Here is a 144,179-nt window from a genome sequence, read left to right as displayed (position 1 = left end):
TCACATAGTCTTTCGTAGTAATCCCTGGGGGACTCCCCTGGTTGTTGAGTGACCAAGGATACCTTAGTCATGTTCATGGGTTTCTTAGTTCCTTCCGGATTCCCTGGAGGAGGGCCTCCTGGTACCAGTGGATGTGGGCCTGTCCCTCGGTTGTGGTGAAGTCCCATGCTGGGCGCTCTTTGGGTGCAGCCATATTAGCCCAGGCAGCAGGGTCGATGACTCCCACTGGTGTGTGCTCTTCTAGGTACTGCTGTGCACCTTTCCTTATTCTCCTCCTTTCCTTTGTGTTAAACAGTGTGTGGAATAACTGTTGGCAGTCTTCCCAGGTTGGCCAATGAGTCTGGAAGAGGGATTCTATGAGGTCTACCATAGCCTGTGGTTTCTCAGAGTAGGATGGGGTGTTATGTTTCTAGTTGAGGAGGTCGGTGGTGGAGAAGGGTTGATAATACATCATGGAACTGCTGGTTTGGACCGTCCTGTCTTCATCGTGCCTCTTAGGTTCCCGCGTCTCTCGTACCGGCATTTGGAGTGTGCTTGTGCCTGGCCTGGGGCACAGCCTGGCTGCTGGTCCTGGAGAAGGTGGATCTTTTGGGCCTGGGGATGCCAGTGACACCATTGGCAGTGGAGTGTCTGGAGCTGAGGGGCCAGGTGTAGATGGTCTTGGGGGTACGTATGGTGGTGGCAGGGTTGGTTCGTCCTTGGGATCTCCAGCTAGGATTTGTGAAGACTGGGGCTTTTTCTTTAGGTTGCTTGGATGAGGTGATTAAGACCCTGGCCTGTCCCTGCCTATTGCAAGCAAAACACATCCGGGGGAATGGGGGGGAAGGGTCTCGGCAATTCCTAGCCAGGAGTCAATGTACAGAAACTGGTCAGGGTGTCCTGGTTCTCCTGTTACAACTCGCCATATTCGACGAATTTTTGGGACAGCCAATGTCCCTTCTGAAGGCCACCTGACATCAAAGGTGGGCCATTTCAATTCACATAGGGTTCTCAACTTGCCGGGATTCATCCAGACTCCATAGTCTCCTGAAAACCCCTTCTTGAAATTTTTTATCATGTTCTCTAGAACCGTACGTTTTCTCTGCCCGGAACCCATGGTGATGTCCCTGTGTGTGGTGGTGCAGAGACAGACAAAGGGGGGATGTGCCTCCTGAGGTGAGGAGACCAATCAGTTGCCCATCTGGCCATGTCCCGAAGGACCTTAGGTGGGGCTTAGCCATAGCCATCTCAACATTGTGACTTACGATTGGAAACTATTCTGATGCCACCTTAGATTGTATGCCATTCACCACGGAATCACAGATGGGCCCACTCAGACTCCGTAGGCTTCTGGAAACCTTAAGGCTGTCCACCCGTTGAGTCACAGAATCAGTCCGCTTGAGCAAGCCAAGTTGGACTGCACATTCACTCACACATTCACACTCCAGAAGTTATTAAGTTCCCTCCCTGGGAATCCCTACCTCTGAGACCTCTAAGAGGTCTCTGGGAGGTGATCAGGCTCCCCTTACCATCCCAATGGATGTGGGCCTGTCAGGGTCCTGGGGACCCAGGCCTTACCAGAATCCAAGGTTGGGACCAGGTCCTCACCTGCCAAGTCTCCTCAAGTCCGGCGGGAATGGGAACAGCGGAGCAGGGCCGGCCCGAGGCGACCGGGGCAGGAGACTGCCAAAAATTAGGCAGGGCACGTCTTCTCCATTAGGATTCCTCATTCTGTCACCACCCCGCTGTTGCCCTCAAACCGGTGGCAACAATGGGCCAGTGCAGTTGGGTTTCCTGGTCAGGGAACCAAATGTTATGGAACATGGACTGGATCGCGTGACAGAAGAACCAAGTGGCATTGGGAGATCTTGGAGGCTAGGAGGTTTACTTAACCTGGTGGGCTCAGAGGAGAGTGATCTCCAAAGGTCTGAGCCTCGAGCACAAATAAAGGGGGCAATTTATACACTTCTACTTCCACATACTTGGCACTTTTGGCATGTGCGCGAAGCAGGGCAGGGAAAAGAACCCAGATTGGTGCACACGGGAAGCAGAGCAGAGAGACGAACCCAGAAGAGCCCTGGGGCAAGGACTGGGACTCTCTCCCTGGCTCGGTTGGCCATCTTAGGACACAGATTTTCCTTATCATTTCTAGATGCATTTTTTGGATCTATGCCTGATACAGTGCTAAAGAGTATCTTTAATAAATGTAAAACTTTTCAAATATAATCTTTACAACTATTACATTGTGAGCCAATATTACACTTTTTTTTTACAAAAGAGAAAACAGAGGCCCAAGGATATTAAATTCCATGACTAAATATCACCTTGAGGATATCAAAGTCAAGATTTGAACCCAAATCTGCTGAGATTTCAAAATATAAATCTCTCTGTTGAATATGGTCCTCCACAATAATTCACAGATACACAATGTTTGTTAACCTCATACTTTCTCTATGTAAATATATTTGTTCCCTAATATACTAAAGCATTTTAAAATAGAATGATCAAAGCAGCTCTCTATACTGATCCCAAAATCTCTGACAAGAAAACACGTATTTAAAAATAATTCTATTTAAAATAAATAAATAAATAAATAAATAAATAAATAAATAAATAAATATTAAAAAAAACAAAAAGAATTCTATTTTATAAGGATGTGAGTCACTGGTTCAGTGAATGTTTCAGTGTTGTTTTTTTTTAAACAAATATTCACAGTGCTTTATTTGCATTAGCTTTTTTTTTTTTTTTTTTAATTTTAATTTATCTGACAGAGACACAGTGAGAGAGGGAACACAAGCAGGGGGAGCAGGAGAGGGAGAAGCAGGCTTCCCGCTGAGCAGGGAGCCCCATGCGGGCTCGATCCCAGGACCCTGGGACCATGACCTGAGCTGAAGGCAGACGCCCAACGACTGAACCACCCAGGCACCCCTGCATTAGCTTTTATAAGAAGAAGGTATCCTGGGCACCTGGGTGGCTCAGTTGGTTAAGCGACTGCCTTTGGCTCAGGCCATGATCCTGGAGTCCCTGGATCGAGTCCCGCATCGGGCTCCCTGCTCGGCAGGGAGTCTGCTTCTCCCTCTGACCCTCCTCCCTCTCATGTGCTTTCTCTCTCATTCTCTCTCTGTCAAATAAATAAATAAAATCTTAAAAAAAAAAAAAAAGAAGAAGGTATCCACATTTTTAACATGGGGCAAGGCGTATTTTCCTTATTGTTATTCAGTCTTTATTCTGAGTGTAAAGAGGGCTGTCATAGAGCCAAGGAAATATGTGAGAAAACATTTTTTCTAACTTTCTCTTATAAATATCACTTTCTCTTTCCCTCTCTCTCTCTCTCTCTGTCACACACATATGCACATCCATTCATTATAGGCACATATCCACACATGTACACATACATATACATAGCTGTGCACACACTCCCTTGTGCACCTGGGTAAAAATAATACATGGAAAAAGGAAACTTCAGAAAACTTAAAGAAGAGAATTTTTATACTTTTCACATTGTACTGATTTTATAGTGTACTTTTCAAGTCTTTACTGTGGCTATCCTATTCTTTGTTCATCTATACAATTTTTAAATACAAAAATACATGTATTTGAACAGAATGTATTTGAAATAGGCAGGTGTTCAAGCCTGGGTTAAAACCTGACTCTACTATTTAGTTTTGCATTACTTTACTTCTTTGGGTAATTTTTAGTGCCTTAATTTATGAAGTAAATATCATGACATCAGTAACTACCTCACACTCTTGTGAGAATTAAATTAGTTTCTGTAAAGTTATTAGAACAGGACATGGCACTAGACGTTTGTTTCTCTCAACTATTCTTTTCTGTTTGTCTTAGATTTGACTTGTTGAAGCTCTGTTATTTAAATTCAATGTGTGTCAGTTCATTATTATCATTTCTACATCCTTGTTTTTTTCACTTATATTCTAGAAAAATTTCAGTTTGTTTGTTTGTTTTTTCATCTCATGACTAATGTAATTTCCCTGCATTATTTTTACTTGTTTCTAATCTATCATGGGATATAAATTTTACTATAAGTATAGTTTTTTCCTTTTCTCCCCCTACAGTTCACTTTTCATTTTGGTGTATTGTTTGTTTGTATAATTTGGTTTCTGTGTATTTTCAGCTTTTCTTTTGTTTCTTTCTTTTCTTCGAGTATTTCACATTGCTTTACCTTCCCTTATGCTGGAACCCTAATTTCAGGCCCATGATGAATCTCTTCTTTTGACTGGGAGAAGAATTTTCTGACCCCATGTTTGTCAACACACAGTAGGACTGGATTTTTCCTTGGGCTCTCTCATTTCTGTGAAAAAGCTGAGAAAATAAAGATACAAAATAAACAACACAAAATGAACGAAAACAAATGGTTTCTCATGTTTAGAGCTGGAGGACTATTTGATTCACACTTTCTAATCTATTTGTTGCCCCTACAAATCACAGAGGAATTGCATCTGCCTTGAATGGTATAAGACCTGCTCTTACTCCTGATTATTTATTTTATTTTTAAGAAGGGATACACTGAAATTTACACTGTCAAATATGTCAGTTACCAAAACACATTTCTCTATGTTTGGAGCTTTACTTTATGAAGACCTCACAGAATTATCCTCCCTTCAAACTGTAATGAGGGAGGGTGCCTGGGTGGCTCAGTTGGTTAAGCGACTGCCTTCAGCTCAGGTCATGATCCCAGGGTCCTGGGATCGAGCCCCGCATCGGACTCCCTGCCCCTCAGGGAGCCTGCTTCTCCCTCTCCTCTGACTGCTGCTCCCCCTGCTTGTTCTCTCTCTCTCTTTCTGTCAAGTAAATAAATAAAAATCTTTAAAAAAGAAGAAACTATAATGAGGGTTCTTCAGATGGTTCTTCTGTCTACTTCAAAAGGCAACTTTGTTGTAAAAGGTAATAGCTAGGAATTTCACTGGCAGAAATTCTGATATATGAGACAGTGAGTAATGTTATAAGAATCTTTCAGCATTCCTAAGGTTGGAAGGTTCTTGTTCTCTTTCACATAGCACAATAAGCCTAAACCACTAAATAGTGTTCTCAATGCAACACCGTGGGTTTTGTATTATGTGACCATTCCTTTCCTACTTTAGCAATAGATTTAGCATTAGTTTTATTGTTAGAACTAGCAGGGTTATTTTTTTGTTCAGTTTTATTCATAAATATTTCTGTGGGCAACTGAATAATTTTCATTAGAGATCTGATCACAGGTTGATGTATCTGTTGGGAATACTTAATACTTCTGTACTATTTGATGAAGTGATAGATTCATGCAACTGTCTCCCCTCAGTAATTATTTTATTTTGAATAAATAATATGTATGGAAATTTTGGTGTTTCCCCCACCTCAAAATGAATTATTTAAACATGCCAATCATACAGTGATAAAGGTTTTTCTTGAAAATTATCATTTATTTGGTTTAACTTTTAACATCCTTGGAAGATATTTTTAGAGATTTGTTCACTTTTGCATTTTGTAAACTTCCAAAATATGTTTTGAGATATACTTTTTGTCTTGCTTCCTCTTGAATTCTAATTCCTCAGAAAAATGAAGAATCTCGTTGTCTAGAAAGATTTCAATTCTGGAATGTGATAAACACATGAAAAGTTGAAAAATGGAATAATATGACATGCAGTGAAGAAAGGACTCTCTTTATTTTTATCATATTCTTTCAGATCACAACTACCATGTGAAGGTAGAAAACTCAAGGACAAAAGAGAAGAGTCTGATTCAACTGATGTTCAAAAGTCATATATTTTTTATAAGTTCTATATAAATCCTAAGATACTATTTTAGACACTAATGTAAAAGTGTTTTCTTCAAAAGAAACAATGCACTAGGGCTTTAGAATGTCTTTTCTGAGAAGGTAACTCTGAATCCTTAAATAACTTACCTTTCAGAAAAGGTAGCCATGGGATATGTTCACAAATGAACACATCATTTATAGCATAAAAGCCCAACTTGGTGTTTATTCATTGAAAATCATGAAACTGTCATGAAATTGTCTTAAAAGCTTTTTCAAAAACATAGCCTCTTGTTTATTTCCTAAAGAACAACTGATTTAAGAACTATATTTGAGAAGTGAACCACAAATGTATCTCTCAAAAAGACCTGTACCATCTTCTAGCTTTTCCCTTGCAGACTGCAATACTCCCAAAATACTTTGGAAATTTCATAGAAAAATTTTCAGTTGAACTACAAACTATAAAGCTAAACTACAATAAAGCAGCCACAGTAATTTAGAAATAAAATTGTTTTTTTTTCACTTCAGAATGGGACAAGCATTGTGCTTGTAAAATGACATTTTATGTAATATAAGAGCACAGGTCCCCACAGTAGTTTTATTTATTTATTTTTTAAAAGATTTTATTTATTTATTTGACAGAGAGAGACACAGCGAGAGAGGGAACACAAGCAGGGGGAGTGGGAGAGGGAGAAGCAGGCTTCCTGCTGAGCAGAGAGCCCGATGCGGGGCTCGACCCCAGGACCCCGGGATCATGACCCAAGCCGAAGGCAGACGCTTAACGACTGAGCCACCCAGGCGCACCCCCCCATTGTAGTTTTAGGAAAATCCCCTTTTGTGCTATATGGATCCCAGCCTCCTCCTAACAAATGCTACAAAAATTTGTAGGGCCTATCCTATCATCCTTGCTCTGTCATAATTCCTAGTTATAAAAAGATTGATAAAAAATCAGAAACAAAATAAAAGCTTTTATTTATTTATTTATTTGAGAGAGTGAGAGAACATGAGCAGAGGGAGAGGGAGAGGGACAAGCAGATTTTCAGCTGAGAGATGGGCTCGGCTCCAGGCAGGGCTTGATTCCAGGATGCTGAGATCATAACCTGAGCCAAAGTCAGATGCTTAACCAACTGAGCCACCCAGGTGCCACAAAATAAAAACTTTAAATCCAGGAATTATATTTCAACGCCTATAGTTTTGCTAAATCATAACATCTATAATCTATCATAGAATTCTGTCAATGAGTAACAAATGTTGAGATGAGAAAGAAAGGAAGAGGGTCCCTTATTTACTTCTTGACTGTTGTTGTCTCCTTCCCAGAGTAAAATGAGCCTAATGAGAAAGGAATTACTAATGCACACACACACACACACACACAAAATATGTCGCACAGGTTAAAAAACAAAGTCTAGAGCTGATTCTTGGCCTGCAACCATGCAAATGGCCTTATTAATTAGGTTAATATAGCACAATAGGCATTTCTTGTCCCAAAAGAAGGTTGTAAGATGAATATATATATAAGCTCAAGTGTGTGGAGCAAATCTATGTAGTTCATACCCATTTATTATCAAGCATGTCTACTCACTGCTCCACTGAGCTGCCATTTAAAGCACTATTTAATCTTGTTTGCAGTGAGAGGTTATATATCTATGTTTTTATGTATATAGATATATTTGCTTTCGTCTATGAAGAAATCTTCTCTAATTATACAGATTCAAACCCTACCTATCTCTCAGGATGAAACCCAATGTCAACTCCTCCATGAAGCTGTCAACTAGAAGGGAGATTTACTTCTTCCTGAATTCCAGTATCATATTACCTAGACCTTTCATGTGGTTTCATAAGCTGTTTCCAGAATTTATCAGTCACAACGCATTCTGAAAGCAAGCAAGACCCAACTGAAAATAAGCAATATATGGAAGTTGAACGAGAGTTTGGACAGAAATAAAACTCTTTTCAGGTCATTGTTCAAAGGTCATTTTAATCAACTATGAGGAAATAACCAAGGGCCAGGCAAACATAATTACCTGAGAGAGCAGCATCAGGTTATAAAATCAAGGACTTGGAGGAGACAAATTGGAGAGGATGGTGTAAAGCCAGAGTTCACATCAATTCTTCTGCAGACTTGGAAAGGATCGGCCAGAACTAGAAGAGTGCTAAAATAAGCTTTTCTCAAGTATGGTGAGTGGTGGAGAGAGACAAGTTATTATCACTAGTTGGGATATAAGAGCAGAATTTCCATACCAGTGATGCAAGAAAGTTCCAAAGAGATAAGCTCTGGTGAGTCAGTTTATCGAGATCATAACCTTTTGGCTATTAGGGTATATAACATTTTCACACTCTTGACTTGAGAACCAAATAATTCTTTCTAACTGAGAATGCTTCAAATCTAGATTTCAATGTTTCAGGATCAAAAATCAGTAGACTTCACATGAGAAGATGATTTAAAATTAGAATTTGGTGAGAGGAAGTTCTTACCACTTTTTGTCTTTTCTCATTAACTACATTGTAAATCTCTTAAAATTATGATTTACTTCTGATTGAGCCCCCTTAATACTATCCTCAAGGTTCTTAGTGCTACACATTTCACAAACAAGAGATTAAATATATTTTAAATGAATTGTAGAAAGAGAGTGTTTTATGAAATAAAACCCTAAAAAGATTTCTCGGTTATACAGAAATCAAGTCACAGACAATGAAATAAAGAGAAGACTTACGCACTATTTCTTGTCATGTCTTACTTAGAATACAGAAATAACAAAAATGTTTTATTACAGAGAATATCATCTTTATGACTATTGGTAATTCTATATGAAAACACATGTTTATATGTATATGTATATTGATATTCCTTCTGTTCAGAACCCTTGCATTAATGTTTAATTTAATACATTACAACATGGTTCCCTATACCCACTTTATTAGTTTTCTATAAAAGTTACCTGCTTTATTATTAATAAAAAATATTACTTATAAGATAGGGAATAGGGTGGCAATTATCTCGTCTTTCTATAGAAGAGTTGGATCCCTTTCCATGTAATTGCATGATTTTTTTTTAAGATAAGCTCTTCACCATGAGTGAAAAAGCAGATAATATTCAACTTGCAAATGGAATTGCATTCCAAGAGCCCTGTGAGTCAATTATTTAGAACTAAGGAAGCTTATAATTGCAGAAATGATTTTATACTGGCGCCAACTCACAAAATCTTATTATTAATGCCCAATAAATAGTAATAGTATAAATTCAAGTATACCTGAACAAATTTCTAAAATTATCTCCATGGACATTTGGGGGAAAGGAATTTAATGATCCTATTTGAATGTTAGGAATATATCTCCCCACTCCATTTCCATTCCAGGTGGCAGTTTTCCCAGCGGTGACAATAGACAAGAAATTCATTTTTTGTTTAAATACTTCTGGTCACTAGTAATTTATTAACTCTCCTATTATCATAACCAAAAAAAAGAAAAATGGCTCCCTGAATTTCTATAGACACCTGCAAAAGAAAAGATGTCTTCCTGCCAATCTCTGCACCATGTTTTGCAAGAAGTAGTTGGCAATAATTTCCAATTAATTACCATCCCTATGAAAGCAGGAACATTGGTTGCTGTATAAGCCCTGGCTATAAACAGAGGTCTTATCATATGGCTTAGCACAGAATATGTACTCAATAAGTATATGCCAAATGCATACATGCTTGGGTCAATTAATCACTGATTGAAAAGTGGACAACTTTCTATGTCCACTTTGATAGAAAGTTGACTACTGTTAAATCAGAAACTCATTTACTAGTTTCCTTAAGTCAACACATTTGTCAAATTCCTTTTATTGGTGGATAAAATGGATCACAGAGAGAAAGTTGTATCCACTAGTGAAAAAAAAAAAAAGAAGTCATAAATATTTTCCAAAAAGAATGCTGCACATTCAGTGTCATTTCCTTTGACGTTTGCTACTTTCCTGACTCAACATATTTTGCATGTATCTCATTGAGTTTTAAGGCTTATTAGTGATTCAAATAAGCTTTAAAATGGAGAGAAAGATGCCCATGTATTTTCTAACTAGCTACACTTTACACACCCATCCTATGAATGTATACAGAGAGTGTTTCATTTTAGATTGAAGGACTGCCATAATGGACACAGCAGCATTGTTTCTGATTCAGCAGTAACAGGAACGTCATTGCCATTAGTGTGACAAGGGCTAAAGCAATTATATTTAAACTTGATGAAATAGCTGTACCATCCATTTACTAGATCATGTTGAAACATTTCCACATCCTTTTATGTGTTTGTAATGGCAGGTGCCCTGTGTGTTAGCCCTAGTGTTCTCTGGCACCCTGACTTGTAACCGTGCATACAAAGAACACATTATAGCCTTGAGAGACTGATTATGTCTATTGTCACATCTCTCCATGGTACTGTATAATTGTTTCAGCTGCAAGTACATTCCTGAAATGCTCAGTACTGCACACTGGATAAATGTCTGCTCAACCTTCCAAAAATGCTAGTGATTATACAAAGGGGAAAGGAGGTCCCTTTAGAGGCATTAAGGTTGCAGTGCATTCTTTACGTGTTGACCTGTAAAAACACAGATGTTGCCAAAACTAACAAATCTAATAAATAATTCATATGGACTACGTAGGGAAGAAAATTTGTCTTCAGTGATTTGGACTGTATATTGCAAAGGAACGATTGCATATACCATAAACACATTGTAGTCTGAGTAGATAAAAATAAACTCTATTTTGATATTTGGCTATGGGATTCTTTTCATTACTTCATACGGATAATGTGCATAGATAAATTTATCACCAGCTGTTAATGGCATAAAATATCAGGAATGAATTCTTTTCCCTAAAAATATATGTATGCTTGAATTTGAACTATAGTACTTTGTTTGAATTTTTAAAAACAGGAAGAGAAATAAGCAAATTTATTCAAATTAGAATTTTTCTCTTAATCAAATCTTACGTAAGTTTTTCCAGATGTTTTTAGAGTTATATGTAATTATGACTAAGTGAAAACACAGTACTTTTGATTATTAGATGGGACCTGACACCGATGATCTTCTAATTATCCTGATTTTCTACTTGTGTGATAGCTAGACCACACTTAGATTGGTTTCAGAATAAAGTTGAGATAGATTTATAATTTCAGTATATAAAACAGTAGCACCTTGTTAAAAAACAGGGGGGGGAAAGATACTGAGTGGATGCAGTTGTCTTGGTGTTTATATTTTGGAGCTAGTAACCTGGCCAAGTTGAGGGCAAGATGAATCATTAACAGTCACAAAATTCAGTTATGATTATGAAGTAAAAGATTAATGTTTTAAATGCAATCATCTAGATATCATTATGAACCTTATAGTTGAAATCAACATCCATGGGCTACAAATATTTTAGTAAATATTGCACGAAAGTGTACTATTATGTATTATACCATCTTTTGACTCTGAATAAATGTTTCCATTTAATGAGAAAATACAATGGCACCATTTCTGGAGGCTGCCTACTCTTCTTCAATTTTCCTGCTGTTTCTATGCTTAAATATTTTCTTTACAGGCTCTAATTTGTATGCCAGTGTAGTGCTGGATTGACAGGTAAATTACCCTTTATAAACATTAAGAATATTCACCAGATAAACTATTATACTAAAATACATCACAGAGCTTAGAGTTTTTTCCTGACCTTAGTCATGAAAAATATTACTTTTGAATCTGCAATTGAAAGGAGCATAAATTATAACATCATTTAAAAGAGAGATACCTCCTCCCATATAATAGAATACATAAGAAAGCCAAACTCTCAAAAAGAAAATAACTAAGCCCTGATTCTCCCCTTTTGAAATCAATATGTACAACCTCAAATTAACTGCAAAATCCTTGTATATGACCGAAGCAATAGAATATACACCAATTGTTACCTTTGATATTCCAGAGAGTTCTATTTGTGGATTTGGCTGTGGTGTCTGCCAAATATAATTTTGGGTTAATACTACATTTTTTCCCATTGTAACATATTTCATTGTACTTTCAATAGGGATTTATAAATCCATGCCTTCTTAAGGCAAATATTAGACTGACAATTGGAAAGTAGTACGTTAGTTTACATGAATGTTCCAATTTGGTCACAAATAAAAATTTGGAAAGTCTTCAGAAGCTTCTATAAAACCTCTAAGGAATTTATATTACATAAATTCTTAGGGTAAAGTTCTTGTTATAGTTCTATAATTATATTTCTACATAGTTATATTTCTATGGAATCATAATTACATTTCTATTTCTATAAACATATCTATATACATTTCAGTGATAATATTTATAATAATACTGCCAACTAGGTATTTTTCAATACTTGTTAAAAGAGTGGGAAAAGTAACAATATAATTCCCTAATTTATTATAGAGAAATTTAGAGTCCACTTGAGGCACAAAAACAAGTTAAGGTAAATTTTGGCTTTCTGTGTACTAAAAATAACCAATTATTTATATAAATGGGCTGAAATCCAGTGCTGTGTCTACCAGTGGTAAATTTATACCAGATGAGCCATTTATTGTTTCTCATTTAGAAAATGAGGAGGTTCAAAGAGAAAGAGACATCTCTAGAACTCTTAATTTAAAATTCATATATATCTACATTGGCTACTTAATATTTTTAAAATCATTTGATCAGTTTTCATCTCTGTTTTCCTAAATGGATTTTGTATAAAAAAGAAAAAGAGGAATATTGGCATTAATATTGTAAAGAGACATTATACTTATCTATTAATTCCTACAAAAATATTTCCCAAAAGCATGCATAAACATGAATATAGGTGTGCCTTTATTTTTATTTTTATTTTTTTTTTAGATTTTATTTATTTGCAAGAGAGAGAATGAGAGACAGAGAGCATGAGAGGGAGGAGTGTCAGAGGGAGAAGCAGACTCCCTGCTGAGCAGGGAGCCCGATGCGGGACTCGATCCCGGGACTCCAGGATCATGACCTGAGCCGAAGGCAGTCGCTTAACCAACTGAGCCACCCAGGCGCCCTATAGGTCTGCCTTTAAAACTCTTCACTTTCCAAATGAGGAAAATTTCTCAAATGAGAAATAGAAAATGGCTGATCTGGTATAGGATTTATCAGTGATAAAGATAGTACTGGCTTCAGCACATTTATATAAATAGTTAATTATTTGATGTATACAAAAGTCTAAATTCACTCTAACTTGTAATATATACATATACATATCCGTACATCTGTATACACGCACACATACACGCACACACAGTCATACCTCATAATCCCACTTTGCTTTAAGTAGAAAGCATGTCAAGTATATTTGTCAGGTACAGTGATCCTAACCCTGTTTCTAACAAGAAATATAGCCGCAGTAATTCATTTCATCTCTCTTTGAAATTGTTTTCACCTCTGTTAAGAACTGATTCAAAATTTTCATTACAGTAAAATTACCAAAATACTATTTGCTTTGAAATATGTTATTTACATGTAAATATTTTTTTCATAGTTATAAAAGTTTATCTCTAGTTACTTTTCTTCAAAATAACATTCCTCTATGTGTTTTTTAAAAGTTAAACTTTGGAGAAAAGATAAAATTATGATATGAAAGAATTTACACTTAAGTCATACAATACATAATATATACAATGCTGTGTATGGGAATTAATACTATGCATAGTAATTAACATTTATAAGAACATAGTCTTATTTACACTACTCTGATGATTTGTGTCTCAATAATATCTCTCAGTATTGTTGAGAAAGTGCCCATGGTCAAGTGCCACCTACTTGTTTCAGGACATTGTTCATGCTTCTTGGGTAATCATATGAATACACCCAACCAGCCCTATCTTCCCACACCTACAAAAAGATAGTTTGGTAAATATTCCAAGTGTTCACTTGGGAGCCCTGAGATAATATACTCTAGGAATAAAGACAAAATGGAAATGCATCAGTTCATACAAGAACTGGAACTCAGCTTTAAACAGCTTAATTCCTTATTAGAGTAAGGTGATTTGACCCTTGAACAACAGCTTGGCAAAAACAAAAGTAATTTTTCTCTGGAGGAAAGTCACAACATCAAGAAGTTCTAATCATCTGCATAATTTGTTGTATGCTATATTGTATAATCAAAAGAAAATTATATAAAAATTAACAAAAATAGAAAAAAGCCATTCTAAACAGATCCAGAAGAGATATAGATATAAACACAGATTTCAAACTGCCTGTAATTCATGTTTTACAATATAAATGGCAACATGGATAACTTCCATAAAGATTTGAAATACTTAAAAATAATCAAGTGGAAGATATACAAATAAAAAATACATGTAATAGGGGCACGTAGGTGGTTCAGTCAATTAAGTGGCTGCCTTCGTATCAGGTCATGATCTCAGGGTCCTGGGATTGAGACCCTCATTGGGCTCCCTGCTCAGTGGGGAGTCTGCTTCTCCCTCTCCCTCTGACCCTACCCCACCCCCTCCTCATGCTCTATCTCTCTCAAATAAATAAATAAAATATTTTTAAAAAATACATATAATAAAATTAGGAACTCATTCTATGGCATTATCATTAGATTAGATTTAGCTGAATTAGGGGATTGAAAAATAAATGAGAAACTGTCCAGAATGAAGCACAGAGACATAAAAGAGTTGAAAAAATACCAAAAAGCCTGCAAAGAAAATTATGTTACTTAGTAAAACAATCCAGTAAACATTTAATCAGAGTCCCCAAAACAAAAGATGGGAAATTGGAAAGAAGTAATACTTTATGTAATGATAGTCAAAATAATGTTAAAAATTGATGGCAGTCATCAAATCACAAATTCAAAAAAAATTACAAAATGCAAAATGATAAATACAGAGAAAATTACGCCTAGACACATCAGAGTAAAACAAAAAACAGAAGACAAATTAAAGTGCTAAAGCATCCAAAGGAAAAGGATCTTATCTTCTAAGAAGCTATAATAAAACTGACAGCTAATTTTTTGACAGGGAAAAAATAAAATCTACAGCTAGAAAATAATAAAATAACATCTTCATATTATTTATATTATTTATAACATCTTCATATTATTTTTAGAACATCTTCATATTATTTATTATTTATAGAATCTTCATACTACTGCCCACCTAAAATTCTATACCCACCCAAAATATGCCTCAAAAAGGAAAACAAAATAAACGAAATTCCTGACAAACAAAAGATCTAAAAGTACCTATACTGAGCTTTAAAAAGTTAAGGATGCATGTTGTAAACTCCTGAGTAACTTCCAGAAATAATAATATAATGCATCATAATGAGATTTTAAGATTAAAAATAAAATAATAAAAATACCAGATTAATCCAAAAAAGGCAAGAAAGTAGAAAAAATGTGTATGAATACAAGAAAAAATAGAAAAACAAGTAAAAATATAGTTAATTTAAATAAAAATATATCAACAATTAAATTTAATGAAACTAGTCAAATGCACTATTTAAAGAAAAAGTGGGACAGACTGGATAAAAGAACAAAATCCAACTATGTACTTATACGAGACATACATCAAATATATACATACAGAAACTTTATTTATTTTTTTAAGATTTTATTTATTTATTTGACCGAGAGAGAGCGAGGGAGCACAAGCAAGGGGAGCTGCAGAGGGAGAGGGAGAAGCAGACTTCCCGCTGAGCAGGGACCCCGATGCGGGGCTCGATCCCAGAACCCTGGGACCATGACCTGAGCCAAAGGCAGATGCTTAACTGACTGAGCCACCCAGGCACCCCCATACAGAAACTTTAAAAGTTAAAAAATGTGCATTATACCAACACTAAGCAAGCAGAGTAAAAAAACGATTATATAATAATATTACATATTACATATATTATATACTATATAATATACTAATATCAGACAAAATACAGTTTATGTTTAGAAACATTATTAATTATAATGAGCTTCATTTAATAATCATAACAGTATCGATCTATCAGGAAGATATAAAAATTCTAAATATATAAGAACTTACTTCAGTTATCTTTTTGGTGTAACAAAACTACCTCAAAATATAGTGCTTTAAATAATACTTTATTCTTTGTCATGATTCTGAAGGTTGACTGAGCTCAGCTGGATAATTTTCACTCAGATTCTCATGTGGTTGCAATCAGATACCAGCTGGTGCTGGTGACATCTGAAAGTTCTACTCAATTGGATGTCCAACATGATTCACTTGTACGTACATCCACTCGTACCTACCTACCTACACACACACACAAGAATAGCAAAGCAAAAATAAAAACATCATAAAAACAACAACATAAGAAAACAAAAATAAAACCCCACACACTTAGTTGAAGATGTAGCCTAAATGGAATCCTCATTATTGGAATGGAATCGTACATTATTGCACGAGTGAATTTGGTTCAGCCACTTTAGAAAACTGATAGTGTCTATTAAAGCTGAATACACTCAAAACCTATGCAAATATATGCGTATCACTACATAAGTCCAGCAATATGTGAAGGGCACAATTCAAATAGTGTCAAATGGGAAATAACCCAAATGTCCATCAGCACTAAAATTAATAAAGCAATTATAGTATATTCTCACACTCATTACTATCCAGATGTATAATGAATGAACTAGTGTTACATATAAAATATGGCAAAATCTGAGAACAAATCATTTAGATGATGAGAGACACACATAAAAGAGTACACACTGTGTGATTTCACTTAAATAATACTAAAAAAAGGTAAACTTAAAAGTCAGGATGGTGTTTATCTACGAAGTATGGGAGTGTTTGAGAGGGGGCAAATCATTTCTGTGTGAAATAACACACACTTCTGGTTTTAAGCTGCAAAGTATTATGGTATTTCGCTATACAATAAGGTATGCATGCCCTGACTTTAGAATAGAACTATTTTCAGGTATATCCCCAGCTAAATACAAGACCCCCTTAATAAAGAACAACTATCATTATAAACTACATTTAGTATATTGAATGTCAGGGGTCTTATTCTCTCACATGCATGTTTAGTCCATTCTGGAACAGTTTGAGTTATTAAATATTATCCTTCCATTGAAGAGTAGAGTCCATATTTTTTACTCATGTTTCCTAATTCTGCAGTTACCTGATTCTAATTAGCAGCACACAGAAAAAGGTAACTCTCACTTAATAAGACATCCCCTCGCACATGTGAGAAGCAAACTGGTAGATTTATTTTAGGTATTTATACCTTTATCGCTTCTGCATACATATACAAAATACAAGGTCAGCACTTCTGCTAATTTTACTCACTAAAATTTTCCAGAAAGAAGAAATTCTAGTGAATTCCCGCTAAGAAATGCCAGACCAAAAGGATTAGTACTGCCCCAGGTTCTAAAGGGCAATGGGTTTATTAAAAAGGGAGGATGAAGGATTTCCTGAAGCTAAGTCTCCACCATCAAAAATGCCCTCTCTGGTTTCCAGAAACCCAGATCTACAGGCTGCTTACAAGGCAATATTTATAAATCTTTTATGAAAGGGTCAATGCTAGGGTATTGTAATACAAGCAATCATCACTAGAAATAACCTAAAGGTCCTGCCAAAGGCCACTGGGGTATGTCCAGCATACATGGTGACAAAGCAGTATCACCTACGCTAGTCATGTAAGAACTATGAGGATTTAAATTTCAGCTTTCTTAATAAATAACCTATAATTAACTACATAATGACTCATATTGGAAGATATTCAAATAGTCCTCAGAAAAATTTAAAACATGTTCATATTTTTAAGACTTTGTATCTCAAAATGCTTAAATTAATGATTAAAGTCATATATAAAATTAATTTTCAAGGGGCGCCTGGGTGGCTCAGTCGTTAAGCGTCTGCCTTTGGCTTAGATCGTGATCCCAGGGTCCTGGGATCGAGCCCCGCATCCAGCTCCTGCTTGGCGGGAAGCCTGCTTCTCCCTCTCCCACTCCCCCTGCTTGTGTTCCCTCTCTCGCTGTGTTTCTCTCTGTCAGGTAAATAAATAAAATCTTTAAAAAAAATTAATTTTCAAAGAAAACCCTGTGATACTGAAGTTTGAATAGCATTTAAAAATCACAGAACCTTGATTACATATAAATAATGCAGATAGATTGTTCATTTATAAAGTGTTTGGAAAAACAGACCTCAGAAGGATTTCTATTCCTGATACTAAGCAAATTTGACTTCTAAAAACTTAGCCTGATTCATAATACCAACAAGTCTGGATTTAATATAACATTTTTAAAAACCATAGTTGAACTCGTAAGTTAAAAAAAAAAAGACAAACAAAAAACCGTCTTTGACCCCCAAATGGAGGACAGAGGAAAACAGAGGTGGCAAAATGTAGCTGAAGTACAGCTATTTGGGGAGTATTTTCTGATATCAGAACCAAGAGACTTGCAGTTTAACTACTTTTTTGAGAACTGGAAACAATACCTTGGGTCTACAAAAATTGTTGGGTTAAATCTGAGACCAGTGGAAATCAAAGATGTTAACCACAAGGGTATAGGAAAAATATACCCACTTAGAAAGAGGCATGATTAGAAACAGGAGTTTCTAATGTCACTGAATGGGGAATATATAGGCCATGAAAACTTGAAAATTTGGACCTAACTTCATGCAGCTTTGAAGTTTTGTTTAAAGTATGAGTATATTACAGGAACTCCCAAACAAAGAAACTAAGGGAGTAACCAAAATGACATGAGATAGTAGCATCTCAATTCACCTAAAAAAGCAACTTTTCTCTGAAGAGACGACATTAAAGCAGACTCCACAGGATTTCTACAGATAACATCCTGCCTTAAAGGCTCATGATCCTAAATCATCAAACACACAACTGTGAGTGAGAATCAGTAGAAACAACACCACAGCACAATTAATCTGCTCAAAAATTAAGGTGTTAAGTAATCAGATATAAAATACAAATAGGTATATGTAAAGGTTAAAGAGAAACAGAAGGTAGAGTCACAGTTGTGATTTAAGGATAAAATATTGTGAAACAAGTCCAAATATATTTGATGACGAGTCAAATTCATTTTCTAGACTTGACAAATGTAATCTTTCTAATAAGAATCTAGAGCTAAGTTAAATAGTCAAGTAGGTATGATGACAAAAGAAGTAATGATACTGGATGCAGAGCTGAAGAAATTACTCAGATTTGTAGCACACTTTCACAAGAAGCAGAAATAAGAGCTGATAAAAATAACAGATGATAAAATGGTCCTAAATTTGCCTTATTGGGTTTCAAAAAGAAGAAAAATGAGAAAGTGAGCAGCAGGCGATACTAAAAAATAATATAATAACTGAGAATGACTCAGAATTGATAAACACAAACAAACAAACAAAAAGACATGAATTGCCTTATTTAGGAAGCATGACACATCCCAAACAGAACGTCTTTTTAAAAATCCATACTATGAAAGATTATATTTTACAAAGATGACTGCAACAGTGTCTTATATTCCAGATACTTTTCTATAGTGTAACCATACCACTCTCCCTCCAAGAGGAGAAATTGAATTCCCTTCTCCTTGAATCTGGAATGGTCTTGGGATTTGTTTGTAAATCACAGAATGTGGAGGAAACGATGACACTTAACTTCTGCATCTTGGTCAGAAGAGGTCATGTGGCTTCTGCCTCTTTTCAAATACTTGTTGTCAGGGAAATTCCCTCCCAGAAACCTCCCTCTTGAAACTCAGCTGGATGCCGTGAGAAGCTCAAACTGCATGGGGAGGACATAGGTAAGTGCACCACTCAAATGTTCAAGCTGAACCTCGCCCTAGAGTCATGGCAGCTAAGGTGTCAGACATTTAAGTGAAGTCCCCTAATGATTCCAGGCCTCAGCTGTTCAAATCTTCTCGGCTGAGGCCCTGGACATTTTGGAGCAGAGAGAAGCTGTCTCTGCTGTGCCCTCCCTGGATTCTTGACCCATAATAAGCATAATAATATAGCTGTTTTATGCCTCTACATTTAGGATGCTAAAAAACATTTACCTATGACAGTTACCTGCAGAATAACAAAGGAAATTAGAAGATCTTAAAATCAGTCTCTTGGTGTCTGGGTGGCTCAGTAGGTTAAGCATCTGCCTTCAGCTCAGGTCACGATCTTGAGGTCCTGGGGTGGAGCCCAGGGTCAGGTTCCCTGCTAGTGGGGAGTCTGCTTCTCTTTCTCGCTCTGCCCCTCCCCCTGTCATGAGTGCACACTCTCTTTCTCTCTCTCTCTCTCAAATAAATAAAATCTTTAAAAAAATCAGTCTCACAATTTGCTATTCTTATATTTATTAAAGTTCTTGTATCAAGAATATGCAAAAAAAAAAAAAAAAAAAACAACTCTAGAAAAAAGCACAAACCTGATAGAAATAAATGGTCAAAATTGACAAAAACTTTAAAAAGACAATAATAGAAGATAACTATATGGCCAATGAGCATAAGACACTCGACTACATTAGTCATTGGGGAATGCAAATAAAAAACACATTTGGTAGAACTCACCATACTACAGTGGTTAAAATGAAAAAGGTGAAAAATACCAAACAATGGTGACATAAAAAGAAATTTAAACCCATATAAGCTCCTTTTTTTTTAGATTTTATTTATTTATTTGACAGAGAGAGAGACAGTGAGAGAGGGAACACAAGCAGGGGGAGTGAGAGAAGGAGAAGAAGGCTTCCCTCTGAGCAGGGAGCATGATGCGGGGCTCGATCCCAGGATCCCGGGATCATGACCCAACCTGAAGGCAGATGCACAACAACTGAGCCACCCAGGTGCCCCCAAGCCAATATAAACTCTTGGTGAGAGTGTAAATTGGTACAACTCTTTAAGAAATGTTTTTGAGATATCTACTCAGGTGAAATATGCCTAACCTATAGTCCAGCAAATTTAACTCCTAGGTATCATCCCAACAGTATTAAATACATAGGTTCACCAAACAAACAAAACCAAAACATGTACTAGGATATTCATAACTGCTCTTGTGAATTCAAATGTCATCAAAAGCAGAGTGAACAAATATATTTTGACATAGTCACCCAATGTAATACTCTCCAGCAGTGAGGACAAACAAACTACACCAGCATAAATGCATAAATCTCGCAAAAACAATGTTGAGCAAAAGAAGTCAAACACAAAAGAGTACATACTACATAATCCCTCTTATGTAAATCCAAAACAGGCAAAAACTAATAAAGTTTATTAGAAGAGTTAAAAATATGTACCAGTGAGGGCACCTGGGTGGCTCAGTTGGTTAAGCGACTGCCTTCGGCTCAGGTCACGATCCTGGAGTCCCTGGATCGAGTCCCGCATTGGGCTCCCTGCTCGGCAGGGAGTCTGCTTCTCCCTCTGACCCTCCCCCCCTCTCATGTGCTCTCTCTCATTCTCTCTCTCTCAAATAAATAAATAAAATCTTTAAAAAAAAAAAAAATATGTACCAGTGAGAGGAAAGAGCTAATAATTCTAAAGGAGCTTGAGATCAGAGGTTCTGGTGTATAGGTGGTGCCTTATTTCTTCATAGATGGTTGTATTGTTTCAGTTTATGGATTTCATTAAACTTTTAATACCTTTTTGTATATTTAATATACTTTATAAAGCATGGGGTTTTGTTTTTGTTTTGTTTTATTGTTGCTTTTTTATTAAAAACAATTGGAGAGATACAGTGGGTTTTCTACAAAGGAATCAAAACAGCAAAAGGAAGCTACAATACAGTTGGTATAAAAGACTGAAAGAAAATAATTGTCAATCAAGAATTCTATATCCAACTAAATTATTCAGAAATGGGGGTGAAATAAAATACATTTAAAAGAACAAAATGAACAGATTGATTCATAAAGGGATTTCTAAAATAAAGTCTCTCCACTCTGCCGAGATTTTCAAACATACAAATAACTAGAACCCAGAAATTGTGAATCAGCATATTTGAGCAGTGCCAGGATATGTGGGTTTTTAAAAACTTTCCTACATTTTAAAATGCAGTCTGGGTTAAGAATGGCTAGGATTAAGAAAATATTTTATTTAAATTCTCAGATTGAGAAAATAGTGATATTTCTATTCAGGTTACCAGCTACTAAAAATATTTATACTCCCAATTGTTGTTTTTTTGTTTTTTTTTTCCTTCAATTAGATTGTAAATTTCCTTTAGAGTAATTTTTTCTTTTTCTTTTAACTTCCTGGTGTGATGCATAGTGGCCATTTCACTTTGGAAAACAATTCCGAAACTGAGTTTATAATTGTTTGTTAGATGGTATATTCAATTTAATTGTATTATTTTGGACCAAAACCTTTTCTCTTTTTAGTTGACAGTTTCTCTAGCAATTCTCCTGATACCTCTTGAAAAAACATTGTGTACATACACACATGTACAAATATATATAAACACAAACCTGATAGAAACAAATGGAAAAAATGTGTGTGTGTGATGTGTGTGTGTGTGTGGGTGTATCACTGAAAGAACAACAGTTTCATGTACTTATTGAAAGTTATCACTTGTTCAACCAGCCCCATATTATGAGTAAATCTTAATCAATTCACTTTTTGTAACTGGTATAGCGTATTCATTTCAATGCAATAAAGATCAATATGAGGGGCGCCGGGTGGCTCAGATGGTTAAGCATCTGCCTTCGGCTCAGGTCATGATCCCAGGGTCCTGGGATCGAGCCCCACGTCTGGCTCCTGGCTCAGCAGGGAGCCTGCTTCTCCCTCTGCCTCTCCCCCTGCTCGTGCTCGCTCTCTCTCTCTCTGTATCTCTGTGTCTCGAATGAATAAATAAAATCTTTAAAAAAAAAAAGATCAATATGAAAAAGCCATTTCATAATGTAGTGATTGCAAGTATTCACACCAGCACAAAGAGCACATATTTAAATATTGGCTTTAACAGTTATCTTGGACCAATCCCATAACTGTTTTGCCTCAATTTTTTCACTTATAAATGTAGGAAATACTAATACAATGGTAATTATATGAGTTAATTTATACAGAGGAAATGCCTGAACTTTCCTTTAACCAATAAACAATAAGTGTTAGTAATTAAAATCATGAAAATTTGTTTGCTATAAAATCATCTATATATTTAAAAAATCCCTAACATTTAATTTGTTCATAATTTTCATTTTAAATTGAGTTTTTACAGGATTCAAATATATGTTCAACAGTCCAACTCTTCCATTTGAAAATGTAACTTAAATTATTCTGTTTCAAAAAACTTAAAAAAAGTGTTAACATAAAAAATAAAGTAATAACTATAGATATAACCATGATTAAATTTCAATTAAATTTAGATTATTTTTAATAATTTTGTACCATTAATTTGTCCCACTTCATAAACTTCTAATCATGAAAAATGTATGCATGAAATAAGGCTTTTAAAAATCTTTCCATAATTTCCTTTTAAATCTTAAATTTTTGAACCTCTTCCAAACAAGGCCAAAAACTGACCTTCTAAGATAATGCAGAAAAGAATTATTTCAGATGAAAGATAATGCCCACAAACTTGCCCACTTCTGACCATTAAAAGGTTTTGATCATTTCTCTGCTTATGTTTGATGATGAAGGTGAAATACACTAATTAGGCTTTTCACTGTTACTTGCTTAATCTTTTTCTTATCCAGATTTCAGGAAATGTGTTTGATCTAATGATGTGATTTAGAACAGATTTCAATGAGTACAAGATGGAATTTTAAAAAGGTAATGAATTTAACTTCTGATGAACTGGAAATTTAATATAATATTGTGTAATATCAATTTGGAATATTCAAACAAATGAATATGTCAAGATAACGTATATTTATAAAATGTCTTAACAATTTCATGTAATTTCTATATAAATTTCATTAATTAAAAAAATTACTGATTCCAACAGTGGAAACTATACAAAATACTTAAAACATCTTAAATGAAAATAATTTTAAATCATTTTTGAAGCATTTTTGTTTTGCAACATTTAACTGAAAACTACTAAAGTTTATAAATCATTGCACAGTTAAAGAAAGGAAGAGAAATTTAATTTTCTTGAGCTCTATTTTAATATATGTAATGGTAAAAGTTGTTTGTAGTTTCCACAAGTGGGATATAAAATCTTTTATATAGCTTTTGGACTTTCTTATTAAAGAGCTGCTAATAGATCTTTAATCCAACTGAAAGATTTTAAGGTTTTAAATCCAAAACAAAGATCTGAACAACAAAATCAAATTCACAAGAGATTAACAACCCAATCGAGTATTATCAAACATCAATAAATAATTCTAGGAACAATGAAAAGTTTAAAAGCACAAAAGAGCATAATTGTAAGAGTTGGTATGTTAGCTAACATTCTCTAGAGAAACAGAAACAATAGAAGATTGATGTATAGATAGATAAATAAAATTCATGTTTGTTTGTTTGTTTATTATAGAAATTGCCTCATGTTTTTATGGAAGCTGAAAAGTTCCATGATCTACTATCTGTAAGCTGGAGAACCAGGAAAACCATGGGAAATTCAGTTTGAGTCAAAAGGCCTGACACTCTGGAGTGCCGATGTCTGGCGGCAAGAGAAGATGGATGTCCCAACTCAACCAGAGAGAAAATTTGCCTTTCCTCGGTCTTTTTGTTCTATTCAGGCTCTAAACAGTTTGGATGATGTTAACCTGCATTGGTAAGGGTGCTATTGTTTACTTGGTCTGGTCATTCAAATGCTAATCTCTCATAATCATACCCAGAAATAATGTTTCACCAGCTATCTGGGCATCCCTTAACCAGTCAAACTGACACATAAAATTAATGATCACAACTACTTTATACTATGTGTTTTAGAGTTCTGAAGAGACTGAGAGATGAATAGATTTTAAAACAACATACAAATGTTTATTACTCAAAAAAATATAGAATTTGAAAAGGAATCCAAGCTACCTAAAACATTATATCAATTTATTTACCATAGTGTACAATATATGATCCTGACTTGGCACTTATATCTCTATAATGAAAAAAATGAAAGTTTAACTTACTATTATCCGGTGAAAACATCTCTAGAAACTTAGTACTCCAAAGCCATTGAAAGAAAAAAAATGTGGGTCTAGCATATATATTTTGATCTCGGGGTTGTAAGTTCAACCCCACGTTGAAGGTAGAGTTTGCTTAAAAAAATACATTAAAAAAATGTGGGTCTTTATTAGAGAAAGAAAGAACTTATTAGCTACTTTTTTTTTCATTTAATAATATTGTCATTTATAAAAATTAGTAATTTGGCACTCTAATTTTCATATGACTCACAAAACGTAATTACCAAAGCAGCAGAATTATTATGGAAAATAATACTGGATGTTAATTAAAAAAAAAACAAAAACAAACTATACTTGGAGTCTTGTCTTCCATTTTATAGCTTTGTGTCCTTGGGCAAGATACTTAAGCTCTCTGATCATTAGTTTCTTCACATGTAAAATGAGGATATTAAAATAGGATATCTCTCATAAGCTTAAACTTAGGTACTTTACCTAAGCCAGGAAATAGATATTTGCTAAGTGAGAATATTATAACCTCTGAGTAAATTAAAACTGGAAAACTTTAAAAACATTGGGTTAACAGATAGCAGCCATATAAAATGTAAAAGCAGGACAGCCCGCAGTGAGATACCACTGTAATGCCTATTGAATTTAAATGAGGAAAAATTATATATATATAAAATCAATCTATCTATCCCAACAAACTACACATCATAAATTAATTATTATATTATCACGGACTCACTTTTAAATGCTAGTTTAAAGACATGAAAACAATCATTGCCACAGTGACCATTGAGTGTGGTTCTCTATCAAGATGAGAATAATTATTCTCGTTTAAGTTTTTTAATGTCTGAACATTTCCAGGATTGAGCAAAATGCCTGAATTACTCATTACTCAGTCACTAAAATGATGTATTAACATCCTTAATTGAACCCAAATATTTACGTGCCTTTTATCCCACCCGGTGCATTTTATTGTCTGTAGAATCTAGATATAAGAATTGAAGAGAAGCTGAAATATTGATGCCAGTGAGCTAAGAGGCAAATGCAAAATAATGAAAATATTTAAAGTGTTTCTTTTTTTCTTTTCTTGTATTAATATTGTGTATAGTGACCAATAAATTATAATGTAAATCTAAGTAAACAGCAAATTATGAACAAATTAAAGTATATTTGTTTGTGATAATTACTTTTTTTATGCAATTTTACTACTTTAAAATTAATATATAAAACTTATAAAACTTTATTCATGTTTCTGGACAAGGTATTAAAAAATATATAAAGTTACGGAGTTTGACATTTTGTTATGTATTCCTAGTCCCAAAAAGGCAGAAGAATGTGAAACATAACAACAGGACTCAGGTCAAAAACATTTATTTTTTAAATACTTTACAAAATATTTGTGAATGGAGACTAACTATAATGCTATCTAAAGGCTAAGGAAATCGCCTTCTTACAAAGGCATATTTTATTTTATATTTATATATTATTTTATATTTTATTATAAATTTCCTTAGTAATATATATAATATAATATATATATATAATATATAATAAGCATATATCCTTGAATATTTTCCAATGATATCCTTTTATATTAAATTACTTCATATGCCAAAATAGTTCATTGAAAATTTCCAGTTTTTGAAAATATTTATCTGTGCATATAGTAACACAAATTTAGGCATATAATGCACTTCTTAATCATTATATGGAGTTCCATAATGGTCAAATATTTAATATTCCGTATTATATATAACCAAATAATATGCTATATGAACTAAGTTAACTGTAAGTAAGAAGTTAATGTTGCATTATCCATCTTAAAAAATATTACTGTAACCATGTTTGGCATTCTCAAGAGAAATCCGCATTAAGTGTTGGGAATTTGTGTTTTCTGTCTTCTCTGTTTTACAGTCATTTTTAGTACTTTCATAGCTGATTCAGTAGTCAACATGAACTTACTGAAAACAAGTTATGCCAAATTGCTTTCACTTTATTATTAGATGGGGTTGCCACTTTTCAATCAAAAGGAAGTCCTAGATGTAGTAGATCTTGTTTTCTAGAAAAAAAATGCAAACAGGCTAGCCATTTGTCAGGATTCTGAAGGGATTCGAAGAGTGGATAGAAGAGATGATGACTTTCCCATGTGACTTCCTTCAACTGTACTGATCTATGACCACATCCTTTTCAGTGCCATCCATTGGTTTATTGTGTACTAGACAAGACCTGCAATAGGTGTGTCACTTGTTCAATGATATGACTTTATTTGAATGCTTAGCTCTATGGTTCCTGTTTCCCCACTCATGTCCCAATGTAGATTTGTATTCCACTTGCTTACCTGGCACAGATTAATAATAGGCATTGAACCTCAAACTTAACTCTAGAATCAAGTCAAGACAAACTTGTCATATATAAAGAGAAATAAAATATGTGATGAAATCTTTAGTGAGGATAATACTGACACTCCTATATGGTCTTGGCCTTGGCCTTGGTCTTTGTACACTGTCTATACAGACATATTTAGGATATTCAACTATCTGTATGTTCTAAACAATGTTCATCTGTTGTCTAAATTTTATTAAATGTGTCCTGTCATGTCCCCATATGTGTTTTATTTATAGATAATTTTACTTACTGTTACCTAAGGTATAAACTTTGGAATAATTGTCTCCATTCTCTTAACTCCAAAAATAATTATTAATTTCTATCAAGTTTACCTCCAAAGTTACTTTCAATGCTATTACATTTTCCCAGTATCTGTTGTTGCTATCCTATTCTGGCCACATTCTCAGCTGTATTACAGCAACAGCCTCAAACTGCTCTCCCTGGACCCAGTAGTTATCTCAAACCTACCAGTCAATCCATTCTTCACCCAGTCACCAAAACCACTATAAACTCCAAGTCTGACCATACCCATCTGTTGTGTAAACCCTTAAATATTTCTGATTTAAATTAAAACTTCTTAACATGATTTGCAAGTTTTTCATGATCAAGAGCCAGTTTTATATGCTAAGTACATCACTGAATTTTCAGGGCCCTTAAGGTGCCATGTTCATTATGTCCTTACTCACCTCTTTACCTTCGAGAAGACTGTCTTCTTTCCTGGAACTATTTTTCCATCACATTCATCAACTTTTCCTCAATCTACATGATTCACCCATCAGTTTAAGTTTTCCTTCCCTGAGATTGCCTTTTCTGACCCCCAGAACACTCAGTTTGGGATATTTCAAATGTGAATTTATGCAAACTTAGGACCAAGTCCCTACCCTGTAAGCCAACTTGCCCTGCATTTTCTTATTTACTCGTTCCTTTCTTCTAGCAGAGTCTTTAGCACAGAGTGAACATCAATACTGTTTTTGAGAGAAAAGGACTAGAGAAAGGGAGGAAGGAAGGGAGACGGAAAGTAAGGAAAGGAAGTAGGGGTATAAAAGAATGGCTAAAACAAGAATAAAAGTAAGAAAGTAATCTTTTAATTAAATAAAAAGTACTTAGCTGAGTTATCAATCCGTACCTCATTTGCAAGTATTAATTCAACCATAGTAACAATAATACCATGTTTAATGAAATAAACATATTTTCATTTTCCTCATGATGGCATGCTAGGAACGACCACCAATGACATTTTTCAATATATGAAAATTATAAGCAGGTTTTGACATTTTTTTAGATTGTTCTTAAAAATCTGTTAAACCATGATGTGTTAAGCCAATTCACAGGAAGGGAAAAAAAAAAAAAAAAGATATTCCAGGTGATAAAATTACAATTTTAAGAGAAAAACAGAAAACAATCTATTAGATATCATTTCCTTAGTAACAGTACAATTTTTAACATTTTAAAACTTTGTTATTTTAAGTGCTATAATCAGGTATTTAATTGAACAGAGCTGACAAAATATTAAAACATGTAATATATTTGCTCATTTGTTCAATACTTTTACTAATTCAATGAGATTCATATTCAGGTTAGTAATTTACTCAACTGCATGATTCATTATAACAGAACACTATTTAATTTGAAAGTCTCAGAGATAAAGTGATGATAGTCTGTATAAACATGTAAGTTAAATTATCTTGCTAATATGAAATTTAGAAGACATTAGAATGAGAACATAAGATACAAAGTATGGGAAAGCTACAGTCACAAAATACTAAGATAGGTTGCCATTTATAAAATGAGAGAAAAAAATTCCAGCAATATCCTTATTCCAACTCGTTTTCAAATGCAGGTCCTAGCTTAGTGGTTTGAGGTGACTAATTCTATATTCACATAATGAATATATTCTCTAACACCATACACAAAGATAATTCAAAATGGATGAAGGACCTCAATGTGAGACAGGAATCCATCAAAATCCTAGAGGAGAACACAGGCAGTAACTTCTTTGACATCGGCCACAGCAACTTTTTTCTAGATACATCTCCAAAGGCTAGTGAAACAAAAGCAAAAATGAACTTTCGGGACTTCATCAAGATAAAAACTTCTGCACAGCAAAGAAAACAGTCAACAAAACAAAGACGCAACCCACAGAATGGGACAAGATATTTGCAAATGACACTACAGACAAAGCACTGATTTTCAAGATCTATAAAGAACTTCTCAAACTCAACACCCAAAAAACAAATAATCAAGTCAAAAAATGGGCAGAAGACATGAACAGACACTTCTCCAAAGAAGACATACAAATGGCTAACAGACGCATGAAAAAATATTCATCATCATTAGCCATCAGGGAAATTCAAATCAAAACCACATTGAGATACCACCTTACACCAGTTAGAATGGCAAAAATTGACAAGGCAAGAAACAACAAATGTTGGAGAGGTTGTGGAGAAAGAGGAACCCTCTTACACTCTTGGTGGGAATGCAAGTTGGTACAGCCACTTTGGAAAACAGTGTGGAGGTTCCTCAAAAAATTAAAAATAAAGCTACCCTGTGACCCAGCAATTGCACTCCTGGGTATTTATCCCAAAGACACAGATGTAGTGACAAGAAGGGCCATATGCACCCCAATGTTCATAGCAGCAATGTCCGCAAGATCCAAACTGTGAAAAGAGCCGAGATGCCCTTCAACAGAAGAATGGATAAAGAAGATGTGGTCCATATATACAATGGAATTTTACTCAGCCGTCAGAAAGGATGAATATCCAACTTTTGCACCAACATGGATGGGACTGGAGGAGATTATGCTAAGTGAAATAAGTCAAGCAGAGAAAGTCAATTATCATACGGTTTCACTTATTTGTGGAACATAAGGAATAGCATGGAGGACATTAGGAGAAGGAGGGGAAAAATGAAGTGGGGGAATCAGAGGGGGAGATGAACCATGAGAGACTATGGACTCTGAGAAACAAACTGAGGGTTTTAGAAGGGAGGGGGTGGGGGGATGGGTTAGCCCGGTGATGGGTATTAAGGAGGGCACGTACTGCGTGGAGCACTGGGTGTTATATGAAAACAATGAATCATGGATCACTACAAAAAAAAAAAAAAAAAAAAAACTAATGATGTATTGTATGGTGACTAACATAACATAATAGAATTAAATGTAAAAAAAAAGGTAAAAAATATTTGAAATCAGTGCTTAGTAATTCTTTGTGACCAAATTATGAATTCAATTTAGGAAGAAAAACAGTATATAAATCTCTCACAAAATAACATGTTTGCTAAACTGTCATTTAAAAATCATCATGGAGGGGGCACTTGGGTGGCTCCGTTGGTTAAGCGTCTGACTTCAGCTCAGGTTATGATCTCAGGCTCCCTGCTCAGCAGATAGTCTGCTTCTCCCTCTCCTTCTGCCCCTCTCCCTGCTCATTCTCTCTCTCTCTCTCTCCCTCTCTCAAATAAATAAATAAAATCTTTACCAAAAAATTAAAAAATAAAAATCATCATGGGCACTGTGGAAATATCAATATAAATTTCAGAAAACATGTAATTGTGAAAAACTTTTTTCAACTATAAGTGAGATCAAACTTACTTAATATAACAAACTTCTTAGAAAAAAAGGGGAGGAATTTCACAGAACCGTTCTTCTCCCTCCCCTCCACCCATCACTCCATCCATCAGCTTGCTTTCCCTCCCTCATGGGTCTCCCTGTCCCCCATCCCCTTTTCCTCTGTTGCCTGTGTTTCTGGATTTTCCTTCCTTTTTATGCAGACCAGATTCTTCAACTTGACATGGGCCAGGACTACCAAATGCTCTAGCACCTCACATCTACTACTACCAGAAAAGAAGTGCAGGTCACTGTCCTGGGAAATCTTGCTGATTTGCACAGTTTGAGCCAGATCCACTTGCCTGGGCTAAGCAACTGTAAATGGAGGAGGGAATGACTGCCTTAGACTAGAGCAAGTACTTATTTCCAAAACCAAAGATTCTAAGAAGGTAAAAGCTTCCATTTAAACGGCATGTTTAGGAGAACTTTCCAGATACAGGGGGTGCTGTTTTTGTCAGAAAAAAACCTATAGATGGCATTTCACAAGGTGTGCTGGGTTATATAGGAACTGAAAGAGGCAAAGATCAACCTATGACATTTTTCTGAAAAATATTTTCTAAAGGAGCATAATAATGCCAATATATCAAGGGAAGAACCAAGGCTATTTCTCTGTGATCTAAAATTAACTAGAATTAGTCAATACAGCCATTTAAAGCTTTTTATAAAAGCTACTTCCTTCTTGTTCTCTTTCTACTGTCCAAACTCCTTTCTCCTGACAACAAACTATTATACTTTGGCAAATTTACTTTCTGGCATTCATAGGGGAGTTTCACACAATCAAACAGCAGAAAGCCATGTCTATCCCTGTCCTAAGTTAGAGTAAAAGCAAATAAAAAGGCTTGCCAGGGCATAATGCCTCACAAACCCATTTCTGGTTTGGGATTTAGCCCAAAGTAGAAGAATGGATATTTGGGCTCCTGGTTTGCCCACTTCCATCTTGAAAGTTTTTTACTTTTTTATAACTCATGATAATATCGACAGTCTCATAGTGCTTTAATTTTAGATCCACAAATTTATTACCTTTTTCATTTCCACTTAATCAGCTAATATCGACATTTAAAACAATTTGAGGTTTTATAAATTTTCCAGATATTATGTTTACATTTTCTCATCAAATTTTTTCTTAATCATTATAATGGATGTGTTAGCTAGTTATTTTTATTCTCATTTTTGAAGTAAGAGTACAAAGAAGCAAGGTTAAAGAGAGTACCCAAGTTCATATAACTAGGAAATGTGTGTGAGTTTCACTCCCAGCTACGACTTACACTGTCGCCCATGCTCTTTATACTTCAACAACTATAGCATTCTAATAGTTCTCAAACACATCGTTATTGCCCCCACCACTGCTCTTATTAAGTAATGTTTAGATATTTCTTTAAGTATATAGTCTATCTCAGGTGTCTCCTTCAGTCTATTCTTCAGATCCCTGCCGTATCAGAGTTCTTTGAGATCACTGTAAATGGTGCCCATTCTCAAAAACCATCAGGACCAAGTGGGATAATTTATATACCATTTTCTGATGAGAAATAGGTATCCAATGTAGGCATTAATAGAATGAACACTGGTTATTAATTGCAGTCATAATCAAATCCAAATAACCCCCAATTCTACTCTATATTTAGCTAAATGAGCATGTATTTAAGGCCCCCTTTGAGTCTCTATATCTTTGTGCTGCCTGCTCTGTGCCAGAAGTCATTATTAGCTCTTCTGAGCTCCTATAGAACTCTCTTTACATGCCACATGCTTTCTGAGATTTTCATATTAATGTTTTATGTGGCTGTTTGGCCATGTACTTGAGACTTGAGGATTGGGATTGTGAAAATTTTGTGTACTGAAGAACATCTACCAATTACCTTGGATGTAGATGCTCTGATAAAAACCTCACTTTCTCTTAGTTGTTCGTGTCCTTATTTAATTAATCATAGGTATTTGCATTATGGGATTAAAATATTCTCAAGTAATCATTTTTGTTTTCTAGCCAAGATTTCACCTGAAACCTGCTTAGGGATTTTTTTTAAATTGCAAGAAATGAAAGAGATGAATTCAACTCGGACAAGGAGAAGGCTATGATGATATAGAGGATGTCTATACCAGATATAAATAAAAAGCAGAACAGATACTTCCATTCCTGTAAGGAGAGAGGGAATGAGGAGAATTCATATAATGAGACAAATCCGTTCTGGCTGCTATCCTCCATGACAAAATCCTAGAGAAATGCTGCATAATTTGGATAACAAGGAAGATATTGTGCCCGGATCCACTTTTGGAATTTTGGAGGTGACCACTAAGCAGGCATTCCCAAACAAAGCTGCGGAGGGGAGAGGGAAGTATAAAACAAACTAAAAATGCATCGTGACATGGCAGGCTGACAGAAGACCAGAGTAGTACTGCAAAGGTTCTTACAAACTCTAGTCATCAGGAAAATCCTCCAATTTTCAGTATGTGTCAAGGCTGAGTTGAGACGCATAGGTCTGTCATGCAAGGGGAGAGATGACCTTACACTGGAGGGTGATTATGGATGGGCATCCTAAGCCAGACTCTGGGTGGAGGACATGGCTAAAAACTCAAGAAAAGTCGGCTGAGTCCATGTGATTAAAACTGGGTTTGGCAGGGAGAAAGCACTGGCACTCACCCAACAAGCGAAAGGAAAATGTCATCAGTGTTCATCTTGACAGATAAAAGTACAAGCAATTTAGAGACCACTCAAGCCAAAAGCCTTGCACCTGAGTCCACCTCAAGGACAAAGGAAAAGCTCTGTATTATGTCAAGGAGTATTCTCCTTCATCCAGGGTTTATGGAAACTTTCACACTCAAACCCCTTCTGGGACAGGGAGAGGGAGAAGAGGACGGTTATAAAGAGACTGGTTAAAATAGAGAAAAACTGCCTCAAATAATTATAGATCAAGATAACTTAACTGGAAAGTTTAAGAATGCCTTCATTTTTGTGACAGTACCATACTGTTTTGATCACTATAGCTTAGTAGTATATCTTGAAATCTGGAATTGTGATAGTTCTAGCTTTGTTGTTCTTTCTTAAGATTGTTTTGGCTATTAAGGGTTTATTTCAGTTCTATACAAATTTTAGTATGATTTGTCCTAGTGTTGTGACAAATTCTGTTGGTAGGGATTTCACTGAATCTGTAGATTACTTTGGGTAGTATGGACATTTTAACAATATTAGTTCTTCGAATCCATGAGCATAAAATATTTTTTCATTTGTTTGTGTCATCTCCAGTTTTTTTAATCAATGTTTTATAGTTTTCAGAGCACAGGTCTTTCACCTCTTGGGCTAGGCATATTTTTTTTTGTGGTGAAATTGTAAATAAAATTGTTTTCTTAATTTCTCTTTCTGCTACTTTATTAGTGTATAGAAACACAGCTGATTTCTGGATATTGATTTTGTATCATACAACTTCACTGAATTCACTTATTACTTCTAGTAGTTTTTTGGAATGAATAAATCATGGGATTAAAAGGCACAGCATAGAGAATATAGTCAATGATATTGTAATAGTGCTGTATGGTGACAGATGGTAGCTACGCTGGTGGTGAGCATAGCACAACATATAGAAAAGCTGAATCACTATGTCGTACATTTGAAACTAATGTAATATTGTGTATCAATTGTACTCAAATTTTTAAAAAATTAAAAAAAATAAAAGAACTCCTTCACTCCAATAACCAGGAAAGAGAAGGATTCTTGAGAATAGGTTCAGAGAATGTATACAAAATAAAAAGTATTTTTTTCTTTTTCATATAAGTAAAGAACACTAGATTTTGGATCCTGATGTAGTTTAAATTATATCTATCAGCGATAAGTATTGAAGCATTTTTGTCAAAGATTCTAGTCCAAATTTGAGGGAAAAAATGTGAACAGACCCTTTGGCAGAGACTGGTGTATGTCTACTCCAATGTCTACCCTCCCCTAGTGCTTTAGAAATAAAAGCTTCTAAGCACTTTAATGAAACACGTGGTCATTCCAAATAAATACTGCAGTTCCTGACAACCTTCTTACCAGGGGGTGTGACTAAGTTCTGGACAGTAAAATATGTGAATTGTTAAGTGAAACCTTCTGGAAAAAAGTTATTAACCCTCAGTGTACCAGGAAACATGGTTATCACCAGTTACTATCTGCTTCCATTGGACCCTTTGAATTCTTTTTTTATTTTTTTTAAGTAGGCTCCATGCACAGAGTGGACCCCACCTTGAGGCTTGAACTCAGGATCCCAAGATCAAGACCTGAACCAAGATCAAGAGTAAGATGCTTAACCGATGGAGCCACCCAGGTGCCCCCTTTGAATTTTTTTAAGTCATTTTATAAATAATGTTCTAGAATAAAAAATAAAGGAAGAGTTTTTAAAAGCTTTATTAGAAATTTTAATAAAAAATAAGTTAAACAAGTCTGTTTGTATCAGGGAACTTTTGGAGCACAAATATCATAAAGGTTAAAAAAGACGTGGTCATTTTTCCTTGGAGCAAAGAGAATGGTCCAAATCCTTTTAGAAATGTATGATGAAGTCCTTTCTGCTAAATGACTAACTGGATGAGGATATTATATATTTTTTATTAACTAAGAAATGTACATTTCACTTGTGTATGAGAAAATTTAACTAGGATATTGGAGTCTGAGAACTCATATTCTGAGATTTCATTTATAGGATCGATTTCACTATCACTGTTAGAGTCCACAGGAGTGCTAATAGAATTCTTTGAATCACATATGTAATTTTAAAATGTTTATAGTCACATTAAAAATGTAAGAAGAAATAGGTGAAATTAATTAATAGTATATTTAGTTAACCCAATACATCCCAAGTATTACCATTTCAACATGAAATAAATATAAATTATAATGATATATTTCGCATCCTTTTTCATACTAAGATTTCAAAATATGGTATGTAATTTATGCTTACAGTCCATCTTAATTTGAGCACATTTCAGGCACTCAAGAGTCACATGTGACTAATAATGACAACATATTGGATAGTATAGTTCTAGACAATTATTTGTCTCCTTGCCTTTATCTTCCAATAATTGCAAAATATCTAACTTCACCAAGTTTCTTCTCTTTGTCATTACAGGTGGAAAATGCAAATCTGAAGTCTCAACTGTGTTCAGTAAAAGCTAACAGCCGACTATCAGCTTTCTTTATACCTTCTTGAAATAATGATGCAATACCTGGGACAACTGAACAAGAACACTGAAGGATGGTGACACCATTATAGCATCTTTTCATATAGCGTCTTTTTTTTATCACGGTTTGGAATAATTGATGAGTGATGAAATAATTCCTAAGATGATGATAGCAAAAATTTTTAAGACATAGCAAAAATAAGGGAAGAACCTGTAATGTATCTAAGATTGATAAGAGGATCTAGTGGACACCGACAAGTAAATTGCCAGATACAATGAATTCTGTTTTAATACAAAATAAAATGATGTTTTTTCCTCTGATCTTTGGAAGATCTCAAAGAAAATAATAAAATACTAATCATTATGAATAGTTAGAAATGTTCAAAAATGGAAACAAAAAACCGAAATTAAATACAATGCACGCTAATAGCCAACTGAAGGCTAAAGATATATGTTGCACGCCACTTGCCATTTTGTCTCTGTGCATTCCTCCATTGAGCTGCCTACAATGTGATGTAATTTTAGAAACTACAGCAGTCATCTTGACCCAAAAGCATAAAGTTCACACACTCAGAAATATTAGAATGTTGAGATGAAAGAATCTGGTTACGAAACCAGAAGCTACCTCCTGACTTTTTATTATTATTATTTTTTTAATACTTGGTGGGTGCCTTCAGTATGGCCCTCTTACAGAATGGTGTACAAATGAGGATTAAGCCCATGTTTTTAATGTTATTCCCCCACCCAAAGAGACTTTCACATAGGGCAATGATAAAGTCAATACTAAATTACACATTAAAGAAAAAAAAAAAAAAACTGTCTTATTTATTTAAAACATCTTTCACCTAACTTCAATTGTCTTCTCATTTTACTCTCTACTTGTTTACTGAATGACCAGACAATTCGAATGTCAATCAGGGTTTCTTTCATTTTTAAGAATGCATTGATGTTGGGGCGCCTGGGTGGCTCAGTCATTGGGCGTCTGCCTTCGGCTCAGGTCATGATCCCGGGGTCCTGGGATCGAGCCCCGCATCGGGCTCCCTGCTCTGCGGGAGGCCTGCTTCTCCTTCTCCCACTCCCCGTGCTTGTGTTCCCTCTCGCTGTGTCTCTCTCTGTCAAATAAATAAAATCTTAAAAAAAAAAAAAAAGAATGCATTGATGTGGAAATGATGAGAACTGGTGAATAATTATCATGTAAAGTGAAATTTATTGTAAAAGTACTGACAGATCTTTGAACAGATGAAAATTCTATTAGTATGTTTATTGCCATCTCAAAATAGTGCTAGTTTATTCAAACAGGACTATAGTTGTTACAATATGACTTTTAGCCTTTTTTTTTTATGCTTTCTTAAGTCTGGGTACTGTGTTATCTATATTTGCTTCATGGTTGAATATGAATAAAACATCAGAAACTAAGTTATATGTCCGGGTAATATAAAATTGCCTTGACCTCTTTGTAAATATCATCAAATCTCACAGAAAAATACATTTTCTTTATTTCCAAACTAGAGGGTAGTTTCTTTTAAAATGCATAGGTCAAAAAATAAATCGTATGCATTTTAAAATATGGATATAGGAAACTACAAAGAAGAAAGAGAGCATGTAGGTCAGGTTAATGATCCTTTGCTTATCACAACCTGACTAAAATCTACAAATGGTAAAATATTTTTAGGTTATTTCCTCTGCACAAATTTCAAGTATATGAAAGGCTGCACAGAAATGCGATTTTATACTACTATTTTCTAAACACTCAGCCCAATTTTCCTTTTGGTGTTAACACATCTAAGGAGATATATAAACACCAGGTTTAGGAATATAGGGGCTTCGATGAAGAGAATTAGAATGGCTAAGTCAAAAAAAAAAAATGTTTTATTGCATGAAACAAAAAATGAAATGAACTTTTCTTAAAGAGGCAAAAAAATAACTATAAGTATCTTTCATCTTTCTTCAAAAACATTTTTGTCTTAGTAACTTTTAGCATGACAAAGATGAAAGGTGAAATTTACAAATGAATTAAGATTTTGAGTTTTTATGTTTGGATTATTCATATCTAGTACCTAAAAATACTTGTAACCTATATTGTCCTTTTATTTTAAAAATAAATCTATTTGAGCAGATTCTACAATTGGAATTAATTTATTGAAAATTAAAGGCATGGCGACAAACACAGAGAAAACAATAACTGCATTCTGAGTTCTACTCTGACCTTTATCTTTCAAAACAGTAACTCTCCAAAATTGCTGAAAGGTTAACTAATCTCTGAAAAGGTCACCTGTCTTTAAACTAGCTCCAGTGTATAAATGCTTTTCTGCTATCCTGGAGCAATTCATCAATAACTCATTAAAATGGCACTGTTTCTTTCTTAAAGTTTTTACTTTCCTGAAAGGCTATTTCCTCTTGGTCAATATAACATTTAACATATGTCATAATTTATGAAAATATGATTATATAAGGCTATTATAGTGTCGTTTGGTTCATTAAAACTATTTATTGAGTACATAGTATATGCCAGGTGCAGGTCTAGTTGCTAAGAAAAGACAGCAAAGAAAAAGTCATAGAACAGAAGAAATATTTGCTGTAATATGTGTTTACGTATCTTATGTTGCATATCAGCATGTGATATTTAAGCCAATATAATGTTTCATAAAACACTTTGAAAGAAAATGTACTTATTTTAATATTACTGAATTGATTCAAACATTTTCAAAACACTTTTTTTCCTAACTTGTTTGAGAGCCTACAGGGTTTCTTTCTTAATATCCTTAATGTTAAATATAAAGTAATGCAAAACTTTGTCCTTGGAGATACAACTGGATATTTTAATGTGATCAAAAGTCACTAAAATTTAATGGGTTGAATAAGGTGAGTATGGTAGATGAAAAAGGGCTCCTAATTGTGGACAAGGAGAGGATTCTAGAGTAATAACACAGAACTTGTTCTACTTTCTGCAAGTTGATCCAGAAGCTTTTTTTTTTTTCTTTTTTGGTATTGTTATTCTGACAGGAATGGAAATATTTTTTGTATAATTTTTGTTTATTACTTAAAATGGATCTCACGAAAGTCCATGAACATGTATTAGAGTTAACCATTACCCATTCATTAATTAAGGCCCAGTATGCAATTCTACTGAGAAGGACAGTGATATGCTTTATGAAGAAAGACCTCTTTCTTTCAAAGGAATAATAATTTGTCCAAATTGTTTAGGTAACAATTACGGTTAATAATAAAAGTGCAAATGCAGTTTATAAATCCATTTTAATTAAAAGTGTCCTCATTTTTGGCATTTATTAACTTCATGTTTTTTTCAAGCTGTTTTCAAACAGTTTCAAACAGTTTTCAAACTGAAAAAATATGTTTTTTCAAATATAGGATCTACCACATATTATCTAGTTTTTCCCCAGCATAAAAAACTATAAAACAGAAAATGCACCAATAAATATCAGAGTGTATCACATATAGTAAAGCCAAGAAGTGCTTTATGAAATTTGTGTTTCAATTATGTTTATTTCTGTGTACCTATGCATGTATTTATGCGTAATAGGTTGCAGTATAAATACTTTTCTTATCAAGTGTGTTTTTTATTTGAAAGACACTAAATTCAAATATTAAGTCAGTCTTGAAAGCATCAATAAGAAATAATGTCTGATTTTCACAAATACTCATTAATTTCACATCTCTTTTCCTGCAGATAAGCTGGAAGTTTTAGCATTCATATAAAAATTCATGTTGATTTGAAAAGAGAATACAAAGTTGTGGTCTGAGTCATAGGAAGAGAGAAAAACAAACAAGTTATTTAAAGGAACTTACCTATATGGGCATTCAGAATATAAAAGTTCATTCATTACAACACACAACTAAGCTACATGACCAGAAGATAAACTCAAATAATACAGTTCATTTAGAAAAGCATTTACAACTTTAGCTATGTTAGCTATCTAACAAAATTGTTTTAAATGCAATTTTACATATCATATCTATGCATTTTAAAATATTATATGCACTCAGGCTTCCAATTCCATGCAGGAAATTGAGGCAATAGTTTTTGATGTTAGTGCTATTATTGTTGCCTTTTAACCAACGAAATGAAATCCTGAATTATTTACTTAATTCCTTACTTTTGAATTCGCATTCTTGCCTAGGAGTGAGTCTTACCTCCAATGACACTCCGTATGAGAAACTTTTCCTTTTACTCTCCAAACTAAAGTACTATCGCCTTTTGCAATGCCAGTCACTATTTAGAATGCCATTCTGTCTTATTTTCTTGATAGAAATTTTGTCATAGGAATGACAGCACTTGATTTAGGAAACCAACAAAAACAATGAAAGGTTGGAAGTCCTTCTAATGTAAAGACTTTTTTTTTTTTTAACCTTTCTGTAAAAAAGAAGCTATACAGACAAAGCAGAGGACAGATCAGTACATTGCATTTCAGATAACCTTCCCAAGCCCTTAAACTCTAGCACATTCTACGTTTCCCTTCACTCAGGAGGAAATGAGGCAATTTAACTGGAGAAGAAGAAATAGGCTTCAGGCTTGCTTGAAGTCCTTTCCTGTAATCTACCTCACCTGTGGTTCAGTATTTCTGCAGTACCACTTTGCTAGTTTTATAATTATTTATCTTTCTAAAATGTTTCTTATAGTTTGTATACCTATCTTTTTTACTATGATAAACTGCATGCACTGCATGACCCAGGAAGGGAAGGGTATTATATTTAATTAAATAAATTGAAATATTCCACATTTCTTTGTGAGTTGAAGGTTGTTTCTACTTTTTCCTGTGGGAAAGTAGGCAACAACTGACTGACATAAGTAGGTGTGTATTTGCTGTAACACTCCTTCTGCTACTTAACCACTTGAGGATCATTATGGCCCTACAGCCATTCACAACTCATCTATATACGGTGTTGTTTTTCTGCTCTAATTTTTAGTAGTATATATATAATATATGATATATACTATATTTATATATGTTACATTTAGCATGCATTTATATATATTTATATATGTGTTATATTTAGCATGTATTATATATATAATATATATTTATATATATATTAGATATAGATGTAGATATATAGATAATTTTTCAGTGAAAAAATGTATATATTATATGTATATATAAAATATATATATAGAACATTAGTTCTCTGGAGCAATGCATCACTAGCAACTCCAACAACTTTGATAATATCTGTCATACACTTGACACCTTACACATAAAATTTAAAAAACAAATAATCCAAATCAAGAAACATTTCTCTGTAAAACAATGATTTCTCTCTTATTTAGGATTTGCTTTATGTTGATGGATTGGTCCAGGTGTAGCTTTGACCACACCCCTGAAATAATTGTTTGGTAGTGAAACACAGACAAAAATTTGACATGCAGACTCAGAAATTTTCTCAGCTCCAGTACTTTTTCTTCTATTAAGTTTGTATTGTAACTTTTGTAATAATTGTTTTGGTTTCTTATTAACAATATCTATTAAGGTTTAGGTTTGAGATCTCATGGATGTCTACCATTCATACTTACCTCACATCATTTTGATACTTTTGCCGCTTGTTTCACCCTTAAATCTTTTTTGCAATTTCCAACTTTTTTTTCTTAATCTAAGTTAGATATATTTGCATCGTCTTTTGTTTTTACCTTAATTTTAGATTATTCTTTGGAGGCTATTTTACCTTTCTTTATAGAGCATCCTATTGAGGATTTCTAATCATTCTCTATCTTTTTTTCTCAATACTGGTAACAACTCATTTTCTGAGTTACTCTTCCTTTCAGTTACATCTGATAACTTTTCAACAGGCATAGTGTTGTTTTTCCTTTTTTCTCCTCATGGTCAAAGATACATTTATCCCTCTCTTTGCAGATAAAGTGATACATCTACTTTGTTCCCATTTTTCCCTGATTTCCAAATATTCAATTGTTAACATGAAGTGGTCACATAAATCTTGAAAGTTAGTTTCTACATCTTGCTCACCTATCCCAAAGGGGAATATTTCCCAACACCTTCTTGACCTAGAAGCCCCCCTCAAAGTAAGACATAATCCCATTAAAAGTGTAAAAAATTACTTGAAGAAGTGTTTAGTATGAAATGTATTTAATAACAGCTTTTTGTTAAAGAATGCCTTATAAAGTTCATTTGATAATATTCATAATATAATATACAATATTCATAATATAATACAGTCAATATTGACTATTTTATATTTAATAGTGACACATTCTTATTTACTTAATTTAAATTAATTCATTTTAAAGTATAGATATATTGTTAAATTTTTAAATGGTACATTACATTGTATTTTGGCTTTTCATGAAAAAAAAGTTTGCATGTAAATTTAATTTTACATCAATGGTACCAAAATAGACAAAAGCCACTATCATGTTTTGAATTACTTCTGTTTCCCAAAAAATAAAAACTTAATTTATTTTTATAATTATATAGATAATTTTTCAAGTGAAAAATTTAGAAATAGCTTCAGGATTCTACTTGCCAACTCCTTTTCTCAAAAAAAAATTTGGAACAATATTAAAAAATTTTATGCACAGTGAATAAAATCCACTTAGCAAGAATCATCATTTTACTTTCACTTTATAATACTGGATTTTGACATAAAAGAAATATTTTTGTTTGATCATATGAATAAAAATTTGAGGCCTGTTGATCTTGAGACTAATTTTTAAATTCTAAGATCTTTGTATCTTAATATTGTAGTATTCCAACTTCAGTGGTTGTTTTTTTTTTTTTCCTCCAATAGACTATTTTGGGTATGAAATAAATAATACATAGAAATAACAGTAGAAATAAGTGTAATGGACTAAACCAAAATACCACATTGGCGAGCAAATTTTGTCTCAGTGATTATCAAAGTTAATGAATGTAACATTAGTTTTCCCAGCTGAAATTCACAGTTAACTGTACATGCTCCCACAATACATACTTCTAAGCTCTCGAAAGATGGCAGGAAGGGTATAGTTATACAGTTAAATGTAGATAAAGTGTTCTAAGTTGCTTGCATCGTCTGGGAAGCAGAAAAAGTACTGTTATATTAGACTTTAATAAGTTAAGGAGCCAGCTTTTGTACTTTAAAGTAATAATGGTAAAGAACTACTAAAAGAAAGTATAATTCACAAGCTAATAGACACAAAATGAAATAATAATAAAAAAGTTGATTACTCTAAAAAGAGGCAAAAAGTGGGCTACATATTCCAATTAAAAGAGAAAGTCACTGTAATGGGTTGAATTGCATCCTCCTAAAATTCAGATTGATGAAGTCCAAAACTCCAGAATCTCAGAATGTAAACTTATTTGGAAATAGGGTCATTGCAGATGTAATTAGTTACATTAAGATAAAGTGAAACTCAATAAGGTGGGCCCCTAATTCAATGACTGATGTCCTCATTGGACACAAAGACACACATACTTGAAGAACATCATTTGAAGATTGGAGATTTGTTGCCATAAGCCAAGAACTACCAGATGCCAGTTCTCTGGAATAGACCCCAAGAGGGCTATATACAAATGATATGTCTAGTAGACAAATGATATGTCTAAAAGGATGCTCAACAGTCATCAGAAAACTGCAAATTAAAACCACTTTAGATATAATGACACACAGCAAATTAGCTAAACAATCTGATACTGCCAAGTGTTAGCAGAGATGTGGAGCAACTGAAATTCTCATACATTGCTGGTGGAAAATTTCTGTCTGTATTTACTCAAGCTGGGTTTCCGTCATACAACAAAATATTGCCATAAGGAGAGGAGAAAAGACAAGACCACTATTCCACACTGATCAATTGTCAGTTGTCAACATCGCTGCCATCAGGACCAAAAATCTACAAAAGTTTGAGCAATCAAGACTGTGATACTTGGACATAAATTCCAATCTCAAGAAATCTGGCCTAAGCAAGAAGTCTAAGGAAAGGGATAAGGGTAAGAGCAGAACGTAGCATGCTCCACTCAGCTCTGCTAGACATTTTGTGTAAATTGTGCTTTCTACATCTTTAGAGGGCATCATTTCCATGATGGCTATGTTAATGGGGTACTCTGGAGCTGTGCAGTGTACTAGCTGACCATATAAATGGTACTCCTATGCAGAGGCAGGTATCTAATCACTGACATGCAAAATTAGATCTTGGATCTGAAGAATCATATATTAATAATTTATTTTTTTACATCTAAAAGTAACAGTTGGAAAACAATTGGGAGTAACCTCTGTCAAATAGAACTCTGCAAATTTTTTTTGTAGACAATAACAACTAAGAAAGTTGTAGCCCATAACCAAGGTGTATGGCCCAATGTTGAATAACAAATCATTTGTTTTTGTACATACTTCTGGATTTAATTATAAAAATAATAATTTAAGTAGCAGTAATATTGTAAAGTGAAAGATATGTGATACTATATATTCAAGAATTTATAAAAGAATAAAATTGAAGAAGACAGTGTGCAAACGAAAGAACTTGACATCTCTAAATTCATGTAATGGAAAACAAAGCATGAAGTCTTTTCTGCCAGTCACTGTAAATTAGATAGAGAGCAGTAATACCCAAAGTATTAACAGATAACTTTTTCCTCCTGTTGTATGATACATAAAAATGTTGATTACAGAACAGGTTATATCATTTTAAAAAATGCATTTTTCCTTTCAGTATTAGTGAAGCAGTCTCTGCAAGCTTATTTTCCTACTGAAGTGTTTTCTAAATAAATAGATTTTTCAAAATGAAGTTACCTTAACACCATGTTATATTAGAAAACCTAAAATATACACGGCAATTAGCTCGTAGAGTATTCTGTTCATTCTGGAACTTAAATCATTGCCTAGTAAAAATATAGGTACTTGAGAAGGCACATTTACTCTTAAATATTACTGCCACACGTAAGCTAGCCCTCTGTAGCAGCCGTGTGCTAACAGGCACCCATTAATGTCTCATTATGTAGAAGCTTATTTTAGAAGAGCTTCCACTCTCTTTCAGAACCCCTGGAAAGGACACAGAAAACTTCATTTTCAGTACTAACCACTAAGTAAAGTTGCCAAACTTAAGATAGGTGCTCATTACAAGTACAATCAATTTTTTAAAGAAAGGAACTAATTGTCAGCTTTGTGGCCAAATCTTAACAAAGTATTGAATATTTTTAGAAACTTAGAAGTGATCTATAAGGTCTCAATAGAAATCTGTTCCTTACTCCTACTGTTAATTATTCCCTAATTTAAAAAGTAATATGAAATACATTTGGGAAACTATAAATCAAATATTGAATGAAATGACAGAGTTTATATTCACTTTTCAAAAGAAACGGCACAGATGATAACCTATTATAAAAGACATTAGACAGACTTTTCCATAGTATTACAAAGATAGAATCAGAACATGGAATTATCTTCCATTATCTCTACCAGGTAATATTTCTTGGATACTCACCTTCTATACAGTGGAAGAAGTAATAATTTACCAGAGATCATTTTAATTTATTCAATATCCATTTGAATAAAAGTTATTAAGTACCTTCTGTTTTAATCAGGATGCATTTGGTTGCAAAGAATAGAACACCACGGCAAAGTAATTCTTGATAAAAAAGATCATTTATCTCATCTGGATTCTAAAATGCAAATAAACAATGTTATCAGATATCTTTCTCTCTCATTTGCTTAGTTTTGCCTGTCTTTGTTATTCTTTATCTCTTGCTTGCATTCCTTTCTTCTTCAAATAGGCTGCATCTATTTTCCGGGAAGGGTAGACTTCCAGCAGCCCATCTTAACACCCTTATGAGATAAAACCCAAAAAGAAAAGGAAACTACCTTTTCTAACTACTACCTACTAACAGTTCAGAAAAATCTAGACAGCAGGATACTTGTCCTACTTTTGCACCAAAGGCTACACCCCAAATCTAGGTTCAGTGAATGATAATCCCACCAATACCACAGGTGGTGGGAAAGTTCTCCAAAAGAAGCATTCTGGGTTATTTTAGAAAAAAATATATGGGAAAGCACGATAAGCAGACAAAACAAACAAACAAAAAATACAATCTACTACATCTTCTACAACGAAGGTATTTAAAGCTTCTATACATACAATTCATACAGCCTTCTATGAGATATATAAAGTTAATATATTTTTCATACAATATAGATACTTATAATTTTATTTTGTTGGTATAAAATAATAATACACAATCATAATCATCAAGTCAAGCATTTTAAAAAAAGAACACAAATTCAGGAAATGACAATATTTTAAAAATAATCATTTCCAGGGGTGCCTGGGTGGCTCAGTCGTTAAGCGACTGCCTTTGGCTCAGGTCATGGTCCCAGGGTCCTGAGATCGAGCCCCACATCAGGCTCCCTGCTCGCCGGAAAGCCTGCTTCTCCCTCTCTCACTCCCCCTGCTTGTGTTCCTGCTCTCGCTATCTCTCTTTCTGTCAAATAAATAAATTTAAAAAATCCTAAAAAAAATAATCATTTCTACTTATGATTTCCAAATTATTATTTCTCTCTTTTTTAAGATTTTATTTATTTATTTGAGAGAGAGAGCACAAGCTGGCAGGGGGTGGAGGCAGAGCTAGAGGGAGAAGCAGACTCCTCACTGATCAGGGAGCCCAATGCCAACAGATCCCAGGACCCTGGGATCGTGACCTGAGCCAAAGGTAGATGTGTAACCGACTGAGTCACCCAGGTGCCCCCAAATTATTATTTTTCTTGATTTACTATTAATATTAAGAGATATATGAAGAAATAGAATATTTTCCTTCACATTACAATTCAAAATTTATTACTTTATAAATCATGATATCTAGCATATACAAGGCCATGTCTGGACTATTATGTGCGATTTGGAGGGTCAAGATTTAGAAGAGATGTGGATAAATTAATTTTTTCATAGGAGGCTGGCCTGATTTTAAAAAATGTTTAAAAATCATATTCTGTGATTAATTTGAAGAACAAAGAAAATAGTTCCTAAGTGTCAGAAACTTTAGGTATAAAGGATTAAAAAGTATCTACAAATAGTTGAAGAATCTTTTGTTAGAAGAAGATATCCACTGTAGTTCCAAAGGCCATTAAGAGTAATGAGTGGAAGTCATAAACAGGTGGAATTTGACTCCAAATAAAATTTTAATAACATAACTAATAAAGAAAAATTGAATGAGTTTCTCCTAAACTACCCCTCACTCAAAATACTTAAACACAGCCAGAATAAGCATTCTAATAGTGATAAAGAAGACTTTGAGTTGTTACAAGTTAGGAAAATGAATGCCTGTAGGCTTAATATTTAAAAAAAAAAAAAAGAAAAGATGTATTACTTCTATTTTTGTTTTAGGTAGGTTATTGAAACTAAAATAGAATAAATGTTCATCTTGATCAGTAATGGAATAATTGATGAATATTTTAGAAAGAATGTCAATTAAATATTGAATGTGTTAACCTTTTGACTTCATTCATGGATATTTTTAGAGTCAATTTGTTTAAGGGAATAATGCCTGAAATATAATCAACCTAATTAATATATTATTGCTGACATGAAGTGATATTAATTGTAACTTAAAGAAAATGTTTAATTAGTGATACTTTTCCAGTAATATATAACAAATTATTAAAATATATTAGTGTTAAAGAGCATGTAATACTAATACTGTGGTAGTATTTTATCATATTATTATATGAGGAGACCAAAAGGACCTAAAGGTAATTTCTAGATACAACTTATCTTACTGATGAGAAAACTGAGTCAGGAATAAGTTATTTATTCCAGGACACAATTAATAATTTATTCCAGATCAATGATATATTCAAATTTCTTCACATTATTAATGATCTCACATACTGATACTCTGTACTGATCCACTCATTTAGAGATTTTATATTTTTTTTAGGACAACAAGTTTCCAACATTATCAAATTAGTGTTCCTCCAGAAAAGTGTGATCAAAATGCAGGAGGTTTGGTGGAAACATGTGAGAGGCAATTTTGGAAACTAGGGATCCTTTTACTGAAATCAGCAACTATATCTCAAGTAATGAAATGTTGGAATTTGAGAGCTCAGGGTAATTCTTTTCTCCCTTAAATCCAGCACAGTCAAAACCTATTGAAAGCAGCTTTCCATAGCCTTCACTATTTTAGCCCTTGACCTAACCAACATTTTCCTACATTAGTGTTGTGATCTCTCAACTAGCTAGCCTTCTTCATGGTAATCTTCCAGAGAACCTAATACCATGCTTTCTACATAGTACAATCTGCTTTAAAATTACATTGTTCTATGTGCCAGTGGTTCTCAAAGAATGGTCCAGGAATTCTCAGGGTCTCTGAGATACTTTTAATGGGGTCCACAATGTCAAAAGCTCTTTTCATAAAAATAGAATTTGAAGAAGTTTATTGATACTGCTTCAGATTCTGCATTGCCACTAACCTTTAGAAACAACAGTTTGTCAAGTTTTAGTGTGGTATCACAGAAAAATACCCACGATTATCTGAAAAGACTACTGAAATGCCCCTTCTTTTTCCAACTACATATCTGTGTGCCTTATACAGACATTTACTTCATATTCATTAGTCAAAAAAATATACAGTAAGAGATTAAATGTGGAAGCAGTGGCTAAGAATCCAGCTTTCTTCTAATAGCCAGACACTAAAGAGATTTACAAAGTTGTGAAACAAAGCTCCTTAAATAAATTCTTAAAATGAAATATTTCATACTCATTGAGACAGCATTAATACTTACCTAGCATATAAAACCTGAATAACTAAGAAAATGTAAGTTTCTAGCATTACCTGCCTTATCCTAGCTATTTACCATGACAAGCTCTGCCTATGAAGAATGTAGGTATTCATTTATATGTTCATTCATTTCACTGATTTTGACAAGTATTTATTGAGTCCCAACCTTGCCCCATGCATGCCACTAAGCATTACAGGTATTCACATGGAAGGTCAATTTCTCTGCTTTGTAGTCCACCATTGGAGTCTATTCATATTCCAGAACTAAGGCAAGGACACTTTGGATAAAAAATGGCTTCCAGATTTCAGACTTTGACATTTTGGGACAACTAGTACCATCACCTAGAGGTGCTAAGGAAAAACTGGGAGGGAGATCTTAGGACATCCACGTGGGGATGTCTAGAAGGATAGGCAGATCTGGAGAAACTTTGAAATTCAATCCATAGTGAATAGTTATATCAATGATCATTTAAGACATGAGTGTGAATATATAAACCCAGCAAGAGTAAAGAGAGACTGATACCAGAGGCAGAGCTCAAGAAAAGAAATATATAAATAAAAGGAAAAGGGTATATATATGAAACTGAGTCGATATAGACAAAGATACACATACAGAAGTAAAGGAATACAATACCATGAAAACCAAGAGAGTGGTGTGTTGTGAGGAGTGGAGAATTAATGGTGCCAGAGCACACATGTTTGAAAAGCATAACATTTAAATACACTTTGATAGAGTGATGCAAGATGAAGGAACAGAATATAGCAATTCTTCTGCTCTCATGAGCAATGGTCATAATTTTCCTAGGAGAATGTGTAGACTTTTGAACAATGTATTTCAAGAGAAAGTTCTTGGAGGAAAGTTTGAAAGTTCGAAAGATAGTTAAAAATACTAGAAGCTTTCGCACAGCAAAGGGAGATTAAAGAAAGTAGAGGTCTTCAGTCTACAGAAAATATGATTTAATGTAGTTCTTCAAGCAGTCCATACATGAAGTTCTCTTAAGGGGACTCTTCTCTGGAACATACCTGTGGAAATTAAGAAGTTAATACCAGAATGATATTTCACTGGGAAATGCTGTATTCTAATTTGGAAAAATAGAACAGGTTTGTGACTAATGAAGTAAATTATGTGTTTGAATTTGTTTGGAATAGGAAGAGGTAGGGCGAAGTTATAAAGATACATAGTATGGTACCTAAGGGAATGCCAGTGCTTAATTGAGGAAAATAATATTTTACTGAAGTGGTTTTATTTTCAGAAAAATAAATATACATGATTTTTTTTTTACAGACTAACCAAATGTAACAATTTATGGAGATGAAACAGGCTTTGCTTCCAGTTATAGATTACACTATGTCATTTTTATATTTTCTCAAAATTTCAACTGTTGATGCAGTTTCATATTTCTAGAACGAGTATGGTAAACACATAAAATTTTGCATTTCATCTTCAATTTTTTGTGAACCTGGAAACCATTGTAAGTATTAGAATCATTATTTAATCTTTATTAGGTACTGTAACTTGCATGCTCTGAAAGCATACGAAGATTGAAATTATAGTTCAGTAATAAAAGGAAATATAAACCTGCTAAATTACTTTTTTAATCCAGGAAAATAATGTAGATCTAAATTATCCTGATAATTCCAAGTTTGAGTGTATAATTTTTTTTGTGATTGCTTTAATATGAAAATGACAAGAAATAGTCTGCTTAGCTGTATATAAAAACTATTTAAGACTTAAGTGGTAGGATAGTATATTTTAGGAAGACATGATTGACCTTTCATGACTAATGGTTTATGATTTATCATTTTACCTCCCTTTGATAAAAATGGACTGTAAGAGAGTGACAGACACTTAAAAGGAATCGAGGGTCTTTTTCCTGGCCAAATTTATGATGGACTTTACTATGCTTCCAAGAAAGAAAAGGATATATTCAACGATGGTCATCTTAGGCATAAATTTAGCCATTATTGATTATATTGTCCTCTAGTTGAAGTAACTAATCCTTCAGCTGATGGCAAATGGAAGTAAAATGGTCTGATTATTTCACTTTGAATTTTAAAAGGCACACAGTCAAGTTTAAACTTAGCCAGCTAAAAATAAAATAATGGAAAAAGGTGTTGTCAGCTAACTGAACAAAAATAGAAATGTTTTCATTACTTCAGAAATAATGAAAATATATTTTAGCAAAGAAGAAATCAACACTCCTTTTCCCAGCATTATTTTGGAAACAGATCATAGGATGATAATGTAAGAAGACCAGATGGGAAACACAAGAAACAAAAATTAGACTTTCAAAATAATTCAGTATAAGGTACATGAGAACCTGGAAAATAACTCCATGCTTTAGAAAAAATTCATTATTAATTACACAAAGATTTACCAAAGAAACTTTATATTAGGACTCATATGGAAAAAATTAAATAAAGCATGTGTATGTGTGTCTGTGTGTGTGTATGTGGATATGTGGATATATATGTGTGTGGATATACTTTGTGTGTGGATATATATGTGTGTGTGGTTATATATGTGGATTATATATATATATATTATATACACACACACACACACACTTTAAGCATATTTTATTCTTAATTAATTGAAACAAAATGAAAATGATTCACTGGTTTTATAGAATGTATTAAAAACTACAAAAATCTTTCTGAATGTTGTAACACATAGTATGGTGGTGAATTTAATCAACTGTAGCATATTATAAACTTTTCCACAAATAGCTCTCTATTATGACTATAAGGAAACTTATGGCTAATGTTTTCCTCATTGGAACCTGTACTTTATATTTTAAAAGAATTCAAAAGAACAATAACAAAGAAAAAATATGTACTACTTGATGTGAGGTGTAACACTAGTTGCAATTTACGGTATTGCTTTTGAAAATAACAGGGTCAATCACTTCTTTTCAGTTCATGTGATAAAAATTGCACACCACTTAAATTAGGGCTAATGCATCACATATTCAATGTAACATTTGGTTAAATAGACCATTTACCCAAATTTCAGTGCCCACTTTTAAAAATCAGAGTCTGTAATTTCTTAATCAAATACTATTGAACAAAGTTATTTGTGAATTTTTCACAGCTGTGAAATATCAAATATGATCAGAACTCTGCCGTTAAAAATAAATAGAAAATTTATGAAATTATTTTGATACTTGAGACCAACATGCCAATATATATATTTTTTCATATGACTTCTTTTGCCAAAACAAAACAAACCAAAACAACATATGTAAAGAGGAATTATGGACTTGATGCAAATGACAATTAAAATTAGGCCTTTATGGTTTCAAATGACGTGATTAACTCTAGACAAATCTATGCTAAAAATGAAGACTACCGGTCATGAGATGATTTTGACCTATTAACATATGTTCCTGTGAATACAGTTTAAGTTATTTATAAATAAGGAAATCACAGAGCTTTTTCATATATTTATATAAAGTGTTGTCCTTAATTCACTCATTAAAAAATGAAACTATCAGCCTAAGACTGTGCAAGGTACTTAGAATAAAGAAATGCATAAAAAGTGGCTCCTTGACTTAAGTAACCGAGGATCCTGTGCAGGAGATAGACACTGCAATCTAGCCTTCGTACCTCTGAATCCGTCATCCACCACAGCCCATCTTTCTCACTCCTAGCAAGTCATGATAGCCTACCTTTATCTTTCACATGCACAAAAGACTTTCCCACCTCAGGTGCATGTGCTGGAGGTTCTCTCCGCCTGAGTTGCTTGACATAACCAGCTATTTCTCAACATAAGTTCTTTAGTTGAATTATAAGTTCAACTAAATAGTTGCTAACTCAGTGTGCTTATCTCCTGTCTTTTTGCTCAAAATTTTGCATGGAGGCAAAGATGATGTTCATTCCAAGCCAAATATAACGAAAATAGTCTAGTTTCTTAAACTCTTCTGCTATTAGTGCATATACATATTTCCCAGTTGTGACCATACAATGTAAGCAAAATCTGTTGGACACTTTTCTGGGAAATCTGTCCGTTCCCTAAAAACATACAACGAATGTAATTATGCTTTAGTTCTTTCTGCTTTGAACAGAGGTGGGATGGATGGAAATGCAACAGCTATTGGGGAACCATGAGGCAACAAGCATGAGGGAGAAAGCCAATAAGCTAAGAATAAGTCAGTCACGGGTTTCATCACTGCATAGCTAAATCACCGTAGCAACGGCCTACCTCTGGAATCCTCAGATGAGGAAAAACACTACCTATTTTTTATGCTACTACAGCTAAATGCCATTACTGACTGGGACAAAGCCCCAGTTCAAGTTCTCTGCTCAAACATAGAGCATGTTTTCTAAAATTCCTTCCCCAACTAGTTATGTTCAACTGCCTGAACCTTTTTATTTATTCCCAAGCATGTATAATAACATGTGATTTTCTCATGTATTTATTTGTTCACCTGTTTATTGTCTTTCTCCAACTCTGGATGGAATGCAATCTTCCCGAAGGGCAAGGACTTTGTCTTTCTGTGTACCCTTTTATTCTCAGCACTTAAACTTATCAGAGAGACAACACAGAGCAAGCGAAAACTGCCTGAATCTAAGAGATAGAGGAGAAAATTTCCATGTGCATGGAAAGGAAAGATAATCTAGGCAAGAAACATTAATACGGGGAAAGACAAGGAAACATGAAGAGAGAGCAAGCAGTTCTTCCCAGGCGGAAGCGTGTGGCCAGAAGTAGTACAATATGAGGTTGAGAAAGGTGTTGTCACACTGGTGGGAGTTTACACTTCACCTGCTATAACATGGCGAATCTCTAATTGAATTTAGTAAAGCAAGTAATGTGAAAGTTACATACTTTTGAAAGATAAGTTCGATGCCTTGTGTATTAGAAGGGGAAAAGATAAGGTTGGTACCAGTAAGAAACAAAATTCCTGCAGTGAGTTATGCAAAAAAGCTTCAGTCAGGTTAAACATATTTGGATGGAAGAGGACAGGCATATCAAGGAGATTTGGAGCTAGAACCTGTGCTGTAGTGATAAATTATAAGAAAAAGTTAATTTCATGCCAGTATTTCAGAAGAAAGAACATCCTTGGTATAACAATTAAATTGGTTTTATTCATCTTAATTACAAAGTGCCTATAGACCAGTAAGGTGCAGATATGTAATGGTAATCAATAGGCAGTAGCTAAGCCTAGATTGGAACTAAGATAAGTTGTCAGGTCTGAAGATGCATATAGGTACTAGTTAAAAACGTGGAGGTAGATAGATACCTTTCAGACAGAGAATGTAGAGGAAGCTGGGAAGTCCAGGAGAGAACTTTGGGGGAACCCAGTACTGAATGGGAAAGGAGGGGAAGAAATGAGATGGAGAAGTTATAGTTAAAAAAAAAAAAAAAAAAAAAAAAAACTAAGAAAATCAGAAAAAAATAATTCTTCAGAATACAAAAGGACAGGTAAGCATCTGGTGAGAAACTATTTTAAATGCCACCAATATATCAAATTAGAAAACAAATTCAAAATGCTTGTTGAATTCAGTAATTAAGATAATCTCTATTCTTGGAGCAATAGAAAAGTTTCTGTTACACGTAAATCTTTTTCTACTGATAGGCGTATACACGCACAACATTTTGCTCTTGTCAAAAGAAGGACGACAGGAAAAGAGGAAGGATCTACATTAGTTGGACACCTCTCCACTCTGGCAAATGTGACAGGAGAGCCAAATACAATTTAATTTGGGAAATCATAAAATGCACTGTTTCTGGCCCACACATGTGCGGCATGTCGTACCTGTGGCACGCAAATCAACAACACAGCTGTGACTGCCTAGTGCACAGTAAATAGAATACAGCTTGTCAATAGATGTAATTCCATCACGAACAGTCCATCCATTCTTAATTTACCACTTTCAGTTATTTGTAAAATCTGAAAGGACAACTGGTGGTAAATGTTACTGAGTTGGAAACAGTGGAATGCATAATTCTCTCCATATGAGAGAAAATACTCCTCTACTAATGAGGGTTAATTCTAACTTACAGTTACATGGAAACAGCTGAATTTGTACCTCCAAGTTACATGGCCATTCATGCACAAATGTTGATTTATCTCTGTCATTTTTTATTCCTTAAATTCTCTTGGCTATTACCTGTTTTTGTGTCAGATGCAGTTTATTTCCACAACGGAATTCTCCAACATTTCTGAGAAGGGCTTTCTTGTTTTTGTATATCTATGGAATAATTGTGTTCTTTAGTATCTTTAAATTTTTGCTGAAATTAAACTGCATATCAAAAACTGCACATGTAATCATAGAGTTGCTCACAAATTAAGCACACCTGAATAATCAGCACCTGAATCAAGCCATAGAATTATGCCAGCATCCTGGAATCCTTCCTTATGCTTATTCAGATATTGCTGAACAAACTATAACCATTGCCCTGAATTCTAACACCATATATTATTTTGCCTCTTCTTGTACCCTAGAAAAACAGAATTTTACAATGTGTACTCTTCTGTGTCATATTTTATTAGCTCAACATTCTGTTTGTGAGATTTACTCATATCATCATATGCAATTATAGATGAATCATTGTCATTGCTTTATTTCATTGTATACTTACAATTGAAATATATTTAGCCATCTATTTTTGCTGGCCATTTGAATAGTTTTATTCTGTTTGATTTCTCAGAGTAACCTGTTTGTTTTTCCAGGTTTTATTTTTTGTTTTTGTATTTGTAGGTCTGAGTGTATGTTTACTACAGATAGAATTTCTAAAAATATTCTCAAACATGTCTTTTGGTGTACTCATGTAAACCCTTCTTTGGAGTGGTTGGGCTTTAAAATGTTTATGGAATTTAGTAAATACTACCCATATTTCCATACAGTATGAGAGTCCCCAATCCTCCACGTCCTGCCCCCAAATTTGTCTTGTCTGTTTTTCGTTTTAGCCAGTACAGTGAATATGTAATATATCTGATTGTGGTCTTGATTTGCATTTATCTGATGACCAATGCAGTCAGCATCTTATATATGTTTACTGATTTTGGTTATTTGTATTTGTTAAATATCTGTTGAAATCTTTTGCCCATATTTCCACTGGGTGTATGTGTTTTCACTATTTGTAAGAGTTCTTTATTTTAGATAAAAGTCTTTATTTGAATATATGTATTGTAAAATCTTCTCCCTTTTATGGGTTGCTTTTTCACTCTGTGTCTAGTGTCCTGTGAAGGTAGAAATTCTTATTTTTAATGCAGTCCCAATTATTTTCACTTATCATTAGGTCCGTTTAAGAAATCTTATCTACTTCAAAGTCACAAAGATACTGCATGATATTTTTTTTTTTTTTTTTTTAAGATTTTATTTATTTATTTGACAGAGAGAGACACAGCGAGAGAGGGAACACAAGCAGGGGGAGTGGGAGAGAGAGAAGCAGGCTTCCCGCAGAGCAGGGAGCCCGATGTGGGGCTCGATCCCAGGACCCTGGGATCATGACCTGAGCCGAAGGCAGACGCTTAACGACTGAGCCACCCAGGCGTCCCCTGCATGATATTTTCTTCTAAAATATGCAAGCAATCTACAGTCGATTTTTGTGTATGATGTTAGGCAAGAGTATGTGTGTGTGTGTGTGTGTGTGTGTGTGTATAAGTGAATATACATATGTGCATGTGTTTATATATATTACCTGTACAACATTAATGCATAGAATTCTAAAGCTGTGCATTATACAACTCATTTTCTTTTTTTTTTTTTAAGATTTTATTTATTTATTTGTCAGGGAGACAGAGAGAGAGGGAGAGAGCACAAGCCGGGTCAGTGGCAGGCAGAGGGAGAAGCAGGCTCCTCTCTGAGCAAGGAGCCCAATGTGGGATTAAATGCCAGGACCCTGGGATCATGACCTGAGCCAAAGGCAGATGCTTAACGGACTGAGCCACCCAGGCATCCATATACAACTCATTTTCCTAAGTATTAACCTTAAACCTTTGAAATTTTCTTACAATTTGAACAAGGAAAAAAATGTTGCTATAAGAGCAGACCTTACCATCCTGAAACCTAGGACAGGGAGTTGATTAAACAGAGGATCACAAACTAAATCTTCATCTTCATTATAAAGAAAGGAATACCCACACAGAGAACACAGAGCCCTGGATGAAAGGAAACAGAGATAGGAGACTGGAAGGCAGAGTAGAGAGCTATATAATAGAGATATGTTTAGTGGGGTTTTCATGAGAAATCAGGCAGACTATATAATGTAAACATTTAAAAATGTTTCTCCTACAAAAATCTTTGGGAATTTTCCAATAATACCCACTAAATAAAAAATATTAATTTGAAAGGATACCAGTTACTATTCTGCATATGGCAGGTCTCTTTCTTTCTTAAATTTTTATACATATTCAAGTTGACCTTGTATTATATATCCCATCATGTTTCATATTTGTTTGCCAAGAACATGTAGTCTGAAAAAAATGTATGAAAATTAAAAAAAAATTGTAGCTATGCAATGACAAATATAATATTAATAGCAGATTTGCATAAAAGATTTCAGTAGTCTCCCTTGTTGAACACATAATTTTGTCTATAATTCATTAGATGGCCCAGGATATTTTTTACCAAGTAATGAAATATCAAAGTTGTACTGTTTAAAGTGTGTGAATCAAATGACATTGATAGTTTGTTATCTGTAATATACAAATACGTAAAAGAGAAATAGATTCTCCAAAAATGAATGAATGAATGAATGAATGAATAAATAATAAAATCTGTCTCTGAACAATCACAGTTAACTATTCAAGGAATCAATGAATTTATCATTATCAGAGGTTTCTTTTGGCATTTTAAGTATGTAGATCAATTACCACTGATGTTTAACTTGCTTTGATGGGAAAATGAAGTCAGCATTTGTTGCCCATATAATTTAATAAAAACTTCATTAGAATCCTCATATTTTGCTCCATTTCAGCCTTGCTTTCAAACTTGAAGGATGGTTGTCTAGTATGGAGCTCACAGCAAAACTCAAACCAGAGAATATGCTCAAGAAACATTCCATAGTGATTAGGAAAAGAGATAAGGAGCACACTATCCTTGACTATACAGAGGACAGATTCTTCTTAGTCACTGTATGCTTACATGTGTAATATAAACCAAAGGGTATGTTAGTTTGTTTATATAGTTTAGAGAATTTTTTGCTTACTAAAGTTTCCTACTCCAAAGTAGTGGTGGCTTCTTGAGAATGGCAGTTTCCTGACTTTGGCAATGACAGTATTGAGACACCTGCTGATCATGGACAAGGCAGTGGTTCTATTAGGTACTTGGTCTTGCAGCATAACATTAAAAAGGGTTCCTGAATTATCAACCAAAGATCTCTTTTCCTTACCCCTCCCTAAGATTATGTGAGGCATTTCATAATCTGTAATAAATTCCTTCCTGCTTAATATAGCTAGAGGGGATTTCTTTCTCTCTAACGTACTTTGACCAATAGTGTGTGGTGTAAAAATCAAATGTAATGTAAATTGGTTAACACAGTGACTGGGATATAGTTAATATACAACAAATGATAGTGAGTATCACAATTATTGAAGAGTCCTCAGATATGTTTGAGGTATAAGCTATAGCTAAGTAATTGTAGATAAAATACACTTTTGAGCGAAGTTAAAGCAAAGCAAATTCCTGGGAATTTTAAGATACCTCTGGCTATCTTTTACAATTTCTCCTTATTGTCAGTTGTAATTTACTTTAATCTGGGGGTGTTGACTTTATTCTTAGCTTCATAGGTGAAAATTCTGATGCCATGCTGCCTCAGTCATATTTCAGAGACTCTATAAAACTCGTTTATGATAACTTTTAAACAGAGTCCAGAACCTAAGATATACTTGTTGATCGAATGAAGGAATATAACTTCTCTTTGGATGTCCTCTAAGTTTATTCATCTAAGTATTGATTTCTAAGTAAAAAGGATGTTATTCTGCCCCACCTGATATGAAGAAAAGGTGAAATCTTCAGATCAGATGAAGACAATTCAGTCAGTCTTGGCCATTTTGCGTCATAGTTTTTTTTCATAATTATGGAATACTTGTGCAACCTGGGAACGTTTGAATATGAAGTCCTGAACTGTCATCATCGTATCACATGGTCTCAGCCCAGGGCTGGTCTGGTGGCTCACTTGAAAATCACCATGCTTGTCGCCATCAGCGTCATAGCAACACAAAAAAATCTACCGATCACTGTCACTTTCTATATAGCTTGTCCATATCAAATGCTTGGGGAAAAGTATTAAAACCCAAATTTACTCATGAAGTCTCTGAGGCTCACTGAGATTACCCACTATTACCAAGATAGAAAATGTTAAAACCAAACATTGGACACAGGTTTGTCTAAAAAATCTCAGTGAATGAATAATAGAGAGCTACTTCAGTGTGAAATATCATTTTTTTTCCTATGGCATTTCAGAGACATTGCTAATATTGTCTTCCCCAACTATCATTTTTTTATCAACTGAATACAATGGGGATTTACTGAAACTTCTGCTTCTACAACTAAAGCTATTGTGTCTCTTCAAGTTTCTACTCTGTCTTAAAGGAAAAAAAAAAAAAACAGACCTACAGGAATTCCTGCTTACTATTAGCCTACTGTTGACTAGAAGCCTTACTGGTAACACAAACAGTTGATGAACACATATTTTGTATGTTTTATGTATTATATATTGCATTCTTACAATGAAGTAAGCTAGAGAAAAAAATGTTAATAAGACAATCATAAAGAAAAGAAAAAAATACCTTTACAGTACTGTACTGGATTTATTATTTTTTTTAAATCCATGTATAAGTAAACCTGCAGTTCAAACCCATGTTGTTCAAGGTCAATTGTACATATAATTTTCTCTATAATATCAGAGGATATAGTTATTCAAAGAACTCATATAATTTCATTAAAGGCAATTAAGTCATACGATGAAGACACAATTTCAAAGAGTTGGAAAGATGTCCAGATATTCCTTCTGTTGCCAAAATAAACTTTCTCTGCTTTTATATAGCATTCTAGGGAAAGAACTACATTACTTCTCAGATTAAAGCTGAACATCAACCTGAATTGAGCTGCTTCTTTCATAAAGGCTTTTAAGTTAAAATAAATATTTAATGTATACTAAATATTGGGCATAATGCTAAACTCCTGGGATGATAAAAATGAATTCTTTATTGTTCCTGATATTGATAACACTACTGTCAAACTAAACCTTGGAAATAGAAAATCCTTCCCAAATAGTTTAAATGAACATGGGAAAGAAACCTCAAAATGCCTTTTATTCCAATGTTCTAAAAAGTCTAGTCTTTATTTTGATGACAATACACAGATAAGATGGTAACTGATACATTCAGAAAAAAAAAAAAAAAACTATTCATACAGCAATATGAAATCCCTCCACAGCTGTTATATTAAATTGTTGGATTTTTCAACATATTGCTTTAATATATAAACATTATTACATTAACAAAATAAAGTGAAGTGGCCTTTACCACATTTATAAAGAACATACAGCTTATTACTGATGTTATAATAGAGATCACATAATAAAGTTTCCTTTGTTTTTTGTATTCTCTAAAACCAATATCTATAAATAAGTCTTCTCCAATAAACTCTACATAGACTTATTCAATAATTTCTCACCTCACAACATATCTTACTTAGACAATGATTTGTAAATTGTCTTCCTCATTCTTAAGCATTTTGCATGTGATTCTCAGATTTGTCCAGATTATAAACACCGTGAAGGCAAAAGTCATGCTTTTATTTGTTTTCAAGTCACTTCTAGAAGAAGAGGAAGAGGATCAAGTAAAAGAAGTGTAGACATTTACCTAGATAAGTCAAAGATGTTACAGAAAAATTAGCATTTCAACTATTGAGGAGTCAAGAATGAATAGGGGTTCATTAGACAAAAAACGTGATTGAGACTGTTCCACACAAAATGAATACCAGTGCCAGGGGCAAAGAGATTGAGAAAGGTTTGTTCAACTAAGGAGAAATACAGCTCGGGGTTCCTAGACTGAAAAATGTGAGGCAAACTTAGGAAGAAGAAAGGTTGAATTCATTGGTCAGGGTATGAACTGAAGTTGTTTATATTTTATCCAATAAATCAATGGTATTAAAATATTTTAGTGGTAAAATCTTTTAAAATACTCTTGGTATCTTAGACACAAAATAGACAAAAGTGGAACACCAGTAGTTGAAAGGGCAGGCCAAATATCCAATTTTTTTTTTCTCTGTCCTTCTCACACAGAACCACTTCCCAGCACAAGTGATTGATCATCTAAGTTTATTTTATTGTGTTCAGGTAGTGGCTTTATTTTTGTGCAAATACAGGTGTACCTCAGAGATAACATGGGTTCAGTTCCAGACCACAGCAATAAAGCCAGAATTAAAATAAATCAAGTCAAGTGAATTTTTTGGTTGCCTAGTGCATATAAAAAGTTATGTTTAGGGGGAGGAGCAAGATGGCAGAGGAGTAGGAGACCTAAATTTCGTCTAGTCCCAGGAATTCAACTAGATAGGAATCAAACCATTCTAAACACCTACGAACTCAACAGGAGATCAAAGAAAAGAATAAAAGCAACTCTCTGGACCACTTTCTGGAAGGTAGGACGTGCAGAGAAGTGAATCCGAGGCAATATTCGGGAAGATAGGTGGCGGGAGAGGGGGCCTCCGTCAGCCACTACCGGCAAGTGATAGAGCCACGGAGCACAAAATTGGAACTTTTAGAAGTCTGCTCTGCTGAGGGATGTCGCTCCAGTACCTAAGCGGGGGGTGGAACCCTCGCTGGGACAGTGTGGTCTCAGGATCCTCGGGGTCACAGAAAGACCAGGGGTGCCTGAGTGCAGCAGAGCTCCCAGGTATCAGAGCAGGGAAGCCGGCTGCAGAGAAGGAGCCGAGGAGTGGGCTCTCAGCTCGGGGTTGCCATAAACCGTGGTCCACAGCACAGTAGGGCCACTACTCCTCCAGCAGGGACCCAACAAGCGGCAGATCCGGGGAAACTCCCCTTCTTTCCCCGGGAGGAGTGGCGCAGGAGCGCACTGCGGGGATCTGCTGGGTTTGGAGACTCCACACGGGGTCATAAGCCAGAAATAGAAATGCTTGGTCACAGGCCTGGTGAGCACGGAGTATGGCCAGAGACCAGGGAGAGGGGAGTGATTGACTGCTTTTCTCAGGGGGCACACTGAGGAGTGGGGCCCTGAGTTCTAGGCTCCTCCGGGGCAGAGATTGGGAGGCCGCTATTTTCACTCTCATCCTCCAAAGCTGTACAGAAAGTTTGCAAGGAACAAAAGCTCCAGAGAGCAAACTGGAGCGGATTACTTAGCCCGGCCCCGGAAAGGGTGGGGCAATTCCGCCTCTGGCAAAGACTTTTGGGAACCACAGCAACAGGCCCACCCCCAGAAGATCAGCAAGAACAGCCAGCCAAGACCAAGTTTACCGGTCAATGAGAACGGCAGAACTCCAGCACTAGGGGAATACAGCACATAGAATTCATGGCTTTTTCCCCATGATTCTTTAGTCTTTCAAAGTTAATTTTGTTTTTAACTTTCTTTTTCTTTTTTTTTTTGAATATTTCTTTTTCCCCTTTTCAACCAACATCTTATCAATCCCTTTTTTAAAATATCTTTTTTATTTTTCATTTTTAGAGTCATATTCTCTCCTTTCATAGTAGTTAACCTTATTTTTGATATATAAATATAAGTTGTTCTCTCTTTAAAATTTGGGATACAGTTTCTTCTAACAGACCTAAATATACCCTAAATCTCTGGTGTATGGCTTTGTTCTAGTCTCCTGCCTGATCACATTCTCTCCCCCCCTTTTTTTTTTAATCCTCTTCTTTCCTTTTTCAACCATCTTCTTATCTTTTCAGTTCCTTTTATAAAATCTTTTATAATTTTCATCTTTACAGTCATATTCCATCCCTTCATTGTATTTACCATAATTTTCTACATATATAAGTTTTTCTTACTTTAAAATTTTGGGAGGCACTTTCTTCTAACAGTCCCAAATATGCCCAAAATCTAGTGTGTGGCACTGATCTATGCACCAGCCTGATCCTATTTGATCATATTCTGTTTTTTGTTTGTTTGTTTGTTTTTATCTTTTTCTTTTTCTTTTTTTTTTTCTTTTTTCTGTCGTTCCCCTTCTTTTTCCCCAGTTTCAGGTCTCTTCTGATTTGTTTAGTGTATATTTTTCTGGGGTCATTGTTACCGTGTTAGCATTTTGTCATCTCATTCATCTATTCTCCTCTGGACAAAATAACAAGATGGAAAAAATCACCTCAAAAAAAGAACAAGAGACAGTACTGACTGTCAGGGACCTAATCAATATGGAGCTTAGTAAGATGTCGGAACTGGAGTTCAGAATGACGATTTTAAAGATACTAGCTGGGCATGCAAAAAGCATGGAAGTTATTAGAGAAACCCTTTCTGGAGAAATAAAATAACTAAAATCTAACCGAGTCAAAATCAAAAGGGCTATTAATGAGGTGCACTCAAAAATGGAGGCTCTAACAGCTAGGATAAATGAGGCAGAAGAGGGAATTAGTGATATACAAGACCAAATGATGGAGAATAAAGAAATTGAGAAACAGAGAGTCAAACAACTACTGGATCATGAGGGCAGAATTTGAGAGATAGGTGATACCATAAGATGAAACAATATTAGAATAATTGGGATCCCAGAAGAAGAAGAAAGAGAGACAGGGGAAGAAGGTATATTGGAGGAAACTGTAGCAGAGAACTTCCCTAATTCGGGAAAGGAAACAGGCATCAAAATCCAGGAGGCACTGAGAACCTCCCTCAAAAACAATAAAAATAGGTCAACACCCCAACATCTAATAGTAAAACTTATGATTCTCAGAGACAAAGAGAAAATCCTGAAAGCAGCTCGGAAGAAGAGATCTGTAACCTAAAATGGTAGAAACATTAGACTGACAACAGACCTATCCACAGAGACCTGGCAGGCCAGAAAGGACTGGCAGGATATATTCAGAGGACTAAATGAGAAAAACATGCAGCCAAGAATACTATATCCAGTTAGACTGTCATTGAAAATAGAAGGAGAGATAAAAAGATTCCAGGACAAATAAAAACTAAAGGAATTTGCAAACACGAAACCAGCCCTACAAGAAATATTGAAAGGGGTCCTCTAAGCAAAGAAAGAGCCTAAAATCAACATAGACCAGAAAGGAACACAGACAATATACAGTAACAGTCACCTTACAGGTAACACAATGGCACTAAATTCATATCTTTCAATAGTTATGCTGAATGTAAATGGGTTAAATGCAGCAATCAAAAGACACAGGGTATCAGACTGGATAAAAAAACAAGACCCATTGATATGCTGTCTGCAAGAGACTCATTTTAGACTCAAAAACACCCCCAGATTGAAAGTGAAGGGGTGGAAAACCATTTACCATGCTAATGGACACCAAAAGAAAGCTGGGGTGGCAATCCTTATATCAGACAATTTAGATTTTAAACCAAAGTCTGTAATAAGAGATGAGGAAGGACACTATATACACTTAAAGGGTCTATCCAACAAGAAGATCTAACAATTGTAAATATCTATGTCCCTAACATGGGAGCAGCCAATTATACAAGCCAATTAATAACAAAAGCAAAGAAACACATCAACAACAATACAATAATAGTGGGGGATTTGACACCCCCTGCACTGAAATGGACAGATCATCTAAGCAAAAGATCAACAAGGAAATAAAGACTTTAAATGACACACTGGACCAAATGGACTTCACAGATATATTCAGAACATTCTATCCCAAAGCAACAGAATACACATTCTTCTCTAGTGCCCATGGAACATTCTCCAGAATGGATCACATCCTAGGTCACAAATCAGGTCTCAACCAGTACCAAAAGATTGGGATCATTCCCTGCCTGTTTTCAGACCACAATGCTTTGAAACTAGAACTCAGTCACAAGAGGAAAGTCGGAAAGAACTCAAATACATGGACACCAAAGAGCATCCTACTAAAGAAGGAATGGGTCAACCAGGAAATTAAAGAAAATTAAAAAAATTCATGGAAACCAATGAAAATGAAAACACAACTGTTCAAAATCTTTGGGATGTAGCAAAGGCAGTCCTAAGAGGAAAGTCTGTAGCAATACAAGCCTTTCTCAAGAAACAAGAAACATCTCAAATACACAACCTAACCCTATACCTAAAGGAGCTGGAGAAAGAACAGAAAATAAAGCCTAAACCCAGCAGGAGAAGAGAAATAATAAAGATCAGAGCAGAAATCAATGAAATAGAAACCAAAAGAACAGTAGAACAGATCAACAAAACTAGGAGCTGGTTCTTTGAAAGAATTAAAAAGATTGATAAGCCCCTGGCCAGACTTACCAAAAAGAAAAGAGAAATGACACAAATAAATAAAATCATGAATGAAAGAGGAGAGATCACGACCAACACCAAAGAAGTACAAGCAATTACAAGAACATATTATGAGCAACATATATGCCAACAAATTAGATAATCTGGAAGAAATGGCTGGATTCAGAGAGATGTATCAACTACCAAAATTGAACCAGGAAGAAATAGAAAACCTGAACAGAACTATAACCACTAAGGAAATTGAAGCATTCATCAAAAATCTCCCAAGAAACAAAATCCCAGGGCCAGATAGCTTCCCAAGGGAATTCTACCAAACATTTAAAGAAGAACTAATACTTATTCTTCTGAAACTGTTCCAAAAAATAGAAATGGAAGGAAAACTTCCAAACTCGTTTTATGAGGCCACCATTACCTTGATCCCCAAACCAGACAAAGACCCCACCAAAAAGGAGAATTACAGAACAATTTCCTTGATGAACATGGATGCAAAAATTCTCACCAAAATACAAGCCAGTAGGATCTGCAAATGCATTAAAAGGATTATTCACCACGACCAAGTGGGATTTATCCCTGGGCTGCAAGGTTGGTTTAACATCTGCAAATCAATCAATGTGATACAATACATTAATAAAAGAAAGCACAAGAACCATATGATCCTCTCAATAGATGCAGAAAAAGCATTTGACAGAGTACAGTATCCTTTCTTGATCAAAACTCTTCAGAGTATAGGGATAGAGGGTACATACCTCAGTATCATAAAAGCCATCAAATGGGAAAAACTGAGAGCATTTCCCCTAAGGTCAGGAACGTGGCAGGGATGTCCACTATCACCACTGCTATTCAACATATTATTAGAAGTCCTAGCCTCAGCAATCAGTCAACAAAAAGAAATAAAAGGCATCCAAATCAGCAAAGAAGAAGTCAAACTCTCACTCTTTGCAGATGATATGATACTTTATATGGAAAACCCAAAAAACTCCACCCCAAAACTGCTAGAACTCATACAGGAATTCAGTAAAGTGGCAGGATATAAAATCAATGCACAGAAATCAGTGGCATTCCTATACACCAACAACAAGATGGAAGAAAGAGAAATGAAGGAGTCGATCCCATTTAAAACTACACCCAAAACCATAAGATACCTAGGAATAAATCTAACCAAAGAGGCAAAAATCTGTACTCAGAAAACTATAAAATACTCATGAAAGAAATTGAGGAAGACACAAAGAAATGGAAAAACGTTCCATGCTCATGGATTGGAAGAACAAATATTGTGAAGATGTCAATACTTCCTAGAGCAATCTACACATTCAATGTGATCCCCATCAAAATACCAGCAACTTTTTTCAAAGAAATGGAACAAATAATCCTAAAATTTGTGTGGAACCAGAAAAGACCCTGAATAGCCAGAGGAATGTTGAAAAAGAAAAGCAAAGCTGGCAGCATCACAATTCCGGACTTCCAGCTCTATTACAAAGCTGTCATCATCAAGACAGTGGGTACTGGCACAAAAACAGACACATAGATCAATGGAACAGAATAGAGAGCCCAGAAATGGACCCTCAACTCCATGGTCAACTAATCTTTGACAAAACAGGAAAAAATGTCCACTGGAAAAAAGACAGTCTCTTCAACAAATGGTGTTGGGAAAATTGGACAGCCACATGCAGAAGAATGAAACTGGACCATTTCCTTACACCACACACAAAAATAGACTCCAAATGGTTGAAAGACCTCAATGTGAGATAGGAGTCCATCAAAATCCTAAAGGAGAACACAGGCAGCAACCTTTTCAACCTCAGCCGCAGCAACTTCTTCCTAGAAACATTGCCAAAGGCAGGAGAAGCAAGAGCAAAAATGAACTATTGGGACCTCATCAAGATAAAAAGCTTTTGCACAGCCAAAGAAACAGTCAACAAAACCAAAAGACAACCGACAGAATGGCAGAAGATATTTGCAAATGACATATCAGATAAAGGGCTAGTATCCAAAATCTATAAAGAACTTATTAAACTCAACACCCAAAGAACAAATGATCCAATTAAGAAATGGGTAGAAGACATGAACAGACATTTTTCCAAAGAAGACATCCAAATGGCCAACAGACACATGAAAAAATGCTCAACATTGCTCGGCATCATTGAAATCCAAATCAAAACCTCAATGAGATATCACCTCACACCAGTCAGAATGGCTAAAATTAACAAGTCAGGAAACGACAGTTGTTGGTGGGGTTGCGGAGAAAGGTGAAACCTCCTACATTATTGGTGGAAATGCAAGCTGATGCAGCCACTCTGGAAAACAGTATGGAGGTTCCTCAAAAAGTTGAAAATAGAGCTACCATATGACCCAGCAATTGCACTATTGGGTATTTACCCCAAAGATACAAATGTAGGGATCCGAAGGGGTATGTGCACCCTGATGTTTAGAGCAGCAATGTCCACAATAGCCAAGCTATGGAAAGAGCCAAGATGTCCATCGACAGATGAATGGATAAAGAAGAGGTGGTATATATATGCAATGGAATATTATGCAGCCATCAAAAGGAATGAAATCTTGCCATTTGCAACAACGTGGATGGAACTGGAGGGTTTTATGCTGAGCGAAATAAGTCAATCAGAGAAAGACATGTATCATATGACCTCACTGATATGAGGAATTCTTAATCTCAGGAAACAAACTGAGGGTTGCTGGAGTGGTGGGGGCTGGGAGGGATGGGGTGGCTGGGTGATAGACATTGGGGAGGGTATGTGCTATGGTGAGTGCTGTGAATTGTGCAAGACTGTTGAATCACAGATCTGTACCTCTGAAACAAATAATACATTATATGTAAAAAAAAAAAAAAAAGAAGAAGAAGATAGCAGGAGGGGAAGAATGAAGGGGGAGAAATCGGAGGGGGAGATGAACTATGAGAGATGATGGACTCTGAAAAACAAACTGAGGGTTCTAGAGGGGAGGGGTGTGGGCGGATGGGTTAGCCTGGTGATGGGTATTAAAGAGGACATGTTCTGCATGGAGCACTGGGTGTTATATGCAAACAATGAATCATGGAACACTACATCAAAAACTAATGATGTAATGTATGGTGATTAACATAACCTAATAATAAAAAAAGTGTAAAATAAAGAAGAACATTCTTCTCTGGCAAAAATTAAATGTAAAAAATTCATGAGTTCACAGTGATTGTCAAATAAAAGCTTTAATGATAAAAAATAAGATGACAGTGAGGTTTGCTGCATCTATTGATTCTTCCTTTCATGAATGACTTGTATTTGATAGCATTTTACCCACAGAAGAACTTCTTTCAAAATTGAAGTCAGTCCTCTCAAAGCCTATTATTGCTTTATCAGCTAAGTTGATGTACTATTCTAAATCCTTTGTTGTCATTTCAACAACTTTCACAGAATCCTCACCGGGAGTAGTTTCCATCTCAATAGACCACTCTCTGTGCTCATCCATAAGAAGCAACTCCTCATCCCTTAAAATGTTATCATGATATTGCAGCAATTCAATCACATCTGCAGGCTCCACTTCTAATTCTAGTTCTCCTGCTATTTCCACCACATCTGTAGTGACTTCTCCCACTCAAGTCTTGAACCCCTCGCATCATCCATGAGGGTTGGAATCAACTTCTTCCAAAGTCTTATTAATGTTGATATTTTGGCCTCTTCCCATAAATTACAGATGTTCTTTATGGCATCTAGAATCCTTTTCAGAAGTTTTTTTTTTTTTTTTTTTCAATATACTTTATCCAGATCCATCAAAGGAATTGCTATCTATGGCAGTTATACCCTTATTAAATGTATTTCTTAAATCATAAGACTTGAAAGTAGAAATTACTTCTTGGTCCATGAGCTGTAGAATGGATGTTCTGTTGCATGAATCTTACCGTCCATCTCCAACAGAGCTCTTGGATGACCAGATGCATTGTCCATGTGAAGTCATATTTTGAAAGGCATCTTTTTTTTCTGAGCAGTAGATCTCAACAGTGGACTGAAAATATTCAGTAGACCATCTTTAAACAGATATGTTGTCATCCAGGCTTTGTTGTTCCATTGACAGATCACAGGCAGAGTAGATTCAGATAGTTCTTAAGGGCCCTAGGATTTTCAGAATGATAAATGAGCATTGGCTTCAACGTAAAGTCACCAAAGTAAAGGCATTAGCCCCTAACTGTCTTTTAAAGTTTGAAACCAGGGTGCTCGCTTCGGCAGCACATATACTAAAGTTTGAAACCAGGTATTGTCTTCTCCTTTCTAGCTGTGAAAGCCCAAGGTGGCACCTTCTTCCATTAGAAGGATGTTTCTTTGAAAATCTACTTTGAAAATCTGTTGTTTAATGTAGCCATCTTTATTAATTATCTTAGCTAGATCTTCTAGACAACTTGCTCTATCAACACTGACTGCTTTACCTTGTACTTTTATGCTATGGAAACAGCTTCTTTCCTTAACGTCATGAACCAATCTCTGCTGGCTTCAAACTGTTCTGCAGCTTCCTCACCTCTCTCAGCTTTCATAGAATTGAAGAGATTTAGGGCCTTGCTCTGGATTAGGCTTTGGCTTCAGGGAATTTCTGTGGCTGGTTAGATCTTCTATCAAGACCACTGAAGCTTTCTCCACAATCAGCAATAAGGCTGTTTTGCTTTCTTATCATTCATGTCTTCACTGAACAGCACTTTTAATTTCCTTCAGGAACCTTTCCTTTGCATTCACGGCCTGGGTAACTGGCGCAGGAGGCTTAAGCTTTCAGCCTGTCTCAACTTTCAATATGCCTTCTCACTAAGCTTCATAATTTTTAGCTATGATTTAAAGTGAAACCCATAAAAAAATAAATAAATAAAATGAACACTTAGAGACTATTGTAGGGTTAATAATTGGCCTAATTTCAATATTGTTGTATCTCAGGGAATAGGGAGGCCTGAAGAGAGAGAGAGAGGCTGGGGAATTACCAGTCAGTGGGGGAAGCAGAAGACACATTTATCAATTCAGTCTGCTGTCTTATGTGGGTGCAGTTAATGGTGCCTCAAAACAATTACAATAGTAGCATCAAAACATCACTGATCACAGATCACCATAACAAATGTAATAATAATTAAAATTTGAAATATTGTGAGAATTACTAAAATGTGACACAGAGACATGAAGGGAGCAAATGCTGTAGGAAAAATGGCACCAGAAGACTTGCACGATGGAGTCCCTTGCCACAAATCTTCAATTTGTAAAAGATGCACTTACCTGTGAAGGGCAATAAAGCAACATATGCCGGTCATTCCCTTAGTAAGATGAGACCTTGGCTCATTTGAGTTGGAAGTGAGACCTGAAGGGCTCCTAAAGAGTGAACAGAAGAGCTGGAAAACAAGGATTCTCAGAGCTTGAACTATGTATAGGCTCTAGCTTTGGAGGGTAGCTTGACCACTTTTGTGGCAGGGGTAAATCAGCAGTACTGGGACAAGTTCTACAGGGTCCAGAGTGAGGCTTTAATCTTCAGGTGTATTGAGTTTGTGGAGTTGGCCTGATAAACATGAGGGTTTCAGGTGCAGGGACATCGGAGTGGTTGAGGTAGGATATGTTGAGACAAAGTGAGAGACTACACATATATGAATCGAGATGTTGTGTAAGGATGTAATTTTTAAGTTAGGGTAGCTCAAACATGTTTATATACTGAGGGACAAACAGTGGAGAGGAAGAAGGAAAGGAGGAGACAACTGATGGAGCAAGATGCCAAGAGGCAAGCAGGAAGCAATGGGATTAAAATCATCAGTGAATAGATCAACCTTGGAATTTAAGAATTAGTCTTCTCATTTGGATCCTTGAATACACCCATGCGTAGACCTTTCAGCTACCTGAGCGAAAGTCATCCTTTCCTCTTAAGCCCATGTAGGTTGAAATCCCATTGCTAATGAGGAGTCTTGACAAATACAATCAGTGACAAAAAAATGTTCCTTTTAAGATGTAAGGATGTATGCAGGTGATGTGGAAATTATGAGACTTTTAGAAGTTATAGGATCCTTTCTGATGCCTAAACTATTTCTCTGAATTAGGAAGCAAGGTCATCCACTGAAAACTATGGGTGAGTCACACTTGGATTTCAGGCTTGAAGAAAGTAGTGAAGATTTAATATTGAAAAGGAAAGGAATAGAAAATAGTATGAAATGAGATGACATTGCAATGCTTAGACTGTGTGATACCTGATTTGATGAAATTTAACTAACTATACAAGTATTGTCAGATTTTCAAATTTACTAAAAACCATTTGTCAGAAAAAAATTTATTAAGTTTTATGTAAATTTTCATATCCTTTGGTTCTTGAATTGGGAATATATGTATACTTACCCTAGATGAACTATTCAAACTTCAAAAAGGAGTTACAAGATCTGGCACTATGATAATTGCACACATCAAATATTAATTAGGTAAATCATGTTAGAAAGGCTTCCTGCTAGAAAGGCTAAAAAAAAATATCATTTTCTCCAATGCTTATATTAATTGCCCTCTCTCCATTAAGGTGTACTTTCCACTCCTTTTAATTAAGAATAAGTAATGAATGCAATTTATCAGTGTCTTAAAGAGTTCCTTATTAGACTTGATTTCATATAAATCAATTACAAATAATCTGTTTTTAAACAAAAAGCATTATTTTTCACAGCATTTCTGAAGGATGATAGACATCCTTTTGGATCATGAGGTGAAATGTCTATTAAATTTTATATATGTACATGCAGTATGTATATAAACATACATGTAACATTCCTGTCTGTATATACATGTGTGTATACATACACACATACTAGGCTAAAAAGCATTAAACAGGACCTTTTTAAGTTGAAAGACTCCTATGAGACTTTTAACATAGTGAGGTGAATTATAAATCTTTCAGAAATAGATGTAGCATGAAATGCCCATTTAAAAATGAAAAATCCTTAACTTCTTTTTCCCCACCTTTGATCAAGTGACACTGAAGTTTCATGTAAACTGCTTTGGGAAATTTTAGACAAGGATATCTCTAAATCACATTTTACTGCAACATATTCTACTGTACTCTATTCTATACTATTTTATTCATGTCCAATATTGTGACCATCAAGTTCCTACCTCATTTCATTCACACACACACACAGACACACATGCACACAGACTCAGTACAGTGTGAAATGTACTATTGCAGTTTGAAGCTGTAGGAAAAAGCATACAACCTACAATTTAAATCTGTTAGTCTTTTTATCATTTCTAATACTTGCACCATAAACTTTGTTTAGACCACATGGCCATGTGGTTTAAATGTGAGAGGAAGGTATATATCTTAGTTTATCGTGAAAATTCAGCATATATTTATTATGGGCATTTCTAATGAAACATTATTTGCTTAATTGCTTCATTTTATCTTTTCTTCTCCCATATTATTTAAGCCATATGTCAGAAGTCACTTTTAAGCTCAATACTCACTACCTTTGTCATTAAGAAATAATCAAGTTTACATGCTTCTCATAGTTTCATCTGTAAATTGATTAAAAGTATCACTTTTCATATAAATGTGATGAATAGCACAGTACTTGTCACAGATGGAATACTTAATAAATATTAGCTTTTATTATAATTTTAAAACTATCATGGTTTTGATTTTAATGCGAGTCTTATATGTTAATCTTGGTTTGTGCCACAATTTGAAATTATATAAAAATTCATGGTAGAGATGGTCTTTTATCATCTTTATCAAGAAAAGATTGTCACTCCTGCCAATATAGCTTAAAATATAACTATTCCTTATCACTAAAAAATAGAACCATTTTAGTAGGTCCTTCACAGTATGGCGAGAGTTTTTTAGTTTGTTTTTTATTCCTACCCAGAACTTCTACTGAACAGGGGGTTTCACATGAATTTATGGAATAAGTATGCCCCCCCCAAGCAGGTCATAAAAGATTCTCTCTGTAAAATGGAGATTGTTTTGTCTTAAATTATTCCCAACTAAAATTTGATTCATCACGCTAATTTAGATATAAGAACTGATTTTAGTTTCCAAATCACCTGCAGAACTCTACCAAGGTCATAAGATTTTTAATAGTAGAGCTAGGAGATAATCCAGTTTGAAATAATTTCAGAGGCATCATGCTGCCCATTACACATTGTCTGTATATTTTCTATGGTATCAAAGTTAAGAGTGGTACTAATATAATATATACATTAAGTTACATGTTTAAAGCCTTTGAATTTTTTTTTAAATTCATCAATAATTTCAGAAAAGAGACATTTTAGTAGATTGGTATATATGTTTTTAATTATAGTGTCAGATCTAATTAACAATTATGTTTTTCTAAACTACTACTTAAGTTATCATCATCTCCTTTCATATATATTTTGCAGATTAGTAAGTGGTAAACTTTGCAAAGTGCCAAACATGGTACAATTTCCTAGCCTAAACTGAATACAAAAGTATTATATTCATCATCTACTCAGTTCTGCTTGAATCAATATTAGTATCAAAATGTGTATTTTGTTCAAAGTTTTAAGCCCCGCCCTTGTTCTGATTTCAATTATACTTACTTAGTATCTGCACATTCTAGAAGCACCAGAATTTAGGGGATTTTCATCTTCAATTTTAAGACATATTTCCCTGTACTAACAAACCCAGATGAGATAAATATTTCATTCTTTTCTTTGGATTATAATTTCAGGAGAGGATGTGCCCTTTAAGCAGAAAAAAAAAAAAAAAGTCTGTATTCATGGCTGATACAAAGAACAATTCTAAGATGTACTTTTACTTAACGCAAAGCAGTTGGGATATTAAAAGTGAGCAGTACATATTCTTTCAACATAAAGTTAGGTTTTTTAGAATCTGCTTGTAAATAAACATGGTATTGATTTCAAGGGTTTGGAACGTACAAAAATTCACTGGGTTCTTTTTATCCTTTTATCTTCCTGCTAGTTATAAGGAAGAATGTGGGCGCTTTAAATCCTCTTGACATGTCTGTCACCGGCACAATAAACTCCCCTCCTGTGCAGAAGAGACCCTTGTCTGTCACTGGGATCTCTCCGGAGGTGACGATTGCCAAGTGGGTTTTCTGTCGACTTCCTAAAATGTAACCTCCTCATCCAGGCTGCCACCTCTAGCGTGACAGATTGGGTGGATGATTCTATCATCGCGTCACACGATGTTTTACCATTTGGGGCCAGATGTCATCTTTGGGGAAGAGAGTTAAAGCTTTTGTCAGAAAGTATTTCTCTTGTTTCACTTAACATCTACTCACCTTTTGGTATTGAAAGAATAAAAAATACAGACTGATAAGACTATCCCCAGGCAGAGTTTTCATGCTACCCAAAGCAGTGTCTGCAGTTATAAAGATCCTTCAATAATCTGTCAAAAACTGACATCACTGTGTAAAGAGCTGTTCGTTTCTATATCTCATTTTGGATTGATGTACGTGCACTTTTATATCCTTCAGTTCGATATAACATTTGGCCTTTCATGTTCTCAGTTTAAGCTACAGGGAATTCAAAGCTATTTCAAAGCATAATTATATCAATCTGCATATAAAAGGCTCTATGTCCTACAGAGGGTTCGATGGAAAAGCAAACTCTTTCAAAGAAGAAAATTAGAAGTAATTCCCACAACTAAAATTCACAAAAGTTAATACATTTTTCATCTGATGAGAACAGTTTTATTTTTTTAAACCAATAGAAGATTAATCAAGAAAGTGATGAGGACTTTTTTGGTGAGGTAGGGAGAAGAGGAAGAAAGGAAATTTGGAGAGGAAAGCAAAGACATGATGCATGTACATTATACATATTGTTTGGTTATACACATCACATCAGAAAAATCAATATTCATATTGCTGTGGCAGACGATAGGATTGCCACTTCCATATTGTATTAGTTATCTGTTGCTGGAAAACAATAGACGCCAAATTTGTATGATTCAAAGCACATTAACTGGGAACCTCCGACTAAGGGCTCCTTTGAGATTGCACTCAAGCTGTTGGCAGAAGCTGTGGTCTCCTCTGTAGATGCAACTTGGGGAAGGGTGTCTGCTTCAGAGCTCACTCATGTGTTTGTTGATGGACCTCGGTCTCGAGCCACATGGGTCTCACCACAGAGCTGCCTCCACATCTCTGCAAGCAATCCAAAAGAGAAGGAGAGAGTGTATAAGAAGATTCCCAAGATGGAAAACATAACCTTTTTTATAATCTAACACCAGAACCAAATTCTGTTCCATAGAAGTGGCTTCCATAGTTCAACTACCTTCAGGAGAATGGGAGTACTCAAGAGTTCAACCAGGAGGTGATAATCATTATGGGCCATCCTGGAGGCTGCGTACCCTACATATTACATCCATGTTAAGTTGCTTTTGGTACTTTGTTATATTACAAAAGACTTTTCAAAATATAAATCCTGTAGATGTGGTTTTAAACTGAAAGTAATTGCCCCTCCACAAATATATTTTTTCTAAATACCTGCTCTCCAAATATGACCTTAGTAGTTTTTGAATGTTTCTTAACTTGAAAATGACAAGTATGGTTATTTTAAATCTTTAAAGTAACTCTTTGTTAATCTTTTTTTTTTTTTTTAACATGGCAAAGGAAGATTAAAAAAAAAAAAAAAAAACTCACAAACATAATTGTGTAAATTCTGAAGCTAACAAAATACTTAGCACCGAAGTTATGTAGCATATGGTTATCCTAGTCCCAAACAGTAAAATGTGTCTGTATGTGCCAGCTCTTAATTACTGGCTCATTAACACTCAGGTGTCAATTGCTGGTGGCAAAGGCAATACCCAAATGGCCTAGTTTCTGTCATGCACAGTGTAATTAAATTGACCTCAAGTACTAAAGCTTGCAAGTTGCCTGATACTCTTTGGACACTAATTTCAGGCACTATTCGAAGTAGAATAATGTGGTGAATAAACCAATGTAAGAGAAAAGCACTATCAGGTTTCAAATTGTATTTTCATACATAATTATAACCTTAAAAACAACTGAATAAATAATCACCATTCTAATCTATATCAAATATAACAATGTATATCATCTATTTGGTTTTACCATTATCAACCTAAAATTTTTAAAACTCAAGATAATGATAAGCTTGTTACAAACCAAAAGTGAAAAATAAATCATTGTAATACTCACATTTGGGAAAATAGAAATTGCATATCACATTTTTATAATTTCATTTATTGATATATAATGAGAGAATTATGTATATCTTACATTTAAAGTATTAATTCCCAAATGTAACCAAATGTGAAGCATATCTGGGCTTTCTGCATGGTTCTAACAACAAAGAAATATGTACTTCTAGCAAGAATCCCACAAACTCTCAATAATCTAAGAGCAGATTTTTTTCATGACTTTGTGTTATAAGACTTAGCTCATTATGTGAAAGCTTATTTTTAAGCTTCCTGTAAAAAGAGAGAGGAGATGAATTCATGCACAAGCCTTAGCTTTTCATAAAACTTCACAGAAATGAAAAGAACATTTTCTATGGAAAAGCCTACAAGAACAAGTAAAAGACAAAGAAACCAAGTGAGCAAACAACTATAACAACATTTTGGAAGTTTGGAAGTGGATCAGTAAGTTGCTATTGACTTACTAGTTTTAAAAATATGTAATCTTGAGCTGGAAGTTAAAACTATGAAGAAAAAAATCTGATTTATCCCACAGAATATTCCAAAGGCTAAGGAATTAATAGAACAAATTAGTTCTGAAGTGGGAGTGAATATAAAAATAAAAAGAAGGATCAAAAAATGTCATTGAGAAGCAATTAGACTCCCAGGTTTCTCTCATCGACTGTGCATATGTAGGTGATCAATTATCCCCTCTGGTTAGAAGACAGGAAATTTATTCTCTAAGGAGGTTAAAACAGAGGTGCCTACATTGGCAGACAGTACAGTTTAATGTGAGATCATCATACCCAGAAAACTTAGGCTCTTGAGTCTCCCAGTCATCTTTCCCCCAATTAACTTTCAGAATGCAAGTGCTCAGGCTTATACCTCCAGGCAGAAGACCTGAAAGCATTTCTCTGGATATCTCTAACTAGCCTAAGAAGAAAAATATACCAAACATATTGACATTGGGGTTTCCTTAATTAAATGATCCAGAAAGATCACCCTATAGACAAACATACTCAACAAGCTTTCCACACAAGGACAGAGTCTACCTTCAGCATTTTAGAGTATTGTTCTTAATTATGGGCACACAGTTAAGTATCACCAGACATTTGCAAAAAAAAAAAAAAAAAATCTCTATTGTACATTCCTGGAAAGAGACACTATTCTGGGAAAATAAAATGCAATGTAAGCTATCATCAATATCTTCAGGTGAATAAGAGAAAATATTGCCTAAGTGAAAAGGGTTCAAAATACCTTTAGAGAGGAATATTGAGAAAACATAAAGAACTCTTAGACTTAAAATAATAATAAAACAATGAAATAAAAGGCTAAATAAAAGTTTGGAAGATAAACATAAGAACATCTCTGAGAAAGTAGATTAAAAGAACTGTAGAAAGTAGGGAAGTAAAAGTGAAGAAAATTGGTAGGTCAGTAGAGGAGGTTCAATATCCAAATAATAAGGGATAAAAAAAGATGAAAAGAAATAAGGGAAGAAATGATGAAAGCAATAATTCAAGAAAATTTCCAAAAACTGAAAGCTTGGGTTTAAAGATGGAAAGAGCTTACTAAGTATCTGAAATTTGGATGGAAACAGATCTACATCATTATGTGATGCTATGAAATTTTAGAACTTGATGACAAAGAGACCCTCCCATAAGTTTCCATAGTTGCTGGGGGACCTATGTTCATAAAAAGTTTAGTTTCTACTTTGGAAAATGTTCTACTTTGAAAGACAATATAGAAAACCTCTCAAAGAACCTAAGCTTAATATCTGACAAATTTGGCTTGAAGCAAGGCTGACTAAGACCTAAATTCTTCAAGGGCTCTCAGGGATTTGGGTCCTTTCCAACAGCATACTGCTCACTCTTACGGTATAATCAAAATTAAGTCCAATATATGTGTTGTCTTGACATCTGGCATAACTAGGAAAACTTCAAATAACCTAACTCCCAAGTTTCTCTTTCCACTCTGCTCCCAAAGATAAGATCCCCTAGACAGACAGCCCTACTTAAAAGGGGGGCCAGGTGAAGGTGGGTGTCAGTTCCCTACACACTTACAGAACAAGCCAATCCTATCTCACCAGAATCAGGGCACACCTCACCCCTTTGATACTACAAAGCCTGCCTCCTACACAGCCCCTGGTTGTTCACTCTGTTCCTGAGTGCAGTCCCATGTGGCCATGTGCAACATCCTTCCTGCTACCTTCCACCCTGGGCTGTGACCCTCTGTGACTAATAAATTGTTGTTGGCCTCTTCTGTCCAGTGTTAGGTGCTACATAGTCTCCCACCCCATAACTCTAGGACAGATATTTCTCCCTCGGCAAAGGGGTGATTAAGAGGCAAGTAAAACAACCCTTTACACGATGATCCAACCATGACCAAGGACACCCGGTCAGTTTGAATTAACTGCTCTTGGATAACTAAATGGTTTCATGATAAAGGGAAGGCTGCCTGGGACCAAACTGTCATTGCTGGTGGACTTGCACTTTCGCCTATTGGGTACTGTGTTGTCTTTAGTAGGCATTGCCCTCCCCTCCCACTGCAAAATGCTCTTGTCCTAAAGAAGAGAACTGTTGTTAATTGACTATACCTCAGCATGATGCTCTGTTGGAGTCGGTCTACATCTGGCAGGCGTCTCTGGGACTCCTGCCTGTGAAAGCAGTGACAACACAGCACCTTACCTGGCCAGTTGGTGCTTCAGTTTCACTTACCAAGGATAATCTAGAGCTCTCTGGTCACTGCATCTAACTTGAGAACCATCACCAGCTACTTGGGGTAGCCATCTGGACATTGTTGTGATTGTCCACCCTCAGGGACAATCCAGGGATGGCTCATTATGAGGTTCGTGGAAAAGAAGGAGATGACCACTCTAGCGAGAATTAATCATGGCACCTAAGTCATTTAGTATGAGTTGTTTGGGCAACTGTAGCTACCTTCCCCATTCCCTGTGCTGCTGTTTCCCTTGCTGCTATCCCAAGTATTTTACTGTGCTCCAAGGGTATATACTTCTGGCAACCCATGGACCAGGCACTGATGAAAAAAAAAAGAAGGGGAAAGAACATGGGGTACCAGCCCCTCCCCAAATAATGGAGAAAGTGACACAACTGTTGTCTTAATGAAACTGTCCCAGCCATCGTGCCTGGGCTTGTCTTAGTGTTGCTGGCTACCAGCAGGCCAAGGGGCTAATCTCCAAATCATGGGGCTTGATTGCCCAACTAGCAAACCAACTAGCAGTGGTAGTTGTTGGCCACATACTGAGCTCCTCTGTGAACAGTCTCTCACAGACCCTGAGCATCTATTCTTCCAGACCACGTTGGCCATTATGCCTTGGGTCATGGAAACAGAACTCACAAGTTGTGCACAGTTTCAAGCCCTCCGTTCTACAGGCTGGAGTCAAATCTGAACCTCTGACACATCCCATCTGCTGGAAGGTATAGCCTCACCTCTCCTCAGATCCTCACCAGATGCCATGGTGTTAGAGGAGGTCAACCCTCTCCCAGGACCCCTTAGCAACATGGAGAGCCCCGTAGGAGCAACTTAGTGCATAATTGATGGAGTTTACCACTTTATCGATCATATCGCCACCATTATATATGATGGAACCTGGCGGAATGTTGCTGCTTTTCATTCCTTATCCAGGAAGTCCCTGATAAATGCAGGATCTAAGTAAGGGTCAGCACAGCTGACCATATATCAGGCCGTCATCTTAGCACCGGACACCCTGGCCAGAAAATGGCTCCATATGTACATTTTTCTAAACTCTTGGTGTATTTTATAAGAATTGCTCCCTTGGAAGTCAAGGACTCTGGGAACCTCTTGTCTTACAGAGACCTGAAATATAAATCAAGGGAACAGATGTCACTATGTGTACTAAGGTACAATTCGGCCTCACCAGGACACTCCTATTCTCCCCTTCGGAATTTCAGAGATTATTGATGGTGACCAAGGCGTTCATTTGACTTCTCAAAACAGACAGTGTTGGGCTCTCAAAGAAGACATTCAATACAACTTCCATGTCCCCTGTAGACCCCAAGCAGCCAGTTTAAGTTACAGACTTAATGGCCCCTTCAACGAATTCCAAAGAAAGGAAATAACCCTCTGCTATTGCCACAGGCATGGATTAGTCTAAATCCACATTGCCTGAGGACACGCATCTCTGTACTAGCGCCACACAGGTTCCTCAATTTCCTTTATTGGCCGTAAAGGGAACACCTCTGAAGTTTATGTTTTTGAAGTTCACCTCACTATGCGGCCCTCTGTGTTGGGGGGCCCATGGCTGATGCATTAAATTAAAAATATGCAGATTATGATCTGCTGAGTGAAGAGGCATAAGCCACCCACACAAGGTTGACAGATATCTCCTTCAGTATCCAAGCACCCACTTTGGGGAAATGAACCCACGGTCATTTTGATCAAAAACACAGTTTCAATACACTCACACAAAGGAAGTAAAGTCATAAGATTTATTACTTACAAATCTCAGGGAGGGGGTCAACGAGCCAGGGAAAGGGCACACCCCTGTCCCAGGCCATGAGTGACAGGGTAGCAAGCACCTAGAAGATGGTTGCAGAGGATGTCACTGACTTTTCTGGCTTAATTCTAAGTGGTTATTTTAAAAGGTGCCCCAAGAAAAGCAAAGTGGGAACTTCTGGGGGGAATCCTAAGCTCAGGTCCTTATCCACATGGCCAGACTCTGTGCAAGAGCAGGGTTTATCGCACTGTGAAATGCCTAGGCAGCAACTCAAAATAGTTGTTTTTCTCCTCACACTGTCTTCCTCCTGGTCAAGTGTCTAATTCATGTCCTGGAGAGGTACTTCTACTACCTAGAAATCTCAGTTCGTCACCAAGGTAAAAATTGGTGTCAAGACATCAAGGAGTCAATTACAGTATAAGGACTAAAATTAAAGCCCAATATTATGTGCTACCTTGACATCTGGCTTATCTAGGAGTGCCTTGAATGGTCTAACCTCACCTTCCTCATTCTCCTCTGGAAGATAAGATCCCCTAGCCAAACAGCTCTGCTTATCAGGGGGACCGGTCACAGTTGGTTTTTAAGAAGTGTGATTTCATTTCCCTGCGAGCTCCATTGAATTCTCTCTAGTCACATCCTCCAGCAGGCACCAAGGAGAACCCCTCCCTCTTGATACCAAAAAAAGCCTGCTTCTTATAGCCTCTGGTAGTGTGGCCCTATATTTTGTGTGGTGTCCTCCCCCAGCCTGTGAGAAGATGTGACTCTTAAATTGTTGTCAATTTCGTCCGTCTCTCCAGTGTCAGATGTTCTGTGCTGCCCATCCCCAAAACCCTAGGGTGGAAATCTCTCTCTCACCAACAGGGTGGGTAGGTGACGATTAAAACTACCCTTTACCTACCTTCTTACTCTGACTAAATTAGTTAAAGTAAGTTGAGCTAAGTTGGGTGAATTTATTAGATGGGATGATGATGATTTTATGAAGTCAGGTTATTCAGACCTATTCTTGGTGAAGTAGTAGTTATTAATAGGATTTCTCTGGGAGATATACTCCTATTTGTCTGACTCTAGCTTTGCTTATTCACTGCCAACATAACATGTTGGTTAAGAGGAATAAAAAAGCATATATTAAAACAACATTTTATTCTAAATATAAATCATAAAAGGACAGTCAGAACTGTCTTTAGTTTCTTAGGCCACATTTCATGGTGCCTTCTACATGAGAATCATCCTTAGAAATGAGCATGTGGCGTAGGGAGAGCATTGAAATTTAAAAATATAAAGTGGAGTTCTAGATGCTATAGCTTATTTTTATATTTTTAAATATAGTTACTCCTAGAATTTCAAGTTAAAATAAGACACAGAGACTAGAGATGTAGCCTGGCACAGGTTAAGAATTCAGTCAAGAGAAAGGGTTTGGACCTTATGTTTATGGTTATGTTTTTCCAATAGTTGGTCTATATTTGTCTCATTTGCTTCATAGGTAGGTTAAGGACCAGAATATTTTCAAGAAACTGCTCTGCACTAAAAGTCTATTATTCTGTGGGGTCCACTTAAAAAATAAAAACATAGAAAGTAAAATTATTTGCTAATAGAGTTTAGATGGGAGTTGATGAATATAGGTCAAACAACATGAAGGTATTATGGTTTTGTTCAAAAATATTTGCTGAAAATGTTATTTAAACAGCTGAAAAGGAAAGATAAATAGCTTTTTTACAGTTATTATTGTAAATAATTTTTGTTTATTTTTATTTATATGTCTTTCTCTTCATTATGTAGTGTCATGCACATCACAAAAAAAGCCAGAGATTTTGACTTAATCTGCGTCCTTTTTAAGTTAGTCAAGACCACTTTGGGCATAAACACTAGCCAAAGTTGCACAAGGGAAAAAAAGAAAACCTTTAAAAATATTTCTAATTTACATATTACATATTTATATAATTATTTCCAAATAAACACAATGAAACAATTCAACTTAAGAGTTTTAATTTAAATGGTCATAATAATGAATTACTACCGAGAGAATGAAGTAAAATACAGTAGAGAAACTATCATTTGATATAAGGGTAAAAATCTAAAATTTTCTGAATATGTTTAAAAAAATGCAGTTAGGGTTCCAGTTGGATAACAAGCATTGCAAAAATTGAATGATAAAGAGAAAATTAGCAAGCCCTCCTACAAATAAGATTACCCTTTTCTTTCTTTTGTGTTGTCTTGTTTGAAAGCAGCATGATCCACTCAGGCAAACCAAAACTCCCAGTCATAGTTACTTCTCCCTCTCCCTCATCAGTCAGCTGACCACCTAACTAGGGAGGAAGTACCATCTATTTGCTTTCTGAATTGTCTCTAGATTCTGTCCTTCCACCTCCATTTTTAGTAGTCCAGTCTGTAAGTTACTTGTGCTCACTTGCTTCGTAGCTAGTGATTTACAACAACAGTGGGTCCCTTGTTATCCCAATTTCTTTTTTTTTCTGTTTTTATTGTTATGAGTTATCTCATAACATCATCTAAATCATAATGCTTTATTATTTGCAGCATTTATTTTCATCTTTTAATTATTATTATATCTAATACTGGAATAGACTCTTTAAATATTTTTTACTCCCAGGCAGACTGGGTGAGCAATGACCCAATGATTAGCAACTGCTCTCAAAGAAAAGTGAATATGTAAGATGAAGCAAAATAAAAAGTGTCTTCATCAATACAATATTCTCAATAGAAGTTTTTACATGGATTAATATATTTCCTTTAAAATATAAGTGCCCCTTTAGAAACACAAATTTAGTCACAGGTTAATATGAACTGCTTTAGTTTGGTGATAAATTTAAAAACCTCATTTTCATCATAAGGAAATAAAAGTTTTGATTAATTAAAGAGAAAAGAAGAAAATAAAACAATTTTGAACAACCGAAGGACAGCTCTAGAGAACAGGGTCTGCCAAGCTAAGAAATGACAACTTCAAGAAGTCGACAATTTGAACCACTGGGGGAAAAAAAATCCATTCAATAGAACAGATACTGAATACTAAAGCTTTACACGGCACCCCTTTAATCTTGATTTAAATTTGTGTGTTTAAAGGTCATACTGTAGAAATAAAGAACGAAATTTCAAAGCTGGTTATGCGGTTACTATCCAACAAGGACTATTGAAAGGGGGAATCTCCCACTAGCTAAGTCAACCCAACAAGCAGAGCCCCAGGCCCTTACCAGAGCATGCCAGTTATCAGAAGGATAAACTGTTAATATTTATACTGACAGCCAGTATGCCTTTGGGGTAATCTATGATTTGGGGATGTTATGGAAACAAAGGGGTTTTCTTATGTCCTCTGAGACCCCAATCAAAAAAAGGACCACGAGTAAATGAACTTCTTATTGCTACTCTTTTACCTTCTGAAATTACTGTCATCAAAATAGAGGCCCACATTACAAGGACTGAACTTGAATATCAGGGAAATGCCCTAGCTAACTTTCATGTACAGACAGCAACAATAGAATATATAAAAGTTGCAACTCAGGTTGCAAACTCCATTCTGCTTCAGCAAAAAATAACCCCTCATTGCCAGACTTTTGTCATCTTGATGTTCTTGTAACATAGCAATTGCCTGCTCCTGAATCAGAAAAAAATAAGATGGGCAAATAATGGCTGTAAATTAAATAAACAGTTGGTGCTATGGAAAACCCAAGATGATGGTTTTTCTTGGCTCTCTAGTAAACCCCAATGCTCAGTTTTTGCATTCCTTTATTCACCATGGTGCCTTTAAGGTGACTCAAATTATGAATAGACATTGGTGTAGCAACTTCTATAAAATTGTGCAAACAGTTTACTACCAACATGGAACCTGTCAGGTCTATAATCCTGGAGAAACTACTTTTTGTCCCAAGGGACCTCAGACTTACTCCTTCTCGTTCTTTTGAGCACCTGGAGCTGGACTTCATTCAGTTGCCACTTAGTGGGGGTTATCGATATGTACTTACTATTTTCTGTAAGTTTTCTGGATGGTTTGAAGTTTTCCCCTGGCACAAAGCTGATGCTCTCACAGTGGCAAAGAAATTATTAGAGAATGTGTTTCCCACTTGAGGATGACCTTCTGCAATCTCCAGTGATCAAGGCACCCACTTCACTGGACAAATCATATGAGCCTTAACGAAAACCTTGCAAACTTCTTGGAATGATTACTTGGCCCCATCATCCTCAATCATCAGGAAAGGTCGAGAAAACTAATGGGATCGTCAAACTCAAAATCTCTACACTTGTTGAAACTACTGGACTCCCTTGACCTATAGTATTGCCTCTGGCCTCGCTGACTGTTCTCAGACCCCCTTTGGGAAACATAGACTAGGTCTACATGAGCTAGTCACTGTACACCAATTTCTGTTGGTATGCAACTTTCTGCCGCTCCCTCGTTGTCATGCTAGTATGGCTAGCTACTGTAAGTATTTAATGTCTTATGCTAAAGAGTATCAATAGGTTAAAGAAGCCTTCCCAGATCCCAATTTAAAGGATCCCTGTTTGTTGGCCATTGTCTGAAGTCTGGTGACTGGATATTCTGGAAACATCATCATCAGAGGACTCCTCTTGAGCGCCAGTGGAAGGGACATTATCAGCATTCTCAATCACCGACACTGCTGCAAAACTGGAAGACATTGAGCCTGTAGTACACAGCTCACGAGAAGGCTGTACCTGGCATCTGTAGACTACTTCCACCCAAGACACCAGATCAAAACTGCACCCTTTAACAGAATATGAAAGTTTTTCGTCTTCTCTTTCTTTTCTTTATTCCAGCATTGGCCTGGAAAGCTAATACCCTCATCCATATTTCCTAGACCATTGCTAATGGGGGTGACCTTCAGTAAGTCCCTTAGAAGTCTTTTACTACGTTCAACTTTTGTGACAGAACATCAAGTGCCTTGTTTTTTCCCTTTTCCAATTATAACCGTACTTATGCAATTAAACTCATATGCCTATGTAAATCTTTGTACAATCACACTCTCACATTCCCATGAGTATCTAGATCAGATCTGCTGCCCGATCACTAAGAGATCTCTCCAGCATCACCCGTCTTTGCAAGGTACTCAGAACAACTCTTTATTTTAGGCTATGAGATCTACTTTCTGAATGTGCTGAAAACCTAATTGACCCCTGGGTTGAAGCGGCAAATGCATTAATCTCTATGAATGAATCCATTAATAGTACCTCCTTAACGAGAATGGTTTGTGCCCTAACTGGGTTTGTCTTTGTCTATGGTGTTTATCATTCTCTTTGGACCTGAATACCTAGATGACTGGTGCATAACTGAGCAATGCCTCTTAGGTTATCCAACTGTGCCCCGAATTTTTCACAAACTAACTAAGACATCTCATTAGTCGGCTCCCCTGAATTTACACCATCTAGTTAGAAAAGACCTCCCAGGAGGCGTTCATGACTCAGGATTTGCTTCCTTTGGCAGGGCCATACTTCCCTGGTTAGGGATAAAATGTAAATGAGAATATGATCAGAAACCTCTCCTTAATTTTTGAAGGTAGCATAGGATCTATTGCTAAGACAAGAGCTACCCAACAATGATCCTTAGACTTTCTGACCAAGGTTGTTCTTGACAACAAGATGGCCCTCGATTTTCTTTTAGCTGAGTGAGGCGTCTGTGCTGTGGCCAGCACCACCTGCTGCACTTGGATTAACACTTCTGTGGAAATTGAAACTCAGGCATATAAGATCACTGAGCAAACCACTTGGCTTAAAAAGGTTACTCCTTTAGTGGGGTCTTTCTTTGACTTATTTGATTTTGATTGGTTTGGGTTTTTGGGGACCGTGGCTCCAAAGTGCACTCCAAACATTAAAAATACCCTGCCTATTATAATCGTAATAATCTCCCTAGTGTATTGTATTCTCTCAAAAGCCTTAAATATATGTTCACAGCTGCTAACCACCAAGAAAATTATCTCCCTAAGACTAGAATTCCAGAAAAGAAGCAAAGAGAATGACAAATTTAAGGACTATGACCCTGGAACCGTGACCTATGGATACCACAAAAAGAAACAACGGAAGCTGCCAAGTGGTAGCTGAGAGTGGTGCTAATGCCTTAAATTTTGATCACATCTCTCAGTCAAGCTGACAGTCTGATCAAAAGGAAGGAATTGTTAAAAAGGAAACCACAGGTCCAAAATGGAGTCACTTCTGCTAAGCCCACATCACCAAATGGGGGCTTTATTCCTAACCTAATTGCAGTTTCAACCTTCCCCAGGAATGCAATCTTAATCAGTCAGTCTGGAATTTTCTGCTCAGTGCCAGTGAAGTAACCCACATAATAAGACCCTTTTATTCCCCAAAGGGAAGTGACCTTGCCTGAAATAATCCTTTATTTTGTTTATGACTCCCTTGTCTGGCTTTAAAAACCTTTCCCTTTCGGTAGCCCTTTGGAGCTTTCTTCTACTTGCTAGATGGGATGTTGCCTGATTTATGAATTGTTCAATGAAGCCAGTTAGATCTTTAAAATTTACTCTGTTGAATTTTTGTTATTTCACACTGCCCAAATTCGTTTTATAAATCACATGCAAAAAATATCATTCTGTCAATTATTCAGTAACTCCAACAAACATTTATTTGCATGGAAATAGAAAGTTATTCAAAAAGCACATTGGGGATTGGGGGAAAAATCAGGTAAATATATCCTAGTGCAATCATACATATATATTTTTCAATAGTAGGAATAGAGGGCTATTTGAGAGTTGCAAAGGGAAATGACTGGAACTCAGCAGCTGTGAGTTTTATTTCCTGGACTCCAAACCACCAATAAATAGAGAGGCAAAGGTGAACTGAGCTGATGAGTGGAAACCAAAGGCAAGTCAACTTGCATCTTGAGATTGTGCAATAAGCACTGTTTAAATACAACTCGAAAGCAGTCTGGAGTGTTGAGAAAGGAATGATTTCCATTTGGATACTGTATTCCATACTTTTGGTAATCAAGAATAGGGGTAAAGAGTTGAAAGTGATATTAATAATAAAATACACCACCTAATGTGCATTAGCATTGTTGCTACGCATTTCACATTTGTCAGTTTACTGAATTCTCATAAGACTTTTTACAGCTAAGTGTACTTCATATTTTACAAAGGTAAAGATCAAGACTCAGATGCGAAAGAACTTTTTGAAAAGATCTTCCCTGACTTTCTACAGCATTAAATAAATTTAAATTTGAAATAGTGATCATATGGTGCAGTGCTTTTCAAACACTTGGGCAATGATTCACAGCAAGAAATATATTTCACATTGGGACCTATATCACACATGTATTGGAAGAAATGTTTCACAAAGAACTGTTTGTTTTTACCATGAGTGATGTGCTTTCATATTCTTCTACTCTACATTTTTTCTATTCTATTTACTTATAGTTTTGTTTTTATGTTCTCATCTTAATACATTGACTTACTCTCGTGACCCACAGTTGGGTTTTGACCACAAATTTGATTATTTCATTATCTGACCATTTAATTATTTAGTATTTTCCTATAATTTCTTTGGTTCTCAAGGCAAACTAGAATTTTCATGAAGGCAGATATTACTACCATGCATCCTTACCTCCCCTCATTGTTGGACCTTACTATAGGTGTGTAATTCAATAAAATTTAATTTTTATGTCCGAAAATTGATAATCTTGGTTAAATGGAAGAGTCTGTGATATGATTCCCAAAAAGGGTAAAAGTAAGGGATAGGAGGCACAGGTCTAGGGAAACAAAGTAACTTGTAGTTATAGCTGTCAACATTTCATTGAGAATCATCATTCCTGTGTATTCGATGTCCAAATAGAGGAAATACCTAGTCCTATCCCTTGTTGCTTCATAAAATGAATTTCTGTCCAGATATGTGTAGTCTGAACTCAAGAAAATCAGTTACATAAACCACACACGAGATTACAAAGCACATTTCTTCTATATTACCTTTTAGCTGTTTCAGACTGTAATTTCTGAAAGATTCATTCAGATTATTTTTACATTATAAAAAAATCTATACCTTAATTTATACTTTCTTCTTGAATAATGATACCTATCTGTATTTTATTTTTTCTTACGATTCCATTGACTTTAAATATGAAATAATTTCTGTCTAAAATTTTAGATAAAATGTTTTCCTCTTATTGCTTGAAGGCGTTCATATCCTGTGTACAACTTCTCAATATCATTCCTTGTGGACCCTTGCTATTACTACAAATCAAAAAAATTAAAAAGAAAATATAACATTAGGTGGAAAATATATATATATTTAAAATATTCATTGTGGGTATCATGAGAATCATATGGAACTAAATGCCTACTTTCAAAAGTATAAATATCATGAAATCCTTTAAACCTAGCATATGTTTCTTCGAATGAGACTCAGTTTTGAACAGATGTCCCCTTAGACCTGTTATATTAAGACTAAAATTACTAAATCAGCATTAGTTGTTTTTAAATTTAGGGCCATATTTTGCCACTGATTTTTATTCAAAGCTCCCACAGGCGTCAGTGGAAGATCCATGCATGGAGAAATGGCATAATATGTATCCTAGTTTTATTTATTTCATATGTATACAGCAGTATAAAATAATATATTACATTTACACTCATTTTACTTATGTATTGTTATAGCATTCACAGTAACAAACACTATAGTTAAGATTTAAACTCATCTTTTGTTATAATACCCTGTTTTCACTCACAGATAACTGTCTCAAAAATGTGTTTAGAGCTGAAATTCCCTGCTTACTTTCAGCTCTATGATGTACGGCTATATTGGAAGTCTGAGTTCTGTCATTCAGATATTTTTGAGTCTCATGTGAAATTTTAATATTTGCATCGTTAATGCAAAATTTTCATGCAACTCAAAAACATCTGGAGTGTAAAACTTCAAACTAAGCATGTGACAAATTTTCAAGAAATAAAAGTCATTTTTCTAATTTTACAAATACTTAAAAAATAACAGTGTTTAGAAATACATGCATGCACACTAAAGGTATTAGAATTTTAGTCATATTATTGCCTGCAATACTCTGGCGGCACCCATCTACCAGCATCCTCATAGAATGCTATAATCTAAAACCTATGCCAAGTTTTAGAAGAAAAAAATACTCTATTGAACAGTAGTTTCACAAATTACTGTATAAGGATTTTGTTCGACCTAGCAGAGGGAAATTCCTGGAAGAGCTAACAATATATAAAATAATTTTACTACTCCATGGCATAAAAAATATGGAATTTTGTCATTTTCTGTTTTTCCTTGTTAAAAAGGAACATAAAAAGGATGTTAAGTGCAAAGCCTTTACCACTACAAAATTGGAGTTGAAAAAGATAAAGAACCCAAGAAACTGCAATATGAAAAATATAAGATTTTCAGAAAAATTATCAAGTATACCAATGTTTTAAATATTTTTGACTTCCTCGGGTATTAAAAGCACACATAGAAATATGAGGGTGGAGAAAGAAAACCACATGAAATGACAATTAACAGTGCTCTTATCAGTCAGTACCGTAATTTTCTTTATCCTGCCTAACATTTGCAACATTCTGAGTAATTATATTAAATATTACATTTACTCCAGCAAATAATTTTTGTAAGGTGAAATGGTACAATGCATATACAATTATTAAAGTTTTTGTTGAGAATTGTGAGAATTTTTGTTCCTCCTCTTGTTGGAGAAGTAGGAGAGTTTCTACATTACAAATCTGACGGCAAATTATAACACTATTAAGAAAGGAAGCAAGAGGATGAGTAATTAAAATATTTAAATCTTCTACTGTAGTACTTAATTTGCAATGTTTGATAAAGGCATTGCATTTAATATCTTCAAAAAACAGAATATACATGTTTCCTTTATATTTCCCAAGAAAGATGATACACTTATAGTGACACCATTATGTCTGTTAAGTAATTCTGATGTGATATTTAAATATTAGATGTAAAATGATTTCACAGAATTATGTTCACAAGGTAAAAATTAGAATTTTACATGTGGATAAAGTATCTCTAAAAATTGTCTTTTGACATACCTTTGAAACATTAAGACACTGTTTCCACAGGAAATTATTTTGACATTTTTACTACTCTAAAACTAACCATGTTATCAAGGAGTAAATATCATGATTATTCATTTTGGAAATAATTAATTGATGAAATATTGTCTGATAATTTAGATATTATTTTCCTTTGATAAATATAAAATGATGTAAGATTGGATATTAGGATGACTAGATTAAACAAAAAATTAATCTAAAATTCCTTTCCATGCTAACCTAATAAATGCTTACTTGGAAACCTTTGTTATTAGTGGATTGCATTTTTCTGTTTCATAGTCCCCCCATCAATTGGTAGATAACATTTTAGCCAATTTGCTAAAATTATATCCTTACTCTATTGTAACTTCTGATTTATTCTGGATGCAATAGATAATTGATTAATAACTAAACATTTAGTATTTTGTTTTAAATATTTTTCCCACAAATTAGGTAAAATTTCCTTGTTTTTTCTTGTTTGTTTTTATAGATTAATGATATAATTTAAAAATTTAAATGCAAATTAGAAGAACTCTTACTATGACATAAAAAAACTAATGCATAAATATATGGCATAAGAAGTTTGTTCAAGGGAGATTATATACAATGACATAAAGGGCTAAATAATTAAAGAAACTTTCTTAAGGTTGAATGAATGAATATAACCATAATATATGAAGTGAGTATATCCTCATTTTTAATGCATGTGATAAGGCAGATGGATGTGTGTTTTCCCCCATAATTGTAAAATGATGAATGAAAGGTTTTAATTAAAGCAGAGTGATTCAACAAGAAAATCATTTTCTTGTTTAAAAAGCAATTACAACAAACAGACGCTTTTCCAGCTAAATTATATAGAAACATATCCTTACTAAAATAGTCTATCATTCAAAATATTAATGTAGTAGTGCCAGAAGTTTGAGAAAATGTTACTGCTGCACTGACGTGAATGCATGTGCTTTTTGTGTCATATGTGATGGATTAGTTTTACATATTTTTAAAGGGTCCCCAAAAGGCTGGAACATTATACATATTATTTCAATATATAAAATGATTGGGATTATGACATATTAATATCTATAATTTGATAACAGTCAAATGAGTGATGCCGGAAGCCACTCAAATATATACATATCAAGGACATATAAATATGTGTATGCATTTTAATGTTAAATCAAAGGAAAATAATTCCTATTTAAATGACCATAAAATTGGATGGGAAACATTTGTTATGTGTTAAGTTTTAGTCTGTTCTTTAATAATACAGCACAGCTCAAACTATCGCCGAATTCATAAGATCAGTTGACAATTAAGGTAAATATTGCCAAATTGATCTGTAATTTGGATTGGGCAAACATTCAGATATGTTGAAGGCTTTTTTAGAGGGGAGCTATGAGAATTCTGTTTTTTGCTAAGAAGATTATCTCACATTCTCCGATTTTTCTCTCTTAATTTCTCTCTTAGTTAAGCAATAAACAACAGCAGGAAAAAAAAGAAAAACATGTAAAAGAAAGGAAAATACACCTTGATGAATTTAATAATTAACTTCATTGACCTAAAAGTAAGAGTCAAGCTTAATCTTTCAAGGCTGACTCAGGAAGAATTTCTCTCATTAATAAAACACTGACTATATTTAAGCTATAAAACTCTCGCATGTAAGATAATACTAAAACAATAACATACCATGTTTCTATCTCCAAATTTATTTAATTTATTTTAAATTTAGAGATCCCTTATATCTTACAGTTACTCTTTACCAGTTTAGATATTGATATATCTCTATATATTCATATAGAGTTATAAATAGATTTTATATTCATGTGTTATTAGGAGTCACAAAACTATGCAAAACTATGTAAAATAAAATTCTGTGTGAGTGAGTTCTATGGTTGAGGACTTCTTAAAATAGTAATCTCAATGACGTATTTTACATCACAAAATGTACAGACACCCAGTGTTTGTTTTTGTTTTTTTCTAACAACAAATACAGGTGAATTTATAGATTCCTTATAAAAGCTTTAAATGATTCTAAATTCAAAGCCATAGAAATAGAATCGAAAGAATGTAGATTGTTAGAGATTTTGATATTACATGTTCAGTGCTCTTTTGATAACATCGACAGCTATATCTTTGGCATTGAAAATTCAGTACGAGTTCTTGACAAAATTTTGTAGCTTAGAGCTTCGTTTCCTTTTCAACAAGGAAAAACAGGGTTGAATAAGATATGAAAATTGGGAGGAAGTTATTAATGATTTTTTTTTCTTAGTAAGTTTATCTTTGGGACCCTGAATTACCTTTTACTTTACTGTATGATGTGGACTGTATGAATCCATTTAAAAACCAACTGAGTTGTACCACATTTTAGGAAAATTATATAATATAATATATATATTTTATATTTATTTAGAAGCTTTGAAATAGTACAGTAAACACTTTGCAACACGGTGTATAAACTACAGAATGTCTTTGATATTTTGTGGGTCTTCAGAATACAACATTTTTAAGAACCCACAGGTGAAAAGAACATAATCACAATCTCTCTTGTAAAGTTGGAATAGTTTGGGGAACACTTGATCACACAAAAATAATATAAAACAGTCAAGTTTAAAACAGTGATATTGCATTTATAATGCACAAATTTCCTTTATCTTTATGACTGGCTTCTCGTGGTGAATATAAACATCTAAAGGGCTCAGTGACATTTGGAGAGAGAAAGATATATAGTGCTGTAAACAGGCACACACTGATCGGAGAGGCAAAATCAGTTGCCTCTAAAGTTTCTACAGTTCTGCACATTTCAACTCATTTCTCAGGCCTGCTGAGAGCAATTAGGTCCTATAATTGGCCACGACGACTCCGCCCGCAATCTAAAACTCAGTTACACACAACTAACTGGATGGCCAAGATAATGAAGTTGAAAAGTTGATGCTTTTGTTGGTCGACTTTGTGCAAATCATGCTGCTTCAGGTAAATCCTGTAGAATTGACTAGCATATCCTTTTCCGTGCTGTGAAAAAGAAAGAAAAATACTCTAAGAAAAGGAGCCTGGGTTTTGGAGTTTAGAATTGCATGTCATTTTAAAAAGAAACAAATACAGTTGGAAATAAGTTGTGTCCCTATACCAGACCCATGTAGTGTCAAAATATTTCAGTGATGACCTTGGTTTCTAATAGTTATAGAGAAAAGTTGCTCTGGTGCTTGGCTTTCTAAAAATTACAATTTTGATATTTTGAAAAATCAGTTTCACGTGGGAGATGTATACTATATGTACCAACCACGAGTAATGTGGAGACTAACCTTTTAAAGGGACATAGAAGACAATCCCTACTTCACTACTTATGCAGGATCAGAGTATAGGAAAAAATGTGTGGTCCTTAAACATTCCAGAACAATCCTTTATAATATCTATGAGCAACTGGTTATATGTCTAGTTTAATAAATTCTAAATTATATATATATATATATATATAAAATCAATATATAATACAGAAAACTGTACCAGAAAATGTTTATGTAATTAAAAAGTTAAAGGGTGCTTCACATTTTCTAGGTTTACTTTATCTCATCTTTGAAATTACGCAAAAACCAAATCTTTTTATGTCTACAAAATAAAAAAAAAATCTAAATGTATCCCCTAAAAGGAATCAGTTTTCTTATAAGGAAGGTAAAGGTGAAAAGAGAAAAAGATATTGAATTTGGCCAAGTCTTATACGATGTATTGAATTATGAAGTAGAATTTCTAAATTCAATCATTTAGGTTTTATGATTTTAAGTATTTTATTTATTTATAATGATAATGGTTATTTCTTCCCACCTATCGATAATCTTTATATTTGGCAATGAGCACAATCAGAACAGAAACTGTACTCCTAGGTCAGTATCTGACACATAATAGATATATGATAAAAAGGTACTGAAAATTGTGCACAATTGTGATAAAAGGCAATTTGGTTGTGTAAAATCAACTATAATAAAATTATATATATATATATAGAGAGAGAATTAAAAATTAAGAACTACTCTAAATAGCGTAACTGATGGGGCGCCTGGGTGGCTCAGTCGTTAAGCGTCTGCCTTCGGCTCAGGTCATGATCCCAGGGTCCTGGGATCGAGCCCCACATCGGGCTCCCTGCTCGGCGGGAAGCCTGCTTCTCCCTCTCCCACTCCCCCTGCTTGTGTTCCCTCTCTCGCTGTGTCTCTCTCTGTCAAATAAATAAATAAAATCTTAAAAAATAAATAAATAAATAAATAAATAAATAAATAAATAAATAAATAACGTAACTGAATTGTTTCAATCTGTGAATAGTTGGATTTTGTTTGTTTGTTTTCGGGCTTTCTTTATACAAATAGAACATACTGGTCAGTTCAATTCCTCGTCTATGGTATTTTTCCATTAATTTCAAGTAGATTATCTGGTTATATATTTTTCTTAATTTATTTCCCTGATTCTCTCATTTATTTCTCCTCACAAGCTCAGTTTGTGACCAACCAACCTAAGATTTCTTCCTTAGGCCACGGTTTAACAGACACATCAACTAAAATTGTAAAAGTCAGGCACCACCATTGACAGAAATAAAGTTGAAAAGGAATATATACATGTACTGTGTAGTAACTAGTATTGAAAACAATCAAAACATATTTTGTTTTGTAATAATATATAACAACATGAATTATAAAATGAGTTAACTCTAACGCAGGACTACATGGTAGTTATTATAACTTACCTGGTCATAATGCTACAGAGAATATTCTATAAAAGCAAATAGAAATTTGGTCTTTTTAAATAATCAAATCCTATTTTCCTATGTTGTTGAATTCAAATTCCCTGTTTCATGATAAACTTGAGTATATCTGATTTAAATATATTTGGTTTATACCAATCAGAATTTAAAATTCTTCAGTAAATTCAAATAATTAAGCACCATAGTAATTCAGGTTCGTAAAATGAATTGGACAAATAATTACAGTGACCAGATAATTTATTGTTCAACCTGAAAAATTGTGTGAGTAAAAGGGAACACTATCAATAATTACATAAGACATAATCTTGTGTTTTCTTGGACAACCCAGGAAATATGAACACCCCATAAACAATACCACTTTTCTCAAATTAAGTTAGAGATATTACTTACAGGATGAAGGTTTTTTCTTAAAATACTCATTTAGAGGAAACTAATTTATAGGAAACATCTCGAACACTTACAGTTGGAGGACAAAAGAAACTCAAGAGTGACCTATCCTCAACCTATAATTTATTATGTGCAAAAATTAATATGCTGAAAAGCTACATCTTAGTATAATGCAGAAATTAGTCAACCCGATATATATTTAAATCAGTAAAATATTTCTAATTAGGTTAAAAGATTACTTATGGGAAAAGCTATTAGCATGGATATGATATGTTCCTTTGATTCAGTCAAAATACAAAAAGAAATTATATTATTAAAATAGTTCAGAGTTTTAAGAACACAGAAGTTTAGCACACATTATACTTGATATCTTAAAATCTAAACACAAGCTTAAATGCATATTTTAATTACTGCCTAGAGTTACGGGTGTGCTGCTTTTATTTAAAGTGCACCTCTTCCAGCAGTTGTATGAATAAAATATTCGCCTTTTATTAAATTATCTTCTCCCACCTATCTGTTAATTCAGAAATGCAAATCTGAATGGGACAGGTGTTAAGGGCTCAGGTTGAAGATCAGAACAAAGTAGGACGAGGAGGAAAGATTTCCTCCATTTCCAAAGCAAATTTCACAAATGTGAAGTATGACCAGACAAACTAGAGGAAATGAAATATTACTACTAAGTTAGAGTCACAAACATTTTGTTTCAAGGCTTTTTAGAGCTAGTTTGAATACTGAATACTCATTATCTTTGGGGGCTGTCTGGGTTAATGTTGGACAAGTAGCACACAAATATATATATATATATATATATATATATATATATATATATATATATATATATATGAAAAAGCAATGTTATTACATTTTAGAGTCAGTGCCAAGGACAGTTACTGCACAGTGTTAACTGTTAAATCTATGCATTTGCTGAAGCATTTCAGGCTCGAGAGAATGGGTCAAATACATTGAATCTCTATGCTTTATGATGTATTCTACATATGTTTCAGAATTATGAAAGCATACTTGAAAATTTTCTGCTTTTTCTTTTCAATTCACAAATGCATTTTTCCCCCTAGCTACTCATCAGCATAGGTAGGGAACTGGTCACTTGATAGAGATGAAAGATTTTCCTTTCAGTCAAATCTAAATAATAGGAAAAGGACTGTTAGTATTTCTTTTTACTTCTACTTATTCATTCACTGCCTTTATTCTTCATAGTGAATCACAGAAATCTCACATTTAAGACATTTATCTCATTGTCTGAACTAAGGATGAAAAAATCACTCTCAAGGGAAAAGAGATATTCAAATATTTACTTTTTATAGTTTAGCACATATATGTGTGTATATATTTAACACATATGTATGCATACATTTAACATATTTTTTGATGAAAGTTCCAGGATGCGTATTTTTCCTCATATTGTGGAATCCTGTAATTGTCTTCGATAATTTGTAAAGTACGATATTAAACTTTGGAACATTTACAAATTCTGTTTGATGACTATAAGCATGTATGTTGCAAAAATAATTGTATAAATATCAGTACTGATATCCTATTTATACCATGTATAATAGTATAATTAGCTTGGTGAAAAATAATTTGGTATAATATATTAAAATGACATTGTAATAATTTGACTATTCACATTTCTATACTTGCATTACAGGAAGCAAAATACCCTTCATACTTTATGACAGTATGAACCGCAGGAGCTAAAGAAATATATAAACATATGAAGTGACCTAACCTTATTTCTGTGACTGAAAGAAAGAACAGCCTTCAAATATCCCAGATGACTGAGACTCCATGGCAGTGAAACACTTCCAGAGGCTGAGATCAGTAACCTACTCCAGAGCACACTCAAATGTTTAAGGAGCCTCCCGGTCAGGACACTTCTTTATATGTAAAGTGAATTTAGCAGACAAGAGTTAAAGCCCATTACCCCTTACAGAAGTCAGAAACACCTGCCCTCTGTTCCCTGAGTAAAAGCGTATCAGAAACTGAAAGATCGTTTAAAAGCAAGCCTCCATTAGAGATCTGTCCAGTTGAATAATCAATTCTTTTAACTTTCCTCTATCTTATTCTTCAGCCATTTTTGAGGATTCTCTTTCAAAATCTTGCTAATTTTTTTTTTTTTCTGTTTAACTGTAAAGTCCAGCAATGAGCATAGTAGTGGTAACTATTAAATATGGGTTGCTGCTTGATTTGTCTTTTATCTCCCCCCCCGAACAGTATTAGATTTGTTTTTATATTTTAAAATATAATTGTACATGGTTCATATTGTAAATGTTTTCCTTTTCACAAAAAAATGACAGGTTTTAAATTTTAAGTTATATATAATGAAAAAACGATTAAGCACTGTAATTTATTATGAATTATAAAAAGACTGAAAGCCTTCTGTTAATATAATATATGTTGTCTTTTGTCCAATAATACTAGCTTAGTGCAGCATGAACTTGAATTCTTACATTTATTTCATAATATGCACAACATCCTCATGCTAAATTTTGTTTTTTCCTCTCATCAAACAAAATGCTTTTTATTCTATCTTGACAGAGTTAAGGGATTATAGAATATATCTAGAAAACAAGAGTTCATCTGGAGAAAGTGGCTCTCATATATAAACTTGATTAGTGTTTTAGAAAGAAAACTTTGTGAAATAAATGACTCAAACAATCCTTTAGAACATTCATGCCAGAAATATATAATAAAGCCAAGTGTTCAGTTTATATGTGTATGTAATGATTACAATGTAATTTGCAATTAATAAATATTTGTTAAAAAAGATAAATTCATGGGTATTTGAAGAGGTAAGAAACTGGTGAGCGTAGTTTTGTGGTAGAGACATTGACATCAATGAATGAGTAAAATGGATCTTTTCTAAGAGAGGAATATGTTGAACATATTCTTTTCATAGACATTCTAGCTTTCGCAATTCCAGCACCCTTAACTACTATTAAGAAGAAAACCACTGCCTGTCATTTCCATCGTTTAAATTGACATCACTTAGACCAAATTCCTAAACTGGAGCCTCATACCTAATCTAAATGCAGTTTCAACCTCCCCCAGAGATGTAGTGTTAACCTGTCAGTCAGAAGAAACTTTTCGATTAGCAATTAGCACCAGTGAGTCAGACACGAGTGCCCTCTGCCTTCCCCAAAGGAAGATGAGGTAATCTGCATGTTAAGACCCCTTTCTTATCCCCCTAAGGGAAAGCAGCCTTGCCTGGAACAATCCTTTCCTTTTGCTAATAACTCTTGCCCCACCTTCCGTATATAAAAACCTTCCGTTTTGTAAACTTCCTCAGAGGGCCCCTATATTTGCTAGATGGGATGCCGCCCAACTGGTGAATCATGTAATAAAGCCAATTAGATCTTCAAAATGTACTCGGTTGCAAATGGCAAGATTTCGTTTTTTTGATGGCTGCATAATATAATGTATGGTGATTAGCATAACATAATAAAATAAAATTTAAAAAAAATGTACTCGGTTGAATTTTTGTTACTTAACAATAGTGACCGTCTCCCCTAAGAATCCAGTGTAACCAATACTGCTCTATTTTAGCTGTGATAAAGACCGTATACTAATTTGAGGCTATGGATTAAAAATAAATTAGGACTCATTTTCTCACTAAGAATGGTATGTGCAAAGAAGGAATTTATTTTGTAAGCTGGAATATGCCCCCCAAGATCAAGTAGAGTTGACGCACTGTGCAAAGCCCTGAATATACTATCAGTGAAAATTTCAGAACTTATTGCTCAAAGTTTGTTTTCAAGCTAAACTTTATTGTTAATTAAAAGACTTAACAACCGGGCGCCTGGGTGGCTCAGATGGTTGGGCGTCTGCCTTCGGCTCAGGTCATGATCCCAGAGTCCTGGGATCGAGTCCCGCATCGGGCTCCCTGCTCCGCGGGAAGTCTGCTTCTCCCTCTGCCTCTCTCTCTCTCTCTCTCTCTCTCTCTGTCTCTCATGAATAAATAAATAAAATCTTAAAAAAAAAAAAAAAAAGACTTAACAACCTTGAAAATAGGAGCTTCTATTTGGCCAGAAGTACATTCCACAACTGTGACACTATACCATGGCTCTCACATAGCTTTGTATGAGGAAATGAATCCCCTGAAACATCCTGGGTTCCTTCTAGATAGAGGATCCATACGTTTTTAGAGATTTCTATATACTTGCATGTGTTTGTGTGTATGTGGGATGTGCAATTTAAAATCACCTTCGCCCAAAGGTGATGGTACATTTACAACCGGTTCACTAGAAAGTTTCTAGTCTGTGGGCTACTGCAACCATGTCAACTACCACTAATATTTTTGACAGGGTAGATGTACAATAATAGTAACTCAATTTTGTTTGGTTTAAAAATCTTTAACTCTAATTAAGTAGATTGATTAAGAGTGCTTTGAACTCTACAGCAAAAACCATTGATAGTGTATCAGCTCCTTTAATTAGACAATACACGTTGATTATTATCATTATCTAAATTGATTTAAGCAAGATAGCTAAAAACACAGTAATCATGCATAATTTTTCCATCTAAACACAAGAATTGTCAATATTCTAAATATCTGTTTTTAAATGCTAAAAACATTACACTTTTAAGTTAAAATATTTGGGAAAAAGTAAAAACCTACTATGACAAGGTATTGCATAAAATTTTATAGATTGAAGGGATCTATTCCAAACTCACCTAGAAATGAGGAAAATTATGTCTCAGAAGCTTTACAAATTTTCCCTGAAGGGGGAAAATAATAGGACATGACCCTACTCAGCACACTCTGGCCACTCTTATCAGGCTCTCTTTGATGAACAAAACCACCTTGCCTCATTGGTGTCTTAAAATCAAGTTTGGAGACGGAATTAGTTTTTAAATGCTTCCACCCAACATTGGTATATAGTTAGGCAACGGAACTCTAACATACGTGGCCCTCTATGTTTATGATACCGTTGAAAATTTTCCTGGAATCCTTTATCATAATCCACTAAAATATGAACACTGATTTGTTCCAGAACTATTTGAAAATCACATTTTTTACACTGGCAATAAAGAAATACCCTTGAAATTTCTTTTGAAGACAATCCACTCAATTATCTGACCTTAATAATGACAAAGAATACTTTCATTCAAGTTAGACAAATACTATTATTTTGTGTATCTAAAATTCTAACATGATATCCATATGTTCCTTTAAAGAATAAATGGTTCTTCTTTTTTCTTTGAGAATTATGAATGATAACATTTACTGACATTTAGACACTTGTATTTCAACTAGTTTCCTTCCAAACAACATTATAAGGAGATCAAATTAGTTATTTCCCTGTAAGGTTGAAATTAGCATTAATTTTCAAAGCAGAAGACATGAAAAATGCCTGAACGGGATTGGTCATTCCTACAGGTATAGGGATCTTATGCGTATAGATCTATCTGCAACACACATCATTGTACCGTGATATTAGATCAACTATTAGTGATGTGCTCAACTTTGTCTTTTATATGAAAACCAAGCATAATATCCAGCAAAGATAGGAAAAACTTAAAAAATAAATGCATAAGAACTTCATTTAAAAAATACATAGCCATGTATCTATTTATTAACCACTAATAACCTACTAAACAGGGATACAATTTCAAAATAACTTAAACAAAGCCTTAGATAATTAAGCCATGAAAATAAGTGGAAAATCTTCTGGATTGGTAAATAAAATACTTATAACACAATTTATACAAGTTTATTTTCAAGAAAGACACACACAACACACACGACTTAGAAACTGTGTGTAAAAATATGGCTGTTTATTTAATATTCTTAACGATCTGATTTCCCCTAACATAATTCAGTTGCTTCTATGTCAAAACAAATAGCATATTAAAAACAGGAATTGCAGCCTCAGCGAGGGGTTGGAAGGCTGACACACTGAAAAGGGAAACCTGACCACTAACACTAAAACAGGTTAGGAACCCCAAGACTATGTATAGGCTTCCAAAACCCCTTGAGTGAGATTGGCAGAGGAAATACACAGTGCCCAGTTACATTTGAATTTCAAATCAATAATGAATAATTTGCTAGTATACATATGCCCCATGCAGTATTTAGGTGTCATGACTTTTATTTGCTAAAACTGGCAACCCTACCTTAAGGCATCTGCTTCATGACACTGGTTACCACTGAGACAAATATTAACAGTGTTCCCTAGAAAAATGTTGCATTATATTTTCTAATTATTTTATAACACTGTAATTCATATATTTTCTATGTATTTCCATCTAAAATCATTTAAAATTAAGATATTGATTTTTTAATTTAAATTAAAATTTAAAATTCAAAAGAAGAAAATATATAAATATATAAATAAAATTCAAAAGAAGATAGAGAAATGAAGCTCAATTATCTACAATATAATTTCATATTTAATGAATTAAATATCATACATGGATGCAATCTTAATTGTCATTTATTTCTTTGTATCAGGATTAAATTTTAACCTTGTTTTGAATGAAATCTTTGTTTTTGTGAAATAGATATAGCATATTAGATAAAATGTTCTTTCTTCTTTTGCATAGTAAACAGAATTTTAAATCCTTCACTCTAAAATCTAAGCTTATGTATACATTTTCATTTTAGTTATCCCCTAGAAACTCATTAAACCACCTCCCCCTTGCCCTTTCAATTTAACTTATCATCAGATAATTAAAGATTTGAAAACTGATATGCAGGGCACCTGGGTGGCTCAGTCAGTTAAGCATCTGCCTTGGGCTCAGGTCAGGATCTCATCCTATGCATTGGGCTCCCTGCTCAGCCGGCAGCCTGCTTCTCCCTCTCCCTCTATTCCTCGCTTCCCCACCCCCTGCTCCTGCTCTCTTGCTCTTTCTCTCAAATAAATAAATACAATCTTTGAAAACTGATAGGCAGTGAGCCGAACTCATCTTAAAAAAATCACAAAAATGCTAAATTGTTGAAATAAGATCATATCATGCTTGTTAAAGTTTAGTTAAGTACTAATTAAATGACAAGATTTGGATCCTTAAATAGTTATATTACATCTCATGACTTTACACTTTGTGTTTACATAGGGTTCATCTTAATTACTGTAAATATTTAAACATGTAATAAATAAAAGTCATGCTATACACTTACTATTTATGAAAAATATCACAATAAATCTAGGAAAAAATTCAAATTTTAAATAATCAACCTTTGCTGAGGCCAGTAACAGATTCTGGTTAAATAGTATTGACAATGTATGTATATATATAAGATACCTATAACATTATTAAAACATGATAAATGCACAAATCTACCTGCTTATTTAATAAAGTTGTCACACACAAAAAATCAAAATTTGGTCTTATTCAAAAAAAGTATTTGAGATATTCAGTTGCCACAAGGCCATAGAAAAATAACTAAGAAAACAATCTGAAAATAACTTATGCAATAATGATGATGAGTAAAAATACCAGACACTTAAAAATTGTTACACTGGAACCCCCAAAACCTAAAGGAAAGTCAGATAAATTGCCTATAGCCATAGTTATCCTGTACTATGAATAATCTCCTGTCCCTGCCTATAAGCATGTGTTACAATGGATCTCCATTTATGCTCATGTTTAATTACCTTATATTTACTTAATTTTTTACATATATGTTTGTAAATGACACGCAACAGACCATTAAAAAAATACAGACCCTGATATTATGACCTGAGCCAAAATCAAGAGTTGGATGCTTAACCAACTGAGCCACCCAGGCACCCTGAGGCTTAAGTAGTTTTTAAAGAAAAAGTGATCAATCAGAAAAAAAAGAATAAAAGGACTAATATAGTTAAGGCTAGAATAAAAAGGACATGGAAATTATGGAATGTTGAAAGATGATGAAATCAGGGAACAGTATGTTAGGAGTGGAAGTGGTTAGGTTTGGAGGGTTTTTTATTTGTTTTGGCATTAAGAGATTATTATAATTATATTAATTTGTGTGAGTCGGGAAGATGCCTACCTAGATAACTAAAGATAAAAGAAATAGCACTTGCTTTCTTAGCTTTAAAGATGTTTCATTTGTTGATTCATTGATGTAGTCTACAAGCATTTATGCCTGTTTACTTTGCTCCAGACAAAATTCTGGGACTTGAGACTCTAAAGTGAATACACATGGATTCTGCTTTAAAAGATTTAACAATCCAATGGTAAAAACAATTGTTTTACAAGATATTTTAAAAATAGCAATCATGGGGCACCTGGGTGGCTCAGTTGGTTAAGCGACTGCCTTCGGCTCAGGTCATGATCCTGGAGTCCCGGGATCGAGTCCCACATCAGGCTCCCTGCTCAGCAGGGAGTCTGCTTCTCCCTCTGACCCTCCTCCCTCTCATGCTCTCTGTCTCTCATTCTCTCTCTCTCAAATAAATAAATAAAATCTTTAAAAAAAATAGCAATCATGTATAAAAATCTAGAAGTTACAAGAAGAATGTGTATCTGTCTTTGTCTGGAAAGGCTTCTTATTAAAGGTAAAATGAGTTGAATCTTGATTGATGAGTAAGAGATGGCCACACTGATGTGGTGAGGAGTGGTTTTGGAGATGAGAGAGATGCCAGAGGGAGAATAGAATGTGTCAAAGCACAAGGACCTGGGGAAAATGGTGTATTGAGAAGCTGACAATCACTGAATGACATGAAGCAAAAAGTGTAGACAGGGTTTAAACAAAATAAACTTTTAAATCTAGTGAACATTATTGTGGCCACAACAGGGAACCTCTCAAATTTTTTAGAGGAGACTATTGGAGTCAAATGCCTATAAATATAATTAATACTCTACTTTACAGTAGAAGCCAGATGGAAAAACAGAGGGGTCTTCATTAATTTTGGTGAGCTGGGCAGAAAGGACTGGAATTGGGGAATGCAAAAGAAAGTACACCTGTGTCTCCTCACAGAGCCCAGCAAAGACTCCAGGGTTTATACTTTACATATCTAGAAATAGTTTGCATTCCATCACCCTAAATCTCCCAAATGTAACAAAATATTTTGCAATCAAATGATTACCTGGGTGTTTTGGAGCTGATAGCTCAAAACTAAGGATAACTGTGAAAGAAAAAGTGGTAAAAGGACCTATTCAAAGAAGAGATTCTGTCCCAAATCTCAAGCCTCGAGTAGTATCAGCAGCATTATGAACTAGGTACCTATAGAAAAGCATGGAACATTTTTTCCCACACGTTTTAACAAAGAAAAAAACAACGCAGATAATGATCATAGACTAACATTACATTTACTTTATAACTGTGAAACTAATTTTTTTATTAAAATATAGCTTCTGGTTTATTCTTTCATAGAGAGACACAAGTAAATCTCATCCTGGGAACATCTGGTCGGCAATTCACAGAAATAGTGAAGACACAGGGACAATTTTAATTATGGCATTTAAAATAACATATTTTAAGTGATTAAAGGTCACATGCATTTGATCAGATCTTTCCTATCTAAAAATAACCCCAGCCTACAAGTATTTTCAGTTATCACCTTTCCTTGTATCTACTTTTCACTTCCAAAAATATTAAATGTTAATTTAATAAAGTATACATATTTCATCTTTCTCCATTTTACTGAAATGTACTTTCAAGGGTGTTCCTAGTTAGTTATTAGTTTTCCAATCAAAATGCATTCCCCTCTGGGGCGCCTGGGTGGCTCAGTCAGTTGAGCTACCCACTCTTGGTTTTGGCTCAGGTCATGATCTCAGGGTTGTGAGATGGAGCCCTGTGTAGGGCTCAGCGCTCAGCACGGAGTTTGATTGTCCCTCCCTCTCTGCTCCTCCCCTTGCTCACGCTCTCTCTCTCTCTCTCTCAAATAAATAAAATCTTAAAAACAAAAACAAAAACAAAAACACATATTCCCTTCCAGCACGGGAACTTCAGTAGTACTATAGTGGGGGAGCAACCATTTCCCAATCATTTAGTCTGAAGATTTCAGAACCATCCTGGATAACTACTTTGTATCTTTTATTGCTACATCGAGAATTCTAATACTTTCCATTTGTTTTTTTTTTTCAAAATTTCTCTAATAGTAATCTTTTCATTGTCATTCTCCACCAGGGTCTTATTGCCACAAAGCCTGACAACTGCAATAAAACTCTGCTGATAAAAAAAACAAACCCAAACACCACACAACACATCCTTTCTGACTCCCCTCTGAATAGTGTCCAGTTTCTTAAGCCTGGGATTCAGATAGGGAATGGGTTACAAATAAATGCTCCCTCTAGAATCAGGTAGTCTCAAATAAAAAGTCTAGCTCCCCCTAACTAGCCATCAGACCACGGACAAGTTACTGGACATCTTTTTTTCTTAATTTTATAATCTGTAATTGGGCCAGAATAATTATTTCATTTGGTTATTCTAGGGCTTATATGTATTAATATCTGAAAAGTTCTTAGAATCACTAGTGCTAGGCTGATAATAAGTTCTTAAAAATTGTTAGCTACTATTACTATTGGTATTATTATTTAAAATGAGTCTTGATCTATCCAAAACATAACTTTCAAACTTTAACTTCCACTATTCCCCCTGGATTTATGTTATAGATTTGGCAACCTTTATTATTCACTTCGTATGTATTTGCTCTCTAGTTCCACACTCTTGTTCATTCAACTCTGTACTCCTAGAACGCCTTTTTTCTCTATCAGTTAAAATCATTCAGATAGTGCTCCGATAATGGCCCCAAAGTAGAGTTCTATAAATCCTTCCTTGGTTACACTTTAAGAGATCTTTTGCAAAGATAGCCAAAGCCATTTATTATAAAAAGTAAATATCTTGTGTATCTGTTAATGAGATGAGAAGCTTAAAGTAGAATCATTGAAAAACAGTGCATTTTGAGAAGAGAGAAAATGCTTAATTGAAGTTGACATTGCGATTTCATTCACAGATATGTAAACGAAAAAACAATTAAATCTGTTTTAAAATCTCATTTTTTCCCCCTAGTTGGGCAACAGTACCCTTTAGTGCAGGAATTTTCACCATTTTATAAAAAAATGAGAGATTTTTGTTTTCATATGAGACATGCACATAAAAAGAAGAATATATAATGCTGAATTATAATCGGACACTAAAACGTAGTTGTTAGGGCTATTATTATTCAGGCAAAATAGTGATATACATGCAAAACGGACCTTGCACGCGGGAGATAAAAAACACACGGACTCATAAAATCATGAGCAGTACACAGAGAGCCCAATGAATAAACCATAAACAGAAAGTAAAGTTTGGATGGTTTTTTAGGCATTTCTCCAATAAGCTTGTGACACCATTTGCTAGTTCTACGTGACTTTTAAAGACAAAGTTACAAAAACATAAATACACAATGCTGAGAGAATTAGGTTTATCAGATAGTAGGATTTTAGTGAAGAAAAAGAGACAAAAAAATTTTTGAGCTTCTGCATGTTCAAATACTGATTTATGGCAGACAGATATCTTTCATATATCTAATAGAAAGACTCAATTTTCACATAGTAACAGACTGTTTTCATTTACTCTATGTGATGATCTTTGGGTGTCTGTGTCTCCCACACAAGGATGTCAGAACTGTTTGGAGTAACAATGTCCTGTCTAAGGCCAGAATTTACTCTAATGTGCTTGTACAATCGACGAAATGCAGCCTATGCCAAACTAGATATGGGCATCTATTTGTATCACTTAAAAATTTTTTGGCCTGAAGAAATTTAAACAAAATAAAGAAAATTCTTTATTTTCAAATATAATATGCTACTTCTTTTACTGAAATAAGAATCTGTCATCTCAAAAGTTTATTCTTTGTCAGATTATTTTTACTGTTTGTTGTACATGATCAAGTATCTTTACTCATTGTAAATACACAAGTTAAGTAAAATAATGAGAACATGACATTTTAACAATTATAATTGTGCTTTGTGACTAACATCACCATAAAATGAATACAACCCAGTCTTTGCGGGGCATTATACCTTTGGTTCTATTCAATCAGTTTCACTGGTTTCACAGATGAAAAAGGGATACTGTACTTTTAAAACATATGTATTATGTGAAAGAATATATACTGCAGATGTAAAATAGTGATATATCGTGAAAAGAACATTTGGAGTCTGATTTTTCTCTGGGAGTAAAAGAAAGCATAATTAGTTCTATTTAAGCCAGGATTTTAATTTTCTCCATACTCAGGCTGATGTCATTGTTCCAATTTTAACTGAATGTATGGTTGCCTTGAACACTTAATGAGTGCTTCCTTTGGGCCCAGGCACTCATTGCTTCAGATATGTTAAATAATTTAATCTCTACAATGAGCTTTTGAGGATCTATGTCACAGATGAGGTAAATGAGTTACAGGAAGGTTAAAGAAATTACAGAGGTCACACAGCTAGTAACTGGCTGGATCAGTATCGGAACCCTGGCAGATCGGCCCTGTGACAGGAGCTCTTAACTATACCACATCACATCTCTGATATGAGGACAGATAAAAAGTCCCCCTCTTGTAATTATGTAGTGGGCTACAAGTCCAAAGGAAGTACACACATACCATAAGAACAAAATCAGAAAGTGATATTTGCTGAAATTGAAAATTTCAAGTTATCATAAAGTCAAAATGGATAAAATTAGTGATGCTTAGAAAAACTTACCCTGAAAATAAGACTAGAGTATTTTTCAAGTATTTGCCAAGACCACAGTCCAACTAGGTAAGTAGGTTGTGCTTCATGTACATCTTAAAAAGGGAGTTGAGAACTTTTCACTAGTGTGGTGATATGCCTACAGTCAGTTTACTCTTTTTTTTTTTTTTTTTCAAAATTATCTCAAAAGAGGGCTGGTAGTTAGCATGAAGTATAGGGTGGGAGGATATCATAATTAAAAATCCTTTTGCATATTTCTAGAATGGCACAGAGCAGGCGACACTGAGATGACCTGATCTGAGTATGTTGATCTATGCAGAAGATACTGTATCCTTCTACTGCATGAGGATGCATGAAGCTATGTATGCTCACTAATAATGAACCTGATCTGATGCCTTTTACGTTTTCAACCAAAGTTCTCATAATATTTCTATTTTCCCCCTGGATATCTCTCAAGAGTATTTCAATTGATTCCATTATTATGTACGTATTTAAATTAAGATACTGATCTTATTTTCACATCTATCTGTGATGAGTTCATGAGCCATAATCATTTTCCTATATAGTTGGCTTAGAGAACATTTATATAATCTAGTTTTAGGGTGAACAAAGCCAAAAGTCACCATGGCTGGACTATAGTAGGTGCTCAACAGTAAGTGGGTCACCCTGTTTTTGTCAATAACTTGGGAAGAGTTTTTCTTACCGTTCTAAACTGCCAGGGCACTATTTTATAATAAATAATAGTATTACAAATAATAGGACCTATCGAAAGCCTTCTGAAATTAGAAATTAATTGAAATATGAAAACCTTTAAAAGATTAATAAAGGGCATAGAATTAAAATTAAGCTCAAAGCAATATAATGTATCTTTTATAAACTACATTCAATGTTTTAAGGGGAAGATAATATTTCCCCATATTAGATATATTAGCACACCCTCACAATAACCATTATGAAAACATAATTTCTATGAAGAATTCCTACAAAGCAAGCAATTTAAGTTCTCAAGGATTATGTCCCCAGATCCCAAGCTCAATATTAAATGTGAGAGATGAAAATTAAATTATTTAATGTCAAGTATTTCCCAAAAATAATTCTAAGTAAGCCTGCATTAAAAAAAATACCTTTCTCAGTAATTTCAATGAGTTAATATTTTGTTCTTATAATTTGAGAAATAATTATCTTCACACCATCCCATATATAATTAAAAAATATTGATTTCCCAAATCCTTAGCTTAATTCAAGTTCAAAGGAGTTAGAATTCATTCCAATCTATCAATAAAAGGCATTTCTACATGGTCTAATACCAAAAAAACCCTTTGCCTCTATATAATTAAGTATATTTAAATAATCACAAAATACTCCTGTATCTAATTCAAAGATTATTTCATCACCCTTGATTGATAAAAATAACTATCACCTTATAACATTGGTTGTGTATTTATGAAATCAGTGCCTTGACTGTGTCTTATTTCATCTTTCATGACTATAAAATGGGCACTCAGTAGTAGCTACTAAAGTTATTAAATTTAGACTTAATGCTTAGCTAATACAATTTCCCATTTGATTATTTTTCTTTTCATTTTATTTTTCTTAAGTGTGTAATTAATTCATGCTTTCATGTTATCAAGCTAATGCTACATTTTAACTTACTCTCCAAAGTAACAAACCAAAATGTAATGATCATATACAGTGTGCTTGCTATATCTTCCAAAATAATTAAGAAAGCACCTATTACTATGAGGTTTAAAGAGTAGCCAACTTGGGGCGCCTGGGTGGCTCAGTCAGTTAAGGATCTGCCTTCCACTCAGGTCATGATCTCAGGGTCCTGGAACTGAGCTTCCTGCTTGCAGAGAGCCTGCTTCTCCCTCTCCTCCCTCCTTGTGCTCTCTCTCTCTCTCTCGCTATCTCTCTCTCTCTTTCTAAAATAAATAAATAAAATATTTTAAAAATAAAAGGAGTAGGCAACTTGACCTTGAATCATTATTAATCTTGGTTTCATTTTTTATTTAATTGTGAGCCATTTCACAGTAACTGACACGAAGGATTTTCCTTAAAATTCAGCAGAAGATAAAATGATACCACAAGTGGAAAATTCTTATTAAAAGAGAAATAAGCCAGCTCAGCGAAGATTCAATATTTGACAAAGTCAGATATTTAAAATCTATAGTCATCTCTCTTCCTTTTATAAATTATTATTATATATAATATGGAGCCTTACACTTTTAAGTTGTAATGCATACTTTTAATAGACATGATCTATGTTATATATTGCATATCTATCTCTATCTCTATGTATATTTATAAATTTAATAGACGAATTTTATAGTCAGCTTTTGCCCTCTACACATGTCCCCACATTTCCTTCTAAAACTATGATTTCTTAATTTCTGGTACTGGATATTTAATCATCCGTTGCAATTCAATGTGTGAGGGGGACAAAAAAGGCTTTACAAAACCAATTTTTTTCCTTTAAAAGTCCCTAAGAAATATAAGAAGTCATCTACCACAGGAACAGGAAGGGAATGAAATTGATAAAAACCTAGGCTTTCTCACTTCCCTTTCCTTCGTCCTCCAGTAAAACTGAGCCTCATCCCCTTCACTCCTTCAGCAGCCCCAGTGCTGGGAAATGCGTTCTGCAGGAAATACATCTCAGGGCTAGAAAGTGCCATTCCACCAAATCACAGCTGACATCTGCCTACGTTTGTAGTTTGTAAAGCTCTCTAGGTAAAGCGTTTCCATATCTCTAGGGAGCAAATACCAATGTCAGCGTCAGGATATTTCCCATAATGTGTAATTTACATCTCTCACGATGCAATATAGATCCATTTTCTCTTTTCTGCTCTCAATAAAGACAAATTAACTGATCCCTATCTTATCTGTGCAGTATTTGATTAAACACTTAACATTTGTTAATATTTATATATATATAAATAATATATAAATATAAATTTATTTTATTTATATTAATATATATTATATATATATATATATATATATATATATATACACACTCCCCTTTTCTTCTCAATTCACAGTCCCTCAATCCTTTTAAACTCTCTTCAGATATGCCATTTTCCAAAATGTTATTCTCTTTATTTTAGTAAGTCTCCCCTTAGCATCATGAATACCAATTTGCCACAATCCTCTAACTTAGACTCAAAGAAATGTGAAATACAGATATTTCAATTTTTCTACTCTTTCATTATAATCTGGTATTCAAATGAACATATTTAAATATTTGCTTCTATAAAACATCACTAAGTTAACAGATAATGTTTCCATCAATAAGAAAGATATAAAGACAGGCATTTCTGAAAGGCTAGACATGATAAGAATTCCAAAAATAGTAAGAACAATCATGTTCAAGGAGAATACATGCTAACTAACTTGTTTTTTTAGTTCACACATTGGTGTATTTTAGGCTCTGCTGATTGCTTTCCCTATATTCTCAGAGAGAATATCTGGCTATTACATTTTAGTGAAACAAATACATTATCCTATTTCATTTATTCAAATTGTATAAAATTGAAAACCCAGAAAAATTAATTTTTGGTTAGAGGCCAGGACAATGGCACCCCGTGGGGTGGTAGTAGTTAGAAGAGGACAGAATACAGGACTTTTTGAGGTACTTTTTGAAGTACTAGGACTTTTTTACTACTGGACATGGTACCCAGTTAATGTTGTGGTCACTGATTGCACAAGTGAGCTCACTTTGTGAAAATTTGGGTTATACTTTTGTGATTTTTGTACCTTTCTACATGTATTTTATACTTTAATAAAACATTTAAAAATAAAAAACTAAAAATGGGTTGCTATGTATGGAGCTTATTTTAATCATGAATCAAATTAATTAAATATAAATAATATTAATAATATTTATGAGAAAATTATAAATAATAAATGTAAAAGTAAATAATATTTGAGAAAATTATGGAAATTTGAACAATAACTAGACAACCAATGATAGTAAGAACTTTCTTTAAAGAGGAATACTGTTCTTGTGGTAATGTTAAAAATAAACTTTATCTTTAATAAACATATGCTGAAATTTTAATGGATTAAGCAGTAGATACATTATACTTTAAACTGTGAAGATTGAAAAGACTATATGTGAACTTAATTTCATTTGCTTTAAAAATCTGGATTTGCTTTAAAAATCTGAGTGAAAAGACAGTGTTTTAATGTTGGATGAAACAAATATGGCTAAGAATTGATCATTGCTTAGGCTGGAGAACATGGAGAGTTTAGAACTACTCACTGTACTTTTGTATATGCTTGAAATTATCCACCATTTTTATCTTTAAAAGTATAATTTAGTAGAACTCTGTGAGTTCTATGTAATATTGTTTTCTAGTACCATTGTTGTTATCAAAAAGATTGAGATAACTCAAAAATCAAGATACATCTACCAAAACATACCTTGATTTCATGACCTTCAGTGTAATCATCTGATGAGTATTTCTCTGGCAAATAAACCTTAAACCCACACCATCGGTGACTAGCAAGGGGACTAGTTCTGGCATCGGATTTATTAACAGTGGGGCAGAAAGAGCACAATAAATTTATATTAATTTTTTCACAGGTCAGCCTCCAGATTTTCTATACATTTTCTTTTTTTTTAAAGATTTTATTTATTTATTTGAGAGAGAGAATGAGATAGAGAGAGCATGAGACGGGGGAGGGTCAGAGGGAGAAGCAGACTCCCCGCTGAGCAGGGAGCCCGATGTGGGACTCGATCCTGGGACTCCAGGATCATGACCTGAGCCGAAGGCAGTCGCTTAACCAACTGAGCCACCCAGGCGCCCCTCTGTACATTTTCTAAGAATGAAACAATAACAACAGTTAAACTGTAACATTCACCTTCATACCTATGGACCTATTCCTAACACTATTTTGATTAAAACTACATGGGGAATATTGTATCTCATATACACCAGCAAGTATATCCTATCAAGATAACTTATTATGTACACTTTATATACTGTTGCCATTGTTGACTCAGAACTTTCTACCATGTGTTGCACTTTGAGACAAAACCAATGATGTTTAGGGAGATCGAAAAGAATCCCTTCACCATGGCTATTTCTTTATCCAGGGTGATTCAAAATTTAACTCAAGAAATATACATTTGATACTGATTTTATTTATGTATTTCTCCTGGGCTTGGGTCTTTTTTCCTTCTTAAGACACTTTTTTGAAAATTAAAAAAAAAAAAAATATTTACAACTATGCTTTTTATGAATAATGCAGTCTTTATGCAACTTTCAGCTGAAATATCGTTACTGGTATAAATATGAACCTTAGACCACTTGATGACAAACTAACTCACTTTTCTAGTACGTGTAAAATATACCATTAAATATCCAACACAGGTAATATTGGAATCTAGGGTAGGATTCTGTCTAATAGCAACATGAAAAGAGGAAAAAAGTCTTACTTATTACATTTTTACAAACAGTAACAATAATGTTTTCCTCAGAATACAGACATCTATTTCCTCTACAGTGTCACGATTAATTTTGCTATAATATGCAGTGTGATCTGGTCCTAAAAAAGTACAATCAGTACCTTAAAAAATAAAGAAACAGACCAAAATTGATTATGTCACTTATCTGTTTCTCAAAAAACACTATATTCTCAGGTTTAATAGCTTCTGATGATGAAGTAGCCATTAGTTAAATAATCACGCTCTGTTTCTCCTCTGGTAATTGACAGATATAATTAAAAATTAAATTAAATTAAAAATATAATGCTTCTATATGGGATATGTATATGCACAAATGTATCCATACAACAGAATCATGAAATAGAACACAGAAAATATGTTTACAATCACTTGTTGAATTCAATGACTTAAAAGCTGTCATTGATAATTTTTTTTGTCGCTGATCATTTAATAACACTCGACTGTACAGATTATGGAAATTTTGTTGAAATTAAGTTCACATATAGTCTTTTCAATCTTCACAGTTTAAAGAAAGTTATCTCTAAGAGAAAGAAAATTGTATGTGCCTAGGTAGTACAAACATATTGTCATATAATGTATCGATGAAAGATTCAGAAATAAAACCCTGATTTTCATCTGTGAAAATTTCTAGCTTATTAATTTGTCCTTATCCATATCCTTTTGTATGTAATTACATTTGGGATTCAATGTTTTCAAATCCTCCATACTCTCCTCACTTAAATTGATGTAGGTGATTAGGGGCCACTAATGCAGTAATCAGGAAGTCTTATTGGATCTTGATATAGAACTTCCAAGATTTTTATTATACTTTGGGAAACATTAAATTGACTCCCATTATGCTGAGCTTAGTCCTAATTTGATAGTATTTCTTAATCTTGAACAATGAACCTCATAGTCCAAAAGAGTTTCCAAGCTATAGTGTCTAAATGATGATATCTAATTCCTATTAAAAGGACTTTAAAAGACGCAGACTCACCCAAAAAACGTCTGGCACATTGAGTATTGAATAATGTTTAATGATATTTATAAGCAATTGAATTTGTATGTTCCAGACTTCTTTACAATATCTTTATAACTTAATGCATTTAAATTTTGACCCACACATCTTCAGTATGATGAGGCAGGAAAAATTCCCAAGTAGATAATCCTTTTCATTGAATAATCCTATTTATATTTTAATTGATAATCTTCCTTTGTTAGGCTCACATGACGGACAAGTGCTTATATGGATTTACTTCCAATGTACAAAATAAGAAAGAGGATGGAAATGATCTGTAATATAAAATGAGGTATATAAATAATATTAATATGCTAAATGGTAGCTCAATAAAATGCAAAGTATGCACAAAATAAACTGCTTCTATAGGGTAGATGGAGACTCATATACTAAGGAGTGCAAAATATTGAATAAAGATATAAATTACTTTTATCAATTAAGTCTTTTCTATATACCCTTAAATATATATTTTTATTTAGCTATGTATCTGTCAGTTCAAAAATATAATTAGTAACATGCAAATGAATAATTCCTACATGGGAATTATATAAGAAAAATAAGTGACTATACTAGGTGAATATTTATACCTATTAGCTTTACAAAGAAGTGAAAGATAAGACCTAAACTATGAAAGCTGCTAGTAAATAAAATATGTCAAGGAAAGATTATCTCAAAGATCTGGTAAGAAAGAGGAGTATTTAAAATTCTAGGAGAGTTAACAAGTATGAAACAAATTTAACACCTTTTTAGAATATAAGTTCTTAGATTGAATCAAAAGGTGTTTAAAGTCTCGAAGTATTGAAAAACTCCATCATATTTTACAAAGCACCTTGTTTATGGGCATATCAATATTTTGAATGAGTTCACGATCTCCTTCCCCTTATAAAAACTTTGTAGGTAATAGCACGAGAGAAGTATAACTAATTTAAAATATATTTTAAAAATTTGAAGAAAAGAAAGTTTGCCTAGGGATTAAAAAAAAAAAAAAAAAAACCTGTGTGCAGACGCGTGTGTAAATGAAAGAATAACGACTGCATTAAAGATTATTTGGGTACTTTAAAAACACTCATTCAGCCATTCATTCATTTTTTATCATACAATTATTTAGCATTTATAATATGCATAGCTGGGTAATGAGTCTAAATAGGCCAAGAGAGTACTGTATACTAACCAGTTCCAATGCACCGAAGGGCACAAATTTTAAATGACATGTCATAAGTCACTGAGAAGCACTGATGTCTGAATAAGTGAAAAACAAATTGCCTACAGAAATTGCCAGATGTATAGATGTAAAATGAACGTTCACCTCAGAAGGATTTTTATAGCTTTCACTTGAAGTCATTAATTGAGGTAGACCATTACTGAACAACTACAGAAGAAATAAGATAATATGATTATATCTCAGTTATCTGGAGTTACAGGAAGTTTCCAGGCAGCTGCTGCACCAGCTAACTGGAGTAATGATACAAATTGTGAATAGATTATCATTTTTCAAAGAAGTAAAATATCATAAAATTCAGTGAACATTAAATCTAACAGTAGATATACAGAGAATATGACCTGGGATTGGTTGGGTTTTTTTCTGGCCCTGAGTTATCATTTATTTCCTGCTCACAGAGCTGAGGTGAGTAAACTATTTTGATTATGAGAAATCAATTCTTAATTACTAAACAAAGGAATTTAACGAAAAACAGAAGGACTGGTGTTATTCAAAGACCAGAGATTTGTCACAAAGGTTTAAACTAAAAAAGTGAGAAAGTTAGGTTCACAAATCTAGAGCTATTCTTATAAAGAAGAGAGAGAGAAGCAAAAGTCTCAGAAATAGGATATTATAAGAAAGTAACACAACTTGGAGAAAAAGGGAATGGAAATTAACATATGTACTTGGAAAAAAATATCCTGAAAAAAAATGTCCATTCATTTAGTGGTGTATAGACCTATGAGAGAAATGTTTAAAAGGCCATGTATAATAATGCTTATTTATGGACTTTATTATTTGATAAATGGATGTTATGTTTATGACATTACAGGAATATAGAAATCCCAGAGAAAACATATACAAGGATTCATAAATACGAGAGTAATGTGTACCAATAAGAAAAGTGGTTTTATTTTGAATCTTATGTATGTTCTTACCACACTACTGAGTTCAACAAATTACGAAAACTCACAGAAGGCAGATTGAGATAATGAAGGGATGGAGAGATGTGTCTAAACAAAACATGCTCTACAATTTTAATCAACTGAAAACTTGAAGTGCACCATAGAAATAACATAGATGCCCAAAAGAATTTTCTCAAAATGAGGTTTACTGGAAAAAGTCTAGGTAAAGTGTCAGCAACTTTTCAAATGGAATGTTTCAAAGTTCTGACATCTTTTCTTGTGTTAAGATTGAGTTAAATTGAAGTTTCAAAATGACTCAAAAAGTAGGCAAAATAAAATTAGGTAAGGAGAAAACTAGCAATTTTTTGCACACATGGACTAGTCTAAATGTTGTGTAATGTGAAAGAGGGATGGACTGTGACACTTCAATAAATGGTTCCCTACAGTCCTATGAGTCTAGAAAATTTCATGGATTTAGGGTTTAAAAAATTCTAATGTCAATGTATTTTTTTCATTTCATTCAGTATAATTTATTATTGTATGACCCTTTAAATAAATGAAAGAAAGATTTTCACAAATATATTTTAGATGAAATTTCATTGGTTATTTGTTTTTTGACTATTGTCAATTTTTAGGCACTGATTATGTTTATTGACAAGAAAGCAGTGATGCGGGTGGGAGGGATGGGGTGGCTGGGTGATAGACGTTGGGGAAGGTATGTGCTATGGTTAGCACTGTGAGTTGTGTAAGACTGATGAATCACAGGCCTGTACCTCTGAAACAAATAATACATTATATGCTAAAAAAAAAAATAGTAGGAAGGGAAAAATGAAGCGGGGGAGGAATAGGAGGGGGAGATGAACCATGAGAGATGATGGACTCTGAGAAACACACTGAGGGTTCTAGAGGGGAAGGGGGTGGGAGGATGGGTTAGCCTGGTGATGGGTATTAAAGAGGGCACGTATTGAATGGAGCACTGGGTGCTATATGCCAACAATGAATCATGGAACACTACATCAAAAACTAATGATGCAATGTATGGTGATTAACATAACATAATAAAATAAAGTTTAAAAAAAAAGAAAAAAAAAGAAATCAATGAGTTTCCAAAGAATGAATCCTTACATCTTTACTACTGTACGGCTTATGCTGATTCGAACCAAAAGATAAGCTTATTTGCTGACAAAAGTCACAAGCAATGATATTTAAAATGTGAAGCCGAAATCATAAGTAAGTATGACTGCAAAAGTAATATTTAAGATATTGTTTTAACTATTGGGTTTTTCTAAATTATCTTAATAATATAGCTTTTATCAATTATATTCTTAAACATAAATTATTTTTATGCTACTTAGTTGCTGAGGCTATCCAGATTGTTTTCTGTATAACGTTTTGTCATTTGAAAGACTGTTATTTTAAATAAGAGGTCTATAATACTAAAGAAATTCTTGAATTCTTCACGATAAAATGTGGTATTATTTTTAAACTCCAGGTAATAATTTTTTTCATGTTTCATTTTAATAAGTGTCAAAAACAGTGATTAATTTTTATTAAAAGTTAAGGTGATATTTTCTTTATTTCTCTGAAAAAGGTAAATTTATTTATGCTAAAATTCATTAGTATTTTAAGATAAATCTAAACATTGAGTTTTGAACACGACCATATTCTGCATGTTTAAATTTATTTCTTCAATCTTTCAGTGTATTCCTTTGGTATTTATCAGGGCATTAACAAACTACAGTATTATAACAAAAATAAGAACAAGCATGCTCATAAAGTACTCATGACTAATGAGTTTGAATAGACGTTTTCAAAATTATTACCGATTTAAAAAATAACTTCCATTTCACTAAATACACCATCCATACTCTTCATGGATCTTTTCTTACACATTGAAAAAAAAGGAAATATAGTTGTATTTGGGCATACAAAAAGAAACACAAACTACTTGTTTTTTAACATGTGCATACAAGTACTTTTGTGTAGAAGTTAGTTTCTTGCGATTTTTAATTTTAAATTTAGCAATCAAAAGTATAGAAATGGGAAGTTCTTGGGTACAGACAATGATTTCATCTGTATTATTAAGCATATTATTATTTCCTGATCATTTTATAAATGACAGTGGTAGCTTCATTAGGCCTTATTTTTAGAGCTCTACAAAAATAAATATACAACTACTTTCTTAACATTAAATAAACATTATGTTCACCAAAGAACTAAATGCATGTTCAGCAAAAGAAAATTACTACCCCAATAATTATTTAAACATTCTGATTAAAAACAAGTTATAGGTGCCAAGTTTTTAGTTTAATTATGTAAGTGACATGCTTTTCAATTTAGAAGATGAGAATATTTCCATTCCTGAAGATAAATAGTACAAGTATTAACAACCATCATCAGGTGAATTTGGAGGGCAAAATGGTCAGTGGTGTTTTTAATTTGTAGTTTATACTATCAAATTAACTGTAAAATTGCCTATGTCTATTAAATCAGAACCATGATGTAATTTTAAAGATAACTGTGTGAGTCTAAGATAACATTAAACACTAAAAGTTGAAGTTCTATGAAGAGCTAAGGATGGTATAAGTAAAAACAACAAAATACTTATATTTGGGCTTATTTTTCAACCAGGTCACACTTCATCCCAAACCCTAAAGTTTGAGTGGTGTGAGCTGGCTAACACAGGAAAAAAAAAATAGTTTTTAAAAACTAATTTATTCTACCATATCTGAGTAATAAACAAACAAATCTTAATTTTCTTAATTAAATAACATATGCATTCTTTGATTTCTAGCAACACACATAATTATTTTAGGCTATTTTAAATCACTCATATGTGCAGATATGTGAGCTAAACTTTAGGACTTTAGCATCCAAATTTCATCATAGTTATTATGTTAGGCATTTCAATACTTCCCTTAAGTATATGTGCTCTCCTTGTATTTATTAACTTCAAAAGATAAAGCAAAACAAATATCAATAGCTAATAGACAGGAGCAATTATTTGGTTCTGAAAAGCTAAAATACTACATCATGCGTGGGGTAATGGTATTTCCAAGTAATTTGAAAAGTTGAAGGCAATCCTTCATAAAACAGTTTAATCACTGTTGCCATCACAATGTATATATCCAATGGCAGATCCATTCCTTTATTCATAGGACACTTGTTGACTCGTATTATCAATGTCTAGAGTAGTAGTCTTGTCCTCAATGCATTCAATCCATGCCTTTCATATTTACATTCATAAGAGCTAAAAAATATGTTCTTCTAGCTTTTTTTCTTTCCTTTCAGTACTTTTTCCTATTTCCCTCCTATTCCATAAATCGTAAAATAAATGATACATCTGCATTCTGCTCATTTTTGTTCCTAGCTTATGATTCCATATATGCTGGATTTCCTATACAAGATAAAAGTCATCTTTTGACTGAGATTTTAATGAGTTTCCTTCTCATCAAATACTAGTTTATATGGTTTGACCAAACTATTGAATTGTCAGCGGTATTTACCCATTAACTAAAAGGAAAAGATAACTATGTAGCAGAGAATATAATTTCATCACCAAGATCCTCAAAGGAAATACACTACAGAATCTCTAAGCATTTTTATTTTCACAGTGGTTGTATAAAATAATCCACTTACAGAATGTGGTCCCGATATTGAAAGAGCTGAGTACAATTTTCAATGTCTCCATGTTAGAAGAACATATTATTTTAAGTAAATGAAGAATATTGCTTTATTTATATGCTTCCATCACATAGTTCCTCTGATTCTGGTCAGAGACTTACTCCATATGAACATATTACTAAATTGCGTTGAATGGTCAAAGTAATGGCTGCACTGATTTCCTAATTTAGCCTAAAATGTTTAATGTCACTATGGAAAAAGGATGAGTATGCGATAATGCTGGCATCAATAAAAAAATGAAATCTCCCAGTGACTCAAGTGTCAAGAGATGCTTTTCCATCTTAATTAAGCCCTTCAAAACACATGGAAATCAAGTCAGCAAGAGATCAATATTCAAAGGAAATACGAAGCACATTTGAAAAATGTTTTCAGCATCAAAAGTTACGTTTGATTGTTGTCAACAACCATGTCCTAACACAGGAACCTGTCTTCCTGTTGAGTATATTCATTTTTCCATAGTAAAGTACTGCCTGCATCCGAGAGTCACTTTTATCTTTGTTTCAGAAAACACCTTGAACTCTATTTTTACTAAGAAGAATGGCATGTTGAACTTATTCCCTCAAAGGGAATACTTTGATAAAGCCTTTTATGTAATACTTACTCAAATATGGTGGTTTGTAAGGCGCTCGTGTATTAGACAGCAGTCCATCCAGCTCCTTCCTCTCCAGAGTGTTGTGAAGGGCCTTCTCTTTGCCAAAGGTGGAGAAAGACCTCTCCGCCCCAGGCTGGGCTTCTGGAGTTTCAAACACCTCAGTGTCTGGAACAGAGTCCATGCCAGGAACATGCAGATTGCTGCGATAATCAGCAGCCTGGCGTCCATCAGCAGGGACAAAAGAAGGCATCCAGCACCGATCTGAGTGGCCCAGGGCTTTGCATTCCTCAGTGCAGTTGGAGAAGAGATCCATGCCTGTAAGCAGAAAAAAAAGAGAAACTACAGGTTCAGGTTTCGCTAATGTGAGAGATTACAGGTGGCATAAAGAGTGCTGGGTGAATGTGCTTTGCCAAAGTTTTCTTGCCTTAACCTCACAGGAACCAAAAATGTCTTTGTACTATTTTCCAAAGGGTTAGACTTCTAGCAAAGAGGACCCTGAGGAAGATGTTTCTAATATTCTCAGAGTATTGGGAAAAAATTCTGGCTCTAAATTATTTAAATAACTAGGGAATGGTGAGTAGAAAAAGAATGAATATTTAAAAAAATCTCTGGTGAAATTCATAATAGAGACAAATGCAAAGTGTAAAGCCTTTATAACCCGTAATCTCTAATGATGATAAGGCATCCAACATTTTTTTTTTTTCCTTAGAGACAAAAACATTAGAACTATGTGAAGCACAAATGATGGTATTTAGATCATGAAATCTGGACATGAAACAAAAAGTGAAGTTCAACAGAAATACGGCACACATATTGATAAACCAATAAATAACAAGAATGAAACATTTCTTGAGTGGTCAAGAGCATGCTTTCTCGGGTTCTCAGAAAATGACCCTAAAATGTATATGTCAATGACATTCTGGTAGCCCATATTATTACAAACCACTTACCATTTACCACTGCAGACAAACCAAAAACAAATGACTGTAATTAGTGAAACCAAGGTAATCGAGTGTAATGTGAGTCAGCTGCAGATACTATTGACAAATACCTTATTACTTGTTCCATATTGGAAAACACTTGTCCTAGTCAACACAGAACTGTTTCCCTATTAATCCGAGAATACGAAGATTTCAAATGACATCTTCAAGTTTTGTTGTCTCCCACAGATTGACAAGACTATTCAACATTATCTGATTATGACTCAAGAAAGTTTAGTTTCTTAAGCAAAGCATAACAATTTTTGAGCATTATAGAAGACTTTTTGATATTCATTTTGATAACTACCCCTACTCAGAAAAACAAGCACATAAACCCAAATCACATTTTAGTATTTTTCTAAACATACTAACACATTTATTGTGCATGTTTTTAAACAGGATTAATTTAAAGTAATTTGAGTATGATTACTCTTATAAAAGAAACTCTCAAATGCATGAGTATGAATTTCTTTTTTTTAATCGACAGACTAATATTTATTTAATGAACCCATCTGATTGTTTCTTCTTATAAATACCATTCGTGATTTGAACTCCTGAGTCAGGTTTAGTTTATAAATTCCTGATGGCATTGTGTCACAAACTGCTTTACCTGTTTGTGTGTATATGTTAATATCTGCATATATAAAATACAGAAAATATTTTTTTCAGAGTATTAATCTTCTAGATTATCCACAAGTATTTTGGAGTTCAGAACAGTTAATTATGTAAATTATGTTTAAAGAAATAAAATGAAGCTTCTTATCATATATTAATCTCACTTTATGACTTTTTTATTTTAAATTAAACTATGTATAATGCCAAGTCTGACTTCGATTATAATGTTCCATTGATAATTGTCATGCATAAGCCTGGAAATAAATTACTGATCAGTGAACTGTTGAGGAACTTAAACGTGAGCTGAAACCAGGATAAGGAACCAGACTAAGAAAGCATGTAAAACATGTCAGTGTTTTTCTAGACACCAGAATAGCTCAGTTTTTTTATCCTATTTCTTCAAGGAGATAAGTAGAAAGAAAAAGAATAAGGGAAGGAAAATGTCCCTGATACACAGTGACATACCAGGTAGGTAGAAGCTATAGAACCAGAGAGATTTATAGTTTTGTTTTGTTTTGTTTTGTTTTTAGATTTTATTAATTTAATTGACAGAGAGAGACACATTGAGAGAGGAAACACAAGCAGGGGGAGGGGGAGAGGGAGAAGCAGGCTTCCCACTGAGCAGGGAACCTGATACGGGGCTCCCTTCCAGGACCCTGAGATCATGACCTGAGCCTAAGGCAGACACTTAATGACTGAGCCACCCAGATGCCCCTGTATTTTGAATACTGTACTAGAAATGCTCCCTATTTGCAGTGTGATAGAGAAAAAAAAAAAAGACTTGATAAATGAGACTACTGTTAAAATCAAATTATGATGACCAATCATTTGTTTGAAAATTAAATTCAAGGCATAAAATTTAAAGTTGGTGGAATTAATTCAAATATTAAGATTGAACTGCATTACTATACCCTAACAAAGATGGGTATATAATGCAAAATTTGGAATAAATGCAATTTTCCTCACATGACTGATAAATATCATTTTAAACACTACATGGGACCATTAATAATCTTTCACATCTTTTCGAGCACCTGTACCCAAGGACTCTCATATTTTTAAATATGATCATCTCTCTTATAGAAAAATTTTAATAAACTAGTCTTTCAACATTATTAAGATGCTGTTTGATTATGTTAGAAGGTACTTTCAATAGAACTTGTTTTTATATATAGTACATATTCAATTGTGCCCATTTTCTTCTCTTGAAGTTAATGGTTTTCTGGTTTTCGGCTTCTGTAGTTATTAGAGGTGAGTTAAAATTCCCTTAGATGATGTAATCAAGGTCTCATGAGTTGAGAACCTGTGCAGAAAATATGTCATGTGCATAACAAGAAAAATGAGAAATACGATAAAGTTTTTGTTGGAAGAACAATTTTACTTGACAGAAGGAAGAAAACACTTAGAAATAATGTTCTTAATAAATTTATGAACTAGTCCTTTTAAAGTGTGATTCCCATAGTAATAACACACAGCTTTATATAACTAGAATGAGAGTTATGGTGTCACAAATTGTGCATGAATATAATTCACCAGTTTTACTGATAATGCAAGTGTACCGATTTCTCATGAGGAAAAAAATATGAGACATAGAAACAAAATTAGAAGAAAAATAACAAATAGTACATCAATAAATTTCGAATCATTTGCCTTTTAGATATATAGTTTGAGAACCAGATAAATGATCCTATTACCATTCCTCATGTCAGGGAGTCACTAAAAGACTAACAGTATTTTACCTTTTTTCAATTATCTCCAGTCCCATTAAATATATTATTTAATCACCAAATAAGCAGAAGTATATCGAACTTTTGTTATGATAAATGACTACATGATATACAGGAATGCCAGGTATTATAGGGCAGGTGACATTTTAAAATGCATGCCTTTCACATTGCTCTTGGAAATTTTTAATAGCTCAAACTGAAAGCCCAAGAGAAAATAAATTTAACTTGATTTTTAGTTTTTCTTATTCAAATGTCCTTACTATAGAACCTGTGATATTTGTACCGCAGAAAAATACAGGCCAAACCTCAGTTTTGAAGTTTTGGTATTTTCTAAGAAATAGCTGAACATATATATATATATATATATATATATATATATATATATATATATAATTTGAAATTTCTTCTCCTAGTTATTTATTTTTCCAACTTCTCAGAAATAATCTGTTCTACAAGGCATGACAGCTGACGTGATAGACTGCCTGTTATGCAAGGATATATTTAGAGAAGTTTTAAAATACATATTTTTAACCAGCAAGTAACTTGTTCCTTAGAGTCAGAGGCAGTGATATTACCACTGAGAACAAATTGTGATTTCAAAAATATTATAATTGTATTCAAGTTGTGTTGTTTTCTGATAAATGTAATAATATAAAATTATAGGTACATTTCTTCCTCATGCACCTTCATAAAAAATGCTTCACTTTTTATTCAGGCTTCATAAAAAATGTTTAATTTTTCATAATTTGATAAATTAACTTTAAAGAAAATCAATACTTAATTTTTGAAGAAATTTCCAATCCTCCTTTAACCACTTAGCACCAAAAAATGGAGAAAGATTAATTACAAGCACAAAAGTTGTTGTAATTTTTAGGAAAATATAGCTCATAGGCAGATATTTATCAACATGATTCACTCATGAAAAAATCAAAACATGTACATCAAAATTTCTCCCTACTTATTCAAAATGTTTTTCTCCAATTTCTCTAATATTTTGTCATATATTTTTCCAATTATAAATCTTTCTGTAACATCAATTTGTAGTTCAGATTTTCCCCAGAAACCTGAATAAGCTTTTGCAAACCATCATGAAAATTCAATTTATAAGTCCAGATGCTAATCTGCCAGTATCTAAATTCTTACTGGAGTTGGGAAAGGGAAATTTGTACTTATGATAAATCAAAAATTGTCTTGCTGATATTGTAGTAGTTGTGCAATGGCTGAACACATTTCATGATATACTTTATCTACTAGTTTGAAGATACTGACAATTCAAATCACTTTTTTTTTACGTATAGCCAAATTTTGACCACGTATCATGTATCAATCTCAATAATTAGTTAAAAAATAAACACACTTAGAAGCTAAGTTTCCTTGTAACTGAAAGAAAAATTTACAAGAAGGAGCGACTTAACAATTTTCAGGTAAACTATAACAAGTAACATTAACAGAATCACTTATTAGGGTTATCTTCTTCAGTATGTTTTTTACGAAGGCACAATTATTAAAAATGAACTGATAATTCCAGGAGTATGCATATTGCAAATATTTAATAAACGAGGCAAAATTTTCTTACAACTAAATACATCTCCTTAGACTACCTACAATAATGTTAAAATGTTTAAGAATACACAACTAAAATTTTTATATCAGTATGGCAAATCAGAAAAAAAAAGATCTTTTAATCTAACGATATACTAAACAAAATTGAAACTATTTTTTTTAAGTTCACTTTGAGTCTTTTTTTGGCTATTTAAGCTGTGATTAATCGGATCTTCCTCCTGTGATGGTTTATGCATATATTTACCACATTTCCCTGGACTTCTGCCATATCTAACCAATACATCAATAGTGCACTGAAAAAAACGGAAAGCACCTTGACAAGGCTATGGAAAGAAAATGCCACAGAGCAGTGGTCAAGCCGAAGAATTTCACACATGGAGCCAGGTGCAGTAGAAAACTGAAAAAGCTTATGTGATTCTCTGTGCAGCTGCCTCTGTGTTTAAAGCCCTTCTATGAGCAAGACTGGTGACGGCAAATGACTTAGAAAGGAGAAATGCAAGGGGGGTAGCGGAGAAAGAACAAAAAAGAAAACTATTCACAGAAGAATAAATAGAAGGCATATCTAAATAAATGAATACAAAGTAATGCTAACATAGAAAAAGAAATTGAGAATAAATAAAAAGTTAGGAAGTTTAAACAGGTGAAGCACTAAGCTCAATATTGTATATAATGTAATATGGAATGAGGTACAGACTGAAGGACAGAATTCAGGGTCTATGTGTTTCTAGTATTATTTTTCCTTGATAACCTGCTGTTCTCCCCCTAAAAATTGGCTGAGTAAGATTTGCTTATTGGTATTTTTTTTCCCATATCGTAAACCTGGAAATAGATGTGCTGTGAATAATATTTCCTAAATATTACAAAATTGGAAAGTCATCAATACCTGGCTTTACAAGAGAATAAAACAGATGTACTTATTCACCTGAAATGGGTTTAACTTTTAGGAAATATTATAGCTACTTGCTATGAAGTTTACGGTACACAACATCAGTACGAACTGGAGAAAGTCATTAAGTAAATGCATTTCAATTCTCTGTATTTAGGGCTTTATACCTAAAGAAGAAAACACTTCAAAGTCATTCTTACAATAAAATTAGACATATTAAATCTGATTGCAATTCAGCACACAAAGGTGAGATTACTTCTTAATACAAGTGTGTCATTACAATTCTGAAACAGCAATTACTGTGCTCAGTATGTTTCAGCTACCCTAGAACTGCCAATGAAATACAAAAATAAATTCATTCTGTAATACTTTTCACATGTAAGAATGTAAAGATAGGGAAAAATTTTTGCCATTGATAAAGAAAAATACAAACTGCCTTGCTTTTTAAAAATGTTTTCCAGAACACAGTTTGGCATTTTAATTTTCCTTTTAATGCTTTGACATCTCAAATAATTCGAAAGAAACATTACCAAAAATGGCAACATTGAGTCCCTGAGAAATAAAATAGCTACTGGGAAGGCGCATTGATAAGAATCTATTCCCATCCATCTTCCAAATATAGCACTTTTTGCAGATGTTTATTCGTTTCTTTTTCTTTGGTTAGGTTATTATAGCTCATTATGTCTGAGGGACTAAACTAATTGAAATGTTCATTGAGACTGGAGTGCTACAGAAAAAAACAAAGCAGGGGGTGGGGGAGTGGGAAATGAATAAAATGCACCCAAGGATACATGCAGCAGATACTATTTTAATATTAAACATTTTGTTTTAAAAGTTTTAAAAGGCTAACTTAAATTAGAAACCCTGAAAAATGAATAGGAATGAGCAATTCTAAACGTACAGCTTTTTAAAGATAACGATAAATCATATGCCATATATAGGCCAAAAATGAAAGGGACTTTGTACTCAAATATAAACTTCTGGCAAGATCTGGTTTGTTGTCAGGTTCCCAGACACTAAATAGATGCTCTGTTCACTTAGCGTGAAGGCCCGCAAGGGGCAGGGACCTCCGGGGATTCTTGGCAGTTCTCAAGTCTCATTAGGTCTGCATATTAATGACTTGCAGCAATATAAAGAGACCCTTGAGCAGCCTCTTTCTCCCCTCCTCCTGCCTGTGTTTCCCAAGGTTAAGGCAGCCTCAGACACAGCACACATTAGCCAAGTGAGAGGCTTGAGGTAACCACTGCTGCCAGGCTACCATGGGGCGGGTACTGCCCTTTGACACACTGCCTCGGCACCATTCAGAGGTCCACCAAGTGTGTTCAGGAATATGTGCTCTCTAGGACCAAGGTTACCTTGAAAATGAGGACTCTATCACTCTGTGGTTACATCATTAACCAAAATAAAGCTTAAAATCAAGTGAACAGAGTTGAATCTAGAGATGGCCCAATCATGGACATTTTTATAAGTTACGAAGTTTAATTTGCCTTTCCATTTCTTTACATGTCAGAAAAACACAAAACTCAATCAAAAAAGGAAAAGTAAAAAAAAAAAAAAAACAAAACAACAAGCACCCTTCTTAGTTGAATTGCAAATGAAGTAGAAAGAAAATCCAACCATTGTGAAATCATTTTCATTATTATAAGGTATATATTTCATTTTTAATAGTGTTTTCTTTAAGGATTAGTAAACAGAGTTATCAGCATCCTATAAAACTTAACAGTTAAATTTATATAGAAAAAAGTAAAATAAACAATGTAAAATATATGTATCACACTGCAACCCCATCAGTGTCTATTGCTAACCTCATATACAAATACACATGGGGTTCAATTGACAGGTCATGGACCCTATTGAAAATATGAGGAAACCTAAGGTGCTTGAGAAAATACACACTATCAAATGTTTATTAATGACTTGAAGCCTAAGAACCCAGCATTGGAAATCCTGCTTTCAGCCTATTCATGACTTTTAATCACCTTTCTTTCTCCCATTCAATACTCAGTGGCTTGCAAAATTCATTGCTCTCGAAAGGAAGAAATTTGGATTCTAGTTCCCAATCATCCACTTATTCTCTGTGACTTTGGGCAGGTCAATCAATTTCATTCATCTTCAGTTACCTCATCCATAAACAAGTCTAATAATACCTTAATTGACTGAAGAGTAAGACTGAGGCCTGGACCAGGTGAGAAAGCTATAGGTTTTTGTATGTAATATAATTGCACTAAAGAACATTATGTAAGGAAGATATAGCTCATATTCTATCATATTTCCCAATAAATCTCTAACCTTAACCAAAGGAACATTAGATTTTTATAATCATCTTTGAATATACAATTATCAACATAGGATGACACACCATTTTCCTGTGGACTTACCACCATTAAACCTACAGAAAATTCCCCAGGATATCATTCTTTCTAGATTGACATTTAACAACAACAACAAGAAACTATAAAAGTCAGCATTGCCCTTTGAACACACTTACCAGCTGACTGGCCGCGATTGGTGGCATCATGATCACTATCTCCCTGTTCACTGTCTCCATGACCACTGTCCTTAGAGCTTACTATGTCGGCTTCTTGGAAGGCAGAACTAGAAGTACAAAAACGTGAATATTAGAATAAAAAAGGCAAAGAAACACAGAAAACATTCTTCTGCCACCACATGGTCACCAATGGTGCTGCAGATTCATAGACCTCTGGGCTTTATTTCTGCAGAAAGCTAGTTTCGTCACCTTAAGCCTAATTCTTTAAAACCGAGCAGAGCAGTCATTTTGAGCCTTTAAGGTATGTCACTTTAGTCATTATTCTATGATTAGAGTTTTGTTTATGTGTATATCATTTTCATAAAAGAGAGTATTTATTCACTGGGAATAGGGAGACAGAAGCAGTGTGAGTATAAATTGACAAAATATTCAAATATATTCAGTAAGTTGTATATAGATGAAATATACCCATATTTTTAATATATTGTCTAGGAACCCCAGCATAATCAGTATTTATGTTCTGACCTAGCTGGAGATCTTATATTTTAATATTGGATAATACACCTAATTCCTAATTTTAGTAGGTAGGAAATTGTCCACACATCAAGCTAGGGGGAAAAAAAAAAAAGAGTCCATACCTGTTAACTCGGCGAGGTCTGTCAACTAGATAGCTGAGCTCTGCTCGCTGGTGTTTAGTCTAGAAAAAAGATAAATAAATCAAGAGCATTTGAATGCTGAGGGCTTAACTAGTAGTCTTCTTTTGAGGTTAGGAATTGAGTTTCATTTAAGTACTGTGTACAGTTTTATGAATTTTCAAGCTATTCTAAGGCCTCACCCTAGTGATTGCTGGGTAAGGGAAGGGCAATATGCAGAGACACTTCAGTCTAGATTTTCAGTAAAGGTTAAAAAACATTGCAAAAATAAAAAAGCCAATTTTAAACGTGTGTGTGTGTGTGTGCTTAAGGAGAGATTGCAAATGACCTCATAGCTAGGGCTCATAAACTATTGTCCCTAATAGAGTCAACCTAGGTATACTCTGCAGTCTTTCTTTCAGCGGCCTAAAAAAGTGTTTAGGTGCATACTGGTTGACACAAGAAAAACAGCACGCTCAATAAGCAAAAAGTTTGGATATTTTATGGAATTATTTTGTTGTTTATTTTCAAAATGTGCTTAAGATACAAATGAGCTGTACAAATATTCATGAAAGTCAATTAATAATATCTAAGACTCAAATAAATAAAATAACCTGCCAAGAAAAGAATTCATAACCCCCCCCCCAAACTTTTCCCCCTCCAAATACCCTCTGCATTCTCCTCCCCAACTCCACCATCCACACACCTTTTCTGGTCCAAACTTTCTTGTACATAAATCAACTCTGTTCTCCCCCTCCCTCCCTCCTTCCAACTTTGCCACTTCGCCATCTTTTAAAAAGAAATCGGAATTAACAAGCCAAATTCTTTGAGGAAGAAAGCCAGCAGTAGTGATTTATCAAGAACAGTGGCAAAAGGTGATTATTAGCTAAAAGATATATTTAAGGTAACAATTGTTTAAGCCTTTCGTTAGTTTACGCTTACAGGGATTTGTGCCAAAGCAACTTCATTCAAATTCACACTGTGTGGGCGTTGGGCTTCAAGAGCGTCTGTAAATGCTGTCCAGAGCAGAACTGAAGGCTTTTCTGCAACCCGAGTTCGGAGGAAAAGGATCTGATAACTTATTCACTAAAACATGCATTCGAGTTTAGACAACTGTGCGAAGTTAAACAATCTATAGCTTACTTTTACACGCGACTGAAAGCATCGATAAACAAAGCAAACAGAATTAACTTTATTAATGCCTGGGACAAACGCAAAGAGAAAAAGACCTTTGCCAGTACCAGAAAGTCCCTCCATCGCAATTCTCTCGCTCCCCCCGCGGACTTTTCCCTTTACCCTCAGATTTCTGAGAAGGGAAAGGACTGAGAAGGGGTTAGGATTTTAAAGGAAGGATGCCAGAGGGAAGAAGGAGGGTCCAAGGTGGCAAAGCACCAAGGGGAGGAAATGAAAGTAAATGTGGAGGGGTGGAGCGCAGAAAATTAGGGACAACACGAAGTTTAGGTTACATACGAAGGGGTGGGATAGCCTCCCCCCAATTCCTGCCCCCACAGAGATACAAATAAGTTAATATCCTAAATATAAATACACAGTGCACCAGAGATACAAGGGCCGGGCTAGAGGAGGCTTTCAGATGGAGGAGATGAGAGATGGTGGTCCTTTCGCTTCAGCCTTACCTCGTTGGACAAAATGCTTCCGTTGGAGATGATGTCGGGCTGCTGGTCTGTGTAGCCGGTGACGATGGCCCCACAGGGGTTGTGCTCAGTGTCCGTACTCCGTGAAGGGCTGCAGGGCTTAAGGAACATCAGGTCGGTCTTGGCGGACTCAGGGGTCAGGCAGACCTGGTAGCAGTAATTCTGGTTGTGGTGGTGGGAGCCGAAGCCCCCGGACTCCTCCACCGGCACTTGGGCCGGGTTACTGGGTACATTGGAGCTTTGCACCAGCATGATGTCCGACTTGCTGAGTTTCTTCTTGCGCGCCCGGGCTTGGCGGCCACAGCAGGTCGAGCCCCCGCTGCCACAGCAGCAGCAGCAGAGGCAGCAGTCGCTGGCTAGACACGTGTAGATGTTGAGCTTCTTCTCTTTTTGGCAACGCACGGCAAGCACGATCATGGCTAGCAGGAATATGAAGGACACCGAGCCCAGCGCAATGATGAGAATGAGGGTGAGGTCCAGCGAGGTCTCCCCGCCGCCGGAGCGGCTGGGGCGCTGATGCTCCCCTGGCCCCCCGCTACCGCCCCCGCCCCCACCCTGGGGCTCCACAGCTCCATCCACCAGCTGCACCACCAGTGTGGCAGTGGAGGACAGGGGCGGCTGCCCGTGGTCGCGCACCTCGATCACCAGCTCGTAAGGCCGCTGGGGGTCGCGCTTGGCCGGCACCCGACGCGCAGTGCGGAGTTCCCCGGTGCGCCAGTCCATGCGGAAGAGGTTCATTTCGTTGCCCCGCACAATGCTGTAGGTGAGCCGGGCGTTCTCGCCGTCGTCTGCGTCCACTGCCGCCACGCGCGTCAGCAGGTAACCCGGCTCCGCCGACCTGGGCAGCACCTCGCGCGCTGGAGTCCCGTTGCGCCCAGGCAGGGGCGCCACGATGGCAGGGGCGTTGTCGTTCTGATCCACGATGAGGATGTTGACGGTGGCGTTACCAGCCAGAGCCTGGGGGCTGCCGGCGTCCCGAGCTTCCACTTGGAAGCTGAAGTCCTTGAGCTGCTCGTAGTCGAAGGAACGCAGGGCGTACAAGTAGCCGTTCTCAGAGTTGATGGACACGTAAGTGAAGACACTCATGCCCTGGATCTGGCACTCGAGGATAGAGTAGGCTAGCTGGGCGTTGGCGCCCTCATCGCGGTCTGTGGCGCTCACCGCGTAGATGTACGCGCCCGGCACGTTGTTCTCGGTCACATACACGTCGTAGACGGGCTGGCTAAACCGCGGTGCGTTGTCGTTCACATCTGACACTTGTACCTGGATCGACTTACTGGTGGAGAGCGCCGGCTCACCCCTGTCCCGAGCCACCACTGTTAGGGTGTAGGAGTCTCCAGCCTCTCGGTCCAGGGGGGCCTCGGTCACGATGGTATAGTAGTTCTTGAAGGAAGACTTGAGGCGGAACGGCACATCCCCCAACAGCTCGCACTGCACCTGCCCATTTTCCTCTGAGTCGCGGTCGGTCACGCTAAACAGGGCCACCACTGTACCGGGCGCCGCGCCCTCGCTCACCGCCTCCTTCACCGTGCTGAAGCTGATCTCTGGCGCGTTGTCGTTAGCATCCAGTACTCGCACTAGCACCTTGCAGTGCGCGGGCACCGCGTTGGGGCCCAAGTCCTTGGCTTGTACGTATACTTGGTACACTGGGCTCTCTTCATAGTCTAGCTCGCCGTTCACCTCCAGTCGGCCGGTGCGCGGGGAGAGTCCAAAGAGCTCCCGCGCCCTGGGCGAAATGTGGCTGCTGAAGGAATACACGACTTCGCCATTCTGTCCCTCATCTGGGTCTGTGGCGTTGAGCTGGATTACAAGCGTGCCCGGTGGCGAGTTCTCTGGTAGGGACACAGTGTAGACGGGTTGGTCGAAGGCGGGGACATTGTCGTTGGAGTCCAGCACTCGGATGGTGAGTAGGGCAGTACCGGTGCGCTGCTGTTGGGGTGGTAGGCCCCCTCCCCCGCCGCCTCCCCCTCCTTCTCCTCCTCCTCCCCCTCCTCCCCCGTCCACCGCGGTCAGCACGTAGCGGTGCACCGCTTGCTGCTCTCGGTCCAGGGGCTTCTCCAGCACCAGCTCGGCGAATCGGTTGCCATCCCCCTGGGTCTGCACGTCCAGGGAGAAGTAGCTGTTGGGGGTTATCTCGTAGTCGCGCAAGGAGTTGGTGCCCACGTCTGGGTCGAAAGCGCTCTCCAGGGGGAAGCGGGTGCCCGGCGTAGCGCTCTCAGAGATCTCCACTGTCAGGTCCGGCTCCGGGAAGGAGGGGGGGTTGTCATTGATGTCCAGCACTTCAATCTCCACCCGGAACAGCTCGAGGGGGTTCTCCAGGAAGACCTCCAGGTGCAGGACGCAGGAGGGGCTCTGCTTGCAGATTTGCTCGCGGTCGATCTTCTCATTCACGTACAGCACCCCGGTCTCCAGGTTGAGGTCCAAGTAAGGGGTCCGCGAGTTGGGCACCGTTTGAAACCTGCGAGCTGAAAGTTTTGTAATGTCCAAGCCCAGATCTTCAGCGATATTCCCCACAAAAGTGCCATGTTCCTGCTCCTCCTGCACTGTGTAGTGAAGCTGGGAAAAGACTCCTTCCACCATCCAGAGCAAGGCAAAGAATAATAGCACAATCATCTCCAAAGGGAAAGGAAGTAGCTTCCCGCAGCCAGCCAGCCACCCAATCTCCTCCCCCACCACCACGAAAAAAAAAAATCTTAAAAAAAAAATACAAATAAAAGTGCGCTATGTGGGGGCTCCTGTGTTTTCTGTCCTTAAAAATCTATTCCTTTTGCTTCATTATAGGGCTTCCCCCAATTCAGCCTCATTTTTCAATCTTAGCGCAGGAAGGGGGACAGGCGTCCCCTTTCCTCATCTGTAATCTTCCCACTGACCAATTTAATAAAATAATAATACAATAGTCAGCGTCCTTTATTCCGACAGTCTTGGCGCAACGCGGCGCTGGCAAATCCCAAGGAGGAAATTCGGTATTTCAAGACTGTCCTCGGTTTGTCTTCTTGCCTGATGGGAGGAGAAGGAGGAGGAGGAAAGGAGGAGGAGGAGGAGGAGAAGGAGAGGGTGGAAGAGGAGGAGGAAGATGAAGAGGAAGAGGAGAAGAAGAGGAGACGCTGCTGGCACCGTGGAACATGCCTCAATGTCAACGGCTGGCAAATGCAAAAGGGCTTAAAACAGCAAGAGAATTTTGTGCCGGAAAAACATAGAACGGCTCTGCAGCATAAAACTTTCATTCTCTTCATTTCTCCGGATGGATGTTCTTGGCATTTTCTCCTCTTTCGCTCTATTTGTATTTTTTGGCTTTCATAGTTTTGTCTCTCTCTGTCCTCATCTCCACCATCATTTGCCTCTCTATAAGTGTGATGAGCAGTTTCTTTCCAGCTGTTTTCTTCCCAAGCCTCTTTCCCTCTAACCTGTCTCTCTTCCTTCCAGTCTTTCCCTCCTCCTGCTTCAGCCCTAGAGCCTGTGATCTCGGCTGGCAGTTTCTGAGCTCCGAGCGCTCCGCTTTTCTGTTTTTGCGCAGCGCCCTCATTCTGCCAACCAGTAACTGAAGAGCACCACCCACCGAGCCACCGCTAATTGGCCAATCTGGCTGTCAAGCATGTGCGTCACTCGGCAGCCGGGAGGGGCGGGATGGAATTCGCGACCGGGCGGGCGGCCGGGGTGAGTGTGAGTGTGAGAGTGAGAACAGCCCGGCAGGTCCCGAGGCGCTAGCTGGGGACTCTGCTGCGGAAAGTTCCCAGTCCCCAGCCGCAGGTAATGGAGAGGGAATAGAGAGGTTCCCCTGTTTGCATCAGCAAATGCGAAAACATAATAGCAACAGCAGCGGTATCCTCTCTCCGGAGCGGGGTTTCCAATGACGCCTAACATTCTTTTTTCTTTAAGGTATTTTCCTTTACTACTGATCGTGGAAATAAATCACCGGGAAGGGGAAAAGTTGCAGAGGGGCCACTAACTGCAGGGGTTACCTAATTAAGGGGCTCTGGCAGAGATTGGCTGGACATTTTTTTTTTTTTTTTAAAGAGATATAATATGGATTGGGTAAAACTAAGCGTGAGGGTCTGAAGGGGCTGTGTGGAAAGGAGTGAAGCAGTTGGAGTGTGGGGCGGAGGTAGGTCCTGAAAAGCCGAGGGATTCACGCCAAGAGATGTGGGCTGGCAGCTACTATAGATGTGCAGACGCGTTAGACTTGTCTCTTCCCTTCCTCGGTGTATATCCACGACATTCTTACCAAATAGATTAATTCCCTTGGGGACCTAGTTCGAACCGCGAGCGCTTTGATCAATGACTGAAGAGTTTCATTTGAGCACTGCCTTCAAGCACGCCAGCCTAACGCCCGACTCGCTGGCATCGGAGCATCGCTGGGCGCTGCAAGGCGCCCCGGATATCCCTGCGCCTCGCCCGGCCAAGTGCTACGCTGCGGCGGCGCGCTCAGGCTATTTTCTGCTTTTCCTGACATTTGGAGATCCCCCTCCCCGCCCCCATGCTAAACCGAGGCACCGATTGTTGCCCAGTTTGAGGCAAGACCGCTGGATGAGAACAGCAGGGCGGCTGAGAACACGGGCAGGGGTGAGGATGAGTCGGTGGGCAGGGGCCGAGCACATGCGGCGCCCGAGTGTGTGCCGCTGCGGGTATCAGCGAACGCGCTTGCACACTTACTGTGCTCACATCCATCCTCCTTGGCCCGGCGCACAGGGCTGTGCAAGCCCCAACGGAGCCCCGAACCACGCACCCCGATCTCGAAGGATGCGCTTGAGGAGCGTTGAGTGCCCACTGCCGTGACGTGGGGGCAAAGCAGCGCATCCATGCATCCAGTTCTTGTGAAGTTAAAATACAGCGCGAAATCTTCAATGTTAGAGAGTGGAATGAATGCCAATTCTCCAAGAAACATTTTTTAAAGCGTATTTTTTAATATTAATTAATGGGCTGTAGGGGGTTGTTTATTCACTAAAGCTGCCCCTGTTCAGTCTTCTTCTTATGCCACAGTATAGAATGGTCCCCTGCGGCTTCCTGGTAATGAATGACCCGAGAGTAACACCGCCACAACCTGCGAGAAAAGGAGAGCCCTTTGCCCATCCCGAGGTACGTTGAGATTTCTTCGTGGCAGGGAATTAAGGAGAGCGAGTGTCCACGGGCGTGATTAGAGACTGAGGCATGGCTCTGTGAGTCCCGCGAGTGCGTGTCTAGTGCCCTGGTGCCCCCACCCTTGGCTCTTTCATGGAGATGGGTCCTGCCTTTGAGCGGTTAGAAGGAAAGGATGCCAGCAAAAATGGCTAATCCTTTTTCAGCTGCAGTAAATTGACTACTGGCCATAGCCAAGAGAAAACCGCTGCAGTTAAAATGATTTTAGCATCGCGTCTACTGCTGAGAATGGAGTGGCAGTTTATAAAAAGGACCTGTGGATCAATGAAAGGGAGATTATAGTGTATCTGAATATTAATAACGGCATTGCATCTGTACTTTCTACCCCTTCCCCCCCTTTTTCTTTAGATCTGCAGGATTGAAATGAAATATTTTGAGTTCTTCCAGCTGACTCATCAGAACCCTGGAGCATTTTTTAAATGACGGTAATTTTCTAATGTTTTCATTTATACGTTTGGAAACACTTGTATGTGCGTGCGTGTGCACGCGTGTTTGCGTGTGAGAGACATGTGGCTGAATGACAATGCAGATCCAGAAATTGTTTGGGGGAGAGGGTTTGTGTTTTCAAAATGTAGATGAAGTTTGAGCAGACTTGGGGCGTTCGCTGAGAGCCACAGAGCTTCCAAGAGGTGGATGAGAACGTGGAGAGATGGCCGGATTTGCCTGTAAATAATCACTACATCCCCTGTAACACTTGAGCTGCCTTTTTTTTTTTTTTTTTTTGGTAGCAGTTGTGTTTGAGCCGGGAACTCTCTCTGCAAACGTGGGTTACAGGCGTCTCCTAGCGGCGAAAGCAGCATAGGGCAAGCCAGAGAATTTTGCTTTGGAGCTCTCTCCTTCCGCAGGGTTCGCCTGTTGGGGGCTCTGCAGGATTTCTTGGGTCGAAAAGGCCTGTGTACGCTCGGGCGACACAGGCCCGGGTCCCCTAGAGGTCTCGCCTCTGACTTCTGGTCTCTGAAGCTGCCCAGGACCTTTGGGGTGACGACGGGGTCTTCTGCCAGGGGGAATAGACCCGAGCCCGGCTGTACTCCTCCTTCTAGGTAGCTCCAGCCAAGGGCAACTGAGAGAGCATTTTGTTCAGGGCAAGAATCATATACTGGCATTAATAGCCTTTCCTGCCTCCTTACCCTGGAAACATTATACACCCCCACCCCGTCACCCACAAAACAAAAGTCTTTTAAAAATGCCTCTTAATTCCTTTTCCTTTTACATTCTCTTCGCTGAACCCGGAATTTAGTGAGGCCATGATTACGTAAATAAGAGCCTCGGTAGTGGGGTTCACGACCTCTTTGAAGTGGAGAATATCCTGTGATACTGCATCCCTCTCTCCCCCCTACCCCCATTACTGGACCCAGAAGGGAGCAGCAACACCTAGGGAACACAACCTTACCCCCTACCCCCAACATCCCCTCCAGGGGAGCCAACTATCTGGGCCAAAACAAATTGTATCCTAAATCAGAAGGGGAAAGTAGTTATATTTCGAGGGATGTATCAAAATCAATTTTCATAAAAGTCCTGGTTGGTGTATGAGAATGATAATGCGCACTCATGTATTTCATTGGCCTCTAAGTACAGCAGAAATTGGGGGGGGCGCTAAGGATCCCACAAATGCGTTTTATATACATAGTTACAAACTTTGAAACTAGGTAACAGGGTTGTTTTCTTCCCTACCCTTTTCTGGAAAAGGCGGGAGGGAAACAAGTTTGTTAGCCAGCGTTTGGATAAATGAGTGTTTGCAGTGATTTAACTTGACTTGAAAGCAATTTGTTTCTAAATCCCCTTATTATTGCAGTGTGCCCAGAGCTTTGAGAGAAGTTTTTTTTTTTTTTTTAAGAAATGGAAGAAAAAAATTTAAATTGTCAATAAGAAGTCTTTTAAACACCAGACCCGGCTAGGATTGAGCTGGATGATTCCTGGCATTTGTCATTCCCAGCAAGGACAGTGCAGAGAGCAAACTCAGAGCACCTGGACCATGCTGCATCTCTTACGGGTATCCATGAAATAGGTCTATTTGCAGTAGTGTAACCTAACTTAAGAGGTGGGAAGGCAAGGCTTTGGAGACACAGACACTGTAATTTTTTGTTCATCTACTTTACAGAGAGAATGTTGACTAGAGTTTCTAGAAAGATTTATAGGATAAACTATTATAAGCCTTTAGGTTACTCTTTAGATACTGTGTTGTAATGTTCTGAAATCAACAGAGAACAAACCAATCTGTGTTTTGGGGACTGGGAATACTAGATTTTCCATTAAAGCATTACTTATATTCAAAGTAAAAATGTTCTTCTCCATTTTGTTTAACCTAGTTAATATTGGTGCGGCTTCACATTTCAGTGTCTTTTCAGTTATCACACCGGGCCAGCATTTTGTTAAAGTCTAAACAGTGAATTAAAAGCACTGATGAGCTGAAGCAGCCCTCTAATGTAAAATGACAAATTGCACTTAAGCAATACATGAAGAAGAAAATGATTTATGGATTTTTACAATGGTCTGAGCAAATGCAAGCAACATGAATTATACATCCTAATGCTCACGATATCATTTTCTAATAATATGGTTTCAGTTCAGATGCTACACTCTCATCCTTTCTATAAGAGATATTGATCAATAAGAGGTCCAAGAATATTTTTAAATTAGGCAATGGTGTCTGATATGGGTTCCAAATATATATATTTTTCCTGAGTATGGGGGGGAGGGTGAACATTGAACATACTAACATTCTAGTCAGCTCCTTCACATATTTTGTCTTTGGGTGATAAATAGTCCTTCTGAAACTTATGTTTTGTTCCACACTTTCTTTCAGAATGCAAATAAATAGATCTAATTTAGAATGACGATCTTTGTTACATCATGACCTCTTACTCTGAAAATCAAAATGCATAATCTCATCTTACCTTTTTCTTTCATTGCTTTTGATATTGAAAAATCTGATTTCTCCAAAATGTCTCTTACCTTCTTCATATTTGCTTTATCCTATTTTTCCAAAACATTGTTTAATTCCTTAGTGTGTTGAAGACATACCTGAGTTAGTAAAAAGGTCATACACCTTAGTTTTATTTTGGTCTTAGTAGAGAGAATAGATCTTATGGCTGTCTTAAATTATAGGAAAAAAAAATCAGATAAAATTTTATGTGATGCTTGCTTTTTGAGTCTGGGGAAAAATCTAGTTACCTCACCTCTGTGTTATGATGAGTGACTACACCTAGCACTTTTATTTAACCATTTGTGGCTTATATAAGTATTTTAGGGCATGGTAGAATTTTAAGTGAATACAGTGTCTTTGCTGTCTCACATACTCAACCACAGGAAACTTCTAATTACCCAGAGGCCTCCAGAGCCACATTATTAGGCTTAATTTTAATTACCCAGGTTTATAAAAAAAGAAAAGGAAAAAAAAAATTGAATCACAGTTTCTGCTTTTGACAGCATTAATAATCACTCTTACTGAAAGTTTACTGAAATCAATGATGTGATTAGGATTGTAAATAAGAACTACAAGACATCACATTTAAAAAGCAAGCTGCTTTGCTAGCATAAGTGATGTGTGGGTTTTACTGATGGGGCCCAATGGTAGAAATGAAGGTTTAAATATTAAGATCAATTCAGAACAATATCCAAAATTAATTGCAAGCCCTGATTAAGTTTATATAAGTAAGAAAAAAGGTGTCTAGAATTCTGTGTTTTTTCTTCCTTGGTGTGTTTGCTTCTTATTTGACAATGATACAGTCAGCATAATGCTAGTGTTTGTCTGGTAAGTATAAATTGTTTTCTTAAGGGGAAGCCCCTTGAGTTTATAAATACAAAATGAGATTATCCAAATTGCGATTAGGGTTAAAAGCCATAGCATTATTTTCTGAAGAGTTTGAAAATGTTATTGGAGACAGACACCATGCAAAGAATGTCAAACATAACTTGAGAATTACATTAGTAATTAGTAATTGGAATTATAATAGTAAACAGTAAATAGATACTTCAATAAAAAATTATCTATTTCAGTTTGACTGCCTGCCTACTTAGTGTAACTCTTTATATTAGAAACTTGATTTTCGTGATGTCTTATTTCAATGGGCCTGACAATGCTACACTGTAAAATGCTTTATTTTATTACAGTTTTGGGGGGCTTTTTAGGTGAAACTGAGTAATGACTTTTAAACAGCCAATGTATTCCAAGCATCCTTACATAAGTTATCATATCCCTCCCCATGTCTGTAAGTATTATCATTTCAACATTATAGGTAAAGATACTAAGGATGTTCAGCACTTACGTTACTCTTCAAATTAATACAAAATTCACATCCAGGCCTTTTGATGCTCATGTTGAGGCTCACTTTCCTACACCATGATGTTTTTCTAGTGTGAGTTAGATTTATTTAAGAGGTAAAACAAACCAAATAAATGAGCTAATTTAGAGGTGGGGTTCATCCAGATTTTGTACAGACAACAGTACTGGTTTTATCCCAGTCAAAATGGCTAGTACATTGAGTTGAGCCATGGAGAAATTCATAAATGAATTTAAGGAGGTGGTGTGTGTGTGTGTGTGTGTGTGTGTGTGTGTGTGTGTGTATGAGGGAGTATTGTCAGGAAACCCAAGCTTGAATATGTTTTCTTACAAGAGTGAATGGTTCATAGCAGCCATCTTTTTCTCATGCAGAAGTGCCTGACATGGGAATTGTAGGTTTTAATGATTGAAAATGGAAATTGATAAAACAAACGTGTCCAAAAGGAAGGCATCTCTGCTTCATTCAGTCCTGAAAAATACAATGTTGATCAATGGTCCCAAAAGTATTGCCTTAGTTTATTAGAGTTTGTTAAAAGCTAGGGGAAAAAAAGAAGTATATCAATTTTTTTACAATGCAAATATTAGTGTTTATTTTGTATATATTTCTGAACTGGTCCTTAATTTAAAAGGAAACCTGTTTCTTTAAGCAAAATTTCTACTATCACTTTATACTAATTTCTTCAGTGTTGCTCAGAAAAGATTGTTTTAACTTGAAATTTCAAAGTTAAATAAATTTGTCTGACAATTTTATGCCAGCAGAAAATGGAAGAAAATAACTTTAAAACAATTTTAATACGGAAAGAAAGAATCAAAGGAAGATGATTATGGAATCTTATTTACCTACTGTAAGTAAAACACATTATTATTTTGATAATAAGTATGGACAGAGGAAAATATCATATTTCTTTTAGAAGTATACCAGTCACTCAGAGTATGTGCAATGTAGGCTCTACAGGGTAGTTCTATATCTTACTCATTTCTCAAGGTACCCAACTGTGGAAGGCAATGGTCCAGTAAAGTATGAAGAACATAAACTTGACAATCAAGCCAAATTGGGCTCAAATCCCTGCTTCTCAAAATATTTGAACTTGGACACATTACTTAACTCCTTTGAAACTCTGTCAAAGTGTATCAAACATGCTGAACATCTGTTAAAATATGATGATATATATTGACCTTGTTGAGTCATTGTGAGGCTTAACTAAAATGTTCTATGTAAAATTCTTGGCCCATAGTAGACTCTCAGTAAATGTTAAATATTATTATAGCAAGATGTTTTGAATGAAGTGTCCTTAAATAAGACACTTATTGAGAATAATTGGCATTGATTCGTAATGATTTTATTTCCTTTATGAAATGCAAACTAAAGTATTTACTTTGAGGTGCAAAAATGGTTTCACATTGTTTCTATTTTACAGGAAATTATAATATAATTTTGAAGATTGGATGCAAATAATAAATGAAGAAGACGAAACTAACAACATTTTAACTAGGCACCAAGACATAAAAATCAGTAATGACCTTTTCTCATAGTTGCGTTTTATTTTAAAACTTTTGTTTTCTTCCAGATAAGTTTAAATTTTCTATTTAATTTAAAAATTATTAGAAAATATCTAATTTCTATTTAATTTGTATGATAATACTAATACTGATATGTAGATAGATTTTAAAAATCATTTTGATAAGAACATGCTCTTTCATTGTAGAAATTTGTTTTTCTTACTTCTGTATTTATCAAAATTTTAGGATTAAAGTACACTAATTTGATAGATTCACTTATTTTTCTTCTAGTTCCTTGATGTAAAGCCTTAATACCTACTACTCTATTCATGCTAATGAGTACTAAAATTCTCAAAATTAAAAACAAATTAGTGAAAATCAATTACTTAAAATAGAATGAGTTTATTAGAATGACCAATTCTGAGTCTCAAGCCTCAATTGTATTTGACTTTCTCCCCAGCATCCTTCTCCTTGCAATTTTTCTGCCTAATATTGCTGTTATTAGTATTCTCTTCAGCAGCTTCTTATAATTTTAGAAGCAAAAACATGCATGGGTGCTGGTGTGATAAGAGCACAGTCATAGGAATACTGAAAGAGTAGAAAAAAATGTAAATCATGGATATTTTTTTTAAGGATTCATACTCAATTTGATATATAAAGAATATACATTAAAAAGTTTGAATAACTTTATTGAACAGTATGAAAAATCCTGTTAAAACATATAATGACTATGACCACCAAATGCATAAGGAATAAAGAAAAGACTAGAATAAAACCAATTAGTTAAGCAAAGATTTCCAGAAAAGGGCAGTTTTTGTTATGATTGATTGATTGATTTTTGAGTGAGAGAGAGATAGAGCATGCATGAATAGGCAGGGGAGGGGCATAGGGAGAGAGAGAATTTCAAGCAGACACAGAGTCTCACCCAGGGCTTGATTTCAGGACCCTGAGATCAAGACCTGAGCCGAAATCAAGAGTTGGTCACTCTGACCCACCCAAGCACCCCTTGTTATGATTCAAAACTATCTGAAGCAGGTTAGAGGGATTTGCACAGTGAAGAAGCGAAGGCAGTGATAGCAAAAAGCTTTTCTGTAGAGATCATAAAAACAGCAAATTAATCTTTTCAGTTGTGGGGCAATATCCTGACTCTGGACTCATTTCCTTAAATCTACAATGTCTGAAGACCTTAATTTTGTTTCATTGGATTTTTTTCCTCCCCATCACCACCTGCAAGAACTTGGCCAAATTTAAGGTCAGCAGACAAGGGTGAGATCCTCATTTAGCGTATATACCTGAGTAATGTTTTTGGTATGGTTTGGGCTAATAGCCAATGTTCAGCCTTAGAATTATGACAAAACATAATATTATTGCTTGTTCATTAGCATACATATTTGAGGACCTTGGCCGTTGCTAATCTAATGATGAAGTGCTGATTGCTGATTTTCTCAAACCATTTTTTAACCTTTCCTACTCAGACTAAGTTAATTAGATACTAAGTATCTAACTTAACAAGAACATATTTTCATTCTGCTGGACAGATAAGAGAGAGAACTATTACTTAAGTCTAAGGAACATAACAAACATTCAGCTAAATGGTCACATTTTTGATGGATTTTTTTGGCTGCATAACCAGTACTTCATAAAAATGTGCTGACTAAATAAATGAATGATTGATCTTTTAAC

General features: G+C 35.2%; 1 protein-coding gene and 1 long non-coding RNA gene across 4 annotated transcripts; one reads left to right on the top strand and one right to left on the bottom strand.

Annotated features, from left to right (window-relative positions):
- Nucleotides 1–74,500: 74,500 nt before the first annotated feature.
- On the bottom strand, nt 74,501–135,089 carry PCDH10 (protocadherin 10). Of its 3 annotated transcripts, none has more exons than XM_036105927.2 (5): nt 131,567–135,089; nt 129,939–129,997; nt 129,301–129,407; nt 121,051–121,356; nt 74,501–74,973 (listed from the first exon to the last, which is right to left on the bottom strand). In XM_036105927.2, exons 1-5 carry the CDS (start codon nt 134,195–134,197, stop codon nt 74,906–74,908), a joined length of 3,171 nt encoding a protein of 1,056 aa, XP_035961820.1. In that variant the 5' UTR covers nt 134,198–135,089; the 3' UTR covers nt 74,501–74,905. The 3 variants fall into 3 exon arrangements, with proteins under 3 accessions (XP_035961820.1, XP_035961821.1, XP_035961819.1); XM_036105928.2 differs by lacking the exon at nt 74,501–74,973 and adding an exon at nt 89,835–93,464; XM_036105926.2 differs by lacking the exon at nt 74,501–74,973 and adding an exon at nt 112,794–114,937.
- LOC144381376 (uncharacterized) lies at nt 133,357–142,509 on the top strand. Its single transcript, XR_013446465.1, has 5 exons — nt 133,357–133,487; nt 136,562–136,657; nt 137,066–137,142; nt 141,756–141,841; nt 142,415–142,509. It is a non-coding gene; the product is annotated as an uncharacterized LOC144381376 (long non-coding RNA).
- Nucleotides 142,510–144,179: the final 1,670 nt, after the last annotated feature.

This window comes from Halichoerus grypus, chromosome 3 (genome assembly GCF_964656455.1).
Source record: "Halichoerus grypus chromosome 3, mHalGry1.hap1.1, whole genome shotgun sequence".
NCBI lineage: Eukaryota > Metazoa > Chordata > Mammalia > Carnivora > Phocidae > Halichoerus > Halichoerus grypus.
Note: the sequence above shows the minus strand (reverse complement) of the source record. Positions and strands in the feature narration are given on the sequence as shown.

What these genes read in the sequence shown, in the direction of transcription:
- PCDH10 (XM_036105927.2), bottom strand. Translation starts at nt 134,197, where the DNA reads ATGATTGTGCTATTATTCTTTGCCTTGCTCTGGATGGTGGAAGGAGTC. An exon ending in GAAGCATTTTGTCCAACGAG is followed by an intron (nt 129,998 to 131,566) that starts GTAAGGCTGAAG and finishes TCTTTTTTCTAG; the next exon opens with ACTAAACACCAGCGAGCAGA. An exon ending in CAATCGCGGCCAGTCAGCTG is followed by an intron (nt 121,357 to 129,300) that starts GTAAGTGTGTTC and finishes TTCTGCTTACAG; the next exon opens with GCATGGATCTCTTCTCCAAC.